The sequence below is a fragment of the Sphaerodactylus townsendi genome, linkage group LG05 (genome assembly GCF_021028975.2).
Source record: "Sphaerodactylus townsendi isolate TG3544 linkage group LG05, MPM_Stown_v2.3, whole genome shotgun sequence".
NCBI classification, from domain to species: domain Eukaryota; kingdom Metazoa; phylum Chordata; class Lepidosauria; order Squamata; family Sphaerodactylidae; genus Sphaerodactylus; species Sphaerodactylus townsendi.
In genome coordinates, this window is record NC_059429.1 from 127,190,989 (window position 1) to 127,335,167 (window position 144,179).

General features: G+C 48.8%; 1 protein-coding gene across 1 annotated transcript; it reads right to left on the reverse strand.

Moving 5' to 3' along the window:
* Nucleotides 1-222: 222 nt before the first annotated feature.
* Nucleotides 223-61,704, reverse strand: RBBP8NL (RBBP8 N-terminal like). Its single transcript, XM_048497914.1, has 12 exons — nucleotides 61,551-61,704; nucleotides 34,302-34,456; nucleotides 32,909-32,951; nucleotides 31,565-31,660; nucleotides 30,701-30,813; nucleotides 26,538-26,610; nucleotides 22,133-22,299; nucleotides 19,735-19,817; nucleotides 17,070-17,233; nucleotides 14,197-14,977; nucleotides 10,154-10,265; nucleotides 223-356 (listed from the first exon to the last, which is right to left on the reverse strand). Exons 2-12 carry the CDS (start codon nucleotides 34,366-34,368, stop codon nucleotides 223-225), a joined length of 1,833 nt encoding a protein of 610 aa, XP_048353871.1. The 5' UTR covers nucleotides 34,369-34,456; nucleotides 61,551-61,704.
* Nucleotides 61,705-144,179: the final 82,475 nt, after the last annotated feature.

A 144,179-nucleotide genomic window follows, 5' to 3' on the forward strand; every position in this document is an offset into this window, starting at 1 on the left:
AGATAGAACTTATGCAAGAGCTGATTTGAGATCGCCAGAGTACTTTGATTACTGATGAGTTATCAGTCCTTGTGAAGGCTGAGGTTTGGACCAATGATGTCTGATAGTTGTATACACGATTAATGTCCCCCTTGACGTCAAGGGTTATTTTATGGCTACCCAAGGACTTTGCATCCATGTCCGAAAAGTCTGCAACAGCTCTGCCCAGAAAATGACTTCCAGCTATGTCTCCCCAACGTCCTCATTGTGGCTGGAAGCAGGGCTCTGATTTTTAGTCTCCTGCATCGCTTCTTGAGCATTGCCTGGAACCGGGGAATCTTTGCCATTCCTTCGGCCTCTGACTGATTTCTTACAGGCTGCAAAGGAGAAGAGAAATAGACAGAAAGGTCAGATCGTTAGCTTATCAAGGTCAGTATCTTCTACTCAGGCCGGCAGCAGCTCTCTAGGGTCTGAGGTTGAAGTCTTTCTCATTATTTGGTTCAAAGCCAGCGTTTTGTAGCGGTTAAGAGTGGTGAACTCTAATCTGGAGAACTGGATTTGATTCTCCACTCCTTCATATGAAGTCTGCTGGGTGACCTTGGCCTAGTCACAGTACTCGCAGAAAGAGATATGAAGAGGGCACCACCTCTAACCAGTGGTTTCCCCATTTACAAGCCCACCTAACCCTCAGTTTGGTGGGGGCTGCCACGAAGGATAGTGTAAGTCACTTCACAGACAGAGGTGGGATCCAGCAGGTTCTCACCAGCTCCCGAGAGTGGGTTACTAATTATTTGGGTGTGCCGAGAGGGGGCTACTAATTGGGTCCGCTTTTCTGTTAGAAATTCCATTAGGTCCAAAAATCATGAAGTCCTGTTGTTTCTTATGTGGCTGGTTAGCGAAGGTAGAAAACGGGATCATTCTCCCTGTTGGGCTGTTTTAAAAACATGTTTTAGAAAGATGGTAAAGTTCCTTGTTTAAGGAAAGTATCCTTCTTTTGATTTCTAGAAACAAAATTAAGTATTCGGAAGTATTAAGTATTTGACAGGCAGTCAATTAGAGGAGAAGTAGTAGTTGGCAGTAGACAATAGGACTTGCTATATTGAGTTTAAATTATGGACAGAAAGATACCAGCTGGAAACCAGGAACTTTTTTTTACAGTAAGAGTTTTTTATAGTAACAGAGAAATTATTAATGCCCTGCCCCCGGAATGCCTGGCCACGCCCCCGTCGTGCCCCGCCCAGCCCCACTGGTGTTACGCCACTGTTTAAATCCCACCACCATGGGAACCTGTTACTAAAATTTTTGGATCCCATCAGTGTTCACAGATCACTGATACCACGTTGGATGCCACTTATTTCCCTCAGTCGAATGTTCCTCAGAGGGTACGAACATTTGTGAGGAAAAGGGAAAAGGGGACCCATGTTTGCTACCCCGAGCTATTCAGAGGAAGGACGGGATAAGAATGGAACAGACAATAATCAAGTTGCCACACCCAGGACACTAACACTGGGATTTAGATAGGGCTGCCAACCTCCATGTGAGGCCTGGAAATCCCCTGGAATGATAACTGATCTGTAGATTAGAGAGATCAATTTCGCTGAAGAAAATGGCTGCTTTGGAGGATGGACTGTATGGCGTTATATCTCACTCAGGTCCCTTCCTTCAACCAAAGGGGACTTTCCCCAGGCTCTACCCGCATATCTCCGGGAATTTCCCAACTTGGGATTGGCAACTCTAAATATAGGGAAGGGCAGATAAGAGCTGGTGCAATTTGCCCACTGAGCGGCCAACTGCGTCTTGCCATCAGCCAATCAGCAGGATAGGGGCCCATTGGCGGCCGTCGTAATGGTCTCTGTCTTGGGACTGTCCGTTTGACACCTGCAAAGCCCTACCCAAGTAGGGCAGGGCTGAGCCTTTTGAAAGCTCCTTATTCTATCAACATTTCCTTTCCGGAAACATTAGGAAGGGAATGCAATGGGAACAGAAGCTTATTGAACAAGCTGTCCTTTTAAGCTTTAAGGACACCCAAGTATATGTCTTCCAGTTGGTCAACCCTGGTCTGTCTGGGGTGCTGTGTGGTTTCCGGGCTGTATGGCCGTGTTCTAGCAGCATTCTCTCCTGACGTTTTGCCTGCATCTGTGGCTGGCATCTTCAGAGGATCTGGTGGGGGGGGGGGGGGGGGGGGTGGGGGAGGTTGGGGGGGGGGGGGTGGAGGGGGGAGGGGGAGGGGGGGAGGGGGGGGGGGGGGGGGGGGGGAGGGGGGGGGGGGGGGGTGGGGGGGGGGGGGGCGCAGCGGGGTGGGGGTGGGGTGGGGGGGGGGGGGGTTGGGGGGGGCGGGGGGTGGGGGGGGGGGGGGGGGGGGGGGGGGGGGGGGGGGAGGGAGGGGGGTGGGGGGGGGGGGGGGAGGAGAAGTGTGGGGGGGGGAGAAACCCCTGGGGGGGGGGGGGGGGGGGGGGGGGGGGGGGTGGGGGGGGGGGGGGGTGGGGGGGGGGGGGGGTGGGGGGGGGGGGGGGTGGGGGGGGGGGGGGGTGGGGGGGGGGGGGGGTGGGGGGGGGGGGGGGTGGGGGGGGGGGGGGGTGGGGGGGGGGGGGGGTGGGGGGGGGGGGGGGTGGGGGGGGGGGGGGGTGGGGGGGGGGGGGGGTGGGGGGGGGGGGGGGTGGGGGGGGGGGGGGGTGGGGGGGGGGGGGGGTGGGGGGGGGGGGGGGTGGGGGGGGGGGGGGGTGGGGGGGGGGGGGGGTGGGGGGGGGGGGGGGTGGGGGGGGGGGGGGGTGGGGGGGGGGGGGGGTGGGGGGGGGGGGGGGTGGGGGGGGGGGGGGGTGGGGGGGGGGGGGGGTGGGGGGGGGGGGGGGTGGGGGGGGGGGGGGGTGGGGGGGGGGGGGGGTGGGGGGGGGGGGGGGTGGGGGGGGGGGGGGGTGGGGGGGGGGGGGGGTGGGGGGGGGGGGGGGTGGGGGGGGGGGGGGGTGGGGGGGGGGGGGGGTGGGGGGGGGGGGGGGTGGGGGGGGGGGGGGGTGGGGGGGGGGGGGGGTGGGGGGGGGGGGGGGTGGGGGGGGGGGGGGGTGGGGGGGGGGGGGGGTGGGGGGGGGGGGGGGTGGGGGGGGGGGGGGGTGGGGGGGGGGGGGGGTGGGGGGGGGGGGGGGTGGGGGGGGGGGGGGGTGGGGGGGGGGGGGGGTGGGGGGGGGGGGGGGTGGGGGGGGGGGGGGGTGGGGGGGGGGGGGGGTGGGGGGGGGGGGGGGTGGGGGGGGGGGGGGGTGGGGGGGGGGGGGGGTGGGGGGGGGGGGGGGTGGGGGGGGGGGGGGGTGGGGGGGGGGGGGGGTGGGGGGGGGGGGGGGTGGGGGGGGGGGGGGGTGGGGGGGGGGGGGGGTGGGGGGGGGGGGGGGTGGGGGGGGGGGGGGGTGGGGGGGGGGGGGGGTGGGGGGGGGGGGGGGTGGGGGGGGGGGGGGGTGGGGGGGGGGGGGGGTGGGGGGGGGGGGGGGTGGGGGGGGGGGGGGGTGGGGGGGGGGGGGGGTGGGGGGGGGGGGGGGTGGGGGGGGGGGGGGGTGGGGGGGGGGGGGGGTGGGGGGGGGGGGGGGTGGGGGGGGGGGGGGGTGGGGGGGGGGGGGGGTGGGGGGGGGGGGGGGTGGGGGGGGGGGGGGGTGGGGGGGGGGGGGGGTGGGGGGGGGGGGGGGTGGGGGGGGGGGGGGGTGGGGGGGGGGGGGGGTGGGGGGGGGGGGGGGTGGGGGGGGGGGGGGGTGGGGGGGGGGGGGGGTGGGGGGGGGGGGGGGTGGGGGGGGGGGGGGGTGGGGGGGGGGGGGGGTGGGGGGGGGGGGGGGTGGGGGGGGGGGGGGGTGGGGGGGGGGGGGGGTGGGGGGGGGGGGGGGTGGGGGGGGGGGGGGGTGGGGGGGGGGGGGGGTGGGGGGGGGGGGGGGTGGGGGGGGGGGGGGGTGGGGGGGGGGGGGGGTGGGGGGGGGGGGGGGTGGGGGGGGGGGGGGGTGGGGGGGGGGGGGGGTGGGGGGGGGGGGGGGTGGGGGGGGGGGGGGGTGGGGGGGGGGGGGGGTGGGGGGGGGGGGGGGTGGGGGGGGGGGGGGGTGGGGGGGGGGGGGGGTGGGGGGGGGGGGGGGTGGGGGGGGGGGGGGGTGGGGGGGGGGGGGGGTGGGGGGGGGGGGGGGTGGGGGGGGGGGGGGGTGGGGGGGGGGGGGGGTGGGGGGGGGGGGGGGTGGGGGGGGGGGGGGGTGGGGGGGGGGGGGGGTGGGGGGGGGGGGGGGTGGGGGGGGGGGGGGGTGGGGGGGGGGGGGGGTGGGGGGGGGGGGGGGTGGGGGGGGGGGGGGGTGGGGGGGGGGGGGGGTGGGGGGGGGGGGGGGTGGGGGGGGGGGGGGGTGGGGGGGGGGGGGGGTGGGGGGGGGGGGGGGTGGGGGGGGGGGGGGGTGGGGGGGGGGGGGGGTGGGGGGGGGGGGGGGTGGGGGGGGGGGGGGGTGGGGGGGGGGGGGGGTGGGGGGGGGGGGGGGTGGGGGGGGGGGGGGGTGGGGGGGGGGGGGGGTGGGGGGGGGGGGGGGTGGGGGGGGGGGGGGGTGGGGGGGGGGGGGGGTGGGGGGGGGGGGGGGTGGGGGGGGGGGGGGGTGGGGGGGGGGGGGGGTGGGGGGGGGGGGGGGTGGGGGGGGGGGGGGGTGGGGGGGGGGGGGGGTGGGGGGGGGGGGGGGTGGGGGGGGGGGGGGGTGGGGGGGGGGGGGGGTGGGGGGGGGGGGGGGTGGGGGGGGGGGGGGGTGGGGGGGGGGGGGGGTGGGGGGGGGGGGGGGTGGGGGGGGGGGGGGGTGGGGGGGGGGGGGGGTGGGGGGGGGGGGGGGTGGGGGGGGGGGGGGGTGGGGGGGGGGGGGGGTGGGGGGGGGGGGGGGTGGGGGGGGGGGGGGGTGGGGGGGGGGGGGGGTGGGGGGGGGGGGGGGTGGGGGGGGGGGGGGGTGGGGGGGGGGGGGGGTGGGGGGGGGGGGGGGTGGGGGGGGGGGGGGGTGGGGGGGGGGGGGGGTGGGGGGGGGGGGGGGTGGGGGGGGGGGGGGGTGGGGGGGGGGGGGGGTGGGGGGGGGGGGGGGTGGGGGGGGGGGGGGGTGGGGGGGGGGGGGGGTGGGGGGGGGGGGGGGTGGGGGGGGGGGGGGGTGGGGGGGGGGGGGGGTGGGGGGGGGGGGGGGTGGGGGGGGGGGGGGGTGGGGGGGGGGGGGGGTGGGGGGGGGGGGGGGTGGGGGGGGGGGGGGGTGGGGGGGGGGGGGGGTGGGGGGGGGGGGGGGTGGGGGGGGGGGGGGGTGGGGGGGGGGGGGGGTGGGGGGGGGGGGGGGTGGGGGGGGGGGGGGGTGGGGGGGGGGGGGGGTGGGGGGGGGGGGGGGTGGGGGGGGGGGGGGGTGGGGGGGGGGGGGGGTGGGGGGGGGGGGGGGTGGGGGGGGGGGGGGGTGGGGGGGGGGGGGGGTGGGGGGGGGGGGGGGTGGGGGGGGGGGGGGGTGGGGGGGGGGGGGGGTGGGGGGGGGGGGGGGTGGGGGGGGGGGGGGGTGGGGGGGGGGGGGGGTGGGGGGGGGGGGGGGTGGGGGGGGGGGGGGGTGGGGGGGGGGGGGGGTGGGGGGGGGGGGGGGTGGGGGGGGGGGGGGGTGGGGGGGGGGGGGGGTGGGGGGGGGGGGGGGTGGGGGGGGGGGGGGGTGGGGGGGGGGGGGGGTGGGGGGGGGGGGGGGTGGGGGGGGGGGGGGGTGGGGGGGGGGGGGGGTGGGGGGGGGGGGGGGTGGGGGGGGGGGGGGGTGGGGGGGGGGGGGGGTGGGGGGGGGGGGGGGTGGGGGGGGGGGGGGGTGGGGGGGGGGGGGGGTGGGGGGGGGGGGGGGTGGGGGGGGGGGGGGGTGGGGGGGGGGGGGGGTGGGGGGGGGGGGGGGTGGGGGGGGGGGGGGGTGGGGGGGGGGGGGGGTGGGGGGGGGGGGGGGTGGGGGGGGGGGGGGGTGGGGGGGGGGGGGGGTGGGGGGGGGGGGGGGTGGGGGGGGGGGGGGGTGGGGGGGGGGGGGGGTGGGGGGGGGGGGGGGTGGGGGGGGGGGGGGGTGGGGGGGGGGGGGGGTGGGGGGGGGGGGGGGTGGGGGGGGGGGGGGGTGGGGGGGGGGGGGGGTGGGGGGGGGGGGGGGTGGGGGGGGGGGGGGGTGGGGGGGGGGGGGGGTGGGGGGGGGGGGGGGTGGGGGGGGGGGGGGGTGGGGGGGGGGGGGGGTGGGGGGGGGGGGGGGTGGGGGGGGGGGGGGGTGGGGGGGGGGGGGGGTGGGGGGGGGGGGGGGTGGGGGGGGGGGGGGGTGGGGGGGGGGGGGGGTGGGGGGGGGGGGGGGTGGGGGGGGGGGGGGGTGGGGGGGGGGGGGGGTGGGGGGGGGGGGGGGTGGGGGGGGGGGGGGGTGGGGGGGGGGGGGGGTGGGGGGGGGGGGGGGTGGGGGGGGGGGGGGGTGGGGGGGGGGGGGGGTGGGGGGGGGGGGGGGTGGGGGGGGGGGGGGGTGGGGGGGGGGGGGGGTGGGGGGGGGGGGGGGTGGGGGGGGGGGGGGGTGGGGGGGGGGGGGGGTGGGGGGGGGGGGGGGTGGGGGGGGGGGGGGGTGGGGGGGGGGGGGGGTGGGGGGGGGGGGGGGTGGGGGGGGGGGGGGGTGGGGGGGGGGGGGGGTGGGGGGGGGGGGGGGTGGGGGGGGGGGGGGGTGGGGGGGGGGGGGGGTGGGGGGGGGGGGGGGTGGGGGGGGGGGGGGGTGGGGGGGGGGGGGGGTGGGGGGGGGGGGGGGTGGGGGGGGGGGGGGGTGGGGGGGGGGGGGGGTGGGGGGGGGGGGGGGTGGGGGGGGGGGGGGGTGGGGGGGGGGGGGGGTGGGGGGGGGGGGGGGTGGGGGGGGGGGGGGGTGGGGGGGGGGGGGGGTGGGGGGGGGGGGGGGTGGGGGGGGGGGGGGGTGGGGGGGGGGGGGGGTGGGGGGGGGGGGGGGTGGGGGGGGGGGGGGGTGGGGGGGGGGGGGGGTGGGGGGGGGGGGGGGTGGGGGGGGGGGGGGGTGGGGGGGGGGGGGGGTGGGGGGGGGGGGGGGTGGGGGGGGGGGGGGGTGGGGGGGGGGGGGGGTGGGGGGGGGGGGGGGTGGGGGGGGGGGGGGGTGGGGGGGGGGGGGGGTGGGGGGGGGGGGGGGTGGGGGGGGGGGGGGGTGGGGGGGGGGGGGGGTGGGGGGGGGGGGGGGTGGGGGGACTACAATTCCCATCAGCCCCTGCCAATTGGCCATGCTGGCAGGGGCTGATGGGAATTGTAGTCCATAACATCTGGAGTGCCAAAGGTTCGCCACCACGGGACTAGGACCAGGAGTAATGGGTTCAAAGTGAAGGAAAAGAGATTCCACATAAACATCAGGAAGAACTTTCTGTCATGGTTGTTCAACTGTGGAATGCATTACCTCAGAATGTGATGGAGTCTCCTTCTTTTGAGGTTTTTAAAGAGAGGCTGGACGGCCTTCTGTCAGGAGTGCTTCGATTGTGTGTTCCTGCATTGCAGGGAGTTGGACTTGATGGCCCTTGTGGTCTCTTCCAACTCTATGATTCTATGGTTCTATCCTGTAATAGTTCAGCATCCTTCTATTAGCATCATCACAGTGGTGATGCAGGACCTAGCATATGTTACAGAGCTCCAATGTGGTGCAGGTGTTAGAATGCTGGGCTAGAATCTGAGCGACCCCTGGTTGACTTCTAACTCAGTCATGAAAGCTTGCTGGGTGACCTTAGGCAAGTCATGTATTCTGAAGGTAACCTTTCTGATAAGGTTGTTGTGAGGAGAAAATAGAACAGAGAAGAATGTAAGTTGCTTTGGCGTCCCTTTGGGGACAAAGACAGGGTATAAATGAATAGAACTGACCTGTCTGACTATTTCATTGGAATTCAGAAACTGCTTTGGGGGCTCAGGTAAAGTAGGAACCACAAGGTGGCTATCTGAAGGTTTCTTTCAATGTTTGAATGACAATTCAACAGATTCTTTTGCTTTTTCTCCCAGCCAGATTTCAGTCAGGGGAGCGATCTTTCTGAGCTGATTAAGTCTTCTTATATGGAAACCAGTGCACATTTAACAACAAAATTTCCTTTGCAGCATGGCTACAAAATCCGGATTCTCTGGTCTGATGTAGATGCTCCCAAAATGTTCTGACACATTCAGAGACCAACCCATCCTGGCGAAGTTTACTTTCCAGCTCAGCTGGAAGATTTGGTGGTTCTCCTAATTATGGAGCAAAGAAGCAGCTAATTTTTTCATGCAAGAAAGATGGCCCTAATCAGAAGCGTACTAGGGGTAGGGGTAAATGGTGCCTGGAGACAAATTGTCTCTAGGACGCCCTCCAGGCCCCCCACGCTCTGCCCCGCCACTACCCTAGCTCCGCCTCCTGATGCCCCAGGCTCCACCCCCACTGCCCTCAACCCCGCCCATGTCACCATAGACATGGGCAAGGTCTAGGGTGCCCACCTCCCCCCGATAGACTCCCCTTGCTGGCTGGGCTCCCAGCTGGCAGCCTGCAGTCTCTTCTGACCTCCCCTCCGGGCAGGCCAGAAGAGACTACAGTCCCGGTGGAGCAGACCTTCTTTTATAAGCACTGAGGCCAGGAGGTGGGGCTTGGGGAGCAGGAAGGGGTGGGATAGAAGAGACTGCCGGCTGCCGGCTGGGAGCCCAGCTGGCAGGGGGGGGAGGAAGGGAGGGGGGAGTCCAGGGTGGGGTTGAGGGCGCTTGGAGGCAGCAGGAAGTTCTGCTGCCTACAGTTTTGCCTGCGATGCCTACCGGGTGGATCGAGGCAAGCTTGTAACTGACCAGACAACAGGACTTCCTGGTCACATGGGAAATGCGATTTTTAGCCCCATGTGTAGAGAAAGAGTGGTGCCCGGGTACCCCTTGTCCCTAGGCAGAGACTCCACTGGCCCTAATTTTTGCAGAAACACACAAGCAAAGGATGTAATCAAATGTTATATTTGTAGGTTTCATAGATGTGAAGAGAATCTGAAACACAAGGCAGTTTTCTCCTGGTGGAAACTGCCATCCAGTCACAGCTGAACTCTGTTGACCCCAAAAGGTTTTTCAAGCGAGAGATGACAGCGGTGGTTTGTCACTGCCTGTCTCTGTGTAGTAAACCTGGATTTCCTTGGTGGTCTTTCATCCAAGCACTAACCATAGCCAATGCTGCTTAGCTTTTGAGATCTGAAGATATCTGGCTAACCTAGACCATCCAGGCCAAGGCAATAATTAAGTGTCATCAAGTAGCAACTGACTTCTGGTAACTCTTCATGGGGTTTTCAAGGCAAGAGAAAGGTAAAACTCAGGGGTTTTGCCCGGGGCTCCATTTTCCCTAGATACGCCTCTGTAAAATAATTAAAAGTTGGAAACCTACAACCAGGAACACTCAATTCAAACCTTCAATTAAATAAAATCCAGTAAGAGACAGAAAAGATAAAACAAATGTTCAGTTGTTAAAAAAAAATTAAGAAGATCCAATATGAATAAAGCAGGGGGAAAATATTAGCAAAAGGACAGATTTGTACCAGGAGACTCTCACTGGCGAAGGAGTTCCAAAATTCCAATGGAGAAATCTCTGCCCCAAGTGCTTATCTAATTTGCCACTGAAACGGGATAAAATTGGACAAGTAGTTCCTGAAATATGTTGGTCCTGCAGCGTGTCATTCTTTAAAGGCACTGAGCCAGAAGCAAACTGGTAGCAAGTAGAAATCTTTTAAAACATATGGTACCTATAGCTCATGTTTGCAAGCATCCCCCCTCCCCCAGCTGTGTTTTGGACTAATTGAAGCTTTTAAACAACCTTCAAGGGCAGCCCTGATGTGGCACACACAGCAGTAGTCCAGCCTGGATGGAATCTGGACTTGGATAATTGGGACAAGATCTACTGATGAATTGCTTTACGTGATTTCCTGATTTACGTGATTTCCTGATTTACGTGATTTCCTGATTGGGATTAACCTGAAAGTGCCATTAATTGTTCATTGTTTACATTTATATTCCACATTTCTCCCTTCAAGCCCAAGGAAGAATATGCATAATCCCCAGGAGGTCTCCCATCTAGGCCGACTAAAATCAAGTTGCTTAGCAAGGTTGACGTAGAATGTGCCTTTGGACCATTCCCTGGACTTTACTTTGCAGCCAAGGGAGCTACAAAAAAAATGAAATGGAAGCAGAAATTCTGCGTTAGATGCTGAATTTATTTACCTGGTTCATCCGTTTCTTGCTTCTGTGCGCTAAAAGGCATCTTTTCCTCTAGATCAGCATCTGTATCGCTTGCAACTGTCTTGTCAATGGGATGTTCTTGTACCGTAGAGATCTGCGGGGCATCAAAATTGACTCATCTGTCAGAGGCTGACCTCCAGCAAGAAATGCTGCATATTCTCATCCTGTACACACACTATAATGAGGCCCAGTGTGATAATTAAACCTGATGAGGAAACTCAAGTATTTCCCAGGGAACAGTCCCCTGCCAGGAACTGTGTTAGGAAAATAGTGTGTGTGGGGGGGTGGGGGGGGGAAGGTTTAAACCCCTTCCTCAAGCATGCTATAATCCTGATCGGAACCGAGTACCATACATTTTTTAATTTATTATTTGCAAAACCTGTGACCACCCCTTCTGCTTTCACAAAGCCCACAGTTTAAAACAGGCACAACAAAAAATCACACACTTAGAAGGTGGGAAAATTATAAGAAAATTGAAAGAAAAAGGAATACATAAAGTGTCTGATTTAGTTCATGAAGGAGAAATTATACCATTACAAAACCTAATAGAATTGGGAGGGAGAGAGAATTGGCTGGCAATAAGAGGGTTATGGGAAAAATTAAGGAAATTTAGAATAAAAGGTGACTGTATAATAAATCAATGGCTAAGACTCCATGAAATATTAAAAGGGAAGATTATAGGATCAGTATACAAGTATATGGTAGAGGATAAAGAATTTATGATAAGAATTTTGAAACAAAAATGGGAGAAAGATAATTTTTTAGAAGAAGAAAAAATAGAAAGAATTATGGACAATATGAAGAAGTTAAAGATTGAAAAATATGTGGAACTAGAAAGAAAGGTTTTACTTAAAAAATGAATTTTTGCAGAACCCAATTTACAACTAGCCTATATGATTAAAGGAGTTAAGCCCAAAATGTTTGGCATTGTGTGGAGAAAAGAGGAGCATATTATATTCATATGTGGATAAAATGCAAAGTGGTGAAAAAAAGTTTTGGGAGAATATTTTGAAATATGTAGAACAGTTGGTAAGAAGTAAGAGAATTGATGTAAATAAAAGATTTACTAATTGTGGGGATAATATAGAGGGATATAAGAATTGAACAGAGAGTTTTGGAACCAATGTATAAAATAATGATTAAGAGCAGCACACGCGGTGTTGAAGTTAGGCTGGAAAAGATAATAACAAAAAAAAGTGGACAGTTTCAAAATGGATTGGGAATACATCTGGGAACAAGAAATACAGTTAGAAAGAGATCTCTGAGAGACTGGAAAAGCAAAAAACATTTTATGGAAAAGAAGAAAAATAGAGCGATATCATGAAGCTATGGACAGTGTATGAAAAATGGATGGAAGAAGCCGGATTTAACGAAGAACTATGGAATAAGAGAATAAGAAGAATGAATCTCCTACTGCTGGCGGGAAATAACCAATAGAAGAAAAGAGACGGGGAGAAAATGGAAAAATGTATAGATGGAATGAAGATATGGAACATAACAAATGTACAAATATTCTATACAATAAAAATGATCTTATAAAAACAAAAACAAAAAATCAGACTTTCGAAACATTAAAATAGAGCCAGTCAGTCCCCAAACACCTTTCATTAAAACAATTTGAAAAAGTAGAGTTAGAACACACGAGAAACATTAAAAACAGCAATGAATACACTGGCTTGGAAGGACATGTTGGAGGAACAGAAATGAACCCACTTCTCATGCTTGGCTGTCAATGGCCCCTTCCGCACATGCAGAATAATGCACTTTCAATCCACTTTCAGTGCACTTTGCAGCTGGGTTGTGCTGTGTGGAAGAGCAAAATCCACTTGCGAACAATTGTGAAAGTGGAGTGAAAGTGATTTATTCTGCATGTGCGGAAGGGGCCTGAGTGTCCCAAAACAAGGGATAAACAAAGGGCCAATGTAATCCTAAAGAGAGTTACTCCAGTCAAAGCCCATTCATTTCAATGGGCTTAGAGTGGAGTACAGTGGAGCCTCGGTTTTCGTCGGTTTCGGTTCTCGTCGATTCTTTCCCTGAAAATTTTGTCTTGGTTTTAGTCAGATTTTGTTGGCGCGTGCGCGCTAATTTTGCGACATCAAACGCCGACCCACGCAGTTCCATTGCTTTCCAGTGTTTGCCTCATTTTTTGTCGGTTTCAGATTTCGCTGAGGTTTCCTGGACTGATTATCGACAAAAACTGAGGTTCCACTGTAATTGCACAGGATTGCACTGTGTTATGTTTGACACAGCGGGAGGAGATAATACCCAACTTCTGTACTCTGCAGTGTATCAAACAGCTCTGTAAGGCCATTCATAGTACGATCCTATGCAGAGTTACTCTAGTCCAGTGATGGCGAACCTTTTCGAGACCGAGTGCCCAAATTGCAACCCAAAACCCACTTATTTATCGCAAAGTGCCAACACGGCAATTTAACCTGAATACTGAGGTTTTAGTTTAGAAAAAACGGTTGGCTCCAAGGCACGCATTACTCAGGAGTAAGCTTGGTGAAGCAACCGTGCAACGCTTCAAATGGGTGAATCACGATCCTAGGAGGGTTTACTCAGAAGCAAGCCCCATTGCCAGCAACCGAGCTTACTCCCAGGTAAAGGATCATGCCCAGGCCAGCCTAGATGTGTTTGTGTGTGTGGGGTGATTTTCCACCCCCCTCCCACATGATGAACTCTGTGGGCGCGTGCCCACAGAGAGGGCTCTGAGTGCCACCTCTGGCACCCGTGCCATAGGTTCGCCACCACTGCTCTAGTCTAAGCCAAGGCCCCCCCCTCAAGTACCCACTGTAGGAATCAAGTTGCAATTGAGGACGTGAAAGATGCTGAAAAAGGCGCATTGGGGCAAAAAATCTTGTCCTAACACACTTCCTCTTTGTGGTGCCCAAGAGAGGAGGCACGTCAGGGCAAGATTTCTTGTCCCAATGCACTTCCTCTTGCCCCACGCATACTTTCAGTGGGGAAAGTGAGAGCACTTCTAGTGTGATTTTTCACACCAAAGCAGGGCAAGGGTGGGGAACAGCCTGCAGTGGGTAATCGGCCTATGCATTTGGAGTAGATCAGTGGTGGGATCCAAAATTTTTAGTAACAGGTTCCCATGGTGGTGGGATTCAAACTGTGGCGTAGCGCCAATTGGGCTGGGCGGGGCACGATGGGGGTGTGGTCGGGCATTCCAGGGGGTGGGGCATTCCTGGGCGGGGCTGTGGCAAGGACGCAGCCGCTGCGCCGGTCCTTGGGTGGGAAATAAATGCACGCAGGCGCAGGCTGCCACGCACGCCGGTGCACCTCCTGCTAGACTGCTTCAAGTTCTGCGCGCTACTGCTGAGAGGAGGGCGTAACTAAGGCAAAGATCACGTGGCAAAATCACCAATTAGTAACCCCCTCTCGGCACACACAAATAATTAGTAACCTACTCTCGGGAACCTGTGAGAACCTGCTGGATCCCACCTCTGGAGTAGATATGGTATTTATTATCCTCCCCTTAAATGGTTTATGGTGCTATCTTATTGAAATTGATTAATTTAATGAGATTTCATTGTATTTTTTAAAATGGTGTTGCACCACGCCCTGGCACCTTTGAAGAACAGCCTCTCATAAACTGAATAAACAAATAAAACACTTTGTACAGCTAAAGTGGCAGAAAGAAGGAGAAGAAGGAGAGGAGGAGGAGGAGGAGTCAGCAGTGGAGGAGGAGTTTGGATTAATACCCCATCTTTCTCTCCTGTGAGGAGACTCAAGGTGGCTTACAAGCTCCTTTCCCTTCCTCTCCCCATAACAGACACCTTGTGAGGTAAGTGGGGCTGAGAGAGTTCCGAAGCACTGTGACTAGCCCAAGGTCACCCAGCAGGAATGTAGGAGTGCAGAAACACATCTGGTTCACGAGATAAGACTCCACCACTCAGGGGGAGGAGTGGGGAATCAAACCCGGTTCTCCAGATTAGAATCCACCTGCTCTTCACCACTACACCACAGCAAATATACAGCGAGAAAAGGGTTAACAAAATACATATTGGTCTTACCAAAGATGCTGCTATAGCCTCTTGGGTTTTGATAATGAGCTTCTCTGGCTCGGTGCTCTCCTGGAGATGTCTAGCTGCTTGGAGCTGGCTGAAGGAGCACGCTTTCTGTGGAACGGGGCTTCCCCTCAGCTCTTGACTGGGACTCTCAGCCTCACGTTTCATGCAGGGCTGTTGCCAGCTACTGACTTTCAGGTTCTCCCTGCCTCTGCCGTAATCTGATAGGTCCAGAGGTGCTTCAGTGAGATACTCCCTCACAGTCTCTGCCTTCTCTGTGTGTTCCAGGTCTTCCCTGTTAATCCAGATCCATTTCCCTCTCACCCCATCAGCAGGATCTTCCCAAGATAGTTTTTCCTTTTTGCATTCCTTGTCCGGTGTCAGCAACGGAGAGGGGGATCTGTTTTGGGAGGGGTTGAAGCTGACTTCCATTCTGGCCTTCAGCTCTTGTTGCGCCAGTAGATACTGGAGCTTCTCTGGGTGCTGAAGAAACGGGAGTCTGTTCTCCAAATGGGAGTCCTTCATGTACACCATGGTGCCGGGGAGATCCAAAATGGAGGCCTGGTCTTCCCACTCATACTGGGGCCGCGTTTTGCCTCCCCCTTCCCTGGCTGTGAACAAGTGGTGAGGGAAAGTGCTGTCCCGGCTTCCGGGATTTTTCCGAAGACCAAGATGGCGGAAGGCAAAGTGTTCGTTGAGGAAGCAAAGTTGCTCTTTCCTGGCAAGCTTCAGGGTTTCATAGGATGATGCAGTTTCACGGCCGTCGGCTTTGCTTGCTCTTGAGTAACTGGAACAAATATTTATTTTAAGTAGAAGAAGAAGAAGAGTTTGGATTTATATCCCCCCCTTTCTCTCCTGCAGGAAACTCAAAGGGGCTTACGATCTCCTTGCCCTTCCCCCCTCACAACAAACACCCTGTGAGGTAGGTGGGGCTGAGAGAGCTCCGAGAAGCTGTGACTAGCCCAAGGTCACCCAGCTGGCGTGTGTGGGAGTGCACAGTCTAATCTGAATTCCCCAGATCTGCCCCCACAGCTCAGGTGGCAGAGCGGGGAATCAAACCCGGTTCCTCCAGATTAGATACACGAGCTCTTAACCTCCTACGCCACTGCTGCTCGAAACATGGACCTTTTTGAGGGCTGAAATATTTCCACCACGCAAATGCCTATCTGAGTCTCATCTCCCTTTAGCTCAAGTTTTATTCCATTTTGGGGACCAGCTTTCAATCTACAGTGAGTTTTTCTGGGTGGGGAGGGGTGGGGAGGAGGAAACGTGACTGAAGAATGGTCAAGCTACTCTAGTCTGTCTCAGAAAATGATGTTAGTAGGGTTGTATATTCGTCCACCACAGAACCCAACAAGCCAGACCTTCTTTGCTGTAGAATTCTCCATCTGGGTCCTAGTGCCTAACTTTCTGCAAAAGACTCATGTTGATGATAGTCGTTTAATGAACTATAAATGCTCTTGTATCAAAGTACTGTGTTCAATAATGCACAAAGTAACAGTTTTGACAAAGGCAGAGGGTAAAAATGAAATATAATTCTCATTTTCTTTCAGGACTATATTCCAATGTGGAAGCATACCATTTTCTCAACAGCACCTCAACTGATTGTACTAACATCTTTTTCTGAGACAGAGTATAACTGAGGAGAGGAGCTGTGGCGGAGTGGTAGAGGATCTGGTTGGTTTGTAAAAGGTCCCAGTTCAGTTCCCAACATCTCCAGCTAAAGGAACCAGGTTGTAAAAAATCTCCTGAGTCTCTAGAGAACTACTGATGGTCAGAACCAACAAGATTTATCTTGATAGACTTCTGGCCTGATTCATTTAGGGCAGGGGTGACCAACCTATGGTGCTCCAGATGTTCATGGCCAACAATTCCCATCAGCCCCTGCCAGCATGGCCAACAATTCCCATCAGCCCCTGTCAGCATGGCCAACAATTCCCATCAGCCCCTGCCAGCATGGCCAACAATTCCCATCAGCCCCTGCCAGCATGGCCATCAATTCCCATCAGCCCCTGTCAGCATGGCCAACAATTCCCTCTAGCCCCTGCCAGCATGGCCAACAATTCCCATCAGCCCCTGCCAGCATGGCCAACAATTCCCAATTGGCCATTCTGGCAGGGGCTGATGGGAATTGTAGTCCATAAACATCTGGAGCACCGTAGGTTGGCCACCCCTAATTTAGGGTTGCTAGGTTACCACTGGCAACTGGTGGGAGGCTTACCTTCTGGGAAAGGCCTTCCTGGAGATATAATGACATCAGTAGCAATGAACTGATGTTATTCTCCATGAGCCTGGAAAGGGGTCCTTTCAATTCTCCTGCCAGCCTTTTCCTGGCAGAAGTCAAAATATGAAGGCTGACAATATTGTTGTAGTTGCCTAGTAACCCCTGCCATGGCCATTGAGACCTTAGAAGGCTTTCCTTTCTCAAGAGTACACCCTCAGCTTCTACTATTTTGCAGGATTTTACTCCCAATGTATTGTTTTTAGAATTCAGATTTTTATGCAAACCTGGGGCTTTCCTCAGGTTTGTAGAAAGATCTTTCTTGGCTGTTTATGGCTGCAGTCTCTGGATTTAAGTATCTACAGATGATGAATGCTGAAAATAAGCCATACTGGATATTGATATCAAACCAGCTAGACTCAAAGGGGCTCACAAACTCCTTTTCCTTCCTCTCCACACAGGTAGGTGGGGCTGAGAGAGTTCCGAGAGAACTGTGACCAGCACTAAGTCACCCAACAAGAATGTAGGAGTTGGGAAACAAATCTGGTTCACCAGATAAGACCCCACTGCTCAGGTCAAGGAGTGGGGAATCAAACCCAGTTCTCCAGATTAGACCCCACCTGCTCTTAACCACTACACCACGCTGGACCATACTTACGCTTCGAAGCTGGGACTTCGAGCTGGCTGAGGGGAGGGCGGCGTTTTGCTCTGAAGGGGCGGGCTTGTATTCCCGGCACCTTCCCTTTCCTGAGAGGTGGCCCTCAAACTGGGACTCACTAAAGCAATTGATCCGTGCAGCTGGTTGGCTATCTTCTGAGAAGTCTTAGGAAAAGAAAAAAGGTGTGAAAGACAAATCTTTAATTGCGTGATTGCATGTTTGCAGAGTCTGGATGATCTGGTATTAACAAGCTCAAGGAAATCACAAAATTATGTTTAAAATTTCTGTGGCATGTGATTGCCAGTTCTGGGTCGGGAAATCATTGGAGATTTGGGGGTAGACCAGTGGCGGGATCCAAAAATTTTAGTAACAGGTTCTCTTGCCAGTCCCACCCTCAGCAAAGGGGGCAGAGGCGTACCTAGGCAAACCTGAGCCCTGGGCAAAACCTGAGTTGGATGCCCCCCCCATGGGCAGCCACCCCACCATGACCCCCCCAAATTTTTTTGCACCAGGTCATTTCTAAATCATCATCACATTATAGAAAATGCCCCAACTCACAAATCTGAGCACAGCAATGGTGAAACACACAGGTTCTTAGATAGAGACTGGTGAGATAAAAGGTACGAAAGGCTGAGAATCCATGAATTGCAGTACCTGAAAGGGATTAACCCAGTTCAGGGAGTTACATTATTAGTCTCAATTGCTATATGGAACCTTCATGTTCAAAGGCAGTATGCCTCTCGGGGAGGCGAGGGCGTGAAGGTGGAAAAGCGGACCCAATTAGTAACCCCCTCTCGGCACTCACAAATAATTAGTAACCCCCTCTTGGGAACTGGTGAGAACCTGCTGGATCCCACCTCTGGGGTACACCCTGGTGGGTGGGTGGGGGGCAAGATTTGGGAAGATGCGCAACCTCAACATTGTATAATGCAGTACTGTCCACCCTCCAAAACAGCCCATTTCTCCAGAGGAGCTGATCTCTGTCACCAGGGGATTCACGGTAATTCCAGGAAATCACAGGCCACACCTGGAGGCAGGTAACCCTGTGAGGTGTGACATCAAAGCGGGGGTTCCATCTTGAGCAAAAATGCTGGTTTTTTAAAAAGCAATTTCAATCATGGTCATGGACACACAGTTTAAGAAAAATCTTGCGCAACGAAAAGAGAATTCTCGCAAATTTATTTCATTTTACATCTTTTCGGCCCACTCCGCACGGGCCATAAAGACCGGTGTGCCGCCGGTAAAAACACTGTTGTGGGGGAGGAGTTCACCAAGCTGCCGCAGTGCCCCCCTAACGGCGCTTTTCCTGACTTGCTAGCTGAGTGAGTCTTTTGAAAAGTGGCAATGGGCAGCCGGTGCCGAGCAAACGCACCGCAGGTGCGCACCATGTCTTTTCAGCACGCCGCTTAAAACAAACAAACAAAGTGTACTCCTCTTCCCTGTGTAGTTCTGTCGGGCTGAGGGGACGTGCCTCCTGCCCTCTGATTCCTGGGGTGTTGCCAGGGGCCACGGGGGCATGTCCCCTTGGCTCAACGGAGCTATGCAGGGAAGAGGAGGTAAGGGTTTTTTTTAAGTGGCACACCTCCATGCAGACGTGCGGACGTGGGACATGGCAGCTACCCGGGCCACTTGCACACAAGTGTGTGAATGGTCCGAGGGCTACACCAATGTCATATACACTGGTGCCCCACTGCTCCCTAGGCCTGTGCGGAGTGGGCCTTTTATACATTTGCCCAATTCTGCTAGTCAAAGGGAGAGAGAGTAATATGAGCAGTGGTGGGATCCAAAAATTTTAGTAACAGGTTCCCATGGTGGTGGGATTCAAACTGTGGCGTAGCGCCAATGGGGCGACCGAAATGGCGGGAGACACAAGCGGGGGGCATGTGCCCGGGAGACATTCCGGGGGGTGGGGCATTCCTGGGCGGGGCTGTGGCAAGGACGCAGCCACTGTTACCCGATCACTTGGGTTGGGGAAAGCGAATGCCTGCGCGAGGCGCGGAAGCTGCCACGCGCCTTGCCGGTGCACCTCCTGCTAGACTGCTTCAAGTTCTGCGCACTACTGCTGAGAGGAGGGACGTAACTAAGGCAAAAATCACATGGCAAAATCACCAATTAGTAACCCCCTCTCGGCACACACAAATAATTAGTAACCTACTCTCGGGAACCTGTGAGAACCTGCTGGATCCCACCTCTGAATATGAGACAGCAGAAATCCAGCTTGGCTCAGCCCTTCCAAGCTATGCTTTGAAGTCTTGAGGTCCAGAAGCTTAAAACATAAAAATATGAATGGGCAGAGGCTGAGGTATGCTGAACTCTTACCCAATACCAGCTGTTGCATTCTCATAACCTGCCCACTGAATATGCACAGCAATTGGCACAATATTGTACAGTTCTTTTAACTGGCGTTTGCCCTCAAATGGGGGCCAAATTACTGGCTCCAATGGTAAAGCATCCTTTGGATGAGGATACTTTGTAGTGGATGGAGGAGAGGAGAGAGAAGGGAATGCTTAACCCTTTCTCTGCCGCTCAGAAAATATATGCCCATAACAGATTCACATGGGCATATTTCCTGCTAATTCCGCCCAAGATAAGGAAAGCCGTCAGTAGAAAGTCCAGAATTAAATTTGAGGGGGAAAGATCAATACAGAGTCCAGGATACTCTTACCATCTCTGCAATGTGTTCTCCCTGGAAAATTGTGTTAGGAGACATCCTGATACCTGGAGAATTTCTATGACTTGGGGACCGATCTGCAAGAAGGACGACAGACAGCATCACTCATTTGAAGTTCGGAATATTCCAGTGTTTCAGATTTTATGCTTCAACACTGTTTCCAGAAAAGGTGGGTTTCCTGTGGTTTAGATGATTTGACCTGTGCCTGATCTACGCCAGATGTGTATAAAATTGGCATTGGTTGCCCCACATATCCTGCAATCTGTGTTAACCCTTTGATGATTTTTGCTAATTATTAGGGAGATATAAAGTGGCTTTTCCGCATTGTTGTTTCCCCCTTCTCTCCTCCCATCTTAGGCCTCTTCTTCAAGACTTTGGCAGACAATAGTGCCGATTATCGTTCAATCCACTTCCACAATTGTTTTGCAGAGAGTGGATGTTGCTATCCCGCACCGTAAAGATCCAGCTGCAAAGTGGATTGGAAGTGGATTGAAAGTGCATTATTCTGCATGTGCGGAAGGGGCCCTAGTCCTCATCACAACAACCTTGTGAAGGTAGACTAGGCTGAGAGATTGTCAACAGCCCAAGGTTTCCTGGCAGTATTGGAGCCAGGCCTGAGTGGGAAAATACATGGAGATTTTGGGGGCGGAGCTTGGGGAGGGCGGGGTTTGAGGAGGAGAGGGACTTTAGTGGGTGAAATGCTGTAGGGCACAGGTGTCAAACTCGCGGCCCTCCAGATGTTATGGACTACAGTTCCCATCATCCCCTGCCAGCATCATGCTGGCAGGGGATGATGGGAACTGTAGTCCATAACATCTGGAGGGCTGCGAGTTTGACACCTGGCCCTACCTTCTAATGCAGTCATTTTCTCCAGGGGAACGGACATCTGTCATGTGGAGATCAGTTGCAATAGTGGGAGATCTCCAGATACAAACTGGAGGTTGGGAACCCAGCCTGACAGGCCTCCATGGTCGAGCAAGGGATTGAAATGGGTTGCCCCATATCCTAATCTTACACTCTACATACTGGTCAAGTCAAGTATTTATTGTTGTTTGAGCCATTGGCTATAACAATACAAAAATACATGCAGTTAAAACAGTAACTTAGTTAAAACAATAATTTAAATTAAAACAATAATTTAGTTTTACATTAAAATATAAATTATTAGTGTTCGCAATCTCTAAATTAAAATGCGCCATCAAATACGTCAGATGTTTTTGCAGCTTCTTCAGCTAGTCTAAGTTAATCTCCAGTACTTTACAACATTAGTTCAAACTAGCTTTTAAATACTTTGCTCGTAGTTTCCTAGCCGCCAGGGCAAAGAGAGCCATCTTATAAGAAACATAGGAATCAATATCCGATAATAAGAAAATCAGTTTCTCATCATCGGACAAAAAAGCTGTCCTAGGTAGTATTGGCTCCAAAAACCTTTTCCTTATTTCAGAATATAAAGGACAGGTCTACATACTGAACTGTGCCACCCTACACCAGAGGCGTACTGGGCCTAAATGGTGCCAGGGGCATGACCAGCTCCCCATGCCCCCCCCACGCTGGGCTCCCCACACCCCCTCATGCCCCACTTACATCAGACAGCAGGGAGGCCGGGGGGCAGGGCTCAGCAGCAGGTGGCTCGGACAGGTGGCTCGGGTGGTTGCCGCGATGGCAGGCCAGCTCCTTCCCTCCCTGGCCTCCCTGTGTGTGTGTGGGGGAAACCAGCCTGTGGCCATAGCCAACAACTCAGCTGGTGAGCGGCACCCCAGCACATGATAAAATGGCGTGCACCCGGGGATATGGGATACCCAATGTCCCCATGGGCGGTATGCCCCTGCCCCACACCAATATATAGGGGTGCCAACTCCAGGTTGAGATCTTCCTGGAGATTTGTGTGTGAAGAAGGGAGAGAGCAGCTTTCCGGGCTGTAATGCTATACAGTCTCCCCTCCAAAGCAGCCATTTTCTCTTGGGGAATTGGTCTCTGAAGTCTGGTAGTAGTAGTAGTAGTAGTAGTAGTAGTAGTAGTAGTAGTAGTTTGGGATTACAGGCTGCCTTTCTCTCCTGCAAGGAGACTCAATGTGGCTTACAAACTCCTTCCCTTCCTCTCCCCACAACAGAAACCTTGTGAGATAAATGGGGCTGAGAGAGTTCGAGAGAACAGACCTCGTGTTGGAGGAGCGGGGAAACAAATCCAGTTCACCAGTTAAGAGTCTGGCGCTCACGTGGATCGAGTGGGGAATCAAACCTGGTGCTCCAGAGCCTACCGCCCTTAACCACAACATCGTGAGGGATCGCCCCGCTGGCTGGAGATCCGTCGTGATTCCAAGAGATCTCCATGACCCGGAAGCTGGCAAGCCTACATATGCAACAAACGACTGGACCCAAACCCCGAAACTCGCCTTCTCCCAGTGGATGGCTGAGCGGCTCACTACGTGCATCTTCTGAGTCGTGACTAGCAGTTTTCTCAGGGCTGGATTTTCTGATCCGTGTGGACAGTAAAGGCAAAGGCGAGTCTGGGGTGGAGCTCCTGTCTCTGGATAAAGCCCTCGGTGGCTTTGTCCTGCCCCTGCAGTAGCGAAAAGGTAACAATAAGAACACTTAGCATTAGTACGGCGCTTGCGCTTGCTCCAAGCGTCACGTGTCATGATCTTTACACCAACCCTGTAAATTAAAAAATGAAGGATATATAGCATTATGAATTATAAGCAGAGGTGGGATCCAGCAGGTTCTCACAGGTTCCCGAGAGCAGGTTACTAATTATTTGTGTGTGCCGAGAGGGGGTTACTAATTGGTGATTTTGCCACGTGATTTTTGCCTTAGTTACGCCCTCCTCTCAGCAGTAGCGCGGAACTTGAAGCAGTCTAGCAGGAGGTGCACCGGGGTGTGTGGCAGCCTGCGCCTGCGTGCATTCATTTCCCGCCCAAGGGCTGGTGCAGCGGCTGCGTCCTTGCCACAGCCCTGCCCAGGAATGCCCCGCCCCTGGAATGCCCGGCCACACCCCCGTCATGCCCCGCCCAGCCCCATTGGCGCTACACCTCAGTTTGAATTCCACCACCATGGGAACCTGTTACTAAAATTTTTGGATCCTACCACTGATTATAAGGTATATTTGTAGGTTAAATATTAAAAATATGGAATGAAAAATAGGGTAGTCTAGTATAAATACTTAAGCTTAATAAAGTTAAAGAATAAATTACCAAAGAAAAGTGAAGAAACTGATCTGATTTAGATGTACTGAGCTATGTGTTTATGTTATGGGTAGTTGTGATAGGATGGATTATGTTTGGGTAACTGTAAATGTGGGTCATTTGATACTTGTGACATGTTAATATTTGTTGATGTCTTATGTGTTTCAATGTTTTTTTATGTGTTTTATGTTCAGTATTTTTTTAAAGAAGGAAATTAATAAAAATATTATGCATACACCGACCCTGTAAGGTGGGCCAGTGATTATCTATCTAGTACAGTTTAATTCTTCAAGGAACTCATGGCAACGTATCTTCACAACAGCCCTGTGAAGAGGGCTACGCTGAATGGGTGGGATTATCCCAAGGTTACCCAGTGTGCTTCCGTGATATGCCTTGAAAGAGCTCAGTGGCTGCTGGACTTCAGCCAACTGCAGGAACCAAACCAATTCTCCACTCTTGCCCTTATTTGTGTTTTGTCTCCGTATAGACCCCCTTTTTTGGGGAAAAATCTGTAGAACTTCTAACAATCCTTAACTCTGTCTTGGGCCATTTCTGCATGGTCAAAATATCCTGGGGTGAGCGGGGAAAATATCCCAGTTCAGCCATGAATTCCACACGGCTCCCGGCACTAACCCGGGCTTGCCCCGGTGCTGCCCCATGATATTTCCCTTACACCGTGATGTTAAAAAATCACCAGTTTGGTGGTTCTTATAAAAGATCCCGGGGTGACCTCAGTGCCATGCAAACACCACGGGAGCAGACCTGGTATATTTTTTCCTGCCTTGTCACTTTCCTGCTTTTTGGAGGGGAGCCATTCCCTCTGTCTTTGGAGCCAGCGAGGCGTGGATCATATAGGAAGGGGAAAGTTGGGAGTGGGAGAGCCATTTCCTCTCTTTTGTCAACGGGGTAAATACAAAAGACCCCAGCTGTGTGGAATAAACTGGAGTATTACCCCCTGGTCCTGCCTCTACTCCTTCCCAGGAGCTGTGTGGAGGCAGAAACCATGATAAAATAGCCCCAGTATGTACGATTCCGACTCTACCCTGGTGTAACTGTGCTGTGCGGAAACGACCTTGCATTCAAAGGAGAAAGTTACTAATGATATTTGTATCATAATGAACTAGTCCTTGGCCCCTTCCACACACGGAAAATAATGCATTTTCAAACCACTTTCACAACTGTTTGCAAGTGGATTTTGCTATTCTGCACAGCTTCAAAGAGCACTGAAAGCAGTTTGAAAGTGCATTATTCTGCATGTGCGGAATGAGCCCTTAAGAGCCACAACTTTCTCCCATTGCATTTCAGAGGGGAAGGAAAAGCAGGTCTGCAGAATAGGGTCAGTTTCTCCAGTATTTTCTCCTTTAAAAGTTCCTGTCATCAAACCCTTGCACTGGTAACCTACACGCTAACCTGTGATTGGATCTCCTGGTTTTTTTAAATTTTAGAAAGAAGTTAGGAGAGACACTAGCCCATTATACGTAAATCTTTTAAAACATTTCGAGGCAGGAAATAAAACGTTTCCTCCATGGAGTCCTGCACTGTTTTTACCCCTAAATGTTTATTTTGCAGTCTCAAAATGTTTTAAACAAATCTACTTTCAAAACGAGTCTTTGGTTGAAACGTCTTCAGTTGCCTGTGCGATCTCTTTAAGATGTTTCTCACACCTTTGTGCCGTTCCGGGACATCCTCCTTGACACCATTTCCTGAGCTCACTCCATTGCCCCTCCCCTGCTTATCGGCACCATTTCTGTTTGTTTTTGTGGTTTTGGGGGGCTAATCTTCAGAGGATTGAGTACGTGAGGTGTAGGGAATTGCAGCACAAAGCTGTGAAGCATTGAAGCATCAACCCAACATTACCTCAAAAAAAAGAAGAAGGAAAAATCACATAATGGCGGCCATGGATCATTTTGAGGGGGTGAGGGCGGACATACATTGTGGCAAAGGGGGCGGGGATTGAAATGTTTTAGAAACATTTTAGGGGATTTGTACGGAAAGGGCTTCTTTAAATTAGAGACACAAGGCTGTGTGTTCGGGGGTTATCTCTTTCCCACATGTCATATAGCCAACAAATATCACCACCCCCAGGTTGCTACTCTGGGCTGGGAAATATGTGGAGATTTAGGGGGGGGTGGAACTTGGGGAGAGTGGGGCTTGGGAAGGGAGGGATCTCAACCAGGAGTGGTGCCATAGAGCCCACCCTACAAAGTAGCCATTTTCTCCAAGGGAATCAATCTCTGTAGTAAGGAGACAGAGGCGTACCAAGGGAAAATGGTGCCTGGGGCAACACCTGCTCCGGGTGCCCCCTACCCCCCGCACCCTACTTACCTTAGCTGGTGGCAGTGGTCCTCAGGACCTGAAGGAGCAGCTGGGCCAGGATCCTGCCACGGACTGCCCCATGGCCCAGCCCTGCCAGACTGCCCGGGTCTGCCACTGGCTAAGGTAAGTGGGGTGCGGGGAGCACAGGAGCCGGGCACCCCTCGGCCTGGCCCCACCAGGCTGCTCCTTCAGCTGGTGGGGCCCCCATGTGACTGACCAGCCTGCGCCCAGGGACATATGACACCACATGTCCCCATGGCCGCTACGCCCCTGTAAGGAGATCAGTCATAATTCCAGGAGGTTGGTAACTGGGTTGCCAGGTCTGGGCTGGGAAATACCTGGAGCTTTTCAGGGCTGAGTCAGAAGCCAAGCCAATGAAATGGATGCAAATGTGCCTAATGTATAGTTTGGATGCAGAGTCTGGATTTCTTCAGCGAGAGAGCTCGCAGGTATCAGTTACAGACCCCTGCAGAGGTAGCTAACCCTGCAAGATTGAAGGGTTAGTTGGAATTTTTAAAAGAAGAAGGAAAAGAAGAAGGCTTTAAAGAGTAGGTGTCAAAATCTGCAGTCTCATTCCTAGCAAGACATGTTCGGAGGCTAGGAGTTTTCTCCTACCCTGCCAGACAATTTTGCTGGCTGAACCAAAACCTCACTGATATCAGAGTTTTTCAGAGCTTCCCCGAGTCCTGTCCGCCTGGTTGTCTCCAAAAATAGACCTGGCAGGCTTCTCAGAAACACAGTGTGTCATCTCACTGAAACGTCTTCACAAAAACCTTGCTGACCTGAACGGGAACAGCTTAAAAGAATTGTTTGAATTAATGGAGGGTGTACCATTCCCTGCCGTGACTCTTGTTCATTGTGGAAGGGTTCGTGGTGCAATATGTTCCAGTGGACTCTCACCATATAAAATGGATAACAGCCAAGAGCAGGAGATGCTCGCTTGTTTCATTTTATATGATAGAGCAGATTGTGAATTTCCAGAAAGGACCATCGGTCATGACCCTCGAATATCTCAGTCAGGGTAAAAGGGGAGCCGGGCTGCGGGGGCAGGGGGGGGTGCTCGTGGTCGATCTTGCCCCAGGCGCCATTTCCCTCCAGTACACCCCTGAATCCAGCTCACCTCCATTGTACTGGCATAAGAGAAGCTCCATGCCTCTGGTGAGAGAGTCACAGATGCCCTCAAGGAAGGAGAATCTCTCTAATTCCCAACCCTCAGCTTTCAGGAATTCCATCCCCACAGTGACATTTGGGAATGCCGCAACACCGAGGGATAAGCGGAGGTGAAGGCCGAAGAACTTACTCCATACTGCAGAAACGCTTCAGCTCTTCCTTCAGTTTCTTGTTCTCTTCTCTCATCTTATTCAGTTCATTGGCTGTAATGGGAGAAAGTAAGAAATGGCCCTGTTAGAGAAAATGGAATGTGTTTGTGGATGGATGGCGATAGGAGGACACGCGCATTTCAGAGAGCCGAGTGGAACTTGGCACTTTCTTGTCAAAACAAATCCAGAGGATTGTCAGGCAGCACTTCTGGATGTCTAGCAATAATTTTAAAAGCATAGTTCAATTTGCAAAGTGCTTCATGATCTTTAATTGTGGCACTCCTGGCCATGTTCTTGCAATTCTGGGTTTCCATTGCTCCCATTTTATTGATGGGGAACTGAGGCTGAGAAACCACCACCACCACCCCTCCTCCTCCTCCTCCTCCCCCCCCCCGGAGAAAATGGCTGCATTAGAAGGTAGGCCCTACGCCACAGGTGTCAAACTCGTGGCCCTCCAGATGTTATGGACTACTGTTCCCATCCTCCTCCTCCTCCTCCTCCTCCTCCTCCTCCTCCTCCTCCTCCTCCTCCTCCTCCTGGGATCTGCACAAATACTACTCCGATACATTACAACTTCCCAGGCCTCTAGGTGAGGCTCGAATTGTAATGAAGGCCAACAACCAGCTAAAGATCTGGCAGCTGTGAAATCTACCATAATAACAAGCATCTGAAAAGCTTAAACTTGGACAGACCATCAGTCCACATGCTGCAGAAAGCAGTACTTCTAGGCTGCACACATTCTACGCAAATACCTCTAACATCCTAGGTCCTTGGGAAGATGTACATGCTCACTAACGTGTAAGCAATGGCTGTCTCACTGACCAACATCTAATCAATAGATCAGGTCATAAACAGTGACTTCAGCAACTTGTTTACATACAGACAGTTAACGCTTTTATAACTGAGTTGTGACAGACGCTCGCAAAGTCCCAATAGATTCTCCCTCTGTGCACTTTGATTTTAATGCGCCTAACATCTGCTGAGAGCAGTGTTCTAGGGTCACGCCTTGAAATATTCTTCGAAGTTCTCCATTTTGCTCAGGGAAAAACATGGGCTTCAAAATTATCTGTAAAGAAACAGACTACCATCTAGCTCCCTCTAGTGAATCACCAGCTTTTCGTGGATCAGGCTTGTTCTACTGAGGCCCCTTCCATACATGCAGAATAATGCACTTTCAATCCACTTTCAATGCACTTTGAAGCTGGATTTTACTGTGCGGAATAGCAAAATCCACTTGCGAACAATTGTGAAAGTGGATTGAAAGTGATCTTTGATTGATGCAATGTCTTGAGAGAAAAAGAGAACTGACAGTGTCCCAAACAAGGGATAAACTTTCCTGAGTGAGCACCCAATTGAGATAACCACAGCTGACTCTCCCTAGTCCCTTCTCTGAACTAGAATCTGGAGGTTCAAGCAGAGTGGCTTCTTCTGACCCTGGATGTCTCCTCCATTGCTCCCTTCACCAGGAATAAGGCCTCCGTTGCCCATCACCGGAGCCAATCTCTTATGAGCATCTGTCCTATCCTCAGTCGTGGAGGTGATTTCTGGAGTGGGTGCATCCTTGTACTGATTCCTCCATACCTTTAAACGTACTCCCATCAAATTACTTATTTTAAAGTAATTGATTCTACTTATGACGGCTGTGTGTGTGTGTGTGTGTGTGTGTGTGTGTGTGTATGAAGTGCTTGAGGGACTGGAGCACCTTCCTTATGAGGAGAGGCTGCAGTGTTTGGGACTCTTTAGTTTGGAGAGGAGACATCTGAGGCGGGATATGATTGAAGTCTATAAAATAATGCATGGGGTAGAAAATGTCAACAGAGAGACATTTTTCTCTCTTTCTCACAATACTAGAACCAGGGGGCATTCATTGAAAATGCTGGGGGGAAGAATTAGGACTAATAAAAGGAAACACTTCTTCACACAACGTGTGATTGGTGTTTGGAAGATGCTGCCACAGGAGGTGGTGATGGCCACTAACCTGGATAGCTTTAAAAGGGGCTTGGACAGATTTATGGAGGAGAAGTCGATCTATGGCTCACAATCTTGATCCTCCCATGATCACTGAGATTGCAAATGCTGCTCAGCAGACCGGAGGTGCTTGGGAGCAGCAGCAGCAGAGAGACCCTTGCTTTCACATCCTGCCATTGAGCTCCCAAAGGCACCTGGTGGGCCCACCTGCAGAGTCAGAGGCGTTAGCTACTACATGGGGACATCCAGGGACAAGTGCCCCGGGCATACCTGTGTGGTGGGCACACCAAAATTACAGGTTCATTTATGGCTTTCCCTGGCCATTTTTCCGGTTTTTTCCATTTTTTTTGCCCTGCAGAAGTTGCAGTTTTTAGGGCTAGCAGCACCAAACTTTCAGGGTATTGTCAGGTGACTCTCCTGATGTTACCAGACTTGGGAGTTTGGTGAAAGGGAGTTGGTCAGGGGGGTCCAAAGTTATGGACCCCCAAAATGGGTGCCTTATCCCCCAGTGTTTCCAATAGGAGACTAATATGGTAAATGAGGCTACCATTTTGAGGGTCCATAGCTTTGGATCCCCTGAATCCAAAGATCACTAAACCTAGGTAGTATCATAAGGATAGTCTGCCTTTGAGTACCACCCAGGTTTGGTGAAGAGTTGGTTCAGGGGGTCCAAAGTTATGGACCCCCAAAATGGGTGACCCCATCCCCCATTGTTTCCAGTGGGAGCTAATGGTAGATGGGGCTACCCTTTTTGAGGAGGTCCCATAACTTTGGGCTTCCTGAACCAAACTTTTCACTAAACCTGGGTGGTTTCATCAGGAGAGTCTCCTGAAGATAGCCTAAAAGTTTGTGGTACTGTTAGCTTAAACATTGCTCCCCTGACAGAGCACCCACTCAAATTTTCCCAGGTTCTCTCTTTAAATCCACCTCCTTTGGAGTGGATTTAAGGGAAGAATCTGGAGCTCTAGGCCATTAAAAAAAATGAAAGTATTGTTGAAGGCTTTCAAAACTAGATTCAACTGGTGGTTGTGAGTTTTACAGGCTGCGTGGCCGTGGTCTGGTAGATCTTGTTCCTAACGTTTTGCCTGCATCTGTGGCTGGCATCTTCAGAGGTGTATCCCAGAGAGAAGTCTGTTATAAGAGAAGGCTGGACATAATGTATAGTAGACTTCTCTCTGTGATACACCTGCTGAAAATACAACCACAGATGCAGGTGAATGTATTAGGAACAAGATATACCAGACATAACCCCACTCAATAGAAAATACAATAACCAACATTGAAAATGATGCTTTCTGTTTGGGAATGGGGAATCTACCCTGAAACAAGCATCACTTTCAATGTTGTTTAAACTAGGGAGCCCAGATTATCCCCTTAAGCGCGGATTTAAAAGGAGAATCTGGGCTCTGTAGTTTAAACAACACTAAAAGTGATGCTGTTTCAGGGTGGATTTCCCCGTCTTCAAAAAATAGCATCACTTTCAATGTTGTTTAAACTAGAAGGAACCCTGGGTGTGTTCAGATTTGTGTGTTGGGGGCATATTCTATGATGCGATGGTGACTTTGAGATGACCTGGGGCAAAAAAATGTTGTTTTGGCCACGTGGTGGGGAGGGACGCTGCACTTACATATGGAAGGCAAAGAACTCCAGATTTCCTCTTGCCCGGGCTCCATTTACCCTAGCTACACCCCTGCTGCGAGTAGCAGAGAGCTGGACTAGATGGACTCTGGTCTGATCCAGCTGGCTTGTTCTTATGTTCTTATGCCATTAAATTGTAGACAACTTATGGCAACCCAGTAGGGTTTTCCAGGCAAGAGATTAACAGGTGGTTTGCCATTGCCTGCCTCTTCACAGCGACCTTGGAATTCCTTGCAGGCCTCCCATCCAAGTACTAACCAGGGCTGACCCTACTTAGCTTCTGAGATCCAATGAGATCAGGCTAGCCTGGGACATCTAGGTCAGGACATGACAGCCAACAATGAGGGAAAAGAAGCTATTTAGTGCACTGATGTTTCTCTGCAAGCACCGTTGGATTCCCTCCATCTCTTACAGTGCAATCCTAAAGACAGCTACCCTAGCCTAAGCCCATTCATTTCAATTGTCTTCGACTGGTGTAACTCTGCACAGGAGTCTCTTTCCGATGGATAAAAGAATTCCAGATCTCTGTTCTGCTTACTGAGGATGAAGATGTGTTGGAGGCTCTGGAAATGGGCCTTCCCAAATTCATGCTGCTTCTTCTTTGCGAGTTCTTGAGTCACTTGGCATCTGTCACACAGGCCGGCTCGTAACCTTAAGGAAATACAAAATAATAAAGGGTAAAGACAGCTATGACATTGATAGAGTTGAGGGGTTCTCTCTGTGTGAAGACATGTAACGATTTTAGAACAGAAGGGTTCTCTCTATATGAAGACAGATGTAACATGTTTAAGACAAAGGGGTTCTCTCTATATGAAGACAGATGAAACATTTTTAGAACAAAAGGATTCTTTCTACATGAAGACAGATGTAACATTTTTAAAACAAACGGCATCTCTCTTTATGAAGATGGAACATTTTTGGAAGAGAGAGGTTCTTATATGAAAACAGATGTGACTTTTCTAGAGTAGAGGGATTCTCTATACAAAGACAGATGTAGTATTTTTTAGAATAAAGGAGCTCTCTCTGTTTGAAGACTGGACCTCAGGGGCCCTCTCTGAAAGCCCACCGTTAAATTCAAATCTAAATATTACTGTTGATTTTAAGGAGTCTGGTAAAATTAGTGCTGCAAGGTATATCATGCTGACCTGGCTGATCCTCTGCGATGTCTCTAAGAATCCCACCCCCCAATTCCTGGAGCAATTTTAAAAAAATAAGTGTTAATATTAAGAAGACAGACACGTGCAGAATAACAGGAACCCTCAAGGGACCTTACAGAGCAACAAATGCAGCTGCTGCATAAGCATCGATGGCCAAGAGGCCATACATGGACAAGGTAGTTGGTGATAAAGAGAAGCCAGACGCTGGCTGGGCTTACGCCGACACATGAATGCATATAATTTACCTGTTTTCCAACACCTTCACATTGTCTTTGAGGACCTTCTGCTGTTCCCGTAGCTGGTGGTTTTTGGCAAAGAGCTCTTCTATTCTCTGGGCGTCTCTAATTCCACGGAGAGCAAAGGGACAAAATTAGAAGGCGAGCGGATTCTGACACTCCAAAAGAGACCCCTGGCCTGCCATATGCTGTCAATGCTATTATTATTATTATTATTATTATTATTATTATTATTATTATTATTATTATTATTATTATTATTATTATTATTATTATTATTATTATTATTATTATTATTAATAATAATAATAATAATAATAATAGTAGTAGTAGTAGTAATAATAATAATAGTAATAATAATAGTAATAGTGATAGTAATAATATTAACATTAACATTAACATTAACATTAACAATAATATCAATATCAATATCAATATTAATATTAATATCAATATCAATATCAATATCAATATCAATATCAACATTAACATTAACATCAACATCAACATCAATATCAATATCAATATTAATATTAACATTAACATTAACATTAATATTAATATATTAATTATTTAATTTAATATACCGCCCCATCCTCGAAGGGCTCTGGGCGGTGTACAACATAAAACCATATATAAAATCATCATAATACAACTTCCATAAATATAATAAAAACAGCAGTTTTTAGGTTGACAGGAGCTGGCTGTGGATGATGTTGTTATAATTTCATTTATCTGAAGACAGGAATGGGGTTGCCAGCTTCCAGGTAGGGCCTGGAGATCTCCTGGAATGACAGCTGCTCTCCAGATGACGGAGATCAGTTTCTCTAGAAAAAAGGGCACTGCAGAGGTTGGACGATATGACATGATACAGGGGTGGCGATCCCTCCCCTCCACGAATCCCACCCTACCCAGACTCCATCCTTCAGATCTCCAGGAATTCCTCAACCCAGAGTTGGCATCCCTAAGGGGGAGGGAAGCAGGCACTGGAATCCCCCGGAACCCCTTTGTTGAGGCCTTCAAACAGACCTTCATATTAATCTGGTTAAATCTGACCCTAGCTCCCTTCTGCACATGCAGAATAATCCACTTTGAACCCACGTTCACAATTGTTTGCAAGTGGATTTTGCTGTTCCGCACAATAAAATCCAGCTGCAAAGTGGCTTGAAAGTGGATTGAAAGTGCATTTATTCTGCATGTGCGGAAGGGTGCCCTAGTCACAGTTCCTAATTCCCCATGGCTATTCTGTGGTGTGCCTTATGCATGACAAGGCCCTGAATATTCAGAAACGGACACTCTGAACCCCATCTTTGCCCATGGAATGTTGAACAGGGTGGTATCTGCTTCACTCACCGACATTTCTCATTGGTTAGCTCATTCAGTTTTGTTTGCAGCCCTGAAAGAGTTAAAAAAAGAACATTTGGACAAACTGCTAGATCCTTGGCGGAGATCATTTGGCACCACAAATGTCACATGATCCTTCTAAGGCATCTGGGTTGGCTGGATGAGGTTGTTGTTTGCAAACTGCAGTCACAAAACCACTTGTTACAGTAGGACAGTTTGACAAAACATCCCATGAGTGGCCAAATAAGAAGAAAATTAGCAAATGCTTCTTCTGTTGACCTGTTTGGACTATCTCCCCTTCTCCCTTTTATCAGTTCTAAAGAGCATAGAGCATTCATTTATCTAAAAGACTTCTATTCTGCCCTGTGGCCTCCAAGGAAACTTGTGCAGAGAAATGTAAAACAATTCAAGAACTTCAAAACAATGTGAAATAAAGCAGACTGAAATTAACAACAAAGCAGCCGTAGGCATCGAGAACATGTTAAAAAAATAAGACTCCTGCGTTCCTTCCACCCTACAAAATGCTGGGGGAAAAGAAGGAACAAGAACAACAAGTTTGGGGAAGTATTCCGTAATCGAGGTGCCATGACAGAAAAGGCCCTGCCCCTAGTGGCCAGCCACTTAGGATCAATCCACACATTCCTGGATAATATCTGAAATCATCCACCACCTGAATTAGGAAAACCCAGAAGATAAAAGATTACAATAAGAAAACATTCAAAAACAGGTAGATCCAGGGCTGCTAGGCAAACCCCTGCTGTCAGCCAGTGGAAAAGGGGCGGGGGGAAAATAAAAATTCTTATTGATGCAACAATATGGTGACCAGACGTCCCGCTTTGGGCGGGACAGTCCCGCCTTAAAACAATTTGTCCTGCGTCCTGCGGGTTTTTTGAACCGTCCCGATTTTTGGAAGGCTGCCACACTGCCTTCTGGGGCACTCCTGTTTCCCGCCCTGTCCTGCCCGCCCGCCTGCCCAGGTCCCGGTTTACAAAGGTGACAATCTGGTCACCTTATGCAACAACAACCCATCACTTCCGGGTTTTCCTAAAAGTGATGTAATACCATGGAGCTGACTGTGCCTACTTTTGTCCTTGCCTACCCTAGACTTCGCGTCCAGCCGGTTGCCAGACACAGGTCCTTTCCGCACAAACACTTCATAACGCTTTGAGGCAGGAAATAAAACATTTCCTCCAAGGAGTTCCGCATTGTTTTTACGTCTCTGTGGTCAAAAGGCCATACATGATGGGCCCTGCAGTGAAAGAACTAAAGAACTGATCACCTCTCTTGCGCCTGTGGAAAACCAGGTAGGACCCTCCCTTTGGTGGTGTTGTGCCAACAGACAAACTTCTGAGGGGGACATCCAGCCAATGGACTTGATATGAATGAAGGACTCCCAAATTACCTTGGACTTCCGTCTCGTGCATTTCCTTGAGTTTGTTCAAGAATTCTGCAAAATTTTCAGTCGCCATGTTCCACGTGTTGTCACATGGGCGTGGCCCAAGTTTGCAAAAATCAGATCTTCCCAAATTAATTTGATTTCACCATTTAGTTCGCAGCCTACAAGAGAGAAAAAAATGGAACGATTAATCATTTTTACCCCCTTTGATCTAGTTCCTTGTTTAAGTCTGGTGCACTGTGTGACTTTGTTGCTGGACTGTTTGACACATTTTATTTTATTTTTTATATTGTAGCTGCTGATTGCCATTGTTCTACTTCAACTTTCTCAGTTGCTTTGAATAAAGGTGTTTTTTGGACAATAAATATAATTCCAAGAAATATAATTCCAAGAAATAAAATAACATGAATTTTTATATACATTTCTGTCCAAAACAGAAAAAAAATGATGGATTGATTCATAAATCTTTTTCCCCACATCAAACTGGTTGTTTGTTTTGCTCTGGCCTAATGTAATGTTTTTCATCAGCATGGAAATTTCTGCTTCTGAATTGTTTGGTGTGTTGAGATATTTTTCCTTTATGTTCTAGCTTTTGATGCCCATGAGTCTTGAGCTTTCTTAGTTGCTTTGAATAGTGGTGTTATATGGAACAGAAGATAAAATAATTCCAATGAATAAATAGAAAACAAAAATGACTTAGCGTCTGTCTGTCTGTCTGTCTGTCTGTCTGTCTGTCTGTCTATCATCTATCATCTATCGCCTGCCTGCCTGCCTGCCTGCCTGCCTGCCTGCCTGCCTGCCTGCCTGCCTTATATATGTATGTGTGTATCCCCAAATGAGGACTCCCACATCTAACAAAACATTATTCCAAAGGTCTATCAATGTGCCCTGGGAACTTGCAAACAGACACGTGCTGGATATTGCCACATGCTACTAATTTTGTTCTGATCCAACAATGAAGATTGGGTTCACATACCACAGCTGCAGAATAACTGCTTGAAGCTTTACAAAGGGTGTAGAGCAGGGGTCTTCAAACTATGGCCCTCCAGATGTTCATGGACTACAATTCCCATCAGCCCCTGCCAGCATGGCCAAGTGGTAGGACTCATGGGAATTGTAGTCTATGAACATCTGGAGGGCCATAGTTTGAAGACCCCTGGTGTAGAGGAATAAATTAATAGTTGAGGTTCATCACAGAAATGGGCCAATAGTATCTGGTTGGTTTTTTGTTACATATTCAGTGGCAAATTGCAGGGCTGGATCCTGTTGTTGTTGTTGTTGTTGTTGTTGTTGTTGTTGTTGTTGTTGTTGTTGTTGTTGTTGTTGTTGTTGTTGTTTTATGATTGTTATTATTATTGTTGTTGTTGTTTTTATTATTATCATTGGGTTTATTATTATTGTTGTTGTTGTTGTTGTTTTATATATATTATAATTAACAACAACAACAACAACAACAACAACAACAACAACAACAACAACAACAACGTTTATATACCGCCCTCCCCAGAAGGGGTGTGTGTTTACTAAGAAGAAATGTAGAAAAAGCCCCCATTTCCCCCATTTATAACACTTCTGTGCTTAGTCCCTTGGGACAGATTTCTAATCACTCCAGATGAACAGACAAATGTCTATTTGGAAGGCAACTGTGCAAGGCTGGGAGGCTGGAAGGGCAGATGGATTATGTTCAAAGTTATCACCGTCAGGGCTCATTATCACATTTGCAGCTGTCCTTTAGCTACCTGCCTTAACTATGATCCTTAAGTGGTGTAGTATTTCCCTGGTGGATTACTAAGGTGTCATTAGCTTCACCACGGAGGTCAGTCCTATTCAGACCAAGTGGAAGGGGCCTATGGGAAAAGCTTAATGAAAACAAATCTTCTAGGAAGCTCAAATTTCATTCACGCCTCTGCCTGGAATGCCACCTCACGATTCTGCTGACTCTCTCAAAGAAAAATAGCACCTATGGGTTCAGTACGGTGAAGGCGACGGTCTTCACCAACGAGGAGGGGAGCACCTTGAAGTTTACCGGGAGATGAAACATTAACCCCGCTCCAAAGCATCATTTCAGTGGGACGGCATTTTCTTCAGGTGTTTCCCAATCGGCCGTAGTGACACTTTCTGACTTGGGAATAAAATGTCTGTGTCACGTACGAAAGGGAAGCCATTCGATACCTGGTTGCCAAACAGGAACTTCTGCTCTCAGCAGCCAAGGAAAGTTCCATTATAAAAGTTGGAGCTGCCAACAGGGCCAAACAGCCTGTTCTCGTTGTTGAGACACACGTATGGCCTATGTAGGCTCTCCCGGAACTGTAAGCAGCAACCAACCTAGCCCTGTTGTTGTTATAACAATCCAGTTTATTATTTACTTATAATACCAATACCAACATAGATAGTGCTTCTCAGGGCTGTCAGCAAAAAGGAAGGGCCTTGCCCTGAGGAGATTACTATATAAATGTTGAGAATGGTGAGGGGGAGGGTGGAAAACGGAGCTAGTAGAACCAAGACCAAGTGATATTATTGCAGTTTCTAACAGGAAGCTTAGTTTCTGCTCTGGAGGAGGTCTAAACCAGATGTTTCACAGAAGAGGTGGGTTCTGGAGCTAGGCTTGGACAGATCAGAAGATCTGGGTTCAAGTCCTTGCTTTGGCTAGGGTCTTTCTCTCGTCCTTTTCCTTAGGATTATTGCTGAAGCAAATGGAGGGGGAAGAACAATTGTATGCTGCCCTAAGCGGTCAGGATAAAATGAGTTCGAGGAGGCTTTGGGGGAAGAGAGGAAGAAGGTGGCTCGTGGAGGTGTCAAGCTGGGGTTCTGGTCCTCCAGCAGGGGCAGGGGACCCCTTGCCTTTTCTTTCTCTCTGCCATCTGGAGCAGTGTCAGGAGAACACTGGCCATGGGTCCAGTGGCTTGATGTCACTTCCAGGAACACCCAGGAAGTGACATCACTCCTCTGCAGGAATTGCCCAAAACACTATGCAATCAATCAATCAACCTTTATTGGCATAAAATATCTACAAAATTATCAATCAGGATATATTGCCATCTCTGCACATTGGAGTTGGCTATTGCAGTCTTGTGCTTAGCTTCTTGAGTCCTCAAGAAGAAATTAGAAGGAACTTGGCTACCATCATGTTGTTAGAGGATACTGCTTGGCTAAAAGATATGATACTAATTACTTATTGAGTATTCTTTGGCCATTCATTAACAACAGTTTGATTTAAAAAATTCCACAGAGGTGTATAATGGAGTAGTAGTAGTAGTAGTAGTTTGGATTTATATCCCCCCTTTCTCTCCTCCAGGAGACTCAAAGGGGCTTACAATCTCCTTGCCCTTCCCCCCTCACAACAAACACCCTGTGAGGTAGGTGGGGCTGAGAGAGCTCCGAGAAGCTGTGACTAGCCCAAGGTCACCCAGCTGGCGTGTGTGGGAGTGTACAGGCTAATCTGAATTCCCCAGATAAGCCTCCACAACTCAGATGGCAGAGCGGGGAATCAAACCCGGTTCCTCCAGATTAGATACATGAGCTTTTAACCTCTTACACCACTGGTGTTTCGGGTTGCTGCTGTTTCGGGTTGTCTCTGCAAACAGAAGCAGTATCTTTAGCTAAAAAACACTATGCTTTCATCATAGAGTTTCTGCCGATTCCTACAGAGGAGGGATGACGCTTCTAGGCTTCTCCCCGGAAATGATGTCACACAGCAGTCACTGACTGACCTCTATGACTTCCTTGTCTCCTACTTGTTGCTAGGCCAGGCTTGGTGACCCAGCCAAGCTCCCAGATATGCTGGGACAAGACTACATTCCCAATTCCCTGGGGGAGGTGGAAGAAAAAATTAAAAAAAATGTCTGTCAGGCCCAGGGTATGATGCCATTTCCATAGATGCTGGCCCTGGAGGTGAGCAACCAGCAGGTGTTCTGGGTGGAGATCTCAGTTGTACGAGACAACACGAGAGAAGATCACTTTTGGTAAGTGTCACAAGTAGGAGATGGAAGAGGGACAGGTGGGGTCACACAAACTTCCATTTCAGCGCATATGAGGGCAATGTGTCAATACTGGGCATGTCGGAACCAAGGACAAAGCACCAGGCAAGTCTACAAAGTACCAAGATGGCTCCAAACATATCAGTAGGCTTGTAGACAAGAACATAAGAACATAAGAATGAGCCTGCTGGATCAGACCAGAGTCCATCTAGTCCAGCACTCTGCTACTCGCAGTGGCCCACCAGGTGCCTTTGGGAGCTCACATGCAGGATGTGAAAGCAATGGCCTTCTGCTGCTGCTGCTCTTGAGCACCTGGTCTGTTAAGGCATTTGCAATCTCAGATCAAGGAGGATCAAGATTGGGAGCCATAGATCGACTTCTCCTCCATAAATCTGTCCAAGCTCCAAGAGCTTCATCAGTTCAAAAAAGATCTCCAAAACACACTTCCCTTTGTTCTTCCTGATGCCGTTCTTCAAACTGAGATTAAAGTATTGCATAATGGAGAAAAACAAATTATCCCTGGAAATGAATTGCAGCGATCTCACCATAAACTCGCAACCTCCCCTGAGCTATGATGGGAGGGGGGGGGGGTCAATGCTCCTCTGTTTGATATAATGATAATGCAAATAAAGAGAATTTATTTACGACTTCTGGGCATGAAGCAAATAATGAGTTCCTTAATTGAGTTGGCCTTTGTCTTAAGCATTATTTATAACAGTGGTCTCGGACGATCGCGACGCATTACTCCAGGAAAACAAAGCCGGGCTGTTGTGTTTTGCTAACCTCCTCAAAGCTCAGATGGATTTCTTTCCTCCATAATCGCAGAATATAAAATGCAAACTTTTTTTCTTCTCAAGGAAATGTTGCCCCGACACCCCAGCCATCCAGAAAGCAAATAAAAGCCGCCACTGTTTCCACACTTCGCGAAAGAAGGCAATTTGGATTTTACTGTTCGTGCACAGTTTTATGGGTAGTCATAATTAGAACTTATATAGCGACTTCATATATCTACCGGTGCAACCTACAACTTCCTGAAATTGTGACTGAGGAGGCAGTGAATCCATGAGAATGGTGGGAAGGTGGAATCACCCAAAATCACACACCCCTTCTTCTATGTGCAGAAAAGACCTGGGTCCAGGACCACCTCTACCAATGGGGAGCCCCTTCACTTCCTTAGATCAGGGAAGTCAAACTCGTGGCCCTCCAGATATTCATGAACTTCAATTCCCATCGGTCCCTTCCAACGTGAGCATTAGCGATACTGGAAAGGGCTGATGGGAATTGTAGTTCGTGAACATCTGGAGGGCCACGAGTTTGACACCTGTGCCTTAGATCATCATTGTGGGGCTTCTATAGGTGACTGGCCTATGAATTGCCTGTCTGTCAGCCACCGGGGCAACGGTTTTCCGTGGCTGCCCCTTCTGCCTGGGAGCTCAGAGGAGGACTGTGCATTTGGGACTTTCCAGCATTCCATAGAGCCTGTTAGGATGTTTTGTTTCAGGCAGCGTTTCATTAGGGTTCTGAACTGGGCCAGTTTTAATCTTCCAGGCTAACTTGCCAAGTTGATGCATTATTTGAAGAAGAGTTTGGATTTTATGCTTTGCTCTTCTCAATTGCAAGGAGTCTCAAAGCGGCTTATGAACTCCTTCCATTCCTCTCCCCACCACAAACACCTTGTGAGCTCCCCACCACAAACACCCAGAGGTGGGATCCAGCAGGTTCTCACAGGCTCCCGAGAGTAGGTTACTAATTATTTGTGTGTGCCGAGAGGGGGTTACTAATTGGCGATTGCCACGTGATTTTTGCCTTAGTTATGCCCCTCCTCTCAGCAGCAGCGCACAGAACTTGAAGCAGTCTAGCAGGAGGTGCACCGGCGTGCGTGGCAGCCTGCGCCTGCGTGCATTCGATTTCCCATGTGGGACGGCGCTTGGCGGCATGCACAAGTCCCTGCCATAGCTCCCACCCAGGGAGATTGCCCCTGCCCCTGGAATGCCTGGCCACGCCCCCATCGTGCCCCACCCAGCCCCATTGGCGCTACGCCACAGTTTGAATCCCACCACCATGGGAACCTGTTACTAAAATTTTTGGATCCCACCACTGCAAATACCTTGTGCAGCAGGTGGGGCTGAGAGAGTTCGAAGAGAACCGTGACTCGCCTCAAGGTCTCCCAGCAGGCTTCATGCGGAGGAGTGAGGAATCTGACTCCGTTCTCCAGAGTAGCGTCCACTCACTCTTAACCACTGCACCACACTCGCTTCTCTGTTTTACTCTTACTGTATTTTTTGGTATTATATTTATTGCATTTTAAATGCTGCATGCTACTCTGAGGTTTCTGTAGGGAGAATGTGTGGGGCATCAAGCAAGCCAGCAAATGCTTTCTGCAGGTAGAAAAGGTTACCAAGCTATTATGTTGTTCTCAAGCCTTGCCATGATAGGAGCATACTTACATTTATTTGATTTAGTTTGGTTTCTAACCTGCCATTTCCTGGCCAACGTCAGCCTCGGGGTGGCTAACAACCATCAAATTATACAATCGTTCTTGTGTTAAATAAATGTCAAACATACTTGTAAGATGTTAGGTAACATCTGCCAACTGACTACCAGATTGTTCAGGATTCTCGTTCATGTATACTGAGGTTGTGTGCTCACGTACAATACATGCCTTCTCCTGTTCAGAGAGCATGGTGAACAAGGGGCATCATGGGTAGCATGCCCTCCTGATGTGTGTGGTTGTTGTGGTCCTGTTACTCATAGCTGGAATGTCTGAAAAAGGCTACTGTCAGTAGGGTGTTGTGGGTTTTCTGGGTTGTATGGCTGTGTTCCGGTAGCATTTTCTCCTGTAATTTGCATATGTTAAGTGGAATCCACCCACAGAAATTCTGGACCACTCTGACAGCCACTATGTCAGACTATACAGAGAAGCCATTGAAATCCACAAGCGCATGGACAATTTCAACAGAAAGGAAGAAGCTATGAAATTAACAAAATTTGACTGCCAGTACTTAAAAACAGTAGAATCAAGACAGTGGTTAGTGAACACCACCCAGACACAGGATGTCTCTCTGCAGGAAGCAATTAAATGGATTAAAATGCCAGGCAACTGCTATGCACATGCCCTCACTAATTGATTATGCAACTTCAATGTTACATACATATGTTAAAATGGGTGGATTCCACTTTACACATGCAAATTGCACCCTTTACACTTGTGAACCAATGCAAATGGTTCTGTTTCCCACCCTGGATATTTCACAGGTATATATACTCCACTTGCTATACTACCATCAGATCCTCTGAAGGTGCCAGCCACAGATGCAGGTGAAACGTCAGGAAAAAATGCTATTGGAACATGGCCATACAACCTGGAAAACCCACAACACCCTAGCCATAATATATTTTCTCTATGTCTGACTGACCGTCCCTTATCCCCCTTTGCATTATTCATTCAAAGTCTGTCTGTCTGTCTGTCTGTCTGTCTGTCTGTCTGTCTGTCTGTCTGTCTGTCTGTCTTTCTGTTACAACAACAACAACAACAACAACAACAACAACAACAACAACAACTTTCTTTCTTTCTTTTCTTTTCTTTTCTTTTCTTTTCTTTTCTTTTCTTTTCTTTCTTTTCTTTCTTTCTTTCTTTGCTTCGCTGTTTCCTTCAGCCTTCCTTCCCTTCCTTCGCTGCATATCCTTCCTTCCTTCAATCCTTCCATCCATCCATCCATCCATCCATCCATCCAAATCCCATCGTCATCCCATCCATCCATCATCATCCATCAGTCATCCATCCATCCATCCATCCATGACCATCCATCCATCAATCCATCCATCCAGCAAGCCATCCATCCAATCCATCCATCCATCCATCCATCCATCCATCCATCCATCCATCCATCTTCCATCCATCCATCCATCCATCCATTCCTCCCTCCATCCATCCATCCATCCATCTTCCATCCATCCATCCATCCATCCATCCATCCATCCATCCATCCATCCATCCATCCATCCATCCATCCATCCATCCATCCATCCATCCATCCATCCATCCATCCATCCATCCATCCATCCATCCACCTCTTCCTTTAAGGAGCTCAGGGCAGTGACCAGCATTCTTCCTCTCGTTGTCCTCCCCGCAGCCTTAGCAAGTGCAGCCGGCCCGAGGTCACCCAGGGATTTCCACCCAGGTCTCCCAAGTCCTAGCATGGCACACTCACCCTGACACGGCACTGCTTCTAGTATCAAAGGAATGGTTGACATTCCCCCAGCTAAAGAAAACAAACCACTGCCCCACCCCCCATTTTGCCATGAGGGACCCAGTAGTCACTGGTGGTCTTAGCTATGGGCAAATGGGGCAGCTTCCACAGGCCTCACAGTGGGAAGGAGGCGACAGTCGTACAGCTTCCCTGGCTACTGCTGCCCTCTTTGTTGCAGTAGTAGTAGAAGAAGAAGAGTTTGGATTTATATCCCCCCTTTCTCTCCTGCAGGAGACTCAAAGGGGCTGACAATCTCCTTGCCCTTCCCCCCTCACAACAAACACCCCGTGAGGTGGGTGGGGCGGAGAGAGCTCAGAAGAGCTGTGACCAGCCCAAGGTCACCCAGCTGGCGTGTGTGGGAGTGCACGGACTAATCTGAATTCCTCAGATAAGCCTCCACAGCTCAGGCGGCAGAGCTGGGAATCAAACCCGGTTCCTCCAGATTAGATACACGAGTTCTTAACCTCCTACGCCACTGCTGATTTGAGAGGCAGTGGGGAGGGACAGAGGCTGGACACTTGATCACTATGCAGCCTGCCCCGCCCCTGCCCTTAAGTGACGATGAGGGGTGGAGGGATAGGAGAACAGCACTTTGGGGGTAGCAATTTCCGACCCCTATGGCTTGGGCTGTGGAGTATGGAGGACCATCCCTGACTGCTACCTGGGGTTCCAGACTAACAGAGGCTCCACCACCACCTGCACTAAAACAGACCCTGTATACCTGACCCCCAACTCCCCGCTGGGAGACATTTGTGAGTGTTTCGTCATTTGCAAACTGCAGCAATGCTGATTTGCAAACCAAAATTAAACATATATTGGAAAAACGCAGAGAGGTTGAAAGGCGAATGTAAATCAACCTTCAGGCAGGGCCATCAATCCGTTCGGAAACTCGATAAAAGCACATTGAAATCCATCTTTCTGTTTTTCACTGTCGCAAGCCTGTTCGAAGAGGCGTTTCTTTGGCTGTTCACATGTGTACGCCGACAGCAGCAGGAACAACCGTCATTCGGTCCCCAGGGGTCATCTCTTATGACTGCTCGGGCAAATTCATTCGACCAGACCCACTTTTGAACCTTTTGGAAGCTGTGAGTCTGTTCATCGGGTACTTGTGTACCTGATAACTGAGTAAATCCCTTATTACATCAAGAAGCCGTGAAGGGCCAAAAAGAAAAAAAACCCAACGAAGCACTCAATCCTTGCAGCCGCTAATTCAGAGACAGTAACGTTGATCAAACATTTTTGAAAGTCTGCCAAAGCGTCTGCAAAGCCAATCTCTTATCTTCTGATGCAATGAAGTCAGTTTATTTCAGCTCTAATTATAGCCAAGGCCGAACAAAATACATTGACTAACATGGTGCTTGGTTATATCCTTTTCGGGATAAAGATGACACCAGATTAGAGAATTCATCGGCGATTTTCAGGACTGTCTTTGTTCTAGAATGCTCTGCTCGGGTCTTGGTGCCTACCTGGTCATGTCCCCAAGGCACTAGGACCCAAACGGAGTGTTCTAGAACAAAGCTGGTCCAGGAAATGGCGGATGAATGCTCAAATCTGGTGTCATCTTTATGTTGAAAAAGGTATAGCAATCATCAATTAATGGCTGAAAATTCAACCTGTAGGTCTTACGCCCTACTTTCTGACCACCAACCTGCAGTCTTCTTGGAGCATGGCTATAATTAACAAACATCTTTCTATAGGTCTAGCTCCTGATAATTTATTAGAAATGGGTTTGAGTAAAGCAAAACATATATATAGTTTAGTCAGCAACTCACAGATTGGTTGTGGTGGGTTTTCCAGGCTGTGTGGCCGTGGTCTGGTGGATCTTGTTCCTAACGTTTCGCCTGCATCTGTGGCTGGCATCTTCAGAGGTGTATCGCAGAGAAAAGTCTGAAGATGCCAGCCACAGATGCAGGCAAAACGTTAGGAACAAGATCAACCAGACCACGGCCACACAGCCCGGAAAACCCACCACAACCTGTTGAATCCGGCCATGAAAGCCTTCAATAATACAATTCACAGATTCTTTATTGAGTCACAGAATGTGACGGCCCTTCTTCCAAGTCCATATAGATTACTAAAGAGTTGGTAGGGATTTTCCACTGCCCCTTACGTGACATCCATCAACTTCTCTAAATTTTGACAGGTCTCCTTAAGTGCTCATTTCCTTTCCATGGGCTCTGCTTAATGCAGTGGTGGCAAACCTATGGCACGGGTGCCAGAGGTGGCACTCAGAGCCCTTTCTGTGGGCACGCGTGCACAGAGTTCGTCATGTGATAATAGTGTAATTATTTCAGGGAGATTATTAGCATTAAACCTAAGACCTAGTTTATTTATTTTATTTATTTATTATATTTTTAGACCGCACTCCCCAGAAGGCTCAGGGAAGCAGTGTAGTTTTGGGGAAGCAGTGTAGGTAATCCTGTTAAGCACTGTTAAACCCTACTGATTTTCATGGGAAGAACGAAAGCATGATCCTTTGCCTGGGAGTAAGCTCGGTTGCTGGAAGTGGGGTTTACTTCTGAGTAAACCCTCCTAGGGTTGTGATTCACCTGTTCGAAGCGTTGCACAGTTGCTTCAAAGCAAAGCCACCGACTACCACCAAGCTTACTCCCGAGTAACGCGCGCCTTGGAGCCAACCATTTTTTCTATACTAAAACCTCAGCATTCAGGTTAAATTGCCATGTTGGCACTTTTGCGATAAATAAGTGGGTTTTGGGTTGCAGTTTGGGCACTCGGTCTTGAAAAGGTTCGCCATCACTGGCTTAGTGGGAGGTTTCATCGTGTACCTCGGGAGGCCCGACTGTCCTTGCAACTCTGGCGCAATTGAAACAACCATCTGCCTTTTATTGTATTGTCAATTTTATTGAGATATCAGAAATTGGTTTGAGAAGGAAACAAGGGAGGGGACAGCCACGTCTACAACGGCTCAAAGCTCGCTGGAGGAAAGGTGGGATGAACATATGACAGTATCACTTCCCAGAAGCACAGAGCTTGCCCATGGGCTACCCCCAAACCCACCCGTAACAATTGTATATAGTGTATATATAGGAGCAGCAGTGGCGTAGGAGGTTAAGAGCTCGTGTATCTAATCTAGAGGAACCGGTTTTGATTCTCCACTCTGCCGCCTGAGCTGTGGAGGTTTATCTGGGGAATTCAGATTAGCCTGTGGACTCCCACACACGCCAGCTGGGTGACCTTGGGATAGTCACAGCTTCTAGGAGCTCTCTCAGCCCCACCTACCTCACAGGGTGTTTGTTGTGAGGGGGGAAGGGCAAGGAGATTGTCAGCCCCTTTGAGTCTCCTGCAGGAGAGAAAGGGGGGGATATAAATCCAAACTCTTCTTCTCTTCTTCTTCTTGTTTTAAAGTCAATTGCAAAAATCGCAACCCACCTCTCTCCTGGCAGCTGCATTCCAACAGCTCTGTTTTGCCTAAGTCGGAGCACAGATTTCAGGTTCTAACCTGCAGGGAGATTGCCCACTAAGAAAATATCCTGGATTATTAGCAAGTAACTGAGTACAAAAGGTGGCAATCTAACATCTGTTATCATGGCAAATCCGGGATTACCTGAAGTGACAGAAGAAGGGGGATTTTACTCCTTCCTAAAACCAGGCCGGCTGAAACTTGTTTCTCTGATCTACCGGCATCATCTCTACTAGAGCTGCCAACCGCTGGATTGTTCAAACTGCAAAAAAACCATTTTGCGCCACACAGCTGTAAGTATCCATGTTCTTTTCTGCATACACAATATTCTCAAATAAATCAAACTTTCTCTTGTAGTACGCTTTCAAAATCTCAGCAATTACGTCGTGATCCTTCCAAACATCAGCTCGTAAATCAAACGTTGAACCAGTTTTCATGAATGGAAACATCTCAGGCATCATATTTCAAGATCAAATTATATTTCAACAATGCTCAATTGTAACCTCTAAAACAGCATTGTGCTTTCAACATATGACATATAACATATATTTGTAGGCCTTTAGGTTGAGCCTAGGGATCCTCTGAAATTATATCTCTAGATGACAGAGATCAGTGCCCTTGGAGACAATGGCTGCTTTGGATGGCAAACACCAACTTGGTGTAGTGGTTAAGAGCAGGTGGATTCTAATCTGGAGAACTGGGTTTGATTCCCCACTCCTCCACTGGAGTGGCAGAGGCTTATCTGGTGAACCAGATGTGTTTCCGCACTTCTACATTCCTGCTGGGTGACTTTAGGCCAGGGGTGTCCAACTCATGGCCCTCCAGATGTTCATGAACTACAATTCCCATCAGTCCCTCCCAACATGAGCATTGGCTATACTGGCAAGGGCTGATGAGAAATGAACATCTGGAGGGCCGCGAGTTTGACACCTGTGCTTTAGGCTAATCACAGTTCTTCGGAACTCTCTCAGCCCCACCTACCTCACAAGGTGTCTCTAGTGGGGAGAGGAATGCGAAGGAGTTTGTAAGCCACCTTGAGTCTCCTTACAGGAGAGAAAGGTGGGGTATAAATCCAAACTTTTCTTCTTCTGTGGCATTGTACATTCCCTTCTCCTAATTCTGACTTCCCCCAGGATCCTCCTCCAAATCTCCACACATTTTCCAACCAAGCATCGGTAGCTCTACGTCATTTCTGCACGGTCCATATATTCTGGGTTGAGCAAGGGAAATATCCTGGTTTGGTCAAGAAGTTCGTACTGTTCCCGGTCCTAAAGCAGGTTTGGCCCACGATAGTTCCCTCATCCTGGGATTTTTAAAAATCGCCAATTTGGCGATTCTTCTCAAAAATCCCGGGTTAAACCTGCTACTGTGCAAACACCACGGGAGCAGGACCAGTTTATTTTTCCTGTCCAGCTGCCTGATCTCCTCACCCTGCCACCCGCCCCCCTGATCTCCCCACCTGACGTCATGTCAGTTATCAACTCTGCTCAGCCGCTGACTGGCGCAGCCTGCCCTTCCTGGAACGTTCCCCCAAGCACATTTTCTTGACATGGGCCATTTTGCCTATGTTAATCAGGATTGGAGTCCCAAAATGTCCCCATTTTCTTTTCTGTACATGTACTGGTTGCTCGAAGTGCATAGCTAGGGAGATGTGCACTTTGGGCTGAATGTTAGTGGGCATATCATGGAGGGGGAGTTTCTTGTTTTCCACAAAAAAGTGTGGCCGTGCATGATGCGCGGCCACCATTACAGGAGGGAGAGGCCTGGTGAGGGGGCCGTTGCCCGGCCTCAGGTGGGGGGCCGGTGTCGGGGCCCGGCCCTATGCACGCACACCAGGTTGGCACATGTGTAGTAGGCTGGGCGATGGTAGGCTCGCCTGTAGCAGGCGGGGAAGAGCAAGCGAACATCAGTTGACAAGCTCTTGCGAGGTATGAGAGCTCAACGTTTGAAGGGGGCTGGGGCAGGCCCCATTTGGAGCCGGGAACGTGTGTGGGAAAGTGATTTGATGCTGTGCCCAGCTGTTTTTTGCTGCCAATTGCTGTGTTGAGGCCTGGACTGGGCCCTATCTAGAACTGGGTAAAAGGGTGGCTTCGCTTTCCCCTGCTGCTGCCAAAAACCAACAGCCAATCAGAACACGGGATGCTGAGGATGCTTGCGCATGCGCGTATAAGCTTGCAGTGTAAATGCAAAAGATCCAGGCTCATGTGAAACAAACTGGAGTATTTCCTCCTGGTCTTCACTTGATTCCTTCACAGAAATGGGCAGCCATGTGAAGGGAGAAACCGGGATAGAATAGATCTAGATTGCAAGATACCAATTGTAACTCAGTATAATTGTGCTGTGCAGAAACGGCCCTAGATAGTTTCTTGGGGGACAGGATTTTTTTTGGCAACAGTAAGGTGACCAGATGGTCACCTTTGTAAAATGGGACGGGCGGCCGCGCACGCTCATGCGTGTGCAGCCGCAGGAGCGCATGGCCTTGTGGGGTGCTCCTGTTTCCCGCCCTGTCACAGGGTGGGAAACGGAGCGCCCCACAAAGCCATGCGCTCCTGTGGCTGTGCGTGCGGGCGGGAGGCTGCCGCACTGCCTTGCACCCCAGAAGGCAGTGCGGCAGCCTCCCAAAATTGGGACACTGGAAATAACCCGCGGGATGCGGGACAAATTTTTTGAAGGCGGGACTGTCACGCCAAAAGCAGGACGTCTGGTCAGCCTAGGTAACAAGTGATTTATCTGTCATGTGATACAGGTAAGCAAACTTCAGGACATGACAGGGGGAATTTGGCCACTTTTTATTTTGTTTTCAGCCGCCACAGAGCAATGTTTACATTAGGGAGCCACAGGAGTTTCTGTGAGGAAGAGAGTTTGTAGGAGCCTGGTTTTCACATGCAACAGAAGACAGAAAGAAGCGCGAGAGCTCTAAACTTGCCCTGGTCTGACAGGGTTGCTTTATTGATTTATATTAGTGGCATCTTAGTGGCATCTCAAGGTAATGCAGAAGGATAAAATTCTACAGTACTTTAAAAATCATTCGAAACAAATAAATTGAGGCTCACTCACACTGCTTAAATGACAGACTGCAAAAGCAGCAAGAAGTCTTTTAAAAGAGACAAGAAGGCAAAGGCCATGATGGATCAGATGAATGGTCCGTTATCCATTTCACGCACAATGGTTAGCTAGCTATCCCCAGAAGACATACAAGCAGGTGAATTGCCGTTGCTATTCCCTAGCACTGGTGTTCAGATTCACTGCACTTGGACACGGGAACTCCATTTAGTCCTAATCGCAAATGGATGTTGATGGACTTATCCACCATGAAAGAATTTGTCTAATCAACTACATCCTGTGGCAGCAAATTTCACAAGGTAGTGATGACTCCTGTAGAGAAGTATTTCCTTTTTTTGTCTGTCCTGAGCCCGTGAACTACAAAATAGGCCATAAAGATCCAATTTGGTGCCAGATAAAACAAACAACCCACGAGCAACAAAGAGAGAGCCGGCCATCTCAGCCAACAACCCTAACTGACAAACACGTAGCCATTACCAGCTTTGCAATTACATACCACACCAGGTGAAGGAAGCCCAGCATTGTAGCAGTCAGGTCTGGACACGATCGACTCAATCGAGATTTGTCCTGCAGGTCCTGTATTTTGCTGGAGGAGATTTATCCCCTCCTTCCGTGAGAGACAGATAGGGCCAGGCCATGTAACCAGTGGGAGCTTTGGGGAGGGCACAAGGGAGGCTGCGATCAGTGGTGGGATCCAAAAATTTTAGTAACAGGTTCCCATGGTGGTGGGATTCAAACTGGCGTAGCGCCAATGGGGCTGGGCGGGGCATGACGGGGCATGGCCAGGCATTCTGGGGGCGGGGCATTCCTGGCTGGGGCAGTTGCAAGGACGCAGCCGCTGCGCCGGTCCTTGGGCGGGAAACGAATGCACACAGGCGCAGGCTGCCACGCACGCCGGGGCACCTCCTGCTAGACTGCTTCAAGTTCTGCGCGCTACTGCTGAGAGGAGAGGCGTGACTAAGGCAAAAATCACGTGGCAAAATCACCACTTAGTAATCCCCTCTCGGCACACACAAATAATTAGTAACCTAGTCTCGGGAACCTATGAGAATCTGCTGGATCCCACCTCTGGCTGTGATGCTGCACATACCTTTATGTCACTTCTGGTGAAAACCCAGAAGTGGCATAGGGTAGCTCTAGGAATTGACATACAGTAGCTCTAGGTAGGACCATAGAGTTTCTCGCAATGCCTAGAGCTACCCCATCCCTTCTGGGTTTCCCCCAGAAGTGACTGCATGATGTTTGCAATGTTTCTGCTCCCCCCCACCACATTTATAAAACCTATACTTGTGAGCAACAGGGAACTGAGGTAAAGGGATGCCCCATCCTTACTGGAAGACTTGCAAGCCTAGAGATAGATGGGGAAAGCCAGAGTGAACTCTGGGCGTTTCCCCACTTGCCACGACCCCCCGTAGGCCCCGCACTGCTCTCAGCGTGCATCATTTCTGGCGCGCGCCCAGGCTTCCCCACGACCGCAGGGTCATCAAAAGGCGCAGTTTAGAAGAGCACCAGGAGTGACGCGCGCTGAGGGGGCGCGACAGTGGCAGCGTAGGGGCGTAGGGGTTGTCGCCGCCCCTGTAGTGGGGAGTGCCGGGGGACCCCGCACTACTTGCCTACAGTAGCGCGGGGCAGAAGGTAAGTGGGCAAAGGCCCTCTGTCCCCTTCTACATATGCAAAATAATGCACTTTCAATCCACTTTCAATGCAGTTTGTAGCTGGATTTTATAGTGCGGAGTAGCAAAATCCACTTGCAAACAATTGTGAAAGCGGATTGAAATGTTATTCTGCATGTACGGAAGGGACCTCTGGGTCAACATATTCTGAACTTATGCATACAATGACTGGAACTGAGATTCAGGTCTATTTGCACTCTCTTTGGCCAGGAAATGCATGCTGCTAAACCCCATCAACACAAATAACGAAAGGCTATTTGATTATTCATTGGAGAGGGAACAGCACTATGCAGCGTGGATCTGGGAATATTCTTAAATTAGTGATCCCCAATGTGGAGCCTGCCAGTATTCTTCTTGGCCCCCTCCTGCTTTTTCCTGAGAGTATCTGTTACAAAGCAGAGAAAACAGAAGTCTGGATTTGTTTCCCCGCTCCTCCGCATGAAGCCTGCTGGGTGAACTTGGGCCAGTCACAGTTCTCTCAGAACTCTCTCAGCCCCACCTACCTGACAAAGTGTCAGTTGTGGAAAAAAGAAGGGAAGGAATTTGTAAAGCTGCTTTGAGACTCCTTACAGGAGAGGGAAGTGGGTTATAAATCCAAACTCTACTTGCTTTTTCTCCATGTCTGGCATGTGACGCTCTCTGGCTCATTCCGCACATGCAGAATAATGCACTTTCAAACTGCTTTCAGTGCTCTTTGGAGCTGTGGGGAACAGCAGAATCCACTTGCAAACAGTTGTGAAAGTGGTTTGAAAATGCATTATTTTGCGGAAGGGGCCTCTGTGTGACAGGCAAGGGCAGAAAACATTCACAAGCTGGCCTGCTGCCCCTCGTGCCCAGTCACAGACAAGGGTGCAAAAAGCTAAGAAAACCTTTGTACGTTTGCCATCATCTGTTCTCTACCGCAAGTTGCCCGGAGGGCAGAGGCCGAGGTGTGGTTGATTCAAGTGAACACGAACTGCCAGTTCCAGTTTTGACACCGGATCTTCTTACCGTTCCAGACAAATAAAGGGCATGTTTTGAATTCACTAGCAGGACAGGATTGTCAACTGATTGGGAAGGGGGGGAGAAATACAGTTTTTCTGAAACTCTTTGGTAATATGCCTAGTAGCATTGCCTGAGCCGTCGTTAACAAATTTAACTTTTAAAATCTTTTGTATTTCTGCATGCATTTCTTTCCATTTCTTTCCCTTTTCTGCATGATGTATGTATCTATATCTATATCTAGCTATATATATATATATAAAACAATGTGCTTTTTAATATTTTTAAATAATCCCTTACTTCTGCATGTGTTGTTATAAATAAATACATAAAATTTATTTTAAACCCCCCAACACCAAAATAGAATGCTTTGGATGGGGCAATTTATCATGTTTCAGAACGGTTGTTGTTGTTGTTGTTGTTGTTGTTGTTATTATTATTATTATTATTATTATTGATTATACTTGTATACTACCCTCCCCCGGAGGGCTCAGGGCGGTGAACAACAAGGTGTACAATAGAGCACAAAATAAAATCAATAATACCAAAGTTAGTTAAATAAGTAATTATGGCTCTATACACATTAAAACCAACCCTATTAAAATGCAGCTTCCAGATACCAAACATAATAGATGGCAGCCTATTATCAGATCCCCTAATAGTCCCCTAAAGAGGGGGGGGAGGGGGCGGCAGGTTCCACCGATGTTATGGGGGGGGGGGGCCATCAGCGACCGGCCTCTCCAAAGGCCCGGTGGAACAACTCGGTTTTGCAGGTTCTAATTCTTCTTCCCATTTCTCTGCTACGCCCTTGAAGCTCCCCGGCCACCCTTCTTTGAGGCCCTGGAGAGCTGCTTCCAGCCTGAGCAGGCAATACTTGCCTTGATGGACCAAGAGGCTGACTCTGATTCGCTATAAGGCAGATTCATGGGTTCTCATTTTGGAACTGAGCCCTGATTTTTCATTGGTGGGTTCAGCGGTGTATCTAGGGCAGTGGTGGCGAACCATTGGCACTCCAGATGTTATGGACTACAATTCCCATCAGCCCCTGCCAGCATGGTCAATTCGCCATGCTGGCAGGGGCTGATGGGAATTGTAGTCCATAACATCTGGAGTGCCAAAGGTTCGCCACCACAGATCTAGGGGAAATGTAGCCCAGTGCAAAATCTGAGTTTTCTGCCCCACCCCCTGGTAAGGGTGGCCGCCCTCCCCCACCATGACCAAACAACATTTTTTGCACCAGTTCTTGAAGTCAGTGTATGGATCCAGGGGAAAGGAGGAGGGGGTCTAAGGGCGATTTTCCGCCCCCATGTGACTAAATGGCCACAGCCCAGGGACATTTGTCCCCATATGTCCCCCTGGGTGCTACGCCCCTGCGTGAGTTGCTTGGTTTCAGTGCTTCCTTTAGTGGCTGCACGAAGCTCCCTAACACATGGGAGGGCTGGGGTGCTGCTCTGGACAGATTTAGAGATATGCCTGTGGACGACCAGCTCACCATTTACTCCTCCCAAGATACCCGTTTGTGATTTCACCTTTCCTTTGTTCTCCAAAGTAGCAAAGGTGCTAGTCTTTTGCGACTCTGCTGAGTTTATAGTTGGGAAAATTGAATAGTACGTAGGGTTGCCAAGTTGCCTCATAAGAACTAGCCTGCTGGATCAGACCAGAGTCCATCTAGTCCAGCTCTCTGCTACTCGCAGTGGCCCACCAGGTGCCTTTGGGAGCTCACCTGCAGGATGTGAAAGCAATGGCCTTCTGCGGCTGCTGCTGCTACTCCTGAGCACCGGGTCTGTTAAGTCATTTGCAATCTGAGATCAAGGAGGATCAAGATTGGTAGCCAGAGATCGACTTCTCCTCCATAAATCTGTCCAAGCCCTTTTCCTCGAGGAGGAAAAAATGTCCCGTTCCTTTAATAGAGGCTTAATCTGTGGAAAGGACCTAACAAAAGGTTTCCATGGCATGGAGGTAAGTATCACCCCATCAAATCTCTATTAATTGCCCAAGTTGGGTTTTCTTTTTCTCAAATGCCCACACACAGACAAATGGAAAAGTTGAAAAACGTAATTAATTAACGGATCTTCACAAGGTGCGTGGTTAGAGCAGAGGGGTAGTAAGACCAGCCCTTCCATTGCTGGGAGGCTTTCAAACAACACCTTTATGCAAATCAGTTGCACATTTCTTGCACCTGGCAGTATGCAGGCATTTTTATAGCTCTATTGGTGTGCAAAGAGCTTTAAACCCTTACCTTAGTTGTCCCAAAGTGAGAAGGGGAGAAGAGTTTGGATTTATACCCTGCCGTTTTCTCCTGTAAGCAGTCTTAAAGTGGCTTACAAACTCCTTCCCTTCTCCCCACAACAGACAGCTTATGAGGCAGGTGGGGCTGAGAGAGTTCTGAGAGAACTGCGACTAGCCCAAGGCCATCTAGCAGGCTTCATATGGAGAAGTGGGGAAACAAACCTGGGTTCACCAGATAAGATTCCACCGCTCATATGGAGGAGTGGGGAATCAAACCCAATTATCCAGATTAGAGTCCACCTGCTCTTAACCACTACACCACCCTAGATATCATCAGCTTTCCCCCGTTTTACTGACACAGAATCCTAACCAAAGCCATTTGCGCCCAGTGCTTCTAGATAAAGTTATCCCAAAGAACATTATCCTAGAGACAGTAAATTACTCCAGTCTAAGCCCATTCATTTCAATAGGCTTATGTGGGAATAACTCTGCATAGGATTACAGTGGAAGTGATTTCCCCAGAGGCCTCCAGTGAATTTGCAAGGTGGGTTAAATTGGAAACTAGACTTTCGCAGCTGAAATCCAATACAAGCCAGTATTTAGGGAAACCCTCCATTGAAGTTTTGAACCTAGTAGCACCTTAGAGACCAACAACATTGTTGGGGGACGAGCTTTTGAGAGCCAAAGTTTTCTTTGTCAGGTAAGAACATAAGAACATAAGAACAAGCCTGCTGGATCAGACCAAAGTCCATCTAGTTCAGCACTCTGCTACTCGCAGTGGCCCACCAAGTGCCTTTGGGAGCTCACATGCCGGAGGTGAAAGCAATGGCCTTCTGCGGGTGCTGCTCCTGAGCACCTGGTCTGCTAAGGCATTTGCAATCTCAGATCAAGGAGGATCAAGATTGGTAACCATAGATCGACTTCTCCTCCATAAATCTGCCCAAGCCCTTTTTAAAGCTATCCAGGTTAGTGGCCATCACCACCTCCTGTGGTAGCATATTCCAAACACCAATCACACGTTGCGTGAAGAAGTGTTTCCTTTTATTAGTCCTAATTCTTCCCCCCAGCATTTTCAATGAATGCCCCCTGGTTCTAGTATTGTGAGAAAGAGAGAAAAATTTCTCCCTGTCAACAGGTATCACATATTCGTCAGACCAATCCTATAGATCTCTGACTGGCTTTTATTTTTCGTCTGTCAAGGCACAGCTGACTTATGGGGAACCCATGTTCGGAGATGTTTGGAGGTGGTTGCCTACCTCTGCATCACAGCCCCGGTATTCCTTGGAGGTTGTCCATCCAAATACTAATGCTAAATATTAATCCTGCTTAGCTTCTGAGGTTCGCCTGGGGCTGGCCTGGTGTCAGGATGGAGTCTGACATCAATGACTGGGGCAGTGGCGTAGCGCCCGTGGGACTGGAGGGGCATGATGCCCAGGGTGGAGCTGCGGCGGGGGCGTGGCCGGGGCGTAGAGGGGGTGTTCTGGGGTGTTCTGGGGTGTTCTGGGGGCATTCCGGGGCAGGGTGGGGGTGGGCAGCACTGCGGCAGGGGTATGAGGTACACGTGCGCCCCAGGCACAATTTCCCCTCGCTCTGCCCCTGGACTAGGGAAAGGTGCACTTCCGCCCATCTGTGAGAAGGGGGAGAAGTGTCTTCACCTTCAATATGTTAATGGATCGTTCCTGTTCTTTCGTTCTCCTTTGATGCTTGTAACTGTAGCTAAACTAGAAGCAACCCTGGCGCTGACCCAGTGGTGGTGGGGAGGCGGCAGGGGGCTGAACACTATCACTGCGCTGTCCTTAAGATTCTCGACTCCCAAACATCTTTCTTTCAGTTGTGTTGTTCTCCCATTCCACAGGAAACAGGGAGGGGGGTTTATGGCAGGAATCTGTTGAAGCAGCGGATTTACTCGGAGTAGACCACCTCGTAGGGCGCAATGTAGACAAGAACTGATTGACACACAGTCACCAGTGCAGTTCTATTTATTGCTGTCTACTAACAAAAGTGCTTCGCCAGACCACAGGTGTTCGTAGGCGCACATCACACTGCTGTCTGTGCTACCTATATACAAAAGTGGTACCAATCAGATGCCCTCGCCTTATCAGGTTTGCACACGGTACAAGCTGTGCACTCGGCACTAATCTGCACACGGCACCTGTTAGAAGAAGGGTCCCGCTGTCATTTAGATTTTGCTCATCTAAACATTCACACGTGTTCTGACACCCCTTCCAAAATCGGTATGACAGTATGTACCTTATTTACAACATTGACAGACACCACATTTAGCTGTTCACACAGTAGATCATATTTTTCTTTCGAAGGAGGTTTCGTTAATGCATCATCTACATTTAGTTTTGAATCGACACATTTTAGTTTGATGAACCCACTCTGTACCAGTTCACGTACATGTTCGTATTTGACACCTATATATTTCGTTCTGGCTTTTAAGTTCTCGGTTTCAGCTAAATAGATGGCTGTTTGCGAGTCTTCTAGTAGTGGAACTGTATTTCCATAGCCCAGCAGAACTGGCTCTGCAAAAGCCAGGCACTAGCTGGGTCCAATAAAAAAGAAGAAGAAGAAGAAGAAGAAGAGTTTAGATTTATATCCCCCCTTTCTCTCCTGCAGGAGACTCAAAGGGGCTGACAATCTCCTTGCCCTTCCCCCCTCACAACAAACACCCTGTGAGGTAGGTGGGGCTGAGAGAGCTCCGAGGAGCTGTGACTAGCCCAAGGTCACCCAGCTGGCATGTGTGGGAGTGTACAGGCTGATCTGAATTCCCCAGATAAGCCTCCACAGCTCAGGTGGCAGAGCTGGGAATCAAACCCGGTTCCTCCAGATTAGATACATGAGCTCTTAACCTCCTATGCCACTGCTGCTAAAGACTTCTGAACAAGCAACCAGAGTCCTCTTATTGACTTCAGACTTAAAACCTGACACCTGGTCAGGGCCTCTGAGTGGCTACTGGGCTCAGATCTAGCCGTTCCTCTGCCGACCAACACGGTGACATTCTGAAACTATCTCCACCCGATCACCTCATGAAATATGACTCTTGAGATGGACACGCCAGAGAACAAATGCTGCCATTCCTCTGTGCCTTGGCACCTACAATGTTTATGAAAATATGAAGCTCCGGTGAATTGTAATGCAGCTCAGTATTTACATGTAAGTTGCCTCCCATTCTGATGTCCACCTCTGGCTAGCTGCTCAACACTCGCCGGCTCGACATCCCGGCTGATAAAGGCACCTTGCCCCAAGTTGCCGAGCAGGTAGGGCAGAGACTGGAACGTCTTTCCTTGGGTCTCCACCCTCCGTCTTTGCGATTGCTTGGTACTGCCTATAGCATCAGAGCAATCTTTCGCCTTGACGATACCCGGTAAGGCAAGCCCAAGACGAGTTGTGCAGCAAGCCTGAAATCCAGAGTAAGCAAAAGGCTCCCATTGGCAGCCACCACCTTCTTTCTGCATAAACCCGTCCCGCGTTAATGTGCAATGTGGAATGACCAGTTAGTTCCTCCTGGTCGAGTCGAACGAGGGATGATACGGGACTCACCTGGTGACTCTGCACAGAAAATGATAGTGCATTCAGAGGGGTAGAGAGCAGCAGTGGCGTAGTGGTTAAGAGCAGGTGCATTCTAATCTGGAGGACCCGGGTTTGATTCCCCGCTCTGCCGCCTGAGCTATGGAGGCTTATCTGGGGAATTCAGATTAGCCTGTACACTCCCACACACGCCAGCTGGGTGACCTTGGGCTAGTCACAGCTTCTCGGAGCTCTCTCAGCCCCACCTACCTCACAGGGTGTTTGTTGTGAGGGGGAAGGGCAAGGAGATTGTAAGCCCCTTTGAGTCTCCTGCAGGAGAGAAAGGGGGGATATACATCCAAACTCCTCCTCCTCCTCCTCCTCCTCCTCCTCCTTCTTCTTCTTCTTCCTCCTCCTCCTCCTCCTCTTCTTCTAGAACCCAGGCCCATTCTGCATGAGCCTGAAAAGCAGCAGCCCACTGGTATAAACTATACCAATGGAGCCCTGGGACTGTTTGCACGCTCTCGTGTAGGTGGCCCCGGAGCTGCCGCGGCCCGCAGAGGCGCCTTCGGATGGAGGCACCTCAGTTTTGTCTGTAAATTAACCTCCCCTTCCCCTACGGAGCTCTGCAGGGACAAGGGGACACCCCCCGCGGTGGCCATGGCGACGCCTCAGGGGTTGGAGGCCAGGAGGCATGTCCCCTCATCCGTGCAGAGCTCCGTGGGGGACGGGAAGTTTACAGACAAAATGGAGGCGCCAAAAAGTGGCACCTCTGACTCGATGCTGTTCGCTTGGCACCAAGTGCAAAACAGTGTTTCCCAAAAGACTTGCTTAGCGAGTTATGGAAACACCGTTTTCCCATCTGTTGGGGGGAGAAAGCATGGTGCTGCCTCTTTTCAGAGGCAGTGGCCGTGCAAAGTTCTCCCCCCTCCCCCAACTGGTGTTTTTACAGACCCCGCACCAGTGTTTTTGGTGCATGCGGAGTGAGCCCAATCAAGGATTCCCCCGGCTCAAAAGTGGTCCAGCCGTCCGTGATCAGGATCACAGCTTTTTCAGTTCTGGTAGCTCTATTGTGAGCCCCAGGTCCTGCAAAATTTAGTACAATTCCATAGGGCCTCTAAGATGGAGCTGTTCCACCAGGCTTGTGGTTGAGATAGCAATAGAAGACTTTGAGAAGAAGAGTTGGATTTATACCTCACTTTTCTTCACCATAAGAAGTCTCAAAGTGGCTTATGTTTTACTGATTTTACTGTTATAAACTGATATTGTAAGCTGCCCTGAGCCCACATGGCCTGTCAATTGAATAAAATAAATAGAAGAAGGGTTTGGATTTATACTCCACTTTTCTTTCCTATAAGGGGTCTCAAAGCGGCTTACAAACTCCTTCCCTTTCTCTCCCCATAGCAGACACTTTGTGAGGTAGTGGGGCAGAGAGAGTCCTGAGAGAACTGGGAATAGCCCAAGGACACCCAGCAGGAATGTAGGAGTGGGGAAACAAGCCTGGGCCACCAGATAAGAATCTGCCGCTCAGGTGGAGGAGTGGGGAATGAAACCCTATTCTCTAGATTAGAGTCCACCTGCTCTTAACCACTATGCCATGCTGGCTCCCATAAATAAAAAGCATCAAGTCCATGATATCAATTGGTAAGGACCCATGCCATTCTGCCATGTGGACTCCCTACGCTGAGCCATAGACAGCCAGTGTGGTGTAGTGGTTAAGAGCAGGTGGATAACCAGGTTTGATTCCCCACTCCTCCACCTGAGTGGCAGAGGCTTATCTGGTGAACCAGATGTGTTTCTGCACTCCTACGTTCTTGATGGGTGACCTTGGGCTAGTCACAGCTCTCTCTGACTTCTCTCATTCCCACCTACATCACAAGGTGTCTGTTATGGGAAGAGAAGGGAAAGGAGCTTGTAAGCCACCTTGAGTCTCCTTACGGGCGAGAAAGGTGGGGTATAAATCCAAACTCTTCTTTTTCTTTAGCATTCAGCAGCTCTTCTGTTGTCCGCGTTGTGCTTGGAAATAGGTTTTCCCTGTGAAATTCTAATAATGTTTGTAACCACTTCATATGATGATATTAAAATGCATACACGAACTACATGTAAAGAAAGGGCAAATACATTTTCTTCCCACTTACAATCCAAAGTCCAAAGACTTAAAAATCTTAGGATTTATTTGGGATGGGATGGCAGCTCATGTTAATCCTGGTACATTGCAGTCCTCAAAGGGGAAGTGTTTAGAGGAGATGTAAATCTGAATGGGAGAGACTGGGGCCCAGAGAGCTCCTAGAAATTACAACTTTGTAGACTACAAAGATCAATTCCCCTGGACAAAATGGCTGCACTGGATTGTGGGCTGTTGGGAATTGTACCCTGCTGAGGTCCCTCTCTTCCCCAAACTCCACCTTTTCTGGGCTGTAACCCCAAATCTCCAGGAATTTCCTAACCCAGAGTTGGCAACCCAAAGAGTAAAGGAAGGCTTCTCTGGAAACCAACAGAAGTTGCTTTCAGGTAGCTGACTAAATGTTGACTCAACTTTCCATCCTTCTGAAGTCGGTAAAATGAGTAACCAGTTTGATGGGGGTAAAGTGTAGGCAACTGGAGAAGGCAATGGCAAACCACCCCATGAACTGTTGGATTTGACAGCCTTGCATGCAGCAGGCATGGAATTCTGGGAGAGCTCAGCGAACATTCTAAAAGGTGACAGATGGAGGTTGTAGCTCTCTGACTCTGACTGAGAAAAGATGTTGTTCAGTGTTCTGTTAACTAAAGCTGCGTAAAAGCCTCTGACTGAAAAGTTTAATACTGTAATCCTTACTGGTTATTGGTAACCAAATTGTAACAAAATGATGAACTGCAACTGTATTGACATATAAGTGTTACTTTATTTATATATATATTTCTCTCAGTATAAGTAAAGTTCTTTTGTTAATGATTTCTGAGGTAAAAAGGCTGGTCATGACCAAGATGACTGTTCTTTAAGATGGCACACAAGCTACATTCTGTTTGTTATTCTTCTTAACTATGTTAACCTTCATAAACACAGTTTGCAGAGTAAATATCATGATGTAACATCAATCCATGGGTCAGTAATTACCCAATGCTTGCTACCTTTACCTTTTCTCTGAAAGCATCAGAATCTTATTTATTTCTTGGATTTACACCCCACGCTATCCCCGTGGGGCTCTTGAAAACAGGATGCCAGGCTAGACGGACCTTTACAAGACAGAGACTATGTTCAAATTATTTTCCATCCGTACCAACAGACCCGCAGCATAGCCAATGCAATATTGTGTTCATCACCACCTTCTGCTCATGCAAGAACGTGGAATCTTTTGTATCGCGCAGAACTAGAAAACAGACAACCAACATGGCAATCCAGCCCCTATCTTCCTTGGTGGTCTCCCATCCATGTACTAACCAAGGCCAAACCTGCTTAGCTTCCAAACTCGGATGAGATTATGCTAGTCTGGGCTATATGGTTGTGGAAATAAGACCTGCTGAATAAAATGACCTGAGCAGACCTGTTTAGGCTCACTCCCTGTTTATTGATTTATTTAAAACGCGGATGGGCCACTTTTTTTTTACCTTAAGGAGGTTTCCAATGTCAATAACAAACAATTATAAAGGAACACAATAAACCATAATTCGATATCTCAGTTAGAACTGCCAATCAGTGCAAGAGATGCCTAAGCTAGTCAGTTGCAATCCCAAAGTTTTTTTAAAAAATTCCCCCGCACGTAAGGAACAGGTTGCTTTAAAATGCACTCGGTTTAAGCTTGGTAGAAGCTACATTGGAAACACACAAACAACAAAAGGACATTAGTTTGGTCTCCCAGAGCAATCAGCCAGAAAACAAAGAATGAAATCATATCGACAGCACTGTCTACAACAGCCGTATTTGATATGAACACGATTTACACTTCCTTATACCTCCTGCGGAGACCCCTGCTGTATAAATCCCCCTTCAAACCCCTTTAGAATGAAAGAAATGCGAGATATGACCCACAGCTTGCTGAACACTACTTATGGGACGAGTGTTCGCTATATATGGACACGCGATCCCAAATCTCTTCTTCCAAGCCATATGCCACCTTACTGGCAAAACCCAGGACAAAATCCACCCCGAATGCAATAGCAGTACTCACATCAGACCGGTGGATTCTCTGCCTCTCTGTCTTCGTCCCCTTTTCTCTTGATTCCTGCAACTCCGCTGCTCTGTCAAGTCATGATAGAGATCCAAAACCCCGGTGAACGCTGCAGAGATAGGAGAATAAAGTGTGGGTAAATTTGCACAGACAATAAGCAAATTTTTTTTTTTGGTATTTCGGTCAAACTGGCTGTACTGGTTTGCTTTTCTTTACCCCAGCAGTAGAAAGGCGCTTCAGTGGAGCTGGAGCGGACAAACCGGTTTTGCTATAATACAAAGAACTGGCTGGACAGGTTTGGCACAAGCTCCACATAGAGATTTGATTGTTTTCCCATAATTACAGCTCGGCTTTGGGTATTTGGTCCAAGTCAATCACCTTGACAAAACAGGCCCATTCCTCTCCTCCCCCCCAGTAAGGCATCGAGCGTGATGATGGGAACTCGTATTTCCTTTTTCATAATTGACTCTTGTACAGATAGGGAAGAAAAGGAATATCACCTCCTATTGGCTTCGCGCTTCGTTGCTCACAATGTCTTGTCATTGGGGTGCTGTGTGGTTTCCGGCTGTACGGCCGTGTTCTAGCAGCATTCTCTCCTGACATTTTGCCTGCCAGCCACAGATGCAGGTGAAACGTCAGGAGAGAATGCTGCTAGAACTTCTGTCATGCATCCATGAAAGCTCCACAGCACACCAGTAATTCCCGGCGATGAAAGCCTTCGACAATACAAGTGTCTTCATCGAGATTTGATCACACAGGGGCTCTCATTCCGCACAGGCAGAATAATGCACTTTCAAACTGCTTTCAGTGCTCTTTGAAGCTGTGCAGAATGGCAAAATCCACGTGCAAACAGTTGTGAAAGTGTATTGTCGAAGGCTTTCAGATCCTCTGAAGATGCCAGCCACAGATGCAGGCGAAACGTCAGGAGAGAATGCTGCTAGAACACGGCCATACAGCCCGGAAACCACACAGCACCCAAGTTGTGAAAGTGGTTTGAAAACGCATTATTTTGCGTGTGCGGAAAGGACCAAGGTGAGCAACTGTGCTCTTCATTTAGCATTCATTGGAGGCTTTATCATAGCTAGTTTCAGATGGGTAGCCATGTTGGCTTGCAGCAGCAGAGCCGGATTTGAGCTCACTTTAAATACCAGTAAGATTTCCAGGGGATAAACTTATCAAGAGTCAAAAGTTTCCTTCGTCAGACACCATCGGACTCTCAAAAGCTCACCCTGGAAATCTTGTTGGCCTTTAAGATGCTATTGGACTGAAGTCTTACCCTTAATATTACTGGAATTGTATGGAATCTGCTATTGGGCCCCTTCTGCACACGCAGAATAATTCACTTTGAATCCACTTTCACTATTGTTTGCAAGTGGATTGTGCTGTTCCGCACAATACATTCCAGCAGCAAAGTGCATTGCAAGTGCATTATTCTGCATGTGCGGAAGAGGCCTAAGAGCAGATTCCACGCAATTCCAGTTAGGGATGCCAATCTCCAGGTAGGACCTGTGGATCCCCTGGAGTTATAGCTTATCTCTGGACTGCAGAGATACTACTTAGATAACTTAGATAAGTTTAAAATTTTTTAAAAAACATTACTGTATTACACACACACACACACACACACACACACACACCGGATTTTGGTTTTTTGATGTTACAAATAAGCAAAACTTTATGGGCAAATACACCTTGCAATCGCCTGTACACCCAATTTACAGGTGAGTTTACTGAAGCGAAAAGACCCACGTGTGATCATTAAAGGGAACAATGCCAACCCAAACAAAGGTTCCATACATCTGCTATTTTATTTAAAAACAGTGGGAGCTTTGTACATCTGTTAAACCTTTGTCAGCTACCCTTCTCCCTTGTTGAACTCAAGATGGGTGTACAGTATAAATAAAACATGATTAAAGCGCAACATATAAAACCCATCAAAGTCACAGATTTAAAAATCCAGTTAGGAGACTCCGGACATCTTCCCACTTATAGTTCTGGTTAAAGAGTTGCCAGTTTTTAGATGGTGGCTTGAGATCACCTGGGATCACAGAGATCAGTTTTCCTGGAGAAAATGGCTTATTTGGAAGAAGGAACCTATAGCATTGTACTCAACTGGTGTCCCTGTTCTTGCCAGACTCTGTCCCCAAACCTCCAGGAGTTTATTCAGTGGTGGGATCCAAAAATTTTAGCAAGAGGTTCCCATGGTGGTGGGGTGGGGATTCCAAACAGTAGGCGTAAGCGCCAATGGCTAAGGGCTGGTGAGGGCATGGCCGGGGGGGGCGTGGCGGGCATTCTGGGTGTGGGGCATTGCTGGGCGGGGCTGTGGCAAGGACGCAGCCGCTGCGCCGGTCCTTGGGTGGGAAACGGATGCACGCAGGCGCAGGCTGCCACGCACCTCCTGCGAGACTGCTTCAAGTTCTGCGTGCTACTGCTGAGGAGCGAAGGAGGGGCGTAACTAAGGCAAACATCACGTGGCAAAATCACCAATTAGTAACCCCCTCTCGGCACACACAAATAATTAGTAACCTACTCTCGGGAACCTGTGAGAACCTGCTGGATCCCACCTCTGAGTTTATTGTCAAAGACTTTCACGGCCGGAATCACTGGGGTGTCGTGGGGTTTCCGGGATGCGTGGCCGTGTTCTGGTAGCATTTTCTCCTGACATTTCGCCTGCATCTGTGGCCGGCATCTTCAGAGGATCTCCAGGAGTTTCTCAACCTGGATCCATCTGGCAACTTTGTCCCCCTATCCCCCACCAGTGGCCGGGGAGACCTGGCAATTCTAATTCCAATACTAATATTGCTCGGAGCAGATTTCGTGCAGTTATCATTTGTGTGAATCTGCTTGTCAGTTAAGATGAGTCAGAGACACTGGTCTGAAATAACGTGGCTGGGAACCAGACTGAGGCTCATTCCGCACATGCAAAATAATGCACTTTCAAACTGCTTTCAGTGCTCTTTGAAGCTGTGCGGAATAGCACAATTCACTTGCAAACAGTTGTGAAAGTGGTTTGAAAACACATTATTTTGCGTGTGCGGAAGAGTCTTTTTGGGGATGGCCCCTTGACTGTGGAATGCCCTTTCCTTTCCAGCTAACTTGTCAGTATCGCTGCAAACCTTTATGGAGTTACTCCAGTCCAAGCCCGGTGATTTCAATGGACTTACAGTGGAGTAACTCCTCGTGGTATTGCCTACCATGCTATGCTGGTTAATTTTAGGTGACTGGTTGATTTTCTTTTTATTCACCTGGGCATTCCATTAATTATTCTGCAACGTTGTGCCCTCGTTTCAGTCTTTGAGCCATAGTTTTAAAAGCTTGATGGTTGTAATGTTGTGTGCACTCCCCGAGGACATTTTTTCCTCCTATCGGGCAGCTTTTATCTTGATGAATTTCCTCTGCTGCTTATGATTTTATTGGTTTGAGTCACTTCATTATCTTCTTATTTCGGTAGTCTGATTCTGCTGCTCCTGAGTTGCTTCAAGCATTTTTAGAGAAGGATGGGCCTTTCCCCACTTACCTTAAGCCCCGCTTCTCCTCAAAGTAGCCACCCGGGGTCCCGGCACCTCCCCACGACGAGGGAAGCGGCGAAAAGCGCAACCGCTCCGGCTGCCGCTATCGGCGCTCCCCCCTCATTTCCTACGAGCATCCCTGGTGCTCAACCATACGGTAAATGGCGCCTTTTGATGACCTCGCGCAGAGAGCGGGGTCGTGGGGACGCCCAGGTGCGCGTCAGGGATGCCGCTCGCTGAGAGCAGCGCACGGCATGGGAGGGGATCATGATGAGTGGGGAAACGCCCTAAGTCAACGTCATTCCCAGATAAACAGATCCCCCTGAATTCAGCAACCATCTGGACAAGAAAGTTCCCAACAGGCTGCCTTTGTTTGGCATCAGATTTCCCAAATATTTGATATAAAGCAATTGTCTCATTGTTCATCAAGAGGAACGTGATCTTTTAATGCTGCCTTAGAATCCAGTCTTAAAACCAAAATTACAACTTGTCTCCGGACTACAGAAAATTAATCCCCTTGGAGGAAATTGCAGCTACAGAGAGACGACTCTGAAGCATTACGTTCCTGCCAGACTGATTCCCCTCCCCCAACCACCCACCTTTCCCAGGTCTCACCCCTAAATTGCCAGGAATTTCCCGATCCGGAGTTGGCAACCCTATCGCGACCCTCCTTCCTGGTTCTTTCAACTTATTGCTGAGCTGGCATTTTACTCCCAAGCCGGTCTTTCCTCCTGAACAGGTTGGTGCTTGTATAACCTCTCGAGGATCCTATGGGGATAAATCAGGAATGGAATTTGCAAGCCAAATTTATTTTAAACACAACCGCTTCCAACTTTCAATCCACTTTAATACACTTTCAGTAAAACTTTTCACAATTGTTTTGCAAGTAAGGATTTTTTGCTTTCAGTCTCTCCATAAGTAAAGCCCAAGCCAGAGAGTTGGCAACAGTGGCCTATTCTGGAACCAGGGGGCATCCACTGAAAATGCTGGGGGGAAGAATTAAGACTAATAAAAGGAAACACTTCTTCACGCAACGTGTGATTGGTGTTTGGGATATGCTGCCACAGGAGGTGGTGATGGCCACTAACCTGGATAGCTTTAAAAAGGGCTTGGACAGATTGATGGAGGAGAAGTCGATCTTTGGCAAACAATCTTGATCCTCCTTGAGATGTCTGGGATTGCAAATGCAGCCTTAGCTGACCAAGGTGCTCCGGAGCAGCAGCCGCTGAAGGCCTTTGCTTTCACATCCTGTATCATGGCCTCCCAATGGCAGCTTTGGGCAGACACTCAGGGGACAGCACTTATTTGGACTAGATGGACTCCAATCTGAATCCAGCTGGCTTGCTCTGGTGTTCTTATTCCAGAGAATACAAAGGAAACATTTTAAAGCTGGTAAAACATTTTTGATCCCTCCCTGTTGAAATATAGCTCTCACTATTTCAAACTGATTTCTGACCACCATTTTATGTTTTTTTCTGGTTTTTAAAAATTCTTGGTGGAATTAATGCTTCAACGTCTTTTGCTGTGATTCCCCACAGCTCATGCAATCAAAGCTTCGAAGATTTAAATCTCCCCACCCCATTTTTTTTAAAAAAACCCTAAAATGATGAAAATAACCAGTGTGAAAGAACGGAGCGAGCAACAAGGATATGACAGAAACTGGCATTCAAGGAGGAAGATTTTGGGGAATATTTAAAGGACGCATGAAAGCCAAGGCCAGTCAAGCTGGATAGCACAGTTGTAGTCATTATAAAAGAGGATGCATATAAAACGTTGGCATGGGGCGTAAAATCGGGCGATAGAACGGGGCAGCAATTCGCAGTCCGACTCTGGGCTTTCCAACGTTTTAAAAGCGTTTTGAAAAAAAAAAAACCTCTGGACCTTTTTTGTTTGGCACTTTTAAAAATTCGCGTGCTGGCGGCCGCACCACGCACCGTTTTTACTGCGCGGCTTCTCTCCCCAAATTCCGGTGGCGTACAGCGACACTCCCCACGAGTCTGGGCGGCGACAACGCAGCCGCCCTGACTCTGCGCTCTCACGTCCCCTCAGCGCTCGTCATTTCTGACGCTGAAGAAACGGCACCTTCTGACTGCCCCGCGCAGAGCACGGGGCAGTGGGGCTGCGACTTGCGGAAGCCAAACAAGTGCTGAGAAATGCTTGTGCTGCAAACCGTAAGTGGGGAAAGACCCAACATTTCAGCTGTCCAAAATATAATGTTTTTGCTTATCTGTAAAGAAAACCGACCTGTTTTTTAAAAAAATATGCATGGGTAAATTCAAAGATTAATGGTTTCCGCACAGCCCAAATATAGGAACATAAGAACATAAGAACAAGCCAGCTGGATCAGACCAAAGTCCATCTAGTCCAGCTCTCTGCTACTCGCAGTGGCCCACCAGTTGCCTTTGGGAGCTCACGGGCTGAGGAAGCTGTTTATCCTGTTTTGGGGAACAACTTCACACAGGGCTCTCCGCCCCCAAATGGGTTCAGCCTGTTTGAGTTCCCTCAACCCAGGTTTTACAAAAATCGCTAAAATAGTGATCTTTTTGTAGAAGCTGAAGAAGCCGCAGTAACCCGGACTGCTTGTAATGGCTTGATTGAGCCCTTCGGAGATAGGACGGTATACTAAATTTAATTAATTAATCAATCAATCAATCAATCAATCAATCGATCGATCGATTGGTTGGCTGGTTGGTTGGTTGATTAATAATAATAATAATAATAATAATAATAATAATAATAGTAATAATAATAATAATAATAGCATTCTGTTTTATTCCCACTCAAAGGCTATGCTGGTTCATAAAAAAATAAGCATAAAAATAATTTAAAAAATAAGCATAAAAATAAGATACTCAGAAAGATGCCTAATGTATTAGGTCTATAAGTCACGACTAGATTTTGAACTTTATTTTAAAAAATCAATGTCTTCAGGATTTGATCATATGTCTGTAATTTAAAATTACCTCAGAATGTATTCTCAGGTTTTGGAAATCCTAAAAAGTACGACGTGTCAGAAAATCCAGGTCTTTTTTTGTACACCATCTTGGAGGTTCACCAAGTAGCAGTGAGCCATCTAAGATTTGTGTCGGCTTTTTGCTATCAAAGGGTGATTTACCAAATTAAGGATTACCGTCGCCTTAACAGTCCAGGGGTCTTTCGGGGGCAGCCACATGAAAACCATTCCGCTTTCACATCCTGGGTGTGAGTTCCCAAAGGCACTTGGTGGGCCACTGCGAGTAGCAGAGAGCTGGACTGGATGGACTCTGGTCTGATCCAGCTGGCTTGTTCTTGTGTTCTTATGTTCTAAAGCAGAGGTCTTCAAACTATGGCCCTCCAGATGTTCTGGAACTACAATTCCCATCAGCCTCTGCCAGCATGGCCAAGTAGCAGGGCTGATGGGAATTGTAGTTCCTGAACATCTGGAGGGCCATAGTTTGAAGACCCCTGTTCTAAAGGTACAGGCAGAGGTACCTGAATTCAGCACAGACTGAACTTGCCAGGTCCCAGCGTGGAATGACAGTCCCTGAGAGTAGAAGAAATGTTTTGGACCTGGCATCACTGGTCCCAGAGTAAAATGATAGCTCCTGGGAGTAAAACAAGTCTTCTGGCATTGGAATCATAGATCTCAGAACTGAATGGTGCCCCTTGTGAGTAGCAGGTGTTCTCAGATTGGAAGGAGAGGTCCAGCATGATGTCGTGGTTAAGAATGGCAGACTCTTATTTGGAGAACTGGGTTCATCTGGAGAACCCTTCAGGCTCCGCCCTCCAGACTACAGAGATCATTTCCACTGGGGAAAATGGAAGTTCTGGAAGGTAGACTCTACGTCCGTGGTGGCGAACCTTTGGCACTCCAGATGTTATGGACTACAATTCCCATCAGCCCCTGCCAGCATGGCCAATTGGCTGATGGGAATTGTAGTCCATAACATCTGGAGTGCCAAAGGTTCGCCACCACTGCTCTATGTCATTGTTCCCATTGCCATTGTCCCCCTGTCCCCCCAGTCCAGTGGTGTAACTAGGCAAACTGGAGCCCTGGGCAAAACCTGACTTTGATGCCCCCACTAGGTGCATGCCTGGTGCAACGCGCACCCCCCGGGCCCCTTGTAGCTATGCCCAGTGGTGTATCTAGACAAACTGGAGTTTGGCACCCCCCCATGGGCAGCCGCCCTCCCCCACCATGACCAAGCAATGATTTTTTTACACCAGGTAGTTTCAAAGTCACCATCACATTATAGAACATGCCCCAACTCACAAATCTGAACACAGCAATGGGCCATGCCACACAGCAGAAATATTTTTTGGAAAACATTTTCAAAATGCTTTCAAAACGTTTTATTACTGCTATGAAAACATTTTATGGTGTTGTATCCAGTCCCCCCAACTGGGGGAAACAGCATCACTTTCAATGTTATTTAAACTGGGGACCCCAGATTCTCCCTTTAAGGTGGATTTAAAAGGAGAATCTGGGCTCCCTAGTTTAAACAAGTGATGCTGGAATCCACCCCCAAACAGCATCATTTTCAATGGTGTTTAAACTAGAGAGCTCAGATTCTCCGTTTGAATCCACCTTAAAGGGAGAATCTGGGGTTCCCAATGTAAACAACATTGAAAGTGACACTATTTTGGGGTGGATTCTCCCCCACCCTGAAACAGCATCACTTTCAATATTTAAACTGTGGACCTCAGATTCTCCCTTTAAATCCATGCCAAAGGGGGGGATTTAAAAGGAAAATCTGGGGAAATTTGGGGAGTGCCTGCTGTTATGGGTGCAATTGTTAAGCTAGCAGCACCAACATTTCAGGATACTTTTAGGAGACTCTCCTGATGATACCACCCAGGTTTGGTGAAGTTAGGTTCAGGAGGTCCAAAGTTATGGACCCTCAAAGGTGTAGCCCCCATCTTCTATTAGCTCCTATTGGAAACAATGGGGGATGGGCACCCCCTTTGGGAGTCCGTAGCTTTGGACCACCTGGTCCAAACTTCACAAAACCTGTGTGGTACCAGTAAGAGACTCTCCTGATGATACCTCCCAGGTTTGGTGAAGTTTGGTTCAGGGGGTCCAATGTTATGGACCCTCAAAGGTGTAGCCCCCATCTCCTATTAACTCCCATTGGAAACAATGGGGGATGGGGCACCCCATTTGGGAGTGCATAACTTTGGACTCCCTGAACCAAACCTCACCAAACCTGGGTGATAGCATAAGGAGAGTCTCCTGAAAAATCCCTGAAATTTGGTGATGCTAGCCTAAAAACTGCGCCCCCTGCAGGCCAAAAATGGAAAACCCACTAAAATACAAAAAAAACCCACAAACGAACCTGCGACAAGGGGGCGCCCTGGGCAACTGCCCACTTTGCCCAATGGGCATTACACCCCTGCCCCAACCAACACCTCCAAATCTCCATTAATTTACCAACCTGTAGTGAGGAGGACCTGGCAAACATATTCCACCCCCCTTCCCATCCCCAGGTATTTCCTAACCCAGACCTGGAAACCTCACTGAATGAATACCATATATACCTTGTCCCTGGCCCCTTTCAAAGCATGAACCTGTGACCTCACCTTCCTATTAATATTAGTGCTCTACAGTTCTGTGTATGGTATGATAGACTTCTAGGATTTCCACATATTTATGTTTTGTACACAGTGCAAAGTAATGTGCGTACAAGTCCAGACTGGAGCGGCCATTTCTGAAGAGCATTGTTATTTTTTCCTGTGCAGTTTTTGCAGCTCAGAATCTACCTAGATATTACAAACTGTACAAATTCACCATTGGGATTGGCAGCTATACTGTAGCTGCTATTTACTGGTGGCAGATAATGAGTGAATATGCAGCAGGGCCAGTGATGGGATTCAAATAATTTAACAACCAGTTCCGGTGAGTCAAATAATTTAACAACTGGTTGTTTAGAAGCACCATTTTAACAACCAGTTCTCAGTGGCATAATGCCCATTGGGCAAGGTGGGCAGCTGCCCAGGGCATCACCTTGTGGGGGGCACCAAAAATGCAGGGTTAGTTTTTGGGTATTTTTTGTGGTTTTCCGTTTTTGGCCTACAGGGGGCGAAGATTTTAGGCTAGAGGCACTAGCCTAAAAGTTTGGTGCAGTTTGGTGCAGTTTGGTTCAGGGAGTCCAAAGTTATGGACTCCCAAATGGGGTGCCCCCATCCCCCATTGTTTCCAATGGGAGCTAATAGATGGGGGCTACACCTTTGAGGGTCCATAACTTTGGCCTCCCTGAACCAAACTGTACCAAACCTGGGGAGTATCATTAGGGCAGTCTCCTGATGAGACCCTGAAAGTTTTGAGATTGTGCCTTCAAAAATATGCCCCCCACCCACCCCAGCAGCCTGCAACCCCCATTGACAGCAATGCAGAAAACTCAATGCAGAACAAAGATTCTTGGGCAAATTTCTGGGACGTTCCTGCAGGGGGCGCATTTTTGGACGTATCAGCACCAAAATTTCAGGGTATCATCTGGAGATATGGGGGTGCCCCCATCCCCCATTCTTTCCAATGGGAGCTAAGAAGATGGGGCTACCCTTTTGAGGGTCCGTAACTTTGTCCCCACTGAACCAAACTGCACCAAACTTGGGGGGTGGAATAAGGACAGTCTCCTGATGATATGCTGAAATTTTGGTGGTGATATGTATAAAAATGCATCCCCTGCAGGCACCAATGACCTGGTGCAAAAAAAAATTTTGGGTCGTGGGGGGGGGGGGGGATCCAACTCAGGTTTTGCCCAGGGCTCCGGTTTGCCACGTTACGCCCCTGCCGGTTCTGCCGAAGTGGTGCAAACCTGCTGAATCCCACCACTGAGCGGGACTCAATTCTGATCAGAATTATAGTGTAGGAAGAAGAGTTGGTTTTTATATCCTGCTTTTTTCTACCTTCAAACAGAGGTGTACCATCACACAGCAGGAGATTTTGGGGAATGCATTTGGGGAGGGCAGAGTTTAGAAAGAGGTGGGAATTTGGCATATTGCTCACTCTTCAAAGCTGCCAATTCATTCAAGGGAATGGATATTTGCCATCGGGAGAGCACTTGTAATTCTGAGAGATTCGGCCCTTTCCGCACAAATCTCCTAAAACGTTTGTAAAACATTTGTAAAACATTTTCAGTCCTTTTGTTTGAACTCATCCCCTTAGATTCTTACAGGGACAGCACACACACGAAACCTTTTAAAAAAACATTTCAGCCAAAAGAATCCCAAGAAAGAGAATTCATTTAAAATGTTTCGAGGCTGCAAATAAAATGTTTTCAGGGGAAAAAACAATGCAGAACTCCTTGGAGAAAAATGTTTTATTTCCTGCCCCAAAATGTTTTAAAGCAGGGGTAGGGAACCTTTAACACTCAAAGAGCCATTTGGACCAGTTTTCCACGGGAAAAGAAAACACTTGGAGCCGCAAATAATTTTTGACATTTAAAATAAAGATAACACTGTATATATTGGGCTTTTTTACCTTTTACTCCACTCATTCTGAGAAGCGCATGGATGCACCCGCCCTGCTGCCTGCAGGGTGGAGACAGGAGTAAAGTCGGCAGCTTCGGCCTCGCCCGACGCCCGAGGAAAAGCGCCAGCCCCCCCCTCCCAGCGGAGGCCGAGGCTGAGAGGGGAAGCCAGCGGCGCCGGGCCAGCCGGGCTGTGGGCAGTTGAGTGCGCCCACGCCCTGCCACTCGCAGGGCGGAGAGCAGGCAAGGATGAAGCCGGTGGCTCGGCTCGTGGAGCCGCAGTGCAAGGGCAGAAGAGCCGCATGCGGTTCCCTACCCCTGTTTTAAAGTGTTTGTGCATAAAGGGTCTTTTCTAGCAATTTTTTTTGGTGGCCAGGCACTCATCCCCTTAGCTCTCCCATGGGGTTGCCAAGTCCAAGTTAGGAAATTCCTGGAGGTTTGTGGGTAGAGTCTGGGGAAGGTAGAATATGGAGAGGGGAGTGATCTCAGAGTGGCATGATGCTACACAGTGAACCCTCCAAGGCGGCCATTTATAGAATCACAGAATCATAGAGTTGGAAGTCCATCAAGTCCAACCCCCTGCAATGCAGGAACACACCGTCAGAGCACTCCTGACAGACGGCCATCCAGCCTCTCTTTAAAAAACCTCCAAAGAAGGAGACTCCACCACACTCCGAGGTGATGCATTCCACTGTCCAACAGCCTTAACTGTCAGGAAGTTTTTCCTGATGTTTAGGGGGAATCTCTTTTCCTTTGTCTTGCACCCATTTTCCCCTGGGAGAAACGATCTCTGCAGACTGGAGATCAGCTGTAATTCTTGGTCAACTCTAGGCCGTCCCAGGAGGTTAGCAATTCTGTCCCTGGTCAACAAAGAAAAGGGAGAGTCTATATTCATCGAAATTGCTTTAAGGGAGAGGATATTATTTGTCAACTGTTAATTAATCACAGCATTGTTTGGGGCTTGCATGAAAGTGTCCACCAGAGGCTGCTAGTCAGCTTCGAAGCGAACTGAAATTGCTCAGGTTTTGGGTTGTTACTGCACATGTCAAAAAGGCAGTGTCTGCTTTGCCCAAAATAGAAATTGAGATCTGCAGGCTTCAGGCACAGAGCAAGGGAGCAGAAAGAGGAGGCATTTTCTTTCCAGGGATAACCCCATAAAATGTGTGTTCCTTCTTTTTAATGGCCTGTTTTAGAAGTCAGTCACACCTTATGTTCACCCTACATAGAGATATTCAGAGTGGAGGCATATTGGTCCCTGTGAAATATAGAGATAATGATGATGATGATGATGATGATGATGATGATGATGATTTTATCTATCTATCTATCTATCTATCTATCTATCTATCTATCTATCTATCTATCTATCTATCTGTCTGTCTGTCTGTCTGTCTGTCTGTCTGTCTGTCTGTCTGTCTGTCTGTCTGTCTGTCTGTCTGTCTGTCTGTCTGTCTATTTGACTTTTATATCGCCCATCCGCGGAGGGGAACATTCACAGGGATAATTGCTTAGCCTTTCCAGTGCTCTCCAAGGCCCCTTCCGCACATGCAGAATAATGCACTTTCAATCCACTTTCAATACACCTTGAAGCTGGATTTTACTGTGCAGAATAACAAAATCCCCTGGCAAACAATTGTGAAAGTGGATTGAAAGTGCATTATTCTGCATGTGTCCCATATCTCTCCTGCAAATGTCACTTTTTAAGATACAAATTTTACCTTATTCACACACACAGCCACACACATTTCAGAACAAAATTTCCTTACATTCTTAATGCTTTAACTGATGTCATTTGGACCTCAGTAAATCAACTGATGTCATTTGGACCTCAGTAAATCAACTGATGTCATTTGGACCTCAGTAAATCAACTGATGTCATTTGGACCTCAGTAAATCAACATTCCCATTCCTTTAGTGAGATGTAGCGTAAGAAAAACCTCCTTCAATGTACTGTTGAAAGCAGTGGTGGGATCCAAAAATTTTAGTAACAGGCTCCCATGGTGGTGGGATTCAAACTGTGGCGTAGCGCCAATGGGGCTGGGTGGGGCACAACAGGGGCGTGGCCAGGCATTCTGGGGCGGGGTATTCCTGGGCGGGGCTGTGGCAAGAACACAGCCGCTGTACTGGTCCTTGAGCGGGAAACGAATGCACGCAGGCGCAGGCTGCCACGCACGCCAGTGCACCTCCTGCTAGACTGATTCAAGTTCTGCGCGCTACTGCTGAGAGGAGGGGGGTAACTAAGGCAAAAATCACGTGGCAAAATCACCAATTAGTAACTCCCTTTCGGCACACACAAATAATTAGTAACCTACTCTCGGGAAGGATGGTTGGTTTAGCAATTTTTGAAAATCCCAGGTTGAGAGAAATAAAATGGGATCGGCTCGTTTTGGGCATGAAGTCCCTCCCTCCAAACGGAGTACATAGTGTCCCACACCCATTATATTTGCCCTGTGCAGAATCAACCTGTGATCTGGGAAAATTCAGACCTGACCTCAGCTATGCATGATGTAGTGGTGAAGAGCAGGTGCACTCTAACCTGGAGAACCAGGTCTGATGCCCTGCTCTGCCACTTGAGCTGTGGGGGCTTATCTGGTAAACCAGATTAGCTCGTGCACTCCCACACATGCCAGCTGGGTGACCTTGGGCTAGTCACAGTTCTGCAGAGTTCTCTCAGCTTCACCCACCTCACAGGGTGTTTGTTGTGATGGGGGAAGGGAAAGGAGATTGTAAGCCCCTTTGAGTCTCCTTACAGGAGAGAAAGGGGGGATATAAATCCAAACTCTTCTTCCTCTTCTTCTATGCACTTTGTAGATGCATTCTGTCTAGAGTTGCTAACCTCCAGGTAGAGCCTGGATATTTCCTGCTATCATGACTGTTCCCCAGGCAACATAGGTCAGTTCACCTGGAAAAACTGGCCTCTTTGGAAGGTGGACAGTATGGTATTATAGTCCATTGAAGTCCCTTCCTTCCCCAAATTGTCCTCTTCAGGCCCCACCCCCCAAATCCTCAGGTGTTTCCCAGTTCAGATCTGGCAACCCTGCTTCTGTCTTTTTTTATTTATTTTTATATATTTTTCAAACTTATATACCACCCAACCCCCGAAGGGCTCTGGATGGTGAACAACATAAAGTTCAAATACAAATAAACATAAAATCAAATACAATAATCTTTCAATAATATAAGTTAAAATGCAGCAATTAATACATAACAATGCCCGCTAAAATCCTTCTTAAACCCTCCCGAGCGGAGAGAAGAGAGGGTGGGTCCTGTAGATGATAATGGACCCAAAGTTCTGTGGGGATGAAAGGGGGGGAGGGGGCACTTTCAGCGGCCGGACACTCCAAAAGCCCGGCAGAACAACTCCATCTTACAGGCCCTGCGGAAATCACCAAGATCCCGCAGGGCACGGACAGCTGGAGGAAGAGTGTTCCACCAGGCAGGGGCCAGGGCTGTAAAGGTCCTGGCCTGTGTGGAGGCCAGCTGCATCATTGAGGGGCCAGGGACTACCAGTAAATTGACCTCTGCTGAACGCAGAGGTCTAGTGGGGACATATGGGGTAACGCGGTCCCATTAGTGCCTATATAATATGCGGGAATTATGTCAGTGCCTATATAATATGCGGGTATTATGCTGTATTATTAGCTCACCGGCCTTGCAGGGGTGTTGTAATAAAAACTAGTGAGATCGTGCATAGTGGATAGCTTAGGGAACGTGCTATATAAATAGTGAGTACTATTGCTAAGGTTTGGCACGCTATCTGCAAGCACTGTTCAAATACAGGAAATCCTGCTTGTGCTCAGAGGTTGCTGTACCAGGGCAGTTCACTGCTACGGCTGATCCAGGCCGAAAGAAAGGCTTCAAAAGACACGGAGAATGTGCACGACGCCAGAATGAAAGAAGGAACGCTCGCTTGCAAACTCTTATGATCGCAAACAGCGCCTGACATTCTGATTGCAAAAAACCCCCACACCAATCGTAGGAAAGTGTGACGAAATGAATTTACCGGAGCCGTATTTGCTTGCGCGAAGTCCAAAATAATGAAGTGCGGCGTGAGATTATTTGTGGACTCTATGAAGAAGGACCTGATTTAACTCTTTGCGGTCCATTCAGCCACTGCCTACCTCTCGCAGTGCTTTCTGCTGACTCTTGCAATTCGTAGCGCTTTGCCCAGTTTGTTTATTTTATTTACAACATTTACATCCCGGCCTTTTGCCCTTGCAAAGACCTGTAAGGCGGCTCACGGCTTGATAAAATCACATTATAAAACTATTAAAGGCTATTGATAACTATAAAACTATAAAAGCTATTGATGTGACCCGGCTCAAGGTTTAGCAAGCTTGTACCTTGTCACTGTTGCAGTTGATCTGGAAAGAATTCTGGCCTTCATGCAAAAAAATTATTGAAATTGTCCCAGTAGTCGTTAGAGTGGCACAGTTCTAATTGGCTGGCATGCTGTGAGGTCACCAGGAAATACCCCCTTCAATTGGTGCAGCCGTTTCAGTTTTATAAAAAAATATAAAGTTATATTTTTGTCAGTTGAAGAGGTGAGGAATAAACAGGTAAATATGCAGAAGGGCGGGTGGTGCTTTTGAAAACAATTTCAGCAGATGACTTCCCTGAAGAATGGGTGGAGAGGCAAGGCTGGACAACAGCATTTGATTTGCTGGCTTGCCTGCCTGTCATTTCTTGTGTGAAACTAGGAGGATGCCAGACTCACTCGTGACTCACGGATGTGCCAAACACTGTCTTTTTATATCACGTGTGCTTTGCCCCACTGCCTGTTTGAGCTGCCTCGGATGTAAACCAGACTGCAAACAAGGAATCTACCTTGAGCAACAAGTCCACAAGCCAGTAATAATTGGGTAGTTAAGTGGAATGGAACGATTTTGGCAGAGGAACTCAGACAAACCGGGAAATCAAGTTGTCGTTTGCAGGACTGTGAACCTGGTGCCCTCCTGTGGTGCCAATTAAAACATTAACTCTTATATAAAAGAGATTAAATCTAATACAGAAGCACTTTTCTGGAAATGTGGCACAAACCAGTTCAGAGTCCTCGTTCGCGTCATTTCCCGGCAGGACTCCAAGGGACAGAACACCCACGTAGACCTCGCTGCATTACTTGTATAATTATAAAGGTTATTTGCTGTAAGAATACAGTTGCCAACTTCCAGGCAGCAGCTGAAGGGGGGCTGGCCCACTGAGTTCATGAGGCAGCGAATGGCTCTTTGTTGTAGGGGTTAGTGCCAGCGCTACTGAAAGAGGTGGTGGTCTGTACCAGAGGTGGGATCCAGCAGGTTCTCACAGGTTCCTGAGAGTAGGTTACTAATTATTTGTGTGTGCCGAGAGGGGGTTACTAATTGGTGATTTTGCCACGTGATTTTTGCCATAGTTACGCCCCTCCTCCACTCCTCAGCAGTAGCGCACAGAACTTGAAGCAGCCTAGCAGGAGGTGCACCGGCGTGCATGGCAGCCTGCGCCTGCGTGCATTCGTTTCTCGCCCAAGGACCAGCGCAGCGGCTGCGTCCTTGCCACAGCCCTGCCCAGGAATGCCCCGCCCCCGTCATGCCCCGCCCAGCCCCATTGGCGCTACGCCACAGTTTGAATCCCACCACCATGGGAACCTGTTACTAAAATTTTTGGATCCCACCACTGGTCTGTACCCTTTTGAAGGGGCCCTCTTTGGACCCTATGGTGCTGGGCAATTATCACCTGGTAGCCAACATCCCATTTTTGGGCAAGGTCCTGGAAACGGTGGTGGTGGCTCAACTCAGAGGCGTACCGGCAATAAATAGTCCCCTGCGAGTCCCCCACATCCCCCTATCAGGGGTGGCAGCAGGCAGCCGCCGCCAGTGCCAGGCCAGGAGCCTGCTGCAGGCCTGTTGAGGGGCGCCTGGCAGGCCCATGGCAGGCTCCCAGCCGGGTGCTGGTTGCTGCTGGCTCCCTACGTCCATCGGAAGCCACGCCTGCCTCGCTCGCGACTCAGCACTGCCTACTGCCGGCAGGGGCGTTTGTAGCTGCCAGAGGAACATGCAGGCTCCTGGCCCTTGACCACGGCTTGATCATGTATGGGGCGCGATTTTGCATTCCCACGTGATCAAATGGGTGGTGCCTGGGGACATCTGATCCCATATGTCCCTCTGGCAGATAGGCCCAGAGGTGGGATCCAGCAGGTTCTCACGGGTTCCCGAGAGTAGGTTGCTAATTCTTTGTGTGTGCCGAGAGGGGGTTACTAATTGGCGATTTTGCCACGTGATTTTTGCCTTAGTTACGCCCCTCCTCTCAGCAGTAGCGCGCAGAACTTGAAGCAGTCTAGCAGGAGGTGAACCGGCATGCGTGGCAGCCTGCGCCTGTGTGCATTCGTTTCCCACCCAAGGGCCGGCGCAGTGACTGCGTCCTTGCCACAGCCCCGCCCAGGAATGCCCCGCCCCCGGAATGCCCGGCCACGCCTCCATCGTGCCCCGCCCAGCCCAATTGGCACTACTCCACAGTTTGAATCCCACCACCATGGGAACCTGTTACTAAAAATTTTGGATCCCACCACTGGGTACGCCCCTGGCTCAACTACAGGCTTACTTGAAAGAAACTGATGTTCTGGGTCCATGTCAATCTGGTTTCAGGCATAGTTATGGCATGGAAATGGCCTCGGTCACCCTGACAGATGACCTTTATCAGGAGATAGACAAGGATACCACTCAGTTGATTTTCCTTGATCTCTCAGTGGACTTTGATATCATAGATGATGGTCTTTTGGGGGGACTGGGGAATGGGGCTGGGGGTGTGGGGCAGTGTGTTACAGTGGTTCTTCTTGGAGGTCAGTTCCAGAAGATAGTGTTGGAGGACTTATGCTCATAGGCCTGGGAGCTCCCTCAGGCCCCTTCCGCACATGCAGAATAATTCACTTTCAATTCACCTTCACAATTGTTTGCAAGTGGATTTTGCTATTCCGCACAGCAGCAAAGTGCATTTAAAGTGGATTGAAAGTGCATTGGTACACTTGAACCGGTACACTTGGAAGTGCATTGGTACACTTGAACGGCTGCTACCGATGTAAGATCTAGACTTTCAAGTGCTCTTCCAAGCCTCTTACAAATGATAGACCCTTGAGATGCCCTGATCCCATGTTAAAGAATCAGGAAGCCAGGTGTAGCGCAGCACCCCGAAGATCAGCAGAAAGACACTGAGAAATTGCTGCCGTATTTTATCTCACGCTACGGAAAACTCTCTCAAAAGGCAAGTTTTTACAGGCTCTGCAAAGCTGCTCAAACTTTCCTATCCCACAAGCATGCTCAGTTGTTTGCCTCCTCGATGAAAATGTGCTGAAGGAATCAGTAAGATTGAAGTCCTGTAAGCCTTGACAGATTAGACCTGGAGGTCCGAGGGTAGCCTGATTTTGTCACAGAAGCTGAGCAGGGTTGGTCCTGGTCACTAACTGGATGGGAGACCACTGAGGAGCTCAGAGGTTCCTACACAGAGGTCTCTGAAGGTCTCTTGCCTTGGAAACCCTATGGAGTCACCATAATTAAGAACATAAGAACGTAAGAACTAGCCTGCTGGATCAGACCAGAGTCCATCTAGTCCAGCACTCTGCTACTCGCAGTGGCCCACCAGGTGCCTTTGGGAGCTCACGTGCAGGATGTGAAAGCAGTGGCCTTCTGCTGCTGCTGCTGCTCCTGAGCACCTGGTCTGCTAAGGCATTTGCAATCTGAGATCAAGGAGGATCAAGATTGGTAGCCATAGATTGACTTCTCCTCCATAAATCTGTCCAAACCCTTTTTAAAGCTATCCAGGTTAGTGGCCATCACCACCTCCTGTGGCAGCATATCCCAAACACCAATCACACATTGCGTGAAGAAGTGTTTCCTTTCATCAGTCCTAATTCTTCCCCCCAGCATTTTCAATGGATGCCCCCTGGTTCTAGTATTGTGAGAAAGAGAGAAAAATCTCTCTCTGTCAACATTTTCTACCCCATGCATAATTTTAGAGACTTCAATCATATCCCCCCTCAGACATCTCCTCTCCAAACTAAAGAGTCCCAAACGCTGCAGCACTCCTCATAAGGAAGGTGCTCTAGTCCCTCAATCATCCTCGTTGCCCTTCTCTGCACTTTTTCTATCTCTTCAATATCCTTTTTGAGATGTGGCGACCAGAACTGAACACAGTAGCCCAGCATCATCAGTAGCCCAGCATCATCATCCCTAGTTAGTAGGCGGGGGACCACAAAGGAAATCTCTGGTTTGTTATGCAGAGTCTGGCAATGGCAAACCACCTCTTCTTGTTTTCTATCCAAGTTACCTTTCCCCGTTTTAATAGCTATTAAACTTTATTTTCAGTAAGCAACTATCTCTGCATTTTTATTGCGCACACAACACATTGGCTGGACTATGATTTTACTCTTTGGCTACTGATTCACCCATCTCCTCCTTGTCCTCTTGGACCATCCCTTCCCCTTCAAGAATAATAAAGAAAGCTTTCCTGAGTGAACCAATTTGTTTGGAGGTCTGTCAAAGGCTTATCAGGAATTGCATATGTTCAGACAAATAGTGTCCAGTCATTTGGAAGGGAGAGAATGAATGAAAATACTCAAGAGGGTGGTTGGCTACCTCCTGTTTGTGTTGGTGTGTAAGGTCAGGTCTGAATGCCGAAATTCATGTTTCATTATTATACGTTTGTGGGCTTGCTTGCATGAACATGGCTTTTTCCTAGATCTGAGGTGAAACTGCAGGCAAAAACACCAGAAAATTCTTCCAGTTCAAGCTTGCCTGCAGGAATCAGAATATGTAGACACCTAGTCTACAGGAGCAGCAGTGGCGTAGGAGGTTAAAGAGCCTGCGGTTATTATCCCTGAAATCTGGGAGTAGAACTGGACGTTTGGATTCCCAGCCTCTGCTGCCTGAGGCTTCGTGGGAGGCTTATCTGGGGAATTCAGATTCAGCCTGTGCCACCTCCACACATGCCAGCTGGGTGACCTTGGGCTAGCTCACAGCTTCTCGGAGCTCTCTCAGCCCCACCCACCTCACAGGGTGTTTGTTGTGAGGGGGGAAGGGCAAGGAGATTGTCAGCCCCTTTGAGTCTCCTGCAGGAGAGAAAGGGGGGATATAAATCCAAACTCTTCTCTTCTTCTTCTTCTTCTTCTTCTTCTTCTTCTTCTTCTTCTTCTTCTTCTTCTTCTTCTTCTTCTTCTTCTTCTTCTTCTTCTTCTTCTTCTTCTTCTTCTTCTTCTTCTTCTTCTTCTTCTTCTTCTTCAATCTAGTGACGGGATCCAAACATTTTAGTAACAGGTTCCCATGGTGGTGGGATTCAAACTGTGGCGTAGCGTCAATGGGGCTGGGCGGGGTACGACAGGGGTGTGGCCGGGCATTCCAGGGGCGGGGTATTCCTGGGCGGGGCTGTGGCAAGGACGCAGTCACTGCGCCGGCCTTTGGGTGGGAAACGAATGCACGCAGGCGCAGGCTGCCACGCACGCCGATGCACCTCCTGCTAGACTGCTTCAAGTTCTGCGCGCCACTGCTGAGAGGAAGGACATAACTAAGGCAAACATCACATGGCAAAACCACCAATTAGTAACCCCCTCTCGGCACACACAAATAATTAGTAACCTACTCTCGGGAATCTGTGAGAACCTGCTGGATCCCACCTCTGCACCTCGTTCATTTAGTGGTTATGGCAAACGTGTACTTCAGCATAATAAAAGAAAAGTATTAAAACTGGCATGGGCGTAATTGTTTGAAAGTGTAGCCCAATATCAGTCTTAAATGCTGCTAAAAATGAAAATTTCACAGTTGTGTTATATTTGGGGTCTGATGCAGTTGAAGTATCACCGATTTTAACTCTTGTCTGAAACAGAGGTCCTGGCAAAATGCAGATATCTGGGAGCTAAAGTCCATGCTATCAGCACCATTTCCCACATTCTCAACTGTGCACTGCCTTATAGGAGGCACCGTTGTCCTCTTGTGTCATTCAGTGACATGACCTGACTTTCTGTGACACTGCATAGAATCATACCAAATAATGTGTAGCTGCAAAACACCCCAGAAGGCAAGGCTACAAAACTACACGTCTAGGAAGCAATGAAAATCCACCACAAAAGTTTTCTATGGGCGATTCCCCACTGGTGATTAATCCTGGGATAGTCACCTGAAATATCCAGGTTTCCTCGTGATCTCCCCACTGCCGAACTGCGGAACACAGATCAGTCCCATGTCTGGCACCCCCCCCCCCCACCTTATCATGCGATTTTCCTGGACCTGCTTCTATATACATCTTTTTTGGGGGGAAAACACTCCAATGGGAGTGAATAGGAGATGGGGGCTATTATCCATCCATCCATCCATCCATCCATCCATCCATCCATCCATCCATCCATCCATCCATCCATCCATCCATCCATCCATCCATCCATCCATCCATCCATCCATCCATCCATCCATCCATCCATCCATCCATCCATCCATCCATCCATCCATCCATCCATCCATCCATCCATCCATCCACCCACCCATCCATCCACCCACCCACCCTAAAGATACTATGAAACGTTGGTGCTGTTAGCTTAACAATTGGACCCCTGACAGCAGGCACCCTCCCCCCCAAAGGGCAGGCCTAGATGTCCTCACTGAAAACATGCTGCAGTGAGGATGTTGGAACCTGGATGAAAAGGTGCCGATTCTTTTGAAACTTGGTTGTATCTAGATTAAATTTTCAGTGGGAATTCGGCCATCATTGTAAACCTGTTTGATGGCCATTCTGAATGGACAGTGGACAGGAAATGGTTCAGCTGATGTTCACCATGTTCATTGAGAAGCTTGCAGCATTCCTACTGGAGGGCTTCTGTGGTGTTAGCTGTTCTGCATGGACTATTTAGATCGGACCCAACCAGTGGCAGTGTACATGGTGGGTGAGTCTGCCACATGATATCACTACCACTGGCTGGGTTCAAGCCAAACAACTCTTGTAGTACTGCCCATGCTTCAGAGGATGAATGGATCAACCTTGGGCCTTCTATCACTGTCTAGGAAAATTCTGGGAGTTTTTCAGATGGTGCCTGGGAGGGTGGAGGTTGGGGAGGATATGATGTCACTTCCAATTGACGATGTATGGATTTCCCCCAATCTCTCTGGTAAAAACCACAGACACCTGGGACAATTCCTAGAGTGTCATAATGGAGGCCTTTCCCCCTTCTACTGAATTTCTGAAGGGTGGAAGATTAATGCTGAGGGCAGGGAATTCACCACTGGACCCAAGCAATTGAGACACCTACTCGGCTTTCCTTTGGGCTGTTTCAACTTCTCACCCTCTTCTTAAGGTTACCATTTTTCTGCTGTGGGTGGGGGAATACATGCTGTTGCTCCCTGCTTCCCTCTCCACCAAGAATAATGGGAAAAATTGCATCACTGATGCCACAGTATCATTTTTGGCTAAAAAAAACCCAGAAGTGCCATCACCATGTTGTGTGATGCTCTAGGAATCTTCCATGTCTCTATGGTAAAATCACAGGGAGCAGGAGGATTATTAGAGCATTGGGTGAAGAAGTGATGTCACTTGGGGTTGTGTGGCGGGAAATGATCTTGTGGTGTTGCAAAGCTCTAGCGCTCCCCCTGAACTTCGTACCAGTGTTCTTGGATTGGCTCTGTAAGCTAAGGTGACCAGATGGTCATCTTTGTGAACCGGGACTGGCGGCTTTGTGAACCGGGACTGTGACAGGGTGGGAAATGGGAGTGCCCCAGAAGGCCGTGTGCTCCTGCGGCTGCATGCGCACGCGGCTGCATGTGCACGGCCTTCTGGGGCGCTCCTGTTTCCCGCCCTGTGACAGAGCGGGAAATGGGAGCGCCCCAGAAGGCCGTGCGCTCCTGCGGCCGTGCGCGGGAGGCTGCCGCACTGCCTTGCACCCCAGAAGGCAGTGCGGCAGCCTTCAAAAAACCGGGACACTTGAAAAAACTCAAGGGACGCGGGACAAATTGTTTGAAGGCGGGACTGTCCCGCCAAAAGCGGGACGTCTGGTCAGCCTACTGTAAGCTAATTCAATATTGTGTAAGTGGTCTTGGAAATATGGTACAAAGCAGTATATAACAGGTGCAGACACAGAATTGTAAATTAATAAAAGTAAGGACATCGGTTTTGCAAGCAAATGTCAACAGCCCCAGGCTGATCCATCAATGTCCCAACTCTTGTGACAAGTTCAGTCACCTCCTCCCGAAGGGACAAGGCATATAATGCCGAGCACATGTTTTCTTTTTATCAGCGTTTCCCTTGCTCGTGAGTTGCTCTTCGCTCTTGTCATTCCGACCGAGAGAATGCAGTATCTTTGGCTCAGCCTGGAATCGGGTTGGCTCCCCGAGAGCCGCTCAATGACGGCCTTTATCAGCCTCGGCGAGCTCGCGCAGATAAGGCTTCAAAGCCAGGCACGTTTTAAATACACCTTTAAAAGCCTTTAAAAAAAATGCCGTTTCATAAATGTTTGTGTTACGTGATTGATAGATAACGCGGAGTGGTGTTATTGAATTGCTGCGGGGGCTGAATATTTGCAAACAGCCCTCGTCCCTATCAGATGAATGGGTGACTTATTAATGGATTTCTGAATATAGTTAAAATCCCCTCTTTCACAGTCCGGGGCTTTGAGCCTTTGCAGGAGTAAAGGTTGTTTCCAGATCTGGTTCGAGACGTTCTGTCGGCTCCAGCAAGATACTCTTGGCTCCACCAGCAGGGTCGAACTCAGAACCTCAAAGGGCTTCAACAGGGTCACGGACTGGAACTAGCCAATGGTGGTACAGGTCCAGAAGGGGGCATCAGCCATTTTTTGTGCCACTGAGGGTTGGGAGCAAGTTGGGCCCCTGAGGTACATCAGGGTCTTCCTTATTATGCTGCTTCAAGCAGGCCCCTGGGTGGCTTGACTGGCGAACCGGCCCTGGTTGTTCCTTGTCGATGGTAGATTCCACACAGCACATTTATAATGAGTTACAATCAGTGGTGGGATCCCAAAATTTTAGTAACAGGTTCCCATGGCGGTGGGATTCAAACTGTGGCGTAGCGCCAATGGGGCTGGGAGGGGCACGACGGGGGCGTGGCTGGGCACTCCGGGGGCGGGGCATTCCTGGGCAGGGCTGTGGCAAAGCCGCTGCTGCTGCGCCGGTTCTTGGGCGGGAAACGAATGCACGCAGGCGCAGGCTGCCACACACGCCGGTGCACATCCTGCTAGACTGCTTCAAGTTCTGCGCGCTACTGCTGAGGAGTGGAGGAGGGGCGTAACTAAGGCAAAAATCACGTGGCAAAATCACCCATTAGTCACCCCCTCTCGGCACATACAAATAATTAGTAACCTACTCTCGGGAACCTGTGAGAACCTGCTGGATCCCACCTCTGGTTACAATAGTTTTAAATGAAACCATTTTCATTTTTTCCCGTTCGCATGTGTGCTGTTCCAGGGTTCAGGAAGCGATTTGAACCTGTGAAAACAATTCGGGTTGTTTTTGCGCCTTTGTATGAAAATCCTTCTCTCTCTCTCTCTCTCTCTCTCTCTCTCTCTCTCTCTCTCTCTCTTTCTCTCTTTCTCTCTCTCCCTCTCTCCCTCTCTGTCTGTCTGTCTGTCTTTCCAATGCATACAGAAATGAACCCTGGCAGCCATGCCAATTTCCTCACAATCTGATTGGCTGTTTCTTGCCGCTCGCAGTTTGATTGGACGTTTCTGGTGCAGATGACAAACTGCCTGGTCTCATAGTCATTAATAAAATGTGATGATACTTATCTGTGATGTGAGGATAATATACACTGGCCTACCTCACAGGAAGAAGAAGAGTTTGGATTTATGCCCCCACTTTCTCTCCTGTAAGGAGACTCAAGGTGGCCTACAAGCTCCTTTCCCTTCCTCTCCCCACAACAGGTGGGGCTGAGAGAGTTTCGAAGAACTGTGACTAGTCGAAGGTTGCCCTGGCTGCAGGCCTCATGTGCAGGAGTGGGGAATCAAACCTGGTTTTCCAAATTCGAGTCCACAGCTCTTAACCACTACACTGTGCTGGTTCTCAACAAGGCTCTTGGTAAAGGTTACCATGGTAGTGCTTGTGAAGACTTTTGAATAGTCTAAAAAGAGCTATATATGTGCTGGCTAAAATGCCCAATAAAGTAGTCTCATCAGGGGCGTAACGAGGCAAACTGTAGCCCTGGGCAAAACCTGAGTTGGATGCCCCCGCCCCCATGGGTGGCCACTGCACCACGACCAAATTTTTTTTGCACCAGGACATTGGTGCCTGCAAGGGGTGCATGTTTAGACATATCAGCACCAAAATTTCAGCGTATCATCAGGAGACTGTCCTTATGCTACCGCCCAGGTTTGAATGCAGTTTGGTTCAGGGGAGCCAAAGTTATGGATCCTCAAAACTGTAGCCCCCATCTCCTATTAGCTCCCATTGGAAACAATGGGGGATAGGGGCACCTCCTTTGGGAGTCCATAACTTTGGACTCCCTAAACCAAACCTCACCAAACTTTGAGGGTAGCATAAGGACAGTCTCTTGATGATATGCTGGAATATTGGTGCCGCTAGCCTAAAAACTGCGCCCCCTGCAGGCAAAAAATGGAAAACCACTAAAATACCCAAAAACGAACCCTGCATTTTGTTGCCCCCCACAAGGTGATGCCCTGGGCAGCTGCCCACCTTGCCCAATGGACATTACGCCCCTGAGTCTCATTGGACCAAGATGAGATTTTCTCTCTGTCTGTGAAAACAGTCAGCCTTGTGTATTTGTGGTCTTCTTTTCCACCTGTTTCAAAGCTTACCATCTTAAAAACCAAACAGCCTCAGAAGTCTCCTCGACTGCCACCAGTTCATGCCGAATAACATAAAGAGTATACTGAGTCTCAGGAGACTGCATGGAAATTTCGATGCCCAATAGCAAATAATAAAAAATATTTGTTTTCCGTTCATTCCCGCGGCAGGACGTAAAAAGGCCTCGTTTACCTCCTCAGGTCTCTGCAAAAGGGTAAGGAGAGAGAAAGACCTGTCGTAAAATATAAATTTTAAACTGCCGCGAAACGTTTATCGCTTGTGGGGTTATGAGCGTTTGGCTTTTACGGCGATGAAAATCAATTTGCCCGGCTGAGGTTTACTGCAAAATCAAGACGTTAACGTCTGAATTTCCACTCCTGTCGCAGGTTCTGTTTATTTCCTAGTCAATAGAGTTGCAGGAAGCATGCTTGCCCTGAACAAACGTCACTTGGGATGACAGCTCGCTAGAAAACCATCTCGGGCAACATCTGTTGTGTCCTGTTGTCACCAACTTCCTTTGACCAGAGCGCGTGAAAGAACATGATCCTTGTGATGCAATGGATAGCTGAGACCTACAATATGTAGTTCTGTTTCTCAGAAGGATAGGAGAGAGCTGGTAACCCAAGGGGACCGAAGCACCCTCGCTATGCATCTTCAGTAGAGGAGCAAGGTTTGAATCCATCAGCTTCGTAGAGAGCAAAAAGATTTCCAGGATACTAGCTTTCAAGAGTCAAATCTCCCTTCATCTGATACAAGTAGGAATGGAGATCTTAAAGGAGGAGGAGGAGAAGAAGGAATTTCTTTCTAAACCTAGTCTACCTTGCAAGGAGGTTGTAGAAATAAAAGGAAGGGGGTGAATCCATCTTGGCTGAGATCTCTGGAGGCATAAAATATGATGCACAAATAGTGGCTGGGAAGAAAGGCTGATTCTGCATGGGCCAAAAACAGCGGTGTGGAAATGGTGTGAAAACAGTATAAACCCTTTTACACCGTTTTAAACTCTTTAACACCATTTTCACACCATTTTCACGCTGCTGTTTTTGGCCCATGTGGAATCAGCCAAAGAAAGAAAGAAAGAAAGAAAGAAAGAAAAGAAAGAAAGAAAGAAAGAAAGAAAGAAAGAAAGAAAGAAAGAAAGAAAGAAAGAAAGAAAGAAAGAAGCTGACCCCTTATAATTTTTCAAGAGCATTTGTTATGCTCTTTAGTGTACATAGCATGATAATTAATCTGCATCACAAAATGTATGGTATGATTTCAGGCTGCTCCAAGTATCAGAGTATGGGGTTAAAAGGGTTGGCACAGTCCTCTTGGAACACACTGAGCTGCATGATCGTATTTCAGACCTGGCTTTTGCCCAGAAGTCATTGTGTTCCCTTAGGGCTTAACTCGATGTGACATTTGTCACGTGTTTTCCACAGGGATTGGCAGCCGTATCCCAGCCAGCACATAACTATTAATTGTCACATTCTTGCAGCTCAGCATTCTTTGCTGGTGTTCTCGCCTATGAGTCTTCTAGCTCATAGGTCTGTGCTTTTAGGCTGTTGATGTTTTGGAGTATAAATGTATATAGAGATTCCCTCGTCTAGGCCATTTCTTACATGTGAGTCATTGATCAATAGGTTATAAATACGACTTGGGCCAAAAAGCATCTTGGCCCTGAAGAAGAAGAAGAAGAAGAAGAAGAAGAAGAAGAAGAAGAAGAAGAAGAAGAAGAAGAAGAAGAAGAAGAAGAAGAAGAAGAAGAAGAAGAGGAGGAGGAGGAGGAGGAGGAGGAGGAGGAGGAGGAGGAGTAGTTTGGATTTATATCCCCCCTTTCTCTCCTGCAGGAGACTCAAAGGGGCTGACAATCTCCTTGCCCTTCCCCCCTCACAACAAACACCCTGTGAGGTGGGTGGGGCTGAGAGAGCTCAGAGAAGCTGTGACTATCCCAAGGTCACCCAGCTGGCGTGTGTGAGAGTGCACAGGCTAACCTGAATTCCCCAAATAAGCCTCCACAGCTCAGGCGGCAGAGCGGGGAATCAAACCCGGTTCCTCCAGATTAGATACAAGAGCTCTTAACCTCCTACGCCACTGCTGAGAACAAAACCTCGTATTTTAGTGCCACCGGTTCGACCTTCTCATCTGTAGCACCAAAGTCTTGTCAGATGCTCCAGATTACTCCGTCCATTTTCTCACATCTCACTTTTCTTCTGACAGCTTCTTGGGTTTATACAACATTTGTGGAGTTTCTGTTTTGATTCCATGGAAACGTACAAATGCACACAAGCAAACCGTCCCTTGGATTCCCAAGTAAGAAATCAGCCATGTAGAAACATAGAGCTGGAAGGGACCTCAAGAATCATCTAGTCCAACCCCTTGCAGAAAATTAAAAATTACCCCCACGGCACCCTGCTCTATGCCCAGAAGAAGACAACAATTCTCCAGGATCCCTGGTAAATCTCACCTGGAGGAAAATGTCCTCCTGACCCCACAGTGGCAATTGGCATTTCCCTGGGTGTGTATGAAAGGGCCTTCTTGCCCTCTTCTCGTTTATTCAAAATATTAAATTGGTGGGATCAAGAGTCCAGCACTGAGCAAAGGAACTGTACCAGAATCATAGAGTTGGAAGAGACCAGAAGGGCCATCATTGGAAGATCTGGACTAGTTACCATTCTGTTTCTGGGGACAATTCCAAGTGCTTAAAATTGTAAATGGCTTGTTGTCAGGGTAACAGAAGAACTGTCTCCCCTCATAGTAGGGTTTCCAGGCCCAGCTTGTAACTAGCAGGAGACCAGGGGACAGGGGCATTGGAGTGTGTGAGTGTGTGTGTGACTGTTGTCCGCTGGCAAGTCACTTCTGTGAAAATATGAAAGTGATGACAGTTCTTTCTAGGAATTGCCAAAACCTCTGTTTTACCATAATATTTCAGCCAATTTTTACAAAGGTTTTCAGGTTTCCCTGTCTGTGATTCTTAAAACACTGAACAATTTATGAGCCAGGTGAGAACACAGGGGAAGCAAGTGGGGTTATAATAGTGCCATGGTGGCGAACCTTTGGCACTCCAGATGTTATGGACTACAATTCCCATCAGCCCCTCCCAGTATGGCCAATTGGGCATGCTGGCAGGGGCTGATGGGAATTGTAGTCCATAACATCTGGAGTGCCAAAGGTTCGCCACCACTGTTATAGTGGATGGCATAAATTATAGGACTGAAATGGAAAATTAGAATAAACAGGTGTAAGAGCAAGACAGCCCTGACCTGGAAAACTCATCAAGTCTTGGAAGTTAAGCAGAATTTGTCCTGGTAAGTATTTTGATGCAAGGCAATGAAGGGTGGTTACACAGAGGAGAAGGAGAAGAAGAAGAGTTTGGATTTATACCCCACCTTTCTCTCCTGTAAGGAGATTCAAGGTGGCTTACAAGCTCATTTCCCTTCTTCTCCCCACAACAGACACCTTCTAATCTGGAGGAATTGGGTTTGATTCCCCGCTCTGCCGCCTGAGCTGTGGAGGCTTATCTGAGGAATTAGCCTGTGCACTCCCACACACTCCAGCTGGGTGACCTTGGGCTAGTCACAGTTCTTCGGAGCTCTCTCAGCCCCACCCACCTCACAGAGTGTTTGTTGTGAGGGGAGAAGGTCAAGGAGATTGTAAGCCTCTTTGAATCTCCTACAGGAGAGAAAGGGGGGATATAAATCCAAACTCTTTGTCTTCTTCTGAGGTAGGTGGGGCTGAGAGTGTTCCGAAGAACTGTGACTAACCCCAGGTCACCCAGCAGGAATGTAGGAGTGCGGAAACACATCTGGTTCACCAGATAAGCCTTAGCCACTCAGGTGAAGTGGGGAATCAAACCTGGTTCTCCAGTTTAGAATCCACCTGCTCTTCACCACTACGCCCCGCTGGCTCTCAGACATTGGCAAACCACCTCCAAACATCTCTAGCCCTGGAATCTCTACACAGCTGCGATTTGACGGCAAAATAATACAAAAAGAGTGAAAGGAGGCAGAAGGACCAGAGGCTAGTAATGAACACAAAGGTGGCCCACAAGCTCTGGCGACTGTCATCTTCCTGCGGCTGCAGATCCTCCACAGAGGGACAGACCCATCTGTTCACTGTACAGAAAAAAGAAGTGCTTTATAAGCTTTCAGAGAGAACACGTATTGACCTTGTCGGGCCTAATTGTGCCATAACCAAATTACTCCCTGAAATACTGTGAGATGCGGCGGGTTTTTGCAAAGTTTGCATTTTTCAAAGAGCAAAATGTCTCAAGGGGAGCCCTGCTTGCATTATGTTATCAAAACACAGTTTCACTCTAGCGGGTCCCTGTTTTTCTCCCTTCTCTAAAAATATACACTATCCAAATGATAGCGGACGTGGCTAGAATGGAAAGAAGACCTCACACTGTAGTGACATGTTGTTCGTGGGGTCTGCCCTCTGCTGTGACTAGGGTGGCCATTTTTGAGTTGGGGAATTCCTGGAGGTTTTGGGGGCGGAGCTTAGGAAGGGCGGGGTATAGAAAGGGGAGGGACCTCAGCAGGGTATAGTGCCATAGAGTCCACCCTCCAAACTGTCCATTTTGTCTGGTGGAACTAATCTTTGCAGGATGGAGATCAGTGGTAACAATGGGAGATCTCCAGGTACCACCTGGAGGCTGGGAACCCTACATAGCTTGGAACTCCAGAAGTTCTCATGAAATAAGGTCAGACCCAGCCTACATTCAAACACCCCCCCAAAAAGAAGCACTTCAGTGCCTAATGAGTGTGATGGCAGATTGTGGCTGTGTTCACTTGTACCCTTCTCTCCTCCAGTGTGCAGAGTTTGATAGAACACTTCCCAGTTTGATCAAGTTCTAGTTCACCCTAATGTCTGAATCCTTGTGGCTTAGTGAATTGAGTGCTTATGTAACCCCCATGCTCAGAATGGGTTGACCCAGAAAGGGGTGGAGACCCAAAGCAGGAGGAGGCTGCAGAGCTCATGTAGTTTGGAGGAGACAAGGCTACCAGACTCGGACCTTGATTGGTATAAGCCCTTAACACCTTGTTAAGGTAACTGCAATGTTGTTGGGAACTACTGAGAAGGTAGTTGTTTATTTTTGCTATGTTGTAAATGTTGGAGTTTATTGTTTCAGGGGTTTTTTTTGTGGTTGTAATGGGTGAGAGTTCTCCTGGAAACCTTCATCATTTTGAATCCTGTTCACCAAGCCCTTGGAGTCTTCAGGAGCCAGCCCACTTGCAAAGAAGAATTGGACTTGGCGATATCATAAGACTGTAACTAGAAGGACTTGAAAATGAAGCCTGAACAGGACCTTGAAGTGTGATGTTAAATGTTGATGTTTGATGTTATATGTTAAGAAAGTAAACCATTTCGTTGTTTTTTAAATTTGTTGTTGCAAACTCATTCCAAGTTCTGCCCCACAGAACCCACAGATAGAGGTTACACTTACTCACTGCAAGCTCAATGTTTACTCGCTGCAAACTAGGATTGCCAGTTCCGGATTGGGAAACATCTGGAGATATGGGCAGTGGTGCACCGCCAAGGGGTTGGGGGGGAGGTGCGTGACGCACCAGGCGCGTCCCGGTACATGGGTGTTGCGGGGGCATTGCGGGGCGGGCAGAGCTGTGGCTGGGGCGCAGGGTGTACACGTGCCCCTGGCGCAGTTCCCCCTCGCTTCCGCCCTGGATTTGGGAGTGGAGCCAGAGGAGGGCTGAGTTTGGAGAGGGGAGGAAGTTCAATGGGGTATAATGCCATAGAGTCCATCTTCTATCGTGGCCATTTTCTCTGGACGGACTGATCTCTCTCGCCTGGAGTTTCGCAACCCTATTGCAAGCTGTTTTACACTACAAGTTTGTGGAGGAGGAAGCAAACTCCAGTTCATTGAGGTGCCTGAATTGAGATGTCATAGTTGAATTAGAGGGTGATCAACCAGGAAATGTTCCATGTAGCCCAAAGGCAAGAAGCAGTGCCAAAATGGTTTGTCCGTGCATGTGTTTCTCAAATGATGCAGGGTTTTTTTAAACTAAATGCACACCCTCCCATTTTGCTGCCTCTAAACGATACTCAGTGTGTAGAAAAAGCAAGTTGGGCCAAAAATATAGATATTCTCAAGGCGTAATTATATGTGGATTGAAACATAGATGGTGAATGACGTCAGTGCCCTGCTTATCCCCAGCCCTGATCAGGGTAGACTTGGCATTTGCCCACCCATGGTAAGCCCCCATCCCTTGCCGAAAGCTCCAACCCTTGAGAAATTGAAGAGGATAAAAAAATGGCTGGAAAATGACTGTCATAGTGATGCTCTAGGAATATTCCCATGTCTCTATGGTTTTTGCCATAGAGATTGAGAAAATTCCTGGAGTGTTGCCTGAAAGTGCTAGATTTGATTCCAGTAGCACTTTAGAAACCAACTATATTTTCAGGCTATAGGCTTTCAAGAGTCTAAAATCCCCTTTCCAGACCTAGAAGTGGGACGTCATTCTTCCCAAACTTCATCCTCTCTAGACACTTCCCTTTGAAATTCCCCAGCATTTTCTGGCGACCCAAATTGTTGACCCTGCTTGTCCCTTACCCTGACCAAAGCAGTTTGATGGGGGAAGGGTCTATTTGGACGGCCTTGAGACTGCAGAAACTTGTTTTAGTTTTGTAACAGTTCTCAAGATATCAGCTGTCAACATGCAGAACCAAGAGAGGAGTTCTTCCCCAGACCCATTAGCGACTTCTGAACAAAATGCACTTACTAGAGACTTTCTTCATCTGCTGGAATTTATATGACCGTGAACAGAGATTGTAAATTGCTGTCAGTCTGAAGTCCATAGGTTCATCTATGTCACAGGTGTCAAACTCGCGGCCCTCCAGATGTTATGGACTACAGTTCCCATCACGATGCTGGCAGGGGATGATGGGAACTGTAGTCCATAACATCTGGAGGGCCACAAATTTGAGACACCTATGATCTATGTGTACTTGAATGTGAACATGTTGGATGACAAATGTGAGGAGAGGACGTTGGAAAGCCACCTGGATGGAGAGAGCAGAGGCATAGCAAGGGGGAAAGCGCCCGGTGTACTGGTGCATCTTCCGCCCCTGCCACGCCCTCGCCTCACCCCGCCCTGTCCTGCTCCGGAATGCCCCCACCATGCCCCCAGAACACCCTCACCACTCCCCCACAGGGGCGCATGCCCAGTGAGTCGCGCTCCCGCCCACCCTCTTGGAGCTGCGCCTCTGGGAGAGAGACCAAAATACCAGGAGGTGCTCAAAAGCAGTAAGGTTCAGGAGGGTGTTAGCACACTGTAAAGCAATGATTTAATTTGAACACACGAGGCTACTGTGTCAAAGTCAAGAAGAATTTCTCTTAAGGGCAAAAGTGGCCCGTATAAACCAGTCATCGCTATTAATACAATAGAGAGCAACTGCACTTCATAACGATACTGGAACAATATGTTCCTTCACAGTCTTGCCCAACTCGGTTTTTGTTCGCTTACTTTTGTTTCACGAAAAACCAAGTTTATTAAATTCACGAGGCAGAGAAACTGAGGGGGGGGGGGGATGACACCATAACATGGAAAATGCGGGCAGAATAATTGACTTGTCTATCTCTCCTGCTCCTAGCTGTCCTCACAACAGGAGGTTAAAAAAGATAGAAGTTCTCACTCATCAAAACCTATGCAGCAGTTAACTAGTTAATCTCCAAGGGACGACAAGATACTCAGCTATTTTCCAAAAAGACTGTATGCCTTGAAAGAGTTCTCTGAGCCGTTGACATGAACTGTCTGGGGGAATTTATGTCACTTGATACAACCTCCCAACATGTGGATTTATCTGTATTCTATCCTTAGCTGCTGAATCTAATGCTGGTTCATACATGCACGTAAATGGATAGTTTATTTAACACTGTAAAGCCAGCATGGTATGAAGTAGGTTAACCTAGTGGTTAGATTGATGGAGCCTGAGGAGGCAAATACATGGGGCGGGGCACTGTTGGTGAATAGCATTATGTCATTTCTGGGGAAAACCAGTTGGTGACATCATTCCCCTGTAGTAATTGATGAAAACTTGGTTTTACCATAGAGGTTCTGATGATTCCTAGAGTGCTGTAACATCACTTCCTGTTTCTCACTGGAAGTGATTATCACTGTCATGTTGATGGCAATTATATATTTTTTTCTCCTCCTGGCTGCTGGAGGGGTGGGGGTGGGGCAATGAGATTTCCAAAATGGCATTCCTAACTGAGGGGATAGTGTAGTCCTGTGTAGTGGTTAGCAAGTTAGACTGGGATCTGAGAGATCCAGTTTTAAATCCCTACTGCGACATGGAAGCTTGTGGGGTGATCTTGGGCCAATCACACGCTGTCAAACTAACCTATCCTATTTTTCTCAACTGTAAGGAGTTACAGAGCGGCTTTCAAACTCATTTCCCTTCCCCTCCCCGCAACAGCCACCTTGTGAAACAAGTGGGGCTGATAGAGTTCTGAGAGAACCGGGACCAGCCCAAGGTCACCCAGCAGGCTTAAGGTGGAGGAGTGCGGAACTGAAACCTGTTCTCCAACCCTGTCTACCACTCTTCACCACTAAAACAAGAGAGATAGAAAACGAACACAGGTCACTTTGTGTTTCTCGCTGGGGAGAGAGGCAGAATATAAATGAACAAGCGAAAAACCCAGTTCTCCAAACTAGAGTCTACCACTCTTAAGGAGCAACAGTGGCGTAGGAGGTTAAGAGCTCATGTATCTAATCTGGAGGAACCGGGTTTGATTCCCCGCTCTGCCACCTGAGCTGTGGAGGCTTATCTGGGGAATTCAGATTAGCCTGTGCACTCCCACACATGCCAGCTGGGTGACCTTGGGCTAGTCACAGTTCTTCTGAGCTCTCTCAGCCCCACCCACCTCACAGGGTGTTTGTTGTGAGGGGGGAAGGGCGAGGAGATTGTAAGCCCCTTTGAGTCTCCTACAGGAGAGAAAGGGGGGATATAAATCCAAATTCTTCTTCTTCTTCTTCTTCTTCTTCTTCTTCTTCTTCTTCTTCTTCTTCTTCTTCTTCTTCTTCTTCTTCTTCTTCTTCTTCTTCTTCTTCTTCTTCTTCCTCCTCTTCCTCCTCTTCCTCCTCCTCCTCCCTAGCATGCTTTTAAGAATCAAATTACGTCATCCTAGCCCAGGGGTCTGCAACCTGCGGCTCTCCAGATGCTCATGGACTACAATTCTCATCAGCCCCTGCCACCATGGCCAACTGGCATGATGGGAATTGTAGTCTATGAACATCTGGAGAGCTGCAGGTTGCAGACCCCTGCCCTAGCCTGTGATTTCTTCGCATGGCCAGAACTTTAGTCCGTCCTGTGACAAACTGACCTCAAAGATTCAAGGAGCTTCTCATATATCATACTGCCACTCTTACAACAACCTTGTGAGGTGGGCCTGTTTATTATCCCCCAATTGGCGATCAGTGGTTAAGGGAGATAAGTTTGCTGATTCTTCACTTGGAAGGTGGCTGCTCTGTAGATTAATGATGCTGCTGTTACCTGGGCAGCAAATTTAGCAGAAGCGGCAACCAGCATATCTTCTTTATTAGGTGATAATTTGCCACGGCTTTATTATTATAAATCACCTGGTGTTCCCTTTAACTAATGAAGTCGACTCTTTGGGGAAGATTTCTCCTGGCCTTCAGAAATTCATTTTTCTTTCAAAAAATTGCAAGCTATTAAAGTCTGCTTTTAAAATCTTAATATAGCTATTTAAATGTTTCCAGCAGAATTGTCAAGGATTTGCAACTGGTACCGATGTGTTATTTCTTGGAGTTCGGGATTCATCAATCACACTTAAGTTCTTTTTTTTTTAAGTGAGAAAAAGTCACATCTTCACCCACTCTTTACCATGAGGTAAATTGTGTAGTGTTTCTCGTGGGGTGGGAAGGTCGCCTGGAGTTGTCCCTTTTTAGCCAGTTTATTTTTAAATTTATTTTTGCCATCAAGTCACAACTGACTTACGGCAAGCCCGTAGGGTATTCAAGGGAAGAGACTTCGGGAGGCGGTTTGCCATTGGCTCTTTCTGCAGAGGTGGGATCCAGCAGGTTCTCACAGGTTCCCGAGAGTAGGTTACTAATTATCTGTGTGTGCCGAGAGGGGGTTACTAATGGGTGATTTTGCCACGTGATTTTTGCCTTAGTTACGCCCCTCCTCTCAGCAGTAGCGCGCAGAACTTGAAGCAGTCTAGCAGGAGGTGCACCAGCGTGCGTGGCAGCCTGCGCCTGCGTGCATTCGTTTCTCGCCCAAGGACCGGCACAGCGGCTGCGTCCTTGCCACAGCCCCGCCCAGGAATGCCCCGCCCCCGGAATGCCTGGTCATGCCCCCGTTGTGCCCCGCCCAGCCTCATTGGCGCTACGGCACAGTTTGAATCCCACCACCATGGGGACCTGTTACTAAAATTTTTGAATTCCACCACTGTCTTTCTGCACAAATCATTAAAAATGTTTGGAAAATATTTTCAATCCCCTCCTAACTTACCACGATATATGTCTACACTCAGTCACTCAAAATGATACCTGGCTGCCGTTATGTGATTTTCCTCCTTAAAAAAAAATATTCTTATCAACTCTCTCAAATATAATTCAAAAACAGAAAAGAAAATACAGAAAGATAAGAAAATACAGCTACCCATAAACTATATATGTATTGGTTCTGGTGGATTTTCCGGGCTGTTTGGCCGTGGTCTGGTGGATCTTAACACAGCCCGGAAAACCCACCAGAACCAGTTGAATCCAGCCGTGAAAGCCTTCAACAATATATATGTATTAAATCTAACTCACTGAATCTTAAAATTACAATACTGATATCATTCAAAGAGAACATTACATAGTTTTAAGATTTGTTACCTTCTAACTTTTAGTTCTAAAACAGCAATAAATATCTAGCAGGAAGTTACTTATATCCTAATCAATAAAAATTAATATTCTTACTATTGTTATTATTCTTACAATTGATTCAGACTCATATAAAAATACAGTTCCGACTTCTCATCAAAATTCTTGTTTTGACTGTCTTACAAGATTTGTTAATTTGGCCATTGTAGCATATTCACTAACTTTATTTTACCGGAGTTCTGTGTTTCGATCTCTTTCAGTTTTCCAGTGGGATGCAACTATTTCCCTTTCAGCTGTCAATGTGCCAACATAGTTCACCAAGATTTTCATGCAAAATGCCTAATAGCACAGTTTTGTAATAAAACGGAATTTTTGTTTAAGTATTCTTTGCATTTTTATATGTACTTCAATCCAATACTTGATTTTTAAACAAGTCCACCACACGTGGTTTGCCACTCCTGCACATGAAGCCTGCCAGGTGACCTTGGGCTAGTCACAGCTCTCTCCAAACTCTCTCAGCCCCACCCACCTCACTGTTGGGATAAGAGCTCCTGGTAGTTGGAGATTATCTCTTTATCGTAGTTAGCAGAGCGGCACGGGTGGCTAGAACACAGCAGAAGCCCTTACCTCGTGTGCGTGCGTGTGCGTGATGAATCCCAATGTGCGGCAAGCTTACACAAAAGAAAGTCGGAGTCAGTTATAGTTTCTTATCTAATAAAAAGAGTATTTATTAGTGAACTCCATTCTGGATAGAAAGGTAGGTAGATAGAGTCACTATGCTATCTTAATCTAGCTGGATGGAGATGGATGCGAGGAGCATCCATCCTCTCTCTAGGCATGGTAGGAAGAAGTGTGTGAGAAGGGGTCGAGGAAGAAGCCGGAAGGAAGGAAGTCCCTGAGAGTATCAGTCTAACATCAAAGGGATAGAACCAGCATGATAGGAGTAAAGGTGTCAAATCCCTAGGTCCCTAATATCTAGCCACTAGCTCTCTAGTAAAACCCCCCCTGTAGGTTGAGGCCAGGAAACAGGCGTAACAAAAGTCCTTCACTTCCAACACCCCCCCCTCTCGATGTTTCTTTTGACTCAGGTAGTCAGGCATTTATCTTGCTTCTAAACTTCTCAAGTAAAAGCTTGGAAGGTTTCGCTAGGGGTTTAGGGGTGTGAAGAGGTCTGCAAGCATCTCACAGTGGTGTGACAGTAGATCAGCTTGAATTAAGCCATTCTTTTTGCAGTCTTCTCACTATGTGGTACTTCAAGCATCAATGTGCTTGGTGGCAGCGGCTTCTTCATCATCTTCTTGTTTTAGATAAGTTTAATGCAACTTTGGTTATCTTCATACACTGGTATAGGAAGTGGGTTGTGTCTATGCCTAGATCGCTTTAGGAGCTGGCACTAACCTCACTGTAATTCGTGACAAACGTGAGCAGCAGACACATATTCTGCTTCTGTGGTAGATGCTGCTGTTATGTCTTGTTTGGGTACTAGACCAACTAATAGGACCATTGCCAAAGAAAAATGATCTGCCCATTTGGTAGATGCTCTGTCAGTTGAGTCTCGGCCCAATCTGCATCAACATAAGCTTTTATTATGTAGCATCTTTGGTAGCTGGCAGTGTCAGCCAGATGTGCTGTTCCTTTCTAGATATCTAGAAAGCTGCCTTTCAGTGCATTTCCAGTCCCTTGATCAAGTTGGTGAAGCCAGTCTTTCTGCTGCTTAGTAATCCCACTGCTGTACTTATATCTGGTCGGGTTTGAGCACTGATGCTCAAAAAAGTTCATTTAGAGCTTCTTTATATTTAGTGTTATCAGAGAGTAATTCAGTGGGATCATCTTGTTTGATATAATTGACTTGTATAGGTATGGGAGCTGGATGTGCATCGTGGTAGATCCAGAGTAAGTTGATTAGGTCTGTAATCTTCTCTGTTGTTGATTCAAAAAGGAAACTCCCGTCTTTTCTCTCTCTCTATTTGAATTCCTAAGTGAGTGTGCAACATTTCTAGTCGGCTAAATTTCAAAGTCGCTATTCAGATATTGTATTAATCCTTTAGCTAGTCATCTTGGTCATAATACACTCAAAAGCAATTCCTTTTATTAAAAGCAAAAAATATAAGTCCTTTTTTTTCCATTTCTGTTCTTGACATGAAGGCATTGGTCAGCCTTATCACTTTGTTGAAAGTCTGGTTTAAGCAGCAATATTGTTCAAAAAATGTGGATTCAATTCTGGTCTGTTGAACTTGCATCCAGCTTGCATAGCTGCAATGCTGAGTAAAGTTCTTATGGTGGTAAGTTGACAGTTGAATCAAAAATTTCCTTTACTGTGAGCCTCTTCCATTATTTTGGCTCCATCTAACAGGCCGAGTTGGCGGTGTAGAAAGTCCCGTCCTTGCAGGTGTGGTACTCCTTTGTTTGTGTCAGCCTCTGATCGCTCCTTCACCTCATCTCTTGGGATTTCTTCCCCTCTGCAACTTAGCTGGTACTGGTAGGTACTCCTGGTTCCAACTATCTAAGACTCTGGAATTTCTTCTGGTTCATCAAATAAGCATCTTGATTGTCATCTAAATCTGCGCTGTACCATCTCTGTGCACTGTTTGGCAACAGGATACATCATCAGCCAGTCTTTAAGGGGCTTGGTCTACAGTCATCGTGTGCCCCTCTGGAGACATGGCCATTTCATTTCCTCAAATTGAACAGATCTGCTGATCATGATCTCATGTGTATCAGGGTTCATCAAGCGATAAGCTTTTTTGATTGAGCAGAATATCCAAGGAAGATTGCTTTCTTTGGCTCTTGGTTCAAACTTACTCTTTCGCTTTTCTTTGCAAACATATATACATAAGTTTTGCATCCAAAGACTCTTAGGTGTGCCATTGATGGCTTGTAACCTTTGCCAAAGTTCGTAAGGTGCTAGGCTTCTGTGGCTCTAGTGTACAGCCTATTGTGTATGTATGTAGCTGTCATGATTCCTTCTCCCCAGAAGTGCTGGAGGAAGGTGTGCATTAATGAGCATGCACCTTACCTTGGCCAGTAGACTTCGACAGCTCTTCTTGAAGTGCCATTTTGAGCTGGGCAACATGGAACCGTGTGGTCTGGTGTTGAATTCTTCTCAGATTTCATGAAGTCCTGCATCGCTTCTGGATGTGTATTCTCCAGCACCATCACTTCGTAGAGTACTTCTAACATATTTCGCTGGAACTTGTTCCCCATGCCATTCTGACTTATAGTCTCTAAACCTGTCCAAAGTCTCAGACCTTTCTTTCAAAAATGAAATGGTTACATATCTAGAATAATCATCCAATAAATGTCAGAAAATATTTAAATTTACCAATGCGCTTCAGTGAAGTGGGCCCACAAATGTCAGAGTGCACTAGATCCAGAGGTTGTCTGCTTTTCTCTCTCACTCTGTTTAGGATAAGATGTGTTCACAGCTCTTTAGCTTGTAGACAAGAATCACAAAGAAAAGTTAGTTTCACAGTTTTTCCAAAAACAATATCTTTTAGTCAAAGCTTTTTTATGCATTTTCAGGATTGTATCATTTGCACAGTGGCCTAGGGCGCTAGATGCCATATGCTCCAAGCAATTTTGTGGTTGCAGGCTTTTTGCTAAATTGGTTTGAAAATCATCATTGCATTTTCTCAAGTTCAAGTTTATTTTGTTCTGCACTTATAGGAACACGGGCAATTGATTAACGATGGTACAGTCCATTCATTTTGAGATGCAATGAGACACAATTCCTCTTCCTTTGTAACATAACATTTCCCATTTTTAAAATTCAATTCAAAATTCTGCTTTTCCATTTCAGCTATTGACAGCAAAGAATTAGTCATCTCTGGTGCATAGTATGCATTTTCAATGGTAAAATTAGCAACTTCATTATCAGGCAATATACAAGGGATCTCTGCAGTCCCTGAATATGATGAGAGAACATAATGCATCATTTCCCATGTAAATTCTTTGTTCTGGGATTTTACTTCCAGGTCTACAAACAAGTCTAATCTTGTTGAGGACATTGCACTGAGAGGCACCACTATCAATTAAACAGTCATTTTTGTCACCTTTTATTTGCACTGTGTAAAATTGCGATTCTTAAAAGCTTGCTCAGATTGTCCTTGCTTAGGGAATCTTTTAGTCGAAGAGTCTCCCCCTGGTGGCTGGCTGTTGCTGAAACAGCGGTTAGCTTTGTGACCTGGCTGTTGGCATTTGTAACAAATGATCTCTTTGTTAGGAGGTGAATCACTTGGTTGGGGACCAAGCATGGGTCTATAGGTATTTTTTTTATTGCTGTGGGCCAAATTGCACATCAAAGGAACTTTCCTGGCTCTGGTGGTCACGTGATCTCTTCCATCGGGTTGGGCCCCCCTTCCTCTAAAGGGTTGAGCTCCCCTTCCTCCATAGCCATCTCTCTGGTCATTTGCATTTCCTAAAGGTCTGCCCTTTTGTTTTAGAATGGAAGGATGCCTTAAAGGCATTATGTTCCAAAGACTGAGAGGGCTGACTTTTCCCTGCATTTCCAGCCATTACATCCTGGACGGTAGAAATATACATTTTGATCTTCTTCTACAGCTTGAGAGAATTTTAAACCTTCCTCTTTGGTTCCAAATTGGCAACGAGAGGTGCAAAAGTCTCTGGTAGAGTTAGAAATAATGCAGACTGCTTATTTAGATCAGACATTTCCTGGCGCTCATTTTTAAGAGAGAAGTGAAACATTGCTGAAGTTTTGCAGGGTGATTCAAGAAAAAAGGTGTCCCTTCTTGGAGTACCTTTAGTAAAATATAGTCTGGCTTTAAAACATGGACATTAGACCAGCCTCCCGATTGGCTACAGTCTGGCTAAAGTGTCCAGCATCTCTTTTAGAAGAAGTCATATCAATTATGTGTGAAAGCGGGGCTGAACTCACGGGTTGAGATGATAAAAGCACAGGCTTGCGAGTTTGATTTCTTCCAAGCCGCTTTTGCTGCCTCGGGTTGCAGCATTTCCTGGTGGGTGTCAGTCTAAAAGCGTGAATGAGAGGTCTTCTTGGCGATCAGAAGGCGGCTGCAATCTCGCTTCGCCACTCTGAAAAAAGCCTCGAAGTCTTCCGCCAAAATCATCAGAGGAAGTCAGATCCATCGAAGAGAAGTCATCTTTGTAGTCAATGGCTGGAAGCCGTTAAGCCAGTACAAAAGAAAAGTTTACTAAAAAAATCCCAGGAGACTGCACTCTCCTAAGCCTCTGGGAAAAACTAGCAGAAACTTAACTCACGTCAAGTGCCAAGCTCTTTTCACGCTGGAGTAAAAAAACAAAGGTTGGGATCTCAATCACCCAAAAGTAAAAAAGAAAAAATATGGGCTAAACAACCATTGGCATAATAACTTGTTGAATGCCTGGGCCCATAACCTGTTGGGATAAGAGCTCCTGGTAGTTGGAGATTATCTCTTTATCGTAGTTAGCAGAGCGGCACGGGTGGCTAGAACACAGCAGAAGCCCTTACCTGCGTGTGGATGGCGTCGCGTTATTAATTGATGAATCCCAATGTAATGCTGCAAAGCTTACACAAAAAGAAAGTCGAGTCAGTTATAGTTTCTTATCTAATAAAAAGAGTATTTATTAGTGAACTCCATTCTGGATAGAAAGGTAGGTAGATAGAGTCACTATGCTATCTTAATCTAGCTGGATGGAGATGGATGCGAGGAGCATCCATCCTCTCTCTAGGCATGGTAGGAAGAAGTGTGTGAGAAGGGGTCGAGGAAGAAGCCGGAAGGAAGGAAGTCCCTGAGAGTATCAGTCTAACATCAAAGGGATAGAACCAGCATGATAGAGTAAAGGTGTCAAATCCCTAGGTCCCTATCTAGCCACTAGCTCTCTAGTAAAAACCCCCTCTGTAGGTTGAGGCAGGAAACAGCGTAACAAAGTCCTTCACTTCCAACACTCACAAGGTGTCTGTTTTGGGGAGAGGAAGGGAAAAGGAGTTTGTAAGCTGCCTTGAGACTTCTTATGGTTGAGAAAGGCTGGGTATAAATCCAAACTGTTCTCTTCTGCTCATTTCCCAAGCCTGTGGTACCCCAGTTCAGGTTGAAACCACAGCATGCTTATTTTACCCATCCATCCATCCATCCATCCATCCATCCATCCATCCATCCATCCATCCATCCATCCATCCATCCATCCATCCATCCATCCATCCATCCATCCATCCATCCATCCATCCATCCATCCATCCATCCATCCATCCATCCATCCATCCATCCATCCATCCATCCATCCATCCATCCATCCATCCATCCATCCATCCATCCATCCATCCATCCATCCATCCATCCATCCATCCATCCATCCATTTATTTATTAAACTTGTATATTGCTCTCCCCCAAAGGGCTCAGGGCGGTTCACAACATAATTATACAAATACAATTAAATATATAAACTCCATACATCTTAATACCCCTCCCCGTTAAAATACAGTGTTCAATTACAACATTATATTACATTACAGAAAATAACAGATGGCGTTTGACAGTTTAAAACTCCCTTAAGGGGGGACAGCAGGGTTCACGCTGTCAGAACGGGGGGGGGGGGGGGCTCATCAGCGGTTGGCCTCTCCAAAAGCCCGGTGGAACAGCTCAGTCTTACAGGCCCTGCAGAACTCCTTGAGGTCCCGCAGGGCCCCGACTGCTGGAGGGAGAGCGTTCCACCAGGCTGGGGCTAGGGCCTTAAAAGCTCTGGCCCAAGTGGAAGCCAGCCACATCATGGAGGGGCCGGGGACCATCAGCAGGTTGGGACATATTGGGTCAGACGGTCCCGCAGGTACGAGGGTCCCAGACCGCGTAAGGCCTTAAAGGTTAATACCAACACCTTGAAAACGTTTCAGGGCCCTCTGTTTTTCTGACCTGACATGACCGCTCAGGGCATTATTTTCAGAATTGGTGGCCTGTATGTTTACTGAAGAGCTACATCATGTGTCTGATGGTCCCAGCTGATCTCAGGGTGGGGGAACCCAGACAGTACATGTTGCAAACCATAATGGGCAGGGTCAGCCAAAAGTTAGAACTAGGGTTGCCATCTTCCAGGTAGGGCTGGAGGTTCCCTCAAAATTACAGCTGATCTCTGGACTGCAGAGATCAGTTCCTCGGAGGAAATGCAGCATTGGAGGACAAACCCTAAGGCAGCACATCCCTCCCAAATTCTAACCTTCCCAGGTTTTGCCCCCAAATTGCTAGAAATCTCCCAAGCCGGAGTTGGTAGGTCTAGCAGAGAAAGACCTAAACCAGAGGTGGGATCCAGCAGGTTCTCATCGGTTCCTGAGAGTGGGTTACTGATTATTTGTGTGTGCCGAAAGGGGGTTACTAATTGGGTCCACTTTTCCACCTCCACGCCCTCGCCTCCCCGAGAGGCATCCTGCCTTTGAACGTGAAGGTTCCATATGGCAATTGCGACTAACAATGTCACTCCCTGAACTGGGTTAATCCCTTCCAGGTACTGCAATTCATTGGTTCTCAGCCTTTCGTACCTTTTATCTCACCAGTCTCTATCAAAGAACCTGTGTGTTTCACCATTGCTGTGTTCAGATTTGTGAGTTGAGGCATTTTCTATAATGTGATGATGATTTAGAAATGACCTGGTGCAAAAAAAATTTGGCGGGTCATGGTGGGGTGGCCCAGGTTTTGCCCAGGGCTCAGGTTTGTGTAGGGGGGCTGGCAGGGGAACCTGTTACTAAAATTTTTGGATCCCACCACTGACCTAAACCATCAAGAACAGATGAATGGGCTGCAATACCCTGTTTACATGTAAAACCCAAGGTTGTTGGCATGAATTAACCTTTAGTTCCTGTTTGGGGGTGGGGGAGCTGAATATAGCATGGTGTAGCTACTATAAATATTAATGCAGAGTAAACTACATCTGCACCCTGTAAATATTAATGTGGCATGAATATTCGCATCGTAAAGCGCAGATGCCTTTGAGAATCACTGTTGATATTCTGATGGGTGAGGGTAAACACAGATTGTGTGGGTGAGGGTAGATTTCCTGCTCCTGTCTGGGTTGTGTGGTTAAAAGGGTGCAGCTGCACCTGCCGTTTCTTATGCACAATTGCAACTTATTTCCACAGCCACTGTGGATTTGACATTCTTCACTTCAGGGTGTCCGTCCCTCCCCCCCAAGCCATTGCAATATTGATGAAACTGCTACCATCCATTGCTTGGAAGAAGTTGGCAGTGGCAGCGTTGTTTAATGGGCGTGAGTCCGGATCTCAGGCGATCTTTGATTTTGTATTGGGCCTAGCAATATCTGGCTCCTTCCGCACATGCAGAATAATGCACTTTCAAACTGCTTTCAATGCTCTTTGAAGCTGTGCGGAATAGCAAAATCCACTTGCAAACAGTTGTGAAAGTGGTTTGAAAACACATTATTCTGCGTGTGCGGAAGGGGCCTCTGTGTTAGGTCTTGAACCTTAAGTCAATAAACGGACTTTGGGTTGTTGATCAGCAGCGTTTATTGATAAGCTCAGAGCACCAAAGCTTGGCAAAGGCAGTTCTGCCGAATCTGGACTTTGCCATCCCCTTTATCCCCGTTGTCAGTCCCCCTCCCGTTTCCCAAGAAGTATGGAAAGAAAGAGTCTGCGGCGCAAAGATGCCCCATCGGCAACAGATAGTGATAGAGAGCCGCCTGGCTTCCTGCCCCCACAAGCCAACAGAAACATTCCCGTATCTCATGGGGCCAAAGTGTCAGGGGGAAGCCTAGTTATCTACAAAGCGTGTGAAGCCATAAAGTAAAGATCAAGGAAAGAAAGCCCCAAATGACAGTGGTAACATAAAACAGGCTTGTTACATATATCTTGTAGCAGCATTGATATATAGTTGCAGGCAGTTACATTGAGTTAGGAACACATTCTCAATCACCTAGATCAGAGGTCTGCAACCTGCAGCTCTCCAGATGTTCGTGGACTACAATTCCCATCAACCCCTGCCACCATGGCCAATTGACCATGGTGGCAGGGGCTGATGGGAATTGTAGTCCACGAACATCTGGAGAGCTGCAGGTTGCATACCCCTGACCGAGATAGCATCCCCCTGACAATCTGTGCATATTATTTCTTGAAAACATGAAGCTGCCTTATACTGAATCTGGTCACTGGTCCTTCAGTATTGTCTACTCTGACCAGCAGCTGCTTTCATACAGAGGTCATTCACATCTCCTATGTCCCTTGTCTTTTTAACTGGGAGGTGCTGGAAACTGAACTTCAGACTTTATCCACGCCAAGCAAAAGCTCTACCTGAGGATGCCAAAGGGCATCTACATAGAGTTACTGGCAGGCAACCTTCTACTTGCCACAGTGGGAAATCCCAGCAATCCCTGCTTTTTCTCACCAGCATTGCAAAGGCCAGTGTAGGGGGGAGGGCAGATATGATGGTGCTGTGGCAGTGCATGAAGGCACGTCTAAAAAACCCCCAGAAATGACATTATGACATTGGGACACTCTGGGATTTGCCAAAAACTCTATGGTTTAGTCATGTAGCCTTATTGAATCCTAGAGCATTGCCTCCAATGTTATGATGTCACTTCTGTTTTTTTAGCTGAAAGTGATGTTGTATGCTGGTGCCATGGCAGTGGATCCAGTGGTGGGATCCAAAAATTTTACGAACAGGTTCCCATGGTGGTGGGACTCAAACTGTGGTGTAGCGCCAATGGGGATGGGTGGGGCACGATGGGGGCGTGGCTGGGCATTCCGGGGGTGGGGCATTCCTGGGCAGGGCTGTGGCAAGGATGCACCGGTGTGCCGGTCCTTGGGCAGGAAACGAATGCACGCAGGCGCAGGCTGCCACGCACGCCGGTGCACCTCCTGCTAGACTGCTTCAAGTTCTGTGCACTACTGCTGAGAGGAGGGGCATAACTAAGGCAAAAATCACGTGGCAAAATCACCAATTAGTAACCCCCTCTCGGCACACACAAATAATTAGTAACCTACTCTCGGGAACCTGTGAGAACCTGCTGGATCCCACCTCTGAGTGGATCTCTTCTCATTCCTAAATCTCCCTAGCTTACCATCTGTCCTTAGTTCTGATTTATGGCACCTCTTTTCAATCTGTAAACTTTTTTGGAACAAATTTTAAATATTTGGGGATGAGAAATGTCATTGCGAAATGTCATTGAGAAATGGCTGATAAAGCGTAGAAGGGCTTTGTAGTATGAGCTGAACCCTTAAATCCTCAGTTGTTCCTTTAAAATCATGTCCTCTCCCTTTAAAAATGCCAATAGCAAGGCTGTACAGAGTGGAGGTTGAGGAATTAAACCGACTGCCCTTTCTCTGCATGGCCCCAAGGCAATTTGAGGCTGCATGGCCTTGCAGTTTGCATTTTGTAGGCGGATGGAGATACATGATCTTTTCACTTGTCTTAGGCTCAAGGTGAAGTTGCTTATAATGATGATGATGATGATGATGATTATTATTATTATTTATTCGATTTATTAGACCGCTCTACCCCCGAAGGGCTCAGTGCGGTTTACAGGCAACCAGACACAATACATTGCAATTAAAAATGATGACGCATCAGCCTGTATATGTATCGTTTTTTGAAGATTCAATTTGAACTCTGTGTGGTCCATTATTTTATGTGGCTTCCCCCCAAACATTCACCCTAAAATAAACTGTGATAGCATTTCATAAACATTTTCCTAACATGCGGAATGTTTGACATGAATTCCAGCTATTTCAGAACGAATGAACAATGGCCAATTGGATGTCCGAGACAAAACAGAAACAAGGCAAATATATTTATGCAAGATCAAAGACAGCATAAATATCTCTTTTACTCGAGGGAAGGGGGAAGGAACTTTCGTGCGTCTGGGCATGCAAGACTCGAGCCGTCAGTGGCTTGAGGAGAACGTGTTGGTGTCTAGCCATGCAAGAGGCTTGGAAAATGAAGCCTGTTGTGCAACTGGGTTAACCCTTTATCTGTGCAATGCCAAGATCCTATGCTTGCTCAGTAGAAGGGAAACAGAAGGTCTGGGTGGATGAAAAGAGGCTAAGTCTCTCATATGGTGCACTTAGAATCATAGAGTTGGAAGAGACCCCAAGGGCCATCAAGTCCAACCCCCTGCCATGCAGGAACACACAGTCTAAGCACTCCTGACAGATGGCCATCCAGGCTCTCTTTCAAAACCTCCAAAGAAGGAGACTCCACCACACTCCGAGGTAGTACATTCCACTGTCGAACAGCCCTTAGTGTCAGGATGTTTTTCCTGATGTTTAGGGGGAATCTGTTTTCCTTCACCTTGAACCCATTACTCCCAGTCCTAGTCTCTGGAGTAGCAGAAAACAAGCTTGCTCCCTCACCAACATGACATCCCTTCAAATATCTACACATGGCTATCATGTCACCTCATAACCTTCTCTTCACCAAACTAAACATCCACAGTTCCCTAGGTCTCACCTTGTAGGCCATGGATTCCAGACCTTTGACCATTTTGGTTGCCCTCCTCTGGACCTGTTCCAGCTTGTCAATATCCTTCTTGAATTGTGGTGCCCAGAATTGTACACAATATTCCAGATGAGGTCTTGCCATTGCAGTCTTCAAACAACATGCTCAAGCAGGCACGCAGCTGACAGACAAAGAAGAGGACATTAGGAATCCCTCTTATTTAGTGCCAGCATATTTTAGCATTGCTCTGGCCTAGCTGGCCCAGGCCAGCCTGATTTTATTTGTTTTTGGAAGCTGAGAAGGTCAGTCCTGGCTAGTAATTGGATAGGAGTCCACCAATGTAGGGATGCATTGCTGACCCAGCAGCACCGTAAGTAGAGCGCCGGCACACCGGCGCTCCTGCGGCCTTCTGGTCGCACTGCTCCCCCACCCCTCATCCCCCGATGAGTCACAGGTCATGAACTACCTGGCTCACAACCAACGGGTGTCCCAGACAAAGGGACAATGGCCTTGCCCCCAGGTGAGGATTAGGCCCAGATGCCGATGCTCCTCTCCGCACGTAGCAGCCAGGTGAGATCATGCATCACATGATGATCTCTCAGTCCCCCGCTCTCCCCGAATTCCCCCCGTTCCGCTCACTCTTCTACACGCCCCCGCTAGAATCATAATAAAAGGTGCTAGGAACCAGCATACGGGAGAGTCAGCTTGGAACCTACGGACACCAAGGCCAGCTCCCGTTGCTGGCGCTCTCCACCAGATAGAAATCACCCGGCGTGCTTGTCTGCGTTCTTCTGCAGCTGACCTCAGCGGCTTGCGACTTACCTAAATTGGTGCGCCGAACCTCGGAATCCCTGAACCTCCACCCTGCTCACCGTCGCCTGGGAAAGGGGCGGCGGTACCGAATCGGTCCGCTTGGATCCGGCGCGATCCAGGGACCCCCCCCGATTTCCAGGTACTCGCCCGTCCAGGCTGGATCGGGCGCATCCAGGGACTCCGAAGTCCTAGGACACTCTCGTCCGGATCCAGCGGAATTGCACTGGTGGAGTATGGGAGCTTGCAGAAAGCAGGGCTTATGACACAAGCACGTTAACGAGCTAAACAAGCGTTAGCTTTAAACGCTGCAGGGTCCCCCCCGTGAAAGAGAGGGGATGAAATTGGTCGAGGAGATTGAAGCTCAATGTCCATGGTACCCGGAGGGGGGACATTGAATCTTTGAGGAATTGGGGAAAACATCGGGCGACTCTTCAAGATAACAGAGCCTACGCGCGCCCGATTGCTCAAGCTACTGCAAGCGTGGAGACAATGTTATGTCAGCCATCCAGCCTGCAGAGCCTATGGCTCCCTTTGCTGTAGGCCGCCCTCCTTCTCGATCTTTCAACTTCAATTTCACACCCGGAATTTTCTCTATCCTCTCTAAATTGGACGCCTGTCCTCCTCTTTCTGCCCCCAATGCTCCCTCTGCCTTCCTTCTAAACTCTCCCGCGGCTTCGACCGCCCCCCTCCCCTCGCTCCTTCATTTTCTGAAGCCATAGCATTCCTCCGTCGGCGCCACGTGAATGGCGCGGCTGTTCCAAAACCCTCAAAGCCAGAACGTATTAACTTACACGACCTCGCGAAAAGGAACCCTGACGGAAGATTCCATACCGATATTCATCGCCTTTATGCCCTTCGGGTTCACTCCACGGATAACCGAGGGGGAGGATGGTATTGTTCGACGTAAGTTTGTCGAAGGTACCGCCCTTTAAGCTATAATATCCTCACCGAACTCTGCAAGCGATGCGGGACGTGGGAGTCACCAGCCCCTATGTGAGAGAGCATGCTAGAAGCAGTCGCCAGGAAAATCACCTAATGGTTCCGGATGACTGGAAGACCACCTTCGTGATAGCTTCTGAGCCCTGCACAATTTGTGATCTGGGAAAGCGAAGTTCCGGCCAGCAGTGTATATCAGCTAAGGGAACCAGCCTCGGGCGGCGCTTCTTTCTACACCGGCCATAGCGCAGCTTTATGATGGCTTCGATGCGTTCGCCAACCCCAATGATCAGATTGTTCTGCCAGAGGCCACCCTTATGGTCGCCTCGGAATGCGCCTACAAGGCGTTTATCAAGGTCCCGAATGCTGGCCAACCAACCCAAGGTTTCTCCACCATCCGACAAAAACCCCAAGAGCCCTATGCTGAATTCGTGAACAGGCTCCAAGAAGCCCTCAAAAGGCAGGTTGACAACGAGGAGGCCCAGGGCGGAACTCCTTAAAGCTTTGCCAAAGAGAACGCCTCCGCTGGAGTGTCAGCAAAGCAATCCTGCAGGTTCAGGTAGGAACCCCGAACTGGCCAACATGCTTAAGGCTTGCCAGGATATCGGGTCTTTCGCCCACCAAGCCAACCTTCTAGCCGCAGCCCTCTCCGTTGCCAGGAAACAGCCCCGAGACGAGTGTTTCAATTGCCACAAGTCCGGACACTTCCGTAGGGATTGTAGGCTACCCGGTGGGGGGGGCCTACAGCCCGCACGGAGGGGGGTCTTCCCCCAGAGGGCGAAGACCCCCAAGGAGGTCTAAGGCCAGGTGCTCCCAGTGCCCGCTGGGGAGGCCCGTGCCCGGGCATCTCCCCAGCCCGGGACCCAGATCCGCCCCCCGAGCTTTCTCCCCCATTAAGCAGGAACTATCCCTCGTTTCAGGGACCACCGACCTCGCTTGCCCGGAGCCCGCCCACACCCCAATGTGGGCGAGCGTCCTGCAGGAACAGCCTCAAGAAAGCAGCCGCACGTCGCGGATTCCCCTGCCCCGAGAGCAGCCCGCCGCCCATTCCACAAAAATCAAGGGCCCAGATAAACCCCAGGGTGCAGAGAGCTCCGGCGCGGCCATCGGCGAAGTGACCGAGCGGCCTGATCAGTGGCCGGCTGGGGCACATTTGCGCACCTGGGAAGAGGAAGGGGAACAGGCCACACCGGAAGCCGCCCCAGAGCTCGGACGGCAACTCATCGCCATCCCCTATCACCATGTGGGAGCGCCAGATCTAGTAAAGTCCGGGCCCCCACTGCCCTCCCCTCACGTGGACCACCAAGACCCCGGTTTGGGTAGAACAGTGGCCACTGTCCAGAGAAAAATTGACTGCCATGCACCAACTCGTGGAGGAACAGCTGGCTGCAGGCCACATTGAGACCTCCCACATCAGCCATGGAACACGCCTTCGTCTTTATAATAAAAAAAGAAGAGTGGCCCGATGGCGACTGCTCCAGGATCTCAAGGAGCGAGTAAAATGCCTGCATCCAACCCCATGGGCCCTTCTTTCAATGTGGTCTGCCCAACCCCAACCTTATCCCCTCAGACTACCAGGTCCTGGTTGTTGACCTGAAAGATTGCTTCTTCTGTATCCCTCTCTCTCCCGGGGACCGAGCACACTTCGCTTTCACGGTGCCGGTGCTTAACCATCAGCAGCCCTCGGCCAGGTACTCAGTGGAAGGTTATTACCCCAGTGGGAATGCTCAACAGCCCCACCTTTGTGTCAGTTTTTTTGTTCATCACGCTTCTAGTTCCCCTGTTACGCTTAAAGCGCTTCGAGACCATAATCATCCATTACATGGATGACATCCCTGAAGTAGCCGCACCCGATCCATCCCTCCGCAGTGGATAACACTGCACTGGCCGACATTACATTAAAACGAAAGCTTCAGGCCTATACATCGGCTCCCGAAAAGGTGCAAAAGTAACCAGGCCATTCTTGTATCCTGGGGTATAAACTCCTCCACTCCTACTCCGCCTCTGTCGCCTACCAGAGATGCAGGATTCCCAGACGCACTCCACACTCACTCCAGCTGCAGCAGCTGCTCGGAGACCCTGCTAACTGGGTCCGTCCCCTTTTCTTCAGCCTCCCTCCTGCTCACCTTCTCTGCTCAGCCCCCTGTTCCCTCGCTTACTCCCGCTTCACCAAGAATCCAGGGGACAGGATCCAAAGCTTCTACCCAGAAGCACAAGGACGCCTTTCGAAAGTGCAGTAGAGGGGGTCCTAGCCCGCCGATGGGTGGATCCGGAGTCCCTCTCTCAAGGGATCAACCTCTCTCCCTCTTCCTCTCTGAACACTCCCCCTCTCCCAACCCGAGGTCCTAGGGTACACCCGACCGCCGCCAAAACCTTTCCCTGGTCAGAGTGGCTCTACCTACCTCATGTGCCCTTGCAAAAAAAAATCCTTTTCCACCCCAGGCCAGCTCTATCAGCTGGATCTCATCCCAACCAAGGGCGCCGGCGCACCATGGTAATGGTCGGGTGGGGACCCTCTGAAAAATCATCATGCCTCTGTAAACAGAGCAGAGATTTCCAAAACTCTTGAAGGCAGCTTCTTCACCCCAGCTCCAGCTGGCTCCTGGAGGGTTTTACGTCGGGGAGGTCCTCTTCCACCTCCCCGGATCCTCAGCCTCACTCTCGCCTTCACTCTGCCTCTTTGTCCCGTCCTCGACCTTTAGCAGCCTCTGCCCCATCTCTCCCAAAACGCCTCCCCACCATCTTCGCCGATGGGGGGCAAGCGCGTCGGCGCTTGTGCATTTCAACAAAATGGTCAATGGCGGGCCGGCTTACACGCTGCCCCAAGCCTCCGCTCAGCGGCTGAGCTCTGTGACCATTCTAGCCTTTCAAACCTTCCCTCAGCCTTTCCAGCAAAGATTGGTCGATTCCCTACGATGCGTGGCGCCGCGTGATGGCTCACCTACCCGGAGCCTACGGTAGCCCCCCGAATCGACTCAAACCTCATGAATCTCTTCCTGACACTCTGGAACCTACTAGCATCCAGAACCTCTCGATATTTACGTGGGCCATATGCGCCAGTCCTGCGCCGCTTCCGGGCCCCCTCAGCGAGGGGAACCAGCGCGCAGGCAACGCTACCCACATCTCTACCCTCTTCTCCGGCCCCCCTTTCAGTCACACGACTTCTTCCACCAGGGGGCAAAAGCACTCGCCCGATCCTGCAGAATTCCCCTCAACCAGGCACAATCTAGCCGTTGTCTTGTGCTCAATGCTAGCGCCAGCCCCTCTTCAGACCAACGGTGCAGCCCGAGAGGGGCCTTGGCAAATGATTTATGGCAAATGGACATAACCTTGGTCCCTGCCCTAGCCCCCTGGAAGCACCTGCACGTAACTATAGATACCTACTCGAGGTGCGTTTGGACCACCCCACTCCGAAGGTGGAAACCACCAATCCGCGTCATCCAACACCTCTTTGCATGCATTTACCGTCATGGGCCGCCCCCTCCGTAGCTAAAGGCGGTGGACAATGCATCCGCATATTCCTCCGCAGCCATGCTCCAGTTCTGCACCAACTGGGGAATCGTGCTGACACACGGAATTCCCTACAACAGTACTGGGGCAGAAGCAATGCGATTGAGAGCAAATACGCAACTTTAAAGAAATTTTAGCCAAACAAACTAAAGAAAGGGGAGGCAGTTACTTAGGCCACATACAACAGACAGTTATCAAAAGTACTCTTCACCATCAACCATTTGAATTTGCTCAAGCCCACTACCATCAGGGCAACAGATCACTCCCTCGGTAAGAAAGAGACACTGGAGGCGGTCAAAGATCTCCCTCCCCATGCGCCGGTTTACTGCAGCCATGGCTCCCCAGACCCGAACCTGGGGACCGGCCCCCTCATAACCTGGGGAAGGGGGTATGCTTCCAGTCCTTCTTCCTACAGGCCCTCTATGGATCCCAGCTCTGACATGTCCGGCCAGCCCGAGGAGCGATGCCCGAAGCAAGCCAGGCCACACCGCGAAGGCAGGAGCCAGGCCCCCCAGGAGGGGACCCGCCCCGTAGCTTCAGGCAGACCTACGAAAGCCAACATCGGGACAACCTGAGAGATCGAGGAGGGATCCGCAGAGGCGCCATGAGCCTCTGATCAACCCTAACCCGAAGGTTCCCGGTAGCAGCCGGCCCGCCTCAGGGCGCCCAAGAATCCCCAAAGTTGCAACCTCTGCGATTATAAGGCTGCTTGGTTCACAGCCATCAGCAGCTACTCACGCAACTACCCCCCGCCGGTGACAATCGGTCACCCCCTGCAGGATCTTCATCTACAGCCGCCTTTCTCTCTCCCTCTCCGCCGCCCCCTGGCTGGAGTTTGAAGTTACAGCCAGGAACACCCCTGATAGGTTAACCTTTGGGACTCTCCGCTGTCTCCAGCCACCTGATTGTTATCGGAACATGCTTTCTCGCGCAGCCTTGCTTGTGAGAGTCACTGAACTTGCATACTAAAGACTATCAGTAGCTCTCTCTCTACGTTCTTGAGAAATCCATGGACTCTACCACCATCACTCTAGAGACTTTGATGACCAAAACAACAAGAGCCATGCGTTGGACAACTCTGCAGCCGTGGGCTGCCCCCCTTTTTTCCTTTCATCACCTAGCCCTTGTGTTCGTTTAGCTGTGATTATTGTTTCCATTTACACGATGCCCTTTGGAGCCGATCTCCAAAGGAATTATTGAGTGCTGTAACCCAGCCGATCATGGGAGTTACTGCAGGCTTTAATTTTAGAAGTTATGTTATTTGTTTATTGTTGCATCCGTCTGCCGGAGCTCTCTGCTGCCGCCTCACCATCGTCCTGCCTCAGGCTCCACCCCGGAAGCCCACGCGCTGCCGTCGCTCCCCCTTCCCTTTGGCCCCCCTCCTTGCCGGAGCGACGCGGCGGCTCTGGCCAAGATGGAGTATGTTTCCTTCACGACTTCCCTTGTGGGGATCCCCGGACTTGTTTCCTGTAACACCAAGATTATAGGCCTTCCTGGCCTGTGCCCTTACAAAAGTTCACTAATTCTAATCGTGCCGCCATTGAATTGCTTTGTCATACGTTGATTCATATGAAGGTGCTTGAGTTGCCAGATACTGTATTACTGTTCAATCCTGCATCGGTCTGATTGTATGCTTTATTGTTTAAGGTTGCCTTGCTCAGTACCACATATCTAATATTGCCCTGTAACATGTGTAGAAGCCCCTCGACTTTCCCTTACATATAATCAAGAGTCCTAATGTTGCACAAGCAGCTTCGGCCAGCTTGTGGCTTGTTAGGTAGGAGCGAAGCAGTCCCCTAAATGCAGCCCCCTAACATTTCGGCCTCCCTTGCTAAAATGTAAAAGGGGAGATGTAGGGATCACATTGCTGACCAACAGCACCTTGCACCGTACAGTAGAGCGGGCACACGAAGGCGGCTCCTAAACATTTCTGGTGCTTGCACTGCTCCCCACCCCTCATCCCCCGATGAGTCACAGGTCATGAACTACCTGGCTCACAACCAACGGGTGTCCCAGACAAAGGGACAATGGCCTTGCCCCCAGGTGAGGATTAGGCCCAGACGCCGATGCTCCTCTCCGCACGTAGCAGCCAGGTGAGATCATGCATCACATGATGATCTCTCAGTCCCGTTCCTCCAGCTCTCCCGGAGATTCCCCGTTCCGGCCCTTCTACCTGCGCCCAGCTTCAAGAATCATAATAAAAGGTGCTAGGAACCAGCATACGGGAGAGTCGCTTGGAACACGGACACCCGCGCTCCCGTTGCTGGCGCTCTCCACCAGATGAAATCACCGCGTCTCGTCTCGTTCTTACGCTGACCTCGCGGCACGACTACACACCAAGAAAGGAGCTGTGTGGCGTAATGGTTAAGTGCTTGCACTGCCACTCACACTGTCAGGAGTTCGAGCCCCCTGTGGGTCAGATATCCTGGCAGCTGGCTCACTGTCAACTCAGTCATCCATCCATTTCTTGGTCGGTAAATGAGTACCTAGCTCATCGCTAGGGGGTAAAGAATAGCAGGGGAAAGCAATGGCAAACTACCCCACAAAGAGGCTTGCCTATGAAATCACTGCTTGCAGTGGTACCCCAGGGTGTCGGACCGCGACTGAAGGAAACTTACCTTTACCACAAAGAAGTCTAAGGATTTTGCAACACAAAGGCAGGTGAATTGCGGCAAACCCCTCCTGTGGTCTCTTGCCTTGAAAACCATAAGGGGTCAACCAAAAGTTGGCTGCGATACAATAGAACTTTTCACCTCTGTTTCCGCATTACACTGGCATAGCACTTATTTGTCGTCCCCTGAACACATGACGCGATACCCCAGCTGATGGAAATCGAAATATAAAGCACAGGCACTACATGCAAAGTGAATTTAATAGATAGCATACAGTCTTGATGAAAGGCACATATAGGGCCCCTTCCGCACATGCAGAATAATGAACTTTCAATTCACTTTCAAAGCACTTTGCAGCTGTGCGGAATAGCAAAATCCACTTGCAAACAATTGTGAAAGTGGATTGAAAGTGCGTTATTCTGCAAGTGCGGAAGGCGCCACAGTTCTCCGTACAAACCAGACTCTCTCAACAAATCAGAGGCTCATTCCGCACATGCAGAATAATGCACTTTCAAACTGCTTTCAGTGCTCTTTGAAGCTGTGCCAAGCTGGAATGGCAAAATCCACTCTGTAAACAGATTTGTGAAAAGTGGGTTTGAAAGCGACTTACATTATTTTTCTTGCGTTAATCGCGGAAGGGCCATTGGAGAGTCAAGGCAAAGCGCAAAAGAAGTGTCTCGTATATAAAATCCACTGGAACGAATGGTGGTCCTGTTAATCGACATGCTGTTACTTGCCCCAGTCCCAAGAGTCAAACCATTGGTCCATAATGGTCAGCACTGTCTTCTCATATTTCCTGAAGCAAAATTATGTCCAAGGGACTGATATGCTGACAAAAGGAACTATGATGATGGGGGTTGGATCTGGGACTTTGAGCACGCAAAGCAGATGCTCTGTCACTGAGCCATGGCGCCAGTTCACCTTGCTTTGAAGGGGTTGTCCTCAGAGGTGGGATCCAGCAGGTTCTCACAGGTTCCCAAGAGTAGGTTACTAATTATTTGTGTGTGCTGAGAGTGGGTTACTAATTGGTGATTTTGCCCCGTGATTTTTGCCTTAGTTGTGCCCCTCCTCTCAGCAGTAGCACGCAGAACTTGAAACAGTCTAGCAGGAGGTGCACCGGCGTGCGTGGCAGCCTGCGCCTGCGTGCATTCGTTTCCCGCCTAAGGACCGGCGCAGCGGCTGCGTCCTTGCCACAGCCCCGCCCAGGAATGCCCTGCCCCTGGAATGCCTGGCCACGCCCCGTCGTGCCCCGCCCAGCTCCATTGGCACTACGCCACAGTTTGAATCCCACCACCATGGGAACCTGTTACTAAAATTTTTGGATCCCACCACTGGTTGTCCTCTTGATCCCTTCTAGGTGGTTCTCTGGTTTGCTGTGGAACCTTTACCAGCGGAGATAAAAAGAACCTCTAATCATTTGGGAGGAGGGAGGAGGCAGCTCATGAAAATATTTGTCAAAGGGAAAAAATATGTCTTTGCTCAAAAGAGTTCTCGTGAGAAGAGTCCCCAGGCTTAGAGAGGAAACAAACTGAAAATAAGCCTCGCTTGGCCGGAGATAATCATGGGCTTTTCATCTATTGTCTCGAAACGTTCCAAATTGCTGAATGTTTCCCTTCTTGACCATGATAACAAGTGACTGAACTGAGACAAGGGAGAAGCCAGCCATTCGTATTTATTTTTCCACTGGCGCGTATCAAGACGGGGTTTTTCAATGAGACCGCCATGCTAGGCCGATAACACACGGTCGCTTGCCCTTTTCAGAAACACCCAAACTGGTTTTGGGAAAGGATGGAAGCTCTTTTCCCTTCGAGATGACCCATGCGGCCTTTAGTGGAGCAAACCGGATGCTTGATTAATGTAAAAAGTATTTGCGGTCCGAGGGTGGATCTCTTTACCAATAATACACACTACTCCATTGCTGGGGTAATAAATTGGCCCTAGCCATTTTATTGAGCAGAAGCGTGAGGCTAAGCATGGGTCTGGACCAGTGGTAGGATCCAAAAATGTTAGTAACAGGTTGCCATGGTGGTGGGATTCAAACTGTGGCATAGCGCCAACGGGGTGCAATTAAAGCAGACTAGTAAGAACTGGGTAAGATTCTGAGGTTATAGCCCGCAAAGGGATACCAGGGGGAGGTGGCACCGGAGGGCTTGCACCTTCCCTATGAGGAGAGGCTGCAGCGTTTGGGACTCTTTAGTTTGGAGAGGAGACGTCTGAGGGAGGATATGATTGAAGTCTATAAAATTACGCATGGGGTAGAAAATGGTGGCAGAGAGAAATTTTTCTCTCTTTCTCACAATACTAGAACCAGGGGGCATCCATTGAAAATGCTGGGGGGAAGAATTAGGACTAATAAAAGGAAACACTTCTTCACGCAACGTGGGATTGGTGTTTGGAATATGCTGCCACAGGAGGTGGGGATGGCCACTAACCTGGATAGCTTTCAAAGGGGCTTGGACAGATTTATGGAGGAGAAGTCGATTTATGGCTACCAATCTTGATCCTCTTTGATCTGAGATTGCAAATGCCTCAGCAGACCAGGTGCTCGGGAGCAGCAGCAGCAGCAGAAGGCCATTGCTTTCACATCCTGCACGTGAGCTCCCAAAGGCACCTGGTGGGCCACTGCGAGTAGCAGAGAGCCGGACTAGATGGACTCTGGTCTGATCCAGCTGGCTTGTTCTTATGTTCTTATGTTCTTAACTCCAGGTGGGGAAATTCATAGAGATCTGGGGCTGGAGTCTGGCAGGGGCATAGCTAGGGAAAATGGAGCCTGGGGCAGACTCTGAGTGTTCCGCCCACCATGGGCTCCCACACCGCCCCTGTGCCCTGCCCCCCGCTCCCCCGCTGCACACCAACCCCCCCGCTCCTCTGCTGGATCACAGCAATCTTCACTGGCCCACAGCGGGGTCTGGGCATGCCCAGGCGGCCTCTGAGGTGTGCCCGGGCACTGCCTGGCTGCTCTGCCTCCTGAGGTGGAGCAGCCAGGCACCACCTGGACAGGCCTTGACCCATTGGTCAGCTCAGCTGCTACTCAAGGGGCGGGCCGAGCCAGAGGGAGCACATGGCCCACCAGGCCAGTCAATCAGCCGAGGCCTGCCCGGGCAGTGGATGCACAGTGTGCCCAGGCCCAAGCCAGGCCGGAAGTGTGGGGGGCAATTTCACACACCCCCCCCACGTGACTCAACAGAACCGCCAGGGGCATTTGTCGCCGGATGTCCCCGTTGTAGCTATGCCACTGGAGCCTGGGGAAGGTAGGGTTTCAGGAGGGAGATCTGTGGCATGTAAAGCCACACAATCCATCCATCAAGCAGTCATTTCCTCCAGGGGAATGAATCCCCAGAGATCAGTTCTGGGTGATCTCCAGGCCCCACCTGGAGGTTGACATCCCCAGAGCAAAGGGACCTCGTGATATAGGGTTCCCAGGCCTGGCAACCAGTGGGAGCATCGGGGCAGGGACATTGCGGGGCACAATGGCTGCATCACGACCTCACGTCGAGGCAAACCCGGAAGTGACGTAGGGTAGCTCTAGGAATCACCAGAAACTCGTTGGTAAAACTCATGTCTCTGGTGATTCCTAGTGACACCATATGTCATTCCCAGATTTTCCTCAGTAGTGCTGCTGACATGGCTGGTTTTAAAATCTGCTTTCTGGTGCTGCACAGCGGGGTAGTGGGCAACAATGGCGGCTGACAGTCCTATTCCTAGCACCTGTGTCACCTCTATCTGTGGGTTCTGTGGGGCAGAACTTGGACTGAGTTTGCAACAACAAATTTTAAAAAACAAAATGGTTTACTTTCTTAACATATAACATCAAACATCAACATTTAACATCACACTTCAAGGTCCTGTTCAGCTTTCCTTCCAAGTCCTTCTAGTTTCAGTCTTCTGATACTGCCAAGTCCAATTCTTCTTTGCAAGGGGGTTGGCTCCTGAAGACTCCAAGGGCTTGGTGAACAGGATTCAACATGATGAAATTCAGGGTGCATTTGAAAAGGGGGGATTCTGTAGGCACATAGCCCCGTTAAAAGGATCAGCAATCCCAATAAGTACCTTATAAGTAAGATTGTTTCCTTCCCCCCATTATTCTTTTCCGTGTGATGGGGTGTTGGCAACCACAAAGCTGCTGAACAAGAAATATGCAGGCCTCATGCACTTTTCTTTTCTTTTTCTATTGACCAAAGATTCACAGCCTTGATGAAATACCCCTTGTTCCTTCTACTTTTCCATGGGAATGTAAAAGATTAGGAACCAAGTTGTTTTTGAGGTCTTCTTGTTCCTGCTGGCACCATGAGTCTGCCCTTTTTCTGATACAAAGCAAGAACATGGTTAAATGTTTAGGCTCTTTGTCTAGAAAAGTAGGGCAGCAGAGAACAATACTGATAAGGTGAGGCTGGGCCTAAGTTCAGAAGAAGAAGAAGAAGAAGAAGAAGAAGAAGAAGAAGAAGAAGAAGAAGAAGAAGAAGAAGAAGAAGAAGAAGAAGAAGAAGAAGAAGAAGAAGAAGAGTTTGGATTTATATCCCCCCTTTCTCTCCTGTAGGAGACTCAAAGGGGCTGACAATCTCCTTGCCCTTCCCCCCTCACAACAAGCACCCTGTGAGGTAGGTGGGGCTGAGAGAGCTCCGAGAAGCTGTGACTAACCCAAGGTCACCCAGCTGGCGTGTGTGGGAGTGCACTGGCTAATCTGAATTCCCCAGATAAGCCTCTACAGCTCAGGCGGCAGAGCTGGGAATCAAACCCGGTTCCTCCAGATCAGAGTGCACCTGCTCTTAGCCACTACACCAAAAGTAGAGTACTGACATCTTCCAATAAGGGCACTAGTTTGCCCCAAATGTTTTGGGGAAGGGGATGATCTCCCCCATTTCAAATGATTGATTGATGATGATTGTACTTTGGGGTGTATTCTTTCTACTGTTATTCTGATGTAACCTATAAAAATAAGAGACAGCAGCCATTTTAGTGTGGCTCCTCTGATGCTAGCTTGCCTTTTTGTTGGCCTAAATAAAATATTTCTTTGATTTTATTGTCGGCTCGAGCTTTTCGGCTTAAATATTTTGAACCCGTTACCCTGCAGTAACAGCATCCTATTCTGCTCTACTTCACAATCAAATCAGAAGGAGCGCTGTGATTCCACGCTGTGATTCCATGCAGGAGCAGCAGTGGCGTAGGAGGTTACGAGCTCGTGTATCTAATCTGGAGGAACCGGGTTTGATTCCACGCTCTGCCGCCTGAGCTGTGGAGGCTTATCTGGGGAATTCAGATTAGCCTGTGCACTCCCACACACGCCAGCTGGGTGACCTTGGGCTAGTCACAGCTTCTCGGAGCTCTCTCAGCCCCACCTACCTAACAGGGTGTTTGTTGTGAGGGGGGAAGGGCAAGGAGATTGTCAGCCCCTTTGAGTCTCCTGCAGGAGAGAAAGGGGGGATATAAATTCAAACTCCTCCTCCTCCTCCTCCTCCTCCTCCTCCTCCTCCTCCTCCTCCTCCTCCTTCTTCTTCTTCTTCTTCAGATGAGGCACTGAACTTTGGCTTCCTTTGCAGTAAAAGAGACAAACTCAACTCAAGGTACGGGATAGGAACGTGCACCTTTCCTTCCTCCGGGACGTGTCCCTCTTTCCTCAAGGAGATGTTCCCAGCCCCGAGTAACTCAGCCCGTCTTTAATTGCGTAACTTGGCCAGAGAGTGGAGTCTTGTCCCGCAGCCAACGGAGCCGAAGTGCTGGGCTGCTTTAATAGCACAATTACTCATCCGAGCATTCCATACATCTTGGCTCCAAAATCCGATCTCCTCGGGTGCATCTATTGATCAGCCAACACGAGCGGAGGCTCATTCCCACTTAATCAACTTGGTGAAGCTGTCATGGAGAGGAGACGGGGAACTAATTGAAGCCTTCCTCGGAGGAGGAAGTGCTCGGCATTAACTCACTCAGCTCTTCTTCCAGGCCCTTTGGGGGGGGGGGGTGAAGAATGGCAAACAGGTGTAATCTCAGCTCAAAACTTTACACACTGGCTCGGAAAGGCAAACAGGAACTGCCCTGGGTTCCTTGGAAGTTTTGGCTGTTCTGATGTTGCGTCAGAAGGTTAGGTTAGTCCGAAGGTCCAGTTCCTGGAGGGATGTTGTCACTTTCTGATTCCAGAATCTCTTTCAAGGAATTGGATCCTGCAGGGGAGTTCGATGCCATCCTCTGACTGCCAAGGGAGGGCACCTCAGTGCCAACCCCTGATTGGGCGGAAGTTGAAGGAGCGTGCGCTATTGCTTTCTCTTGGGCACCCCTCTCCTGACTGTCTGCAAATTATGCAAGATGGAATCATTCAAGAAGTAAAGTTGCCAGCTCCGAGTTGGGAAACACCTAGAGATTTGTGTGTGGGGCTTGAAGAGGGCGGGGCTTGGGGAGAGGAGGGGAGGGTCAGAGGCGTAGCTCCAAGGGAATGGGGGTGCGCGTGACGCACTGGGTGCACGCCCCTGTGGGGGTGTGGGGAGGGTGTTCCAGGGGCATGGCAGGAGCATTCCGGGGGGCATTCCGGGGCAGGATGGGGGTGGAGGACGCACTGGTGCATCGGGTGCTTTCCCCCCTTGCTACGCCTCTGGTGGGGGTGATCTCTGTAATCTGGAGATGAGCTGTAATTACAGGAGAACGTGGAGGTTGGCAACCCCATGCATGCACTTTGTGTGATGTATGAACAATAGCCAAGGGAGTCAGCCATAAATATGTGTGCCCAAATGGCCCCAGCTGCAGGCAACGATGGCATCACAGCTAGAGTTGCCAGCTCTCAGCTGGAAAATTCCTTTGGGGTGGGTGGAACAACAACAACAACAACAACAACAACAACAACAACAACAACAACAACAACAACATGATTTGAAAACTGAGATTCAATAGCTATGGCAGAAACCAGTTGAGGTTGTCCCAATGATAATCGGCACCCTTCTAAAAACACGAGGGCGGCACTTGAAACATTTCCAAATCAACAAAATCAACATCTGTCAGATTCAGAAGACAGCCTTGCTAGGATTACACAAATACTACGCCAATACATTACAATGTCCTAGGCCTCTGGGAGGGGCTCGAATTGTAACGAAAGGCCAACAACCACCAGCGTGGTATAGCGGTTATGAGCTGGTGGATTCTAATCTGGAGAAAACCAGGTTTGATTCCCCACTCCTCCAACTGAGTGGTGGAGGCTTATCTGGTGAACCAGGGGTGTTTCCGCACTCCTGCATTCCTGCTGGGTGACTTTGGGCTAGTGACAGTTCTCTCAGAAGTCTCTCAGCCCCACCTACAGCACAAAGTCTCTGTTGTGGGAAGAGGAAAAGAAGGAATTTGTAAACTGCCTTGAGTTTCCTTACAGGAGAGAAAGATGGGCTCTAAATCCAGATTCCTCTTCCTCCTCCTCCTCCTCCTCCTCCTCCTCTTCTAAAGAACTGGCAGCTGTGATATTAAGCAAAATAATAATAATAATAATAATAATAATAATAATAATAATAATAATAATAATAATAATAATAATAATAGGTCATTGAAAAAGAACACGAGAAGGTCACTAGATACCACGATTTGAAAATCGAGCTTCAGCGTCTATGGCACAAACCAGCTGAGGTTGTCCCAGTGGTAATCGGCACGCTGGGCGCCATCCCAAAAACACTAGGGCAGCGCTTGAAACATCGTTGAATTGGCAAAATTAACATCTGTCAAATTCAGAAGGCAGCCCTGCTGGGATCTGCATGAGTACTACGCCAATACATTACAACTTCCTAGGCCTCTGTGTGAGGCTCGAATTGTAATGAAGGCCAACAACCAGCTAAAGATCTGGCAGCTGTGAAATCTACAACAACAACAACAACAACAACAACAACAACAAGTTCTATGTATAAACCATTGTTCCTGTAAAATGGGACTCTGGAGTGGGTGGGGTTTGGGAGGCGAGGGACCTTAGTGGAGTATAATACTATGGAGTTCATCCTCCAAAGCAGGACATTTTCTCCAAGGGGGGCTCATCCCAGTCATCTGGGTAATTCTAGGAGATCTCCAGGCCCTGCCTGGAAGTTGGCAACCCTAACAGCTCCCGCTTAAAGCGGCCAGACGTTCCATGGAAAGGCATGGGGGAAGTCAGCCTGCTGTGGCCCTCTCAACCACCCGTCCTTTCCCCTGCAAGGTGATGGGAGCACCCTGCCGCCCACTGGTTGCCGAAGCGTCTATTCTTTCCCCATGACGTTGTGATTGTGGAAACAGCCGAGTGGGAAAGGGAGGCCAGCGAGGCCCTCTCCCTCCTTATCTGCGACCCTGGTCAGTGTCCTGCTGTCAAGGACGCTGAGTAATTTACGTCTGAGCTGCCCAAGTGTTTGCTTATCTGCCCCAGCAATTGGCTCAGCCAGACTGGCTCCAATGCAGCTCACCAGCTTCTTCCTGCTCGCAAGCCAGGGGAGGGGGGGGGGGGCGGCGGCGCTGGGCGCTGTTTCTCCTCTGCAACGCTGTGGCGCAATCTGGAAAAAATGACACGGAAGGTGTCAGAAGTCCAGCCATGTGCAAAACAGCCAACTTGGGCCTGACGTGAGAAAGCCGATAGCTGCTCCTATCAGGACGTCGCTGCCAGAACCCGAGAGAAACATAAAGGGCCAGTTTCCAGAGACTGTTCGGCTTCACGTCACACCAAACCACAAATTAAAATAACACAGGCTGGGCAATTCTGAGTCAAATTTCGAGGGAGGGACAGTGGCGTCGTGGCAGAGCGTCCGTTTTGCATGCGGAAGGTCCCCGATCCTGAGCAACTCCGGTTTCAAAAAGAATAATCTCGTAGCTAATGTGAAAGATCTTTACCTGAAGTCTAGAAGAAGAAGAAGAAGAAGAAGAAGAAGAAGAAGAAGAAGAAGAGTTTGGATTTATATCCCCCCTTTCTCTCCTGTAGGAGACTCAAAGGGGCTTATAATCTTCCTGCCCTTTCCCCCTCACAACAAACACCCTGTGAGGTGGGTGGGGCTGAGAGAGCTCCAAGAAGCTGTGACTAGCTCAAGGTCACCCAGCTGGCATGTGTGGGAGTGTACAGGCTAATCTGAATTCCCCAGATAAGCGTCGACAGCTCAGGCGGCAGAGCGGAGAATCAAACCCGGTTACTCCATATTAGATACACAAGCTTTTAACCTCCTACGCCACTGCTGCTCCGAGTAGAGTAGACAATACTAGAGTAGACAATACTGACCTCAGCGGCATAAGGATCTGGCGCAGCAGAAGGCAGTTTCGTGCGTTCGTCTTCCAAATGCTGATGGAAGATCCTCATTAGTTCCGAAAATGCAATTTGGTTGGTGCAAATTTGAAACAGGATCAAATTGCAAGTGTAAATATTCAGATTTGAAAATCTCATGGAGCCAGCTGAAAACCTGGGATGGTGTTCGATGCCCCCCCCTTCCATGATGGGAGTGTAACATACTGAACGTCTACATCTGTATCATGATCCTAGGGTTACCGATTTGAAATGGATTTGGAAACAGATATTTGAAATTGGCCCATCATATCTCCCAGAATGAAGACTGACCTCCAGACAACAGAAATCAGTTCACCTAGGGCATAGGTGTCAAACTCGCGGCCCTCCAGATGTTATGGACTACAGTTCCCATCATTCCCTGCCAGCATGGCAGGGGATGATGGGAACTGTAGTCCATAACATCTGGAGGGCCACCGATTTGACACCTGTGCCCTAGGGGAAATGGCTTCTTTGGAAAGTCAAACTCTATGGCATTATTCCCTGCTGAGCTTCTTGCCTTAACCAAATTTTGCCCTTGCCGGGCTGCATCCTCCATTCTCAAATCTCCCGCAATTTCCCAGCCAGAACGTAGGGTATTTTGTCAGATCTGGCAGAACTACTCAGAGGGGGGACGGAGGCTTCCCGGGATGCTCTATGATTTACATAAACTCTACAGTTTTACCATAGAGTTTTGCAAATCCTAAAGCATTTAACGACTGCTGTCATGTCAGTGCATCAGCATGATGCTGGCACATGGGTCCCTACATCCTAAATCCTTCTGGGGGTTCCTGGCTGCAGCCTGAAACCTTATCATTTGTCCTGATTTCCTCTTTGTTTCCAGAAGAAGAAGAAGAAGAAGAAGAAGAAGAAGAAGAAGAAGAAGAAGAAGAAGAAGAAGAAGAAGAGGAGGAGGAGGAGGAGGAGGAGGAGGAGGAGGAGGAGGGGGAGTAGTTTAGATTTATATCCCCCCTTTCTCTCCTGTAAGGAGATTCAAAGGTGCTTACAATCTCCTTTTCCTCCCCCCCCCATAACAAACACCCTGTGAAGTGGGTGGGGCTGAGAGAACTGTGACTAGCCCAAGGTCACCCTGCTGCAGAGGTGGGATCCAGCAGGTTCTCACAGGTTCCCGAGAGTAGGTTACTAATTATTTGTGTGTGACGAGAGGGGGTTACTATTTGGTGATTTTGCCACGTGATTTTTGCCTTAGTTACGCCCCTCCTCTCAGCAGTAGCGCACAGAATTTGAAGCAGTCTAGCAGGAGGTACACCGGCGTGCGTGGCAGCCTGCGCCTGCATGCATTCGTTTCCCTCCCAAGGACCGGCGCAGCAGCTGCGTCCTTGCCACAGCCCCACCCAAGAATGCAGTGCCCCCGGAACGCCCCTGTAGTGCCCCGCCCAGCCCCATTGGCGCTATGCCACAGTTTGAAACCCACCACCATGGGAACCTGTTACTAAAATTTTTGGATCCCACCACTGCCCAGCTGGCATTTGTTGGAGTACACAAGCTAACCTGGTTCACCAGATAAGCTTCCACAGCTCAAGCGGCAGAGCGGGGAATCAAACCCGGTTCTCCAGATTAGAGTGCACCTGCTGTTAACCACTACACCATGCTGACTCAATTGAAGGTACCAGTTCTTACCACTGAAACTTTTCAAGGTCCAACATCTTCATATAAAATAGACTGTATCTCCTATTATGCTTCCTTGAATGGCTTCCTCCCTGGTGTACCCTGCAACAAACTGGTCTGCCCCTCTTCAGGTAAGGGCCCTTCCAGTTTTAAGATTGTGGAAATGGTCTCCCCAAACAGGTAGAGACATGACAAGGTCACTTTGGGATTAAGCATGGCAAGTCCATGGGAAGGAGGAGCAAGCTCACAGACAACATGACATCACGTTGGGGTAGGGTTATTAGCCAAGCACCTCCTCAAATTGCTAACCTTGAAAACCCTATGGGGTCACCATAGGTCTGCTGTGACTTGACCTCAAAAAACAAATCTGGGGAGGGAGCTCAACTGGTTGCGTTGATGTAAAGGCCATCCTCCAAAATCGCCATTTCTCAGTTCTCCAGGTTCCTGTAACCTGAAGATCATCTGTAATTCCAGAAGAACTCCAGGCTCCACCTAGAGGCAACTCTACTTGATTCTAGTGAGAGATAAGGTAAGAACAGGTCCATGTAAGGTGAGCCCTGCTGGATCAGACCAGTGGTCCCTCAAGTCCAGTATCTTGTTTCATGCAGTGGCCAACAAGTTCCTCTGGAGGTCTAACAACAGGGCAAGATCTTCATAAGAACATAAGAAGAGCTCTGCTGGATTAGACCAGTGGTCCCTCAAGTCCAGTATCTTGTCTCATGCAGCGGCCAACAAGTTCCTCTGGAGGTCCAACAACAGGGCAAGATCTTCATAAGAACATAAGAAGAGCTCTGCTGGATTAGACCAGTGGTCCCTCAAGTCCAGTATCTTGTTTCATGCAGTGGCCAACAAGTTCCTCCAGAGGTCCAACAACAAGGCAAGATCTTCATAAGAACATAAGAAGAGCTCTGCTGGATTAGACCAGTGGTCCCTCAAGTCCAGTATCTTGTTTCATGCAGCGGCCAACAAGTTCCTCCGGAGGTCCAACAGCAGGGCAAGATCTTCATAAGAACATAAGAAGAGCTCTGCTGGATTAGACCAGTGGTCCCTCAAGTCCAGTATCTTGTTTCATGCAGTGGCCAACAAGTTCCTCTGGAGGTCCAACAACAGGGCAAGATCTTCATAAGATCTTCATAAGAACATAAGAAGAGCTGTGCTGGATTAGACTAATGGTCCATCGAGTCTAGTATCCTGTCTCACTCAGTGGCCAACAAGTTCCTCTGGAGGTCCAACAACATTACATAGAGTCTGAGGCCTTCCCCCCTCTAAAATGTGGAGGTTCCCTTTAGTAGCTACCTATCCTCCGAGGCACTTAATGGCTAACTGGGCCCATGATCTGATTCCATAGGAGCTTCATATGGTCAATAGTACCAATCTAACTTACAGGTTTGTCATAACTGTTACTGATGTTCATGAAGCGCCTTCAGCTATGCATATACTAAATATGATTATTTCCCACAATTATGATGGTCTTCTTTGGGAAAATTGCTGATTCTAGGAAGGGTGACATCTACCACCAGTTGATTTGGGTTGTAGAATGTCCTCCGGCAATTTCCTTATATGGCATTTTCATCTTGAGAGATGCATTTTGTGTTGCTGTCTCTTCACGCTCGGCAGTTCCTTCTGTTCCAGGCCAAGAAATATAAACTCAGTCCAGCCATGACTCTTAGCAAAACTCCTTACACAAATGCTTAATCTGTAGGACCTCCCCTTGTCTCTTCCTTCATTCTCAAGTTCCTGGAGACTCATCTTTCTCCCACTTCTGTGTTGTTTACACAGACTTGTCGAGGTCTTTGTTCAAGGCTCATACACTAGGCTCAATATTTGCTCTTCTTCTTCCCTTTATCCTTGTTATGGGGTTCTGCTTTGTATTACACGCGCACCTCCTTTCCAAATTGTTTATACCTTCCCTTTTCATGCCTGTTATCATCTTGACAGCCTCTAACTTCCAATGCTCTTATTATGCCTCGTTGGGAGGGCAGGGGGAGGAGAATTAATTTAGGATTTATTTCGGTGTTAATCACTCCGACTGTTTATTGACCAACCTTCCAATTTATCCGCAGCCGATTTTCTTTACATTATAAAAATTCAATCAAAATTCCTTCAGGCAATTTTGCATTCCCCTCCTGTGATCTCTAAATCCTATTTATGCTCAACTTTAACCTTGCCTGGCCGGCTTCCCGGAGAGCAGCTATAGGAAAGATTAAAATATATATATATATCAGCTGTCTGAATGCTTCCTGGGAGCCAAATGGATGGAAAAGTGAATGGGCCGCAATAAGGCTGAGAAAGAATTTGAACTCGGGGCCACCTGGAGCCCTGCTGACTGATGTAGTTATCAGACCATCCATGCCAGGAGTAGAGCATTTGCTTGGCATGCAGAAGGCCCAGGTGCAATGATGTGGAAAGACCTCCACCTGAAACCAGGTAGACTTGCTGATGGTCTGAGTCAACAATATTAACTTTAAGAACATAAGAACAAGCCAGCTGGATCAGACCAGAGTCCATCTAGTCCAGCTCTCTGCTACTCGCAGTGGCCCACCAACATTGATTGACCAAAGTCATTTATTCACTTGTGGTCTTCTCCACAATGAGAGTGTATTCCCTTTGGGTCGGATTCTTAGTTACAGACAGGTTTCCTGCTCTTCGGAACTCACCGCACTCCCAGTTTTGACTTTCTGTGCGTTTTCTGAAACCTGCAAAGGTGTGACTTTTTGTCTTGTTTTGCAGGGAAAGCAAAGGAGACCAATGTGTATTTGTCTTCGCTTGGACCCCTTCCACACATGCAGAATAATGCACTTTCAATCCACTTTCACAATGGTTTGAAAGTGGATTTTTGCTGTTCCGCACAGTAAAATCCAGCTGCAAAGTGCACTGAAAGTGGATTGAAAGTGCATTATTCTGCATGTGCGGAAAGGGCCTTGGGTTTTCTGCTCCTCTCTGCCTTCCCCCACCCACACTGGAGCAGATCCTATTCTTCAGCCAGCATCTCAAAGCGATCAGTGGAGCTTTTTCTTCTTTTAATATAAAATTAACGCTTAGGGTCAAGCATTGAAATGTCCCCCACCCCTAAAAAAGGTGGCCGGCAACCTCCTCAAATGGAGGTTATAGAAACAACTCAGAAGCAGGGGGTAGGCAAAATGGTGGCTCAATTAGACAGGAATCAGAAGGCACTTCCTCATGTGTAAATAAAGAAAAACATGGAAACACCACTGTGGAGCAAACAGTCTTGGGGGCAAAGGTGTACTGGGGGAAATTGTGCCCAGAGACATCCGTTCTCAGGGTGACCCCCTATGCCCGGGGTGGGGCCCACTCCTGGCCCCATCCCCACCCAAGCCCCACCCCCTCCTGGCTGCCAGCTCTGAGCCAGCAGCTGGCAGTCCCTTCTGCCCTCCCCTCTGGGGAGGACAGAAGCAACTGGAAGGCTTCATGCTGGGGCCTTTCCTTTTATAAGCTTGGGGGTGGCGCCAAGAATGCCAGAAGATGCCATCTTCCTGGCCACATGGGGGGCCGATTTTGCGCCCCTCACATGACTAGATCAGTGGCGCCTGGGGACAGAGGGTACCCCCTTTCCCTAGGCAAACACGCCATTGCTTGGGGGAAATACTTCATGCATAAATGGACTCAGTAGAAGGCGGCTTTACACAAGAAGGAAAGGAACGACCCTATAAGATAGGTCAGCATGATTCTCTCTGTCTTGCCTATGGAGTTGTGACTGAGAAAGCTTGGATTCTGTGCAGGGCTCGCTCTCATGCTGAGATAAGAGCCAAAGGCCCCTTCCGCACATGCAGAATAATGCATTTTCAATCGACTTTCAATGCACTTTGCAGCTGGATTTTACTGTGCGGAGTGGCAAAATCCACTTTTAAACAATTGTGAAAGTGGACTGAAAGTGCCTTATTCTGCATGTGAGGAAGGGGCCAACGGAATGAGGCTGCACCATTGATCTATACAGGAGCACAAGATCGGCCAGCTTATTTTCATTCTCTTTCTTAATGATCCCTACCATAGAGTTTGCAAAACTGGACTTGCTCTTCATAGAGCTAAACTCCTTGACCCCAAGATCCAGAGGTGGGATCCAGCAGGTTCTCACCAGTTCCCGAGAGTGGGTTACTAATTATTCGTGTGTGCCGAGAGGGGGTTACGAATTGGGTCTGCTTTTCCATTAGAAATTCCATTAGGTCCAAAAATCATAAAGTCCTGTTGTTTCCTATGTGGCTGGTTAGCGAAGGTAGAAAACGGGATAATTCTCCCTGTTGGGCTGTTTTAAAAACATGTTTTAGAAATATGGTAAAGTTCCTTGTTTAAGGAAAGTATCCTTCTTTTGATTTCTAGAAACAAAATTAAGTATTTGAAAGTATTAAGTGTTTGACAGGCAGTCAACTAGAGGAGAAGTAGTTGTTTCTGTTGGCAGTAGATGATAGGACTTGCTATAATGAGTTTAAATTATGGACAGAAAGAGACCAGCTGGAAATTAGGAATTTTTTTTACAGTAAGAGTTTTTTACAGTAACAGAGAAATTATTAATGCCCCGCCCCTGGAATGCCCGGCCACGCCCCCATCGTGTCCCGCCCAGCCCCATTGGCGCTACGCCACTGTTTGAATCCCACCACCATGGGAACCTGTTACTAAATTTTTTGAATCCCACCACTGCCAAGATCCTTTTCCCTTTCAGGCCCCTTGGTCTCACTGATTCCATCAGGTTGGGGCCAAGGATCAATCTTGGGGGCGGGGGCATACTGGGAGAGACAGTACCATAGTTGTCTTGAAAGGCAGAGGACAAGGACCCCAAAGCACCTTAGTAGGACCGTTTTCCAGCAGATGTCAATGGAAGGACAAGAGAGAAACATGAGTGTGCTTGTCACCTAAGAGTTGATATGAGAGCTTTCTTCCACAATACATCAACCCGGAACCTCTCCGTCTCCTCCCCTTCCTCCTCACCATTTTATACAAGAAGGAGATAGCAACCCCCTAAGTGTGGTATCTTTAACCACCTCCAGATTGCCCCCCAACTCTCACTCTAAGTGCCAGGAACGACCCATCTCTTCTCATGGCGCCTGCGGATCCCGCTTGGAAATCCTCCCCAGGTTATCACAGCTGGGAGAGCTCCTGTCTGAGGGGTCTGGAGCCTGCCGCTTGTCAACAAGGCACCTTATCTTCTCAAAACATTGACTTAACCCTTTGTCTTGCTGTTCTCATGGAACCATGTGGGGGGCTCCGCAAAGGCCTGACCCACCAGGAATGGCTGCCTCCTAGGAGTTCTTATGCATTAAGAGCAGCACATAACTTTGAGGCCGGGGCAGAGCCATCGTTTCCTTTGTTTTTACATAACTCCTGAACATGTGAATTTCTTTCATTTATTCAACATATTTTAATGCTGCCTTTTTACCCACCCCCAAGGCGGCAGCAGTGAGAACATTAAAACATTTCAACAGTTTAATACAAATGGCTGTTTTGGGTTTTCTGGGCTGTCTGGCTGTGGTCCGGTAGTTTTTGCTCCTAGTTATTTTGCCCCCATCTATGGCTGGCATCTCCAGAAGCATGTCACCGTAAGATGCATGTCACATGGTGTCTGCCGGGGAGAGAGGAAGGAAAGGAGTTTGTAAGCCTCGTTGGCTCCTTCCGCACATGCAGAATAATGCACTTTCAAACTGCTTTTAGTGCTCTTTGATGCTGTGCGGAATAGCAAAATCCACTTGCAAACAGTTGTGAAAGTGGTTTGAAAATGCATTATTCTGTGTGTGCGGAAGGGGCCTTTGAGAATCCTTACTTTTGAGAGAAGTGGGGTATAAACCCAAAGTATTGTTCTCCATTCATTCCGCACATGCAGAATAATGCACTTTCAAACTGCTTTCAGTGTTCTTTGAAGCTGTGCGGAATGGCAAAATCCACTTGCAAACAGTTGTGAAAGTGGTTTGAAAATGCATTATTCTGTGTGCTCAGAAGGGGCCTTTGAGAATCCTTACTTTTGAGAGAAGTGGGGTATAAACCCAAAGTATTGTTCTCCATTCATTCCGCACATGCAGAATAATGCACTTTCAAACTGCTTTCAGTGCTCTTTGAAGCTGTGCGGAACAGCAAAATCCACTTGCAAACAGTTGTGAAAGTGGTTTGAAAACGCATTATTTTGCGTGTGCGGAAGGGGTCATCATTTGAGAACAACTGGGGTATTAGGCTTCTCTAGTGGGGTGAATTATGCCCTTCCTTTGCTTTTTCAGGACTTGAAAACAGTGTGGGGGAGAAGGATGAATTTGGCTGACAATGCTTGTGTTCTCCCATGCTGTGGGAACAAAAAATCCCAAAACGGATCTTTTTATAACGTCCTAAAGACGTTATATTTATGCTGTGCCGAAGCCACCAATGACTAAATGAAGTGGCTTTCCTAAGCACCTAGCCTTTTTCAGCATTCATCTGCTCAGTAGCTTACAACACCCCTTTGTGGTAGGCTGGTTCTATTACTCATACGTTGCAGGTGGAAAGAGGAGGCTAGCCTTACCTGGGCCACTGGGCCACTTCATTCATGCCTGCAGTGAAATTTAAACAGAAGCTTTTGGTTTCATATAGGTCCTCCGTTTCTGGTCCTTAGCTTCAGCTACCTCATCCTGAAAGAAGGGAACAGCGTCATTTTAAGAATCCCCTCTGTTCCACTTATCCAATACAACAGATTTTCTGGTTCTCCCATGCCTCTTTTTTTTTTTAAAGAACTATCAAGCTGCGCTTCTGAGATGAACCAGAGATCCAAGTGGCAGGAATAAAACGTAGAGGTTATTTTGTGTATAATAGCAAAACGAGCTTGCGAGTCTTATCGCCCGAGATAAGAAGCCCGGCTCCCAGCCGGACCCTCCCCCCTTTCGGATTTGGTTGGCACCGTGAAATATACAACTCGTTTAGAAGAGAAATTAAAGAGGATTTTCCTTAATCGCTCCCTTGTTTCATGTCCTTTTTTTAAAAAAAAACAGGTGGAAGGGACACATTTACAGAACAAAAGCATGTTCAGGGCGAGGTACAATACAGGACTTTGGTCATAGGCTTCTCTGGGATGCAGCTTGCGCTTGACATTTTGAAAACGACTGGGCCCAACGGGTTGCGGAGCACGCAGATCTCCTTCAAAAGATGTTATTGAATTAGCTGTTTGCCGCTGTTACACTGACCATACGTCGGAGCAGAAATGTGATGGATGTTGTGTTTGTATGATGTCGGGCAGGCCCAGACGATTTGTAGAATCAGTCGCAGACTTTCATCTTCAAGGAATATTTGGGGAAGCGCTTTGCTCCCTGCCCCCCGGGCCCAAGCGACTGGAAACCCCTATAGAATGTCTACTTTTTGGCCAATTCTATCGAGTGGGGAAAATGAACTGTATTAACCATTGAGCTAAATAATAAGGTCCAGAGGCTTTTATGGTGTGGTTGTTTCAGCTGACACAAATGGTGTTTCTGTCTCGCTCTCAATACTGAATGCCTTTTAAAATTTCCCGCAACAACACGGGGGCTATTATCTTATCATGTAACAGGGAAGGGGGAAACACATTGTTTTTGGCTGGCGACGTGTCCTAGCTTGATAAGGTTCCCGCAATTTAACGGAATGTTCCTGAAAATCCAGATCCATGTGTTTATGTGATTCTGACATGACATTTCCCACCCCATCATAACCAGCCCAACAGGGAGTATGCAAAGAAAATCAGGCAAAAGAAGTCAAGGATGGGTTTTTGTGCCGTTTTTTTTTCTTTTTGTGTGGTGCAGTGGTTAAGAGCAGTGGACTCTAATCTGGAGAACTGGGTTTGATTCCCCACTCCTCCATATGAGCACTGGACTCTTATCTGGTGAACTGAAGAAGAAGAAGAGTTTGGATTTATATCCCCCCTTTCTCTCCTGCAGGAGACTCAAAGGGGCTCACAATCTCCTTGCCCTTCCCCCCTCACAACAAACACCCTGTGAGGTGGGAGGGGCTGAGAGAGCTCCGAGAAGCTGTGACTAGCCCAAGGTCACCCAGCTGGCATGTGTGGGAGTGCACAGGCTAATCTGAATTCCTCAGATAAGCCTCCACAACTCAAGCGGCAGAGCTGGGAATCAAACCCGGTTCCTCCAGATCAGAGTGCACCTGCTCTTAGCCACTGCTCTTAGCCACTACGCCACTGGATTTGTTTCTCCACTCCTACACATGGAGCTTGCTGGGTGACCTTGGGCTAGTCACAGCTTTTCCGAGCTCTCTCAGCCCCACCCACCTCACAGGGTGTTTGTTGTGAGGGGGGAAGGGCAAGGAGATTGTAAGCCCCTTTGAGTCTCTTACAGGAGAGAAAGAGGGGATATAAATCCAAACTCTTCTTATTCTCTCAGTCTCTCAGCCCCACCTACAGCACAAAGTCTCTGTTGTGGGAAGAGGAAAAGAAGGAATTTGTAAACTGCCTTGAGTTTCTAAATCCAAACTCCTCCTCCTCCTCCTCCTCCTCCTTCTTCTTCTTCTTCTTCTTCAAGGCCACAGGTAAGCTGAGTCGGTTTGCTATTGCCTTCCTCTGTGTAGCAACCCTACTCTTCCTTGATGGTCTTCCATCCAGATAGTAACCAGACCCAACCCTGCTTAGCTTCCATGTTCTGTCAAAATCGGGTTAATCCGGGCAGTTCCAGTTTCTTGACAGACCATGACTTTAAAAGTATATCGAAGGAGAATACCGGAGTGCCCTTAATAACAACATTCATTTCTGTACTTTTGAACTGGGGAGGGGGAAAGAAAGTTTCTCCACTGACGAGTTGAGATGCACATCAGACATACTAAAACTCTTAAGGAGGAAAATAATTATTTCTCTGCGAAATGTATATCTTCGAGGAAAACAACTGTCCGGTAGACACTGGATATTGTCACTGCGACCCATGCCACTGGCGTTCCCACACATCCAGCGGCAGTGGAAGACGCGACCTCATTGGGAATATATCCCCAGACAAGAGCTGCGAGGAAAATCTCGCATGCTTGGACAATGTTAGGCGGGCACCTGGGAAGGATCACTCAGCACCGCCAGCTCTCGCTTCAGTTCAGCGTTACCTTTTAGGCTCGCTAAGATAATGGAAGTTGGCAAGCCTGTTCGTTTTAATCAGTCCGAGGCAAGGCTGAGCAGTATAAATGACTCTCCCGGGAGAAGACAGGATTCCACATTCCAAATGACCATGATCAGACGTATTACTCCTAATTTTAAAGCGGGCGGGTGTGGAGGAAGGCTTCGGGGCTCCTGAACTTTAAAACTAACAGAGATTTTACCCAATTAGTCCCTGAAAGGATATTTTTCAGAAATTAAATCCTTGATGGGAATTGGCTGAGCCAAGTGTTGATCCTTAATCTGTGTGCCTTGTGTCTTATCTTTAGTGGCCATGCTACACCAGCATCCATTAATGGCATAACTAAATACAGCCAAATATCAGAGAAAGAAGAAGATGTTAAACAGTACAAAAGAAGAGAGAAGAAGAAGAAGAAGAAGAAGAAGAGGAGGAGGAGGAGGAGGAGGAGGAGGAGGAGTTTGGATTTATATCCCCCTTTCTCTCCTGTAGGAGACTCAAAGGGGCTTACAATCTCCTTGCCCTTCCCCCCTCACAACAAACACCCTGTGAGGTGGGGCAGGCCAGCGTGGTGTAGTGGTTAATAGTGGTGGACTCTAATCTGGACTCCAACTGTGTTGTTTCCCTGATCCTACACAAAATGGCTGCTACAAGAGGCGGAGCCAGTCATGAAATGATTGCCTCGGCTTAACTTCAGTAACTTAGTGTTTTTTAAAAAAATAATTTTTTATTTTATCAACAAAGAGTTACAGAAAAGGAAAATAAAGTTAAAAATAAAAAAATGAAAAAATGTGGTCAAACAATAACAACAACAAAAATAATACATTTTAGGGGTGATTATATTAAATGGCTTGGCACTTATAATCTTGTATACTTCATAGTCACATTAATAAAAACAGTTTAACGTTAGATAATACACAGGATAGGAACAACCTTAACCGTTGGTCACTGAGAGATCTAGTTATTTCTTGCTTCATTCTCATTGATTACATTTAAGAAAATTATTAGATACTTATACTTCTTTCTGCATAACAAAGAAAGTAATGTTATGATAGTTCATGAAGTCCTTGCTCTAATTGGGTTATTAAAATTATAGTTAAAATAACCTATGTATGTACGTATATGTGTGTGTATATTTATGTATGTACGTGTATGTATATGTACATGTGTATGTATGTATTGTATTTATATATTGTATGTATGTAAAAGATAAAATATGCATCATTCTTAAGTACATGCTGTAACATCATAAATGACCACATATAAATAAGTCTTTACATTATATCAGCGATGGCGAACCTTTTCGAGACCGAGTGCCCAAATTGCAACCCCAAACCCACTTATTTATCGCAAAATGCCAACATGGTAATTGAACCTGAATACTGAGGTTTTCATTCAGAAAAAACGGTTGGCTCCGAGGCGTGCGTTACTCAGGAGTAAGCTAGGTGGTAGTCGATGGCTTTGCTTCGAAGCAACCGTGCAACTCTTCCAATGGGTGAATCACGACCCTAGGAGGGTTTACTCAGAAGCAAGGCCCATTGCCAGCAATCGAGCTTACTCCCAGGTAAAGGATCACGCTTTAGTTTAACAGTGCTTAACAGGGTAACCTACACTACTTCCCCAAAACTAGGTCTTAGGTTTAATGCTAATAATTGAGCCCAGTGGCCCAGGCCAGCCTAGATGTGGGGGGGGGGGCACTCTGTTTGCACATGCCCACAGAGAGGGCTCTGAGTGCCACCTCTGGCACCCGTGCCATAGGTTCGTCATCACTGCATTATATAATACTTAAAGCAGAACTCCCATTTCTCTTTAAACTCATGTTCTGGTTGTCTTCAGTTATGTTAAAACTTCAGTAACATAGTGCAGATTCTTGATGTTAGCTGCTGCCAGACCAATGTTTTAAAAACTCTGTACAGCCTGCCAAATCTTCAATAGTCAATCAGAATCCTTGCTGGGCAAAAGCCCTATCTGACCATCACTTCCTGAAAACATTTGGCGGGCACCTGAAAAGGTGTTGGTGGGCATTAAGACGCCCATATGTACCATGCTGGAGACCCCTGTTGTAGAGCGACTTCTCTCACAAGACTCGAGGACGGAGCGGTCATGCCCTTGAGAAGGTTAAAATTCATTCTCAGAATTCCAAGAACGCTCTTCAGAGGTTCTGTAAAACAAGTTCAAAGGTTTCTCTTAAAACGCACCGTCATAAACCAAAGTACAGTGCCAACTGGGAGCCATGTTAATTATCATCAAGGTAGCAGTGATTCCTTGTGGGTTAATAGCAGGAAATTAAGGTTTATTTTATAGTAGCCGTAACGGGTCATAAACAGCCCCTCTCAGCCCACTGGGAAGTGATCAGTAGCTGCAACGGGCATGCTGGGTAAGAGAGAGGCATAAATGGCACATTGTGATGGCTTGTTTTCTGATGGACCTACGTTCATGGTCTCCTTTTGCCGTGGACTTTGCTTCTGTTCGCAAGTTGACCTTTTAGTAAACAGTCACCGACTGTGTATAAGTACAATAATAATTATATTAGTGTCACAAATATTCCTTCTTGTAAATACCATAGACTATGTAATATTTCGTATAGTGCTTTTAGTACTCTTGTTATAGATTATAGATTATGTAACATTTGAATAGTGCTTCTAGTACTCTTTTGTCTCTCTATATATATACTATGGTAACAGTACCTTGAAACTGATGTACCCTGATCTTGTACTACTGGTCGCTGACTGTAAATAAAATGACTTGACTTTGCTTCGGTTTTTGAATTGGGGGGAAATCTTTGCATAATGTCCTTCCCCCTGTGCATTAGGCTCATTCCGCACATGCAGAATAATGCACTAACTGCGGTCTGAGGTGGGCTTTTATAGAGGGAAATACATGTCTTGGAGCAAATGAAATCCCTGAACAAAGGATTTTTCATGCAGTTCCTGGTGAGGCAATAGTCTTGAGCAGGGGTCTTCAAACTATGGCCCTCCAGATGTTCATGGACTACAATTCCCATCAGCCCTTGCCAGCATGGCCAAGTGGTAGGGCTCATGGGAACTGTAGTCTATGAACATCTGGACGGCCATAGTTTGAAGACCCTTGGTCTTGAGTGTCAGACTATTGGCCTGATGGCCAACCCACTATCTTGATTTGTTTTGCCAGCTGTTGGACAATAAACAGGTAATGACTCTTAATGGGTGTTACAACATAGTGGTTACAAGGAAGATGAGTCAGAGGAAGACCTTCGAGTAAGTCACATAGACAAAAAAGATATAGACAAAAGAGAAAGTTTCCAGGTGCCCCAGCCTTCGGAGCGGGATGTGTGCTGTGGGGTTTCCAGATGCAGGCTGGGAAAGTCCTCTCGATTTGGACTAGATGGACTCTGATCCAGTAGGCTCTTTCTTATGTTCTTATGTCCCTGTGATGTTGGGGTGGTACAAAAGACACCCTTTGGTAACCGCCTTGAACTCTTATCCAAAGTGAAAGATGAAATTCCAACAGTGGAGTCCCCACATTACCAAAGCACACAGGAATCTACCCTCGGGCTGTCTTATGCTGAAGTTCAAAGTCCTTTTCTTTTTCAAGTTTAGCCACTGTATTGTACATCCCCGAGGGATGTTTGCCTGCAGCCATCTCTGTGATCTTTTAGGCACCAGGCGAAATCTGTCCTGTTTATCCCAGCCTTTGAAGGTTAAGTACTGGGAGCGGGTTAGCGCTGTCGTTTTTCTTATTAATTCAGCTTTGTTGGAAGGCAACTGCTTTCATTGTGTTGCATTGCTGATGTTCAATGTAGTTTGATAGTGTTGCCTTCGTGTATCATAAGGCACCAGGAACGGTTGATGGGGTAGAAAAGTGACATAACTTAAAAATAAATTGATACAATTCATTTTCAGCCTATGAGCGCATGTGAATGTTCAGTGTTTGGGTTTTAAGCTTTTACTAAATGGTCATTCCTAAGATGCAGAAGGATGGCGTTTTCAAGGGCTACCCAGTGAGTTCATGCCGAGTGTGGGTTTGAACTCGGTTCTTCCAGTTGCTGTTCTAATATTGGCCACTTCTGCACAAGTCACTAGGGAGCAAGGGGTGGGACTGGATGGCCTCTGTGGCCCCTTCCAACTCCATCATTCTGTGATATCCCATCACCTCACTTCTAAAACTTTCAGTTGCCATTCTTATGTTATGGGTTCTTTTCCCAATTTCCCTTTTTTTTAGCCCATAGCTAAAAAGTTTCCCACCCTCTTTTTCTAAAGTCTCTGCAGCTGGAGCAGGGCTGGGTGCAGGGCCTTGTTCTGCAGGCACATCTGGTGTTGAGTCTTGACCTGGCTGTGGTTCACCCTGTAACGCCTGCAGGGGCCCTGGCTGCTCCAAGCCCAGCCATTGTTGGTTCCCAACCTGGTCTTGGCTTACTGGGCTCTGCTCCTCCCCTGAAGACTCATTGCTCTCCAGGGGTGTCCCACGATACCATCCCCCCTCATCAGGGTCCCCCCTCCCAGGGAGGCGGCCGGTAGCCTTAATGGAATGCCTGGATCAGGAGTGGAGCATTAACTTTTTAAAGAAATATAATTTTATTGAGAAGATAATTAAAAAAAGAAAAAACAGAGTACAAAGACAAGGCTCATATGACATATTAATCACAACCAATCAAACATAGTATCTAATAGATAATGTCTATATTCATTTAGATACTTTGATCTATGTCAAAAGTTCTATGTCAAAAGTGTGAGGAGGGCAAAATCTCCATCCTTCAGTTAAGCCCAAACATACTAAAATTAGTATGATGTTGCCCAGATTCCAGACACAGGACTGCATGTGGTACACAGTGGGGCACTTAAACACAGCTGTCGTGCAGGACTGCCCCACTTCTGGCAAAGCAGAGCACCTGCATTTGCCTCTTTCTCCCCCACCTTTTAAAGATGCTTCATCTCCTCTGGCACCCCCTGGCCTCACCAAAGATCGTACAGGAGGGCAGCAACATAGACCTTAAAAGCTTCTTCCTGTAAAGAAAAGACCACAGATCATCCCGATTCCTTTTTTTCCTTTCCAGGAAAGAGTTGTGCTGTTTCTTTCCGCCCATATCTGCATCCACCCCTACTCCGAGGTCAGGTCAACTGGGTTCCTTACCTCCTCCTCCGCCTCCATGATGTGATACGCTTGGCCCAGGGGTGAGTGAAGGAGGAACAGCCCCCCCATCCTAACCCACTCTCGGTCCAGGCGCCCGACCATCCCCCAGGAGGCCTTTAAGTATTCAGTCTCCTGGGCTGGGCTGAGGTGGGGCCCTGAAACCAAAAAGAGACCCTATTAGGACCCTTCCATTAATGATCCCAAGAAAACTGTCCTGGGGTCTGTCTCTCCGGAGACTCCGACTTTTGCCTGGGCCCCTTCCAGGGCCTCCACCCCTTTCCTGATGGAGATTGCAAGCTCCTTGGGTAAGCTGACCAGATTTTCACCTTTTTAAAGTGGAAAAAGGGGAGCGCCCCAGAAGGCAGTGCGGCAGCCTTCCAAAAATCGGGAGATTTAAAAAACCCAGCGCAACGCGGGACAAATGGCTTCAAAGCGGGACTGTCCCGCCAAAAGCAGGACGTCTGGTCACACTGTCCTTGGGGCATATACTCATCTTCCCAGCTCTTCCTGTTTGGTCATGCAAATGGGATGCAAATGGAGAGCCCCCAGCATCTAGCAGGGAGTCCCATACAGTGGCGTACCTAAGCAAACCGGAGCCCTGGGCAAACCCTGAGTTTGATACCCCACCCATGGGTGGCCATCCCCCCCCGTGACCAAACAATGATTTTTTTTCACCAGGTCGTTTCAAAGTCACCATCACATTATAGAACATCCCCCAACTCACAAATCTGAACACAGCAATGGGCCATGCCACACAGCAGAAATATTTTTTAAAAAACAATTTCAAAATGCTTTCAAAATGTTTTATTACTGCTATGGAAACATTTTATGGCGTTGTATCTAGTCCCGCCCAATTGGGGGAAACAGCATCACTTTCAATGTTATTTAAACTGGGGACCCCAGATTCTCCCTTTGTTTTAAAAGGAGAATCTGGGCTTCCTAGTTTAAACAACTGATGCTGAAATCCACCCCCAAACAGCATAACTTTCAAGGGTGTTTAAACTAGGGAGTCCAGATTCTCCTTTTAAATCCACCTTAAAGGGAGAATCTGGGGTCCCCAGTTTAAACAACATTGAAAGTGATGCTATTTTGTGGTGGATTCTCCCCCACCCTGAAACAGCATCACTTTAAATGTTCAAACTGCGGTCCTCAGATTCTCCCTTTAAATCCATGCTGAAGGGGGTGGATTTAATAATGATAATAATAACCTTTATTAGGCATTGAGAGAATAAAAGAAAGAAAGAAAGAAAACAAGCATTGGCAGGAAGGGAATAGATTTAAACGGAGAATCTGGGGAAATTTAGGGGGTGCCTGCTGTCAGAGGTGCAATTATTAAGATAGCAGCACCAAAATTTCAGAGTATCTTTGGACTCCCTAAACCAAACTTCACCAAACCTGGGTGATATCATCAGGAGAGTCTCCTGAAATATCCCTGAAATTTTGGTGCTGCTAGCCTAAAAACTGTGCCCCTGCAGGCCAAAAATGGAAAAAACACTGAAAATACAAAAAATCCCACAAACGAACCTGCTTTTTTGGCGCCTGCCACAAGGGGGTCCCCTGGGCAACTGCCCACTTTGCCCAGTGGGAGGAATGCCTCTGGTCCCATACCATACGCAGAATCCTTGGCAGTGGCTTTCCCGCTTCCTGGATGGGGAGGAGAATAAAGTCACCCATTGTCGGGGGGGGGGGCTCCCTTCTGAAGAGAGCTGACCTCGTAAAAGGGCCCCCTCCTCCTTACCTCGCCCACATGAATGACATTGATGCACCTGTTTCTCCAGGACTGCTGCTCGCCCAGGTGCCAGAGGAGGGGGGCAGCGCTGCCGATG

What these genes read in the sequence shown, in the direction of transcription:
- RBBP8NL (XM_048497914.1), bottom strand. Translation starts at nt 34,368, where the DNA reads ATGGCGACTGAAAATTTTGCAGAATTCTTGAACAAACTCAAGGAAATG. An exon ending in CTAACCAATGAGAAATGTCG is followed by an intron (nt 31,661 to 32,908) that starts GTGAGTGAAGCA and finishes CCGTGGAATTAG; the next exon opens with AGACGCCCAGAGAATAGAAG. An exon ending in CAGCCATCCACTGGGAGAAG is followed by an intron (nt 19,818 to 22,132) that starts GCGAGTTTCGGG and finishes TCCTTCTTGCAG; the next exon opens with ATCGGTCCCCAAGTCATAGA.